The 142,372-nt window shown below is 46.6% G+C and overlaps 2 protein-coding genes, 1 long non-coding RNA gene and 1 other non-coding gene across 5 annotated transcripts; 2 read left to right on the forward strand and 2 right to left on the reverse strand.

The window, feature by feature from the left end:
• Positions 1-38,103: 38,103 nt before the first annotated feature.
• LOC129146799 (uncharacterized) lies at positions 38,104-51,009 on the forward strand. Its single transcript, XR_008554057.1, has 3 exons — positions 38,104-38,480; positions 46,583-46,808; positions 50,822-51,009. It is a non-coding gene; the product is annotated as an uncharacterized LOC129146799 (long non-coding RNA).
• On the reverse strand, positions 43,234-56,084 carry RWDD4 (RWD domain containing 4). Its single transcript, XM_054701068.1, has 7 exons — positions 56,026-56,084; positions 53,247-53,327; positions 50,910-51,019; positions 50,682-50,829; positions 49,576-49,693; positions 47,541-47,724; positions 43,234-45,048 (listed from the first exon to the last, which is right to left on the reverse strand). Exons 1-6 carry the CDS (start codon positions 56,047-56,049, stop codon positions 47,618-47,620), a joined length of 588 nt encoding a protein of 195 aa, XP_054557043.1. The 5' UTR covers positions 56,050-56,084; the 3' UTR covers positions 43,234-45,048; positions 47,541-47,617.
• Positions 56,085-56,386: 302 nt separating this feature from the next.
• On the forward strand, positions 56,387-93,240 carry TRAPPC11 (trafficking protein particle complex subunit 11). Of its 2 annotated transcripts, none has more exons than XM_054701069.1 (30): positions 56,387-56,410; positions 59,199-59,423; positions 61,488-61,657; positions 62,318-62,388; positions 63,120-63,234; positions 64,735-64,834; positions 65,467-65,540; positions 67,268-67,364; positions 68,861-68,994; positions 69,647-69,794; positions 71,546-71,639; positions 72,337-72,416; positions 72,509-72,587; positions 72,667-72,721; positions 73,052-73,197; positions 73,605-73,666; positions 73,789-73,921; positions 74,698-74,828; positions 77,484-77,639; positions 79,056-79,243; positions 79,353-79,501; positions 79,649-79,770; positions 80,278-80,397; positions 81,481-81,546; positions 81,652-81,808; positions 84,174-84,285; positions 87,084-87,175; positions 88,819-88,952; positions 90,356-90,523; positions 92,290-93,240. In XM_054701069.1, exons 2-30 carry the CDS (start codon positions 59,220-59,222, stop codon positions 92,332-92,334), a joined length of 3,402 nt encoding a protein of 1,133 aa, XP_054557044.1. In that variant the 5' UTR covers positions 56,387-56,410; positions 59,199-59,219; the 3' UTR covers positions 92,335-93,240. The 2 variants fall into 2 exon arrangements, with proteins under 2 accessions (XP_054557044.1, XP_037382386.1); XM_037526489.2 differs by lacking the exon at positions 56,387-56,410 and adding an exon at positions 56,643-56,710.
• Positions 93,241-116,364: 23,124 nt separating this feature from the next.
• LOC119258305 (U6 spliceosomal RNA) lies at positions 116,365-116,471 on the reverse strand. The gene has a single exon (XR_005128177.1). It is a non-coding gene; the product is annotated as a U6 spliceosomal RNA (small nuclear RNA).
• Positions 116,472-142,372: the final 25,901 nt, after the last annotated feature.

The raw sequence follows: 142,372 nt of genomic DNA on the forward strand, positions 1-142,372 counted from the left end.
GGAACATACTAACCTTGCAGACTCTGCGGGAGAGCTATATAATAGTGGTAGCACCTTAGCACAGCCCGGAAAGATGTTAGGAGATGAAAAATGGTTGAAGAGTTGGGAATTCAGAAAAAGGAACTGGGTGGGTGTGGCCCAGCAAGTTCTAGCTAGTCTGTTGCTCCCTCTGCTTGCAGGATGCTTGCATTGTCGTCTCTGCTCCTGGCATGTGATGGGGCCTGACTGTGGGACATCCGGCCTGGGTAGGTGATCATTCAACCCAATTCAAAAGATCACTTAGCTACAGATAGAGTCACACTCTCCATCAGTTAATTAATAATAAACCTGGCATTTGGTTTGCATTTGCCTGTCTCCTGCTTTTTATTCCTCTATTCCTTCAAGCCTGAGTAGGAAAACAAGTGTTCTTTATTCACCTCCTCAAAGTTCCACACTTAGTTAATAATTAGTCCTCAGCAAATAGTTGTTGAGTGATTAAAGGGTTTCATCATACAAATCCTCCTCGGCCCGCTCCATGTGATTGGGTTGGGGCGGGGCCCAGATGATGGCGGTCTCAACAGTCAGCCCATGACTGGATCAAGAAGATGTGGTCCATATACACCATGGAATATTACTCAGCATTCAAAAAAGATAAACACCTGCAATTTGCAGCAACATGGATGGAGCTGGAAGGGATCATGCTCAGCGAAATAAGCCAGAAAGAAAAAGAAAAATACCGGATGGTCTCACTCATAGCAGGAATCTAGAAAACTTAAATAAGGGACCAGGAAAATGAATAACTATAAGAAAGTGAAAATCAAAATCAACAAAAATCTATGAACCAGAGACACTTTTTGGGGGATGGGGGGCGGGAGGGGAGGGATTGGGGTCAGAATGGGGGGGGGTTGCAATTGTATGGGGAATATAAAAATAAAATGTATTAAAAAAAATAAAACCATTAAGATTGTTAGCTTTGACTGCAGATAAGTAGAATAAACAAACCTCTTTCCAAGTGGGAAAAAAAAAAAAAGTCAGCCCAAGACTGGTGTAGCTCCCCCGGTGGGGAGAAGCCGCTAGTGCTGGTCCCCAGATTGCTCATATGCCCGATCCTCAGGATCGCTAGCGAAGGGGAGGTGAAGTCAGGATGGAACTTTCCTTGAGGACCACACCTCTTGTGTCCAGTGGGCATATGTGACCCGTCCCACAGGAAATCCCGTGATAACCTCTTCTCTTCCAGAGCGCCACTTCATTTGGGATAGAACATCCCTAATCTTGTTGATCAGTGATTGAAATTTTTCCATTTTCCATTTCAGCTCATTTTCTAGTTATCGTTTTCTTCAGTTTTCCTTTCCCAAGGAGTCCAAATAGCCGAAACCATCCAGGGGAGGAAGGAGAGATGGAGAAGGATTTAAAGATGTGCATCCACATAAGCTGAAGTTTCCAGAACCAAACCTCTAGCAAGCCCCAGCTATATATCAATAACATCCTAGTTGATCTAAAATCCCTTCTTTCCACCCAGGAATAGGAGGATGACTTGACTCACCTTTATCTCGAAAATGCTGCTCACTATCTCAAGTCCACACTGGAGGACCCTCAGTAGGAAGAACTGATTTCATGTGTCTCTGGACTCATAGACCAGGGTGGAACTTCCATCCTGGTCCTCAGCTTAGAGCATGATGTATTTCCCACATCACTCCTGCCTGTGCTTTCTTCCTAACTTTGGGGTAATCAACTCACTGCGTCCAATAGGTGATAGTTCTTTTTCTTGGATTCTCAGTTCCCTGGTGACTTAAATTCTCAGGACAGAATTTGGGGGTCACCACTTGGTCTTTGCAGAAATATCGACAGGGAAATCCACTGCTCAGGGATCGCACAATGTGTCCATTTGAAAGGGTTTGGGGTGCTCACCCACATACGAAAAGGACCTCCCCAAAACAATACTGACGTGGCACCAAACAATAGTCTATGAGGTTGACTGACTTCAAAGGGGGGATGTACCAGGTCAGTGGTTAGATCTGGTTACTGGCAACTTAATCAAGCCAGTCTCTAAAAAAATGAGATCGTTCACTGTTAACCTTGTGACGGGTGCAATCTTAACACCCAACACCGGCTTGGAGGATTTTTGTCAAAAGGTTGAACCTCAGTCAAGCCAAACCTCTCAAGATGTAACATCTAGAGGGAATAGAACAAATTAAATTGTAGCATAAGGAAACAATTGAAAAATCCAGAATGTGTGATAACTGACATGAACACCTCAAAAATAGCTGCCATATGGAACATTCCTGGAAGAAAGTGATGTCGGAGAAGCAAAACTCTAACCGTTCTGTCTAAACCTCTCTGGCAGGGCCTGAGAATTCAACCAATATAAGACAGAGTGACAAGAGGAAGACAGACAGATTTCTACATGTACTGGGAGCTCCCACAGGAGAAGGAAGACCCAGAGAAGTAGTTAGGGCCAAATGCTTAATCTGCATGTTGGACAAAAAGCAGTGAGTTGTGACAGTGTGACAACACGTGGGGCCTGGGCCTGGGCGGTTTATCATGGAGATGGAGATGCAACAAGGTTGGTTGGTATCGACTCCCCTTAGCCTTGGCTCATCTCTGGTGACAAGAATGTTCTTTGCCTCCAGGTGGAGGGAGGACATCTTTCCCACGGGGGTTTCATCTCTTGCTTTCAGGAAGAAAATGGGAAATCACCACATCCTGCTTGCATCTACAGCTTTCAAAATATGTCACTGTCAAAGTGACATATTTTGGAGTGACCTACTCTGCCACCTTCTAGTAGTATCTCCATTCAGTTAGAGAAACCCCCAGCACATCAGTCTTCCATGTGCTTTTTTTTTAAGATTTATTTTTATTTACTTATATTTTTTTATTTTTATTTATTTTTATGCACAAAAGAACTGGGGTGGTGTAGACCAGAGGTGTGGGTTGGGGGTGGTGAGAGGATTCACCAGAGACAGAGCAGGGAACAGAACAGACGGATCTACTGAAATCCACTGCTGAGGGGAGCAGCGGGGAGATAGGAGAGTCTGCTGCGCCAGGTGGGTAGCTCCTGGCCCGGGGAGCGAACTCACAGTGGCTGTGGATAGCTTGATTGTGCTGAGACTTAACCTCTGTGCCGCCGGGGAGGCCCCAGTATTCCATATGTTTGCATCACACACACCCTGAGGGGGGCAGGGAGCTGGATTAGAGAAACTCAGTCTTTTCGGAGCTTAAGTATGGAAGGTTTAAGACGGCCCAGGGCAAACTCCCAGTCCTGCATCCACTCCTCTCAGAGGCAGAATTCAGCTGCGTCCGTCCAGGAACAGACTACAGAATATCTAGGAATTGGCTTTCATTTCTTTTTCTTTCGCCCCCACCCATATTTAGTGCAAAACCCACTTCTGTCTCCTTTGCTTCCAGCGCCTGCTCTGAATCCCTCGGTTAGTTGCATCTCTACCTCCGGACACAGCCGTCTCCAGCAGCTCTTGGCTAAAGTGTCACAGAGGCATTTCCATAAAAGGGGGAGGCCCCATGTTCCCAGCCCCCAGTTACCCGCAGCCCCCAGGACTCCCAACTGAGAGCGAGGGGCGGAGCTCAGCTACCAGGTGAAGTCATTGAACGTCACCCTTTTCAGGAAGAAAATGCAGGGAGGTGGCTTGGGAGGGACTGGGGAGGCGAGGGGGCTTGCTTCTCAGCTTGGACTTCCCGGGGACTTCGGAGACGCTGCGTGGAGGAGAGAGCTGGGGAGACAGGTGCAGACTTTATCTTGTTTTGTGCTTTGATTTTGCAACTTCTGTCCCACCCTTGTCTGGCCCCTTTCACTCCCTTGCTGTTTTCCCACCTTAGGCTTGCAGCAGGCTTTGGGGGCTCAGCAGCCCCGTTTTGGGCCAACCCCTTTGAGTGGGTATTTACCCACGAGTGGATGAGCAGCTTTGGGTGTTTTATTGGGAAACTAATATCCTCTCTCTCTCTCTCTCTCTCTCTCTCTCTCTGGCTCTGTCTCTCCACAGTAATCCTATTAAAATCCTTTCACACTAAAAGAATGCTTTGTCTTTGCTTGGATGGCCAGACCCCTTTAGTGAGTACGCATTTGGGGGCCCCTGGGTGCCTCTCGGTCTGCATGCTAACAAAATCACTGCAAAGGAAACCTGGATGATTTCCATATATGTGTAACACATGTGTGCCCGCGGGTGCGCGTGGCTGTATCTGTGTGTGTTTTCCTTTACATCCTCGGCTTCAACTCTTGCGAAGGCGTCTCACGGCAGGGCCAGGGCAGTGACATCCGAACCTACGTCCTCTAAAGCAACACCGTCATAATCCGGTACCTTTGACTCCACTTTCTAATCCTCTCCTGCTCACCCACTAGGATTCAGCGCGGGCGCTGCAGTACAGGATAACAAAAGGAGTCTCTTTTAACAGTTTGGCAAGAGAGGGCTTAACCTGGAGCTCTGGGCTGGGCTCAGGGGAGGGGACCGTGTGCAGAGGTGCAAATAGGAAAGACATTCAATCTTTAAAAAAAAAAAAAAGACATTTCAGAAAAAGTTGCAACAGGGTTTGTCCTTGACTTCTGCCTTCACTTAGTTCATGAAGGCTCTTGACTTAGTTCACAGAGCATGAAGATGGATCTGGAAAGGCTAGGTTGTGAATTTTCATCTCAGCCCAAAAGGAGCTGGATTTCTGCGAACACATCCAAATCTAGGCGGTGGCTTAGGAAAGCCACACATTGTGAAGAGTCAGGCGTGGATGTCAATTCTGTGTGCTCACTTGTCTGCAGAAGTGGACACAAACACTTTAGGAGGAAAATGTAGATGTGGGAGAGAAAATATTGAGAGAAGACAGCAGTCAGATGCCTATCTAACTCTCCATCCGGCTTCCAGTCCTCATAGATTGTCCATAGGGCAATTTCTGATTCCAAGGAGTAAGTAACAAAAATCCATTTTAGGGCCTCCCTGGTGGCGCAAGGGGTTAAGACACAAGCTATGAAGCTGTCCCCAGCCACTGCATCATGAGTTCAATCCCTGGCCAGGGAGATACCCACATGGCCCAGCAGATCTCTCCTGATTCGTCTACTGCTCCCCTCAGCAGTGTATTTCAGTCAGTCTGCCTGTTCTGTACCCCACTCTGTCTCTGGTGCATTCTCTCGCCCCCCCCCACTTCTGGACTGTACCCCAGTTCTTATATGCATAAATAAATAAATCATTTTAAAAATTCATTTTATTTTATTTTTTAAAAGATTTTATTTATTTTTATGTAGAAGAACTGGGGTACAGGCCAGAGGTGCGGGGGGTGAGAGGATTCACAAGAGACAGAGTGGGGAGCAGAACAGGCAGATCTACCAAAATACACCGCTGAGGGGAGGGGTCTGCTGTGCCATGTGGGTTTGCTCCTTGGCTGGGGATCAAACTCGTGCTGCAGTGGCTGGTGATAGCTTGATAACGCTGTGGCTTTAACCTTTGCACCACCAGGGAAGCCCTGGAAATAAAAGGTGTTTTAAAGAAGACTCTAGTTACTGCAGTACAAGAGGAAAGAAAAGTCCTATTCCACAGAGTTATATTACCAGCATGAAGTGAAAAATGTTTGTGTAAGGGGAACTCCTTCCCTGGACTCTACAAGTCATGAGTCCCAACCAGTCAAGTGTCTGTCCTGGAAGCAAACCCAGGGGCATCCCAGCGGTGGGCCCACTGGTCGGAACATCCCTGCAGAGGCTTAAGACCGAGAAGATCCCATAGCCGAGCTCAATGCTGGGTCCTTGCTACTGAACCGTATAAAACATTTAAGATGTTAGTTGCAATCCTGACCCTGGGCTGGGTGGCCCTGAGCGCCTGTCCTCTTGGTCTTCATCTCCCCTCCATATGGCCTTCCAGAAGCTCTTCACTGCTGTTGTGCTGTTGCTTACAACAGTAAGTGGAATGCACTTGAAGCATAGTTCTTGGCGGGAGGCCCTCCCCAGGGGCCTTTTAAGACAGAATCCTTGTTACGCTCTGACTATGAGAACAAAACCGTGGTCACCAAAGGCGAGGTGAAGAGGATCTCCTCTTTCCACACGTAGAGAGCACAGCCTTGTTTTCTGTCCCCAGAGTTATTTTGCTGCTGCGCTCACTTCACCGGCAGAGTCCGCAGCATGCGTTTTAAATTATTTACCAGTTAGGTGACTGACTTCATTATCCCCCCTTCTGAAGATATGCAGTGTGTCCCAACCAATTAGCACTTAATTACGTTTTTATCTTGTCTCCTAATTGCTCCATATGTTGGGTTTTGATCCATCATCAGCCGAGGGCCTCTGGATGACAGAGGTCAGGGCTTCACGTTCCTTGAATTCCTAACGCAGCGATAGTTCTCCGACCTCGTTAATAGGGGCATGTTTTAAGAGAGGTTGGCATAAGTATCAACTGATTCAGTTCTTTGAGAACCGGTGGGCAAAGGTGTAACCAGAGCTCAGAAAGAGTTTGAAGGACATTTTCCGAGCTTGGTCATCATTCAGGTCCCTGGAGCGCAGGGTGGCGTGTGCTTTATCTGCACCCCCAGTGCCTCGCCCAGAGTCTAGCAAGCAGCAGGACTGACCATTTTTAATGTTGTCATGTGAATTTCTTGTGTCCAGGTCGCGTGCTAAGTGATAATGATACAAAGACGAACGGCCATCTCCCTCCTCCGGGCTTACAGTCGAGGAGAGAGAAGCAGAGGCAGAATTGGACGTGATTACTATAAAATATGAAGGATGCTATTAGAATTCCATTCAGAGTGCTTTTGGGATTAAAAAAAAAGAGCTGCTAATTGTGCAGTGAAGTGAGGGAAACCTCATATTAAAAAACCACAGAAACCCTTGAAGGATTTTGAAGGAAGACTAAGCATTTGCCAGGGGAAAAATGTGAGGACAGCCTGGGCAAAGGAAGCAATGAGAGCAAGTTCAGAGGGCAGCGAAAGTGTGTTTTCTGGGAAGCCCATCGTTGCTCTGAAGGCTAATGGATGAGGTCTTTTGAGGAGATAGAAGAATAAGACTAGAAAGTTGGGACTCGTTTGTGAGGGTCTTTGGATTGATCTTGTAGGCAGTGGGGCGGCGGTGAAAGTGTTTTTTATTTGAGATGTAGTTGGTGTATACATGGGGTGAGATTCGGGTGTACACGCGCTGACTTCTGTTCGTGCATATTGTAACCTGATTGCTGCAGTGTGTGATTGTCCAGATGCCCTGTCCTGTGGCAGGAACCAGCCAGCTGCCGGAGGAGGGAGCAGACCAGACCCCAATCCATGGCATGGACCCCAAGTTGTTCAACATCCCCTGGGTGGTGAGGGTCAAAGGTCGTTCTTTCTGTTCCTCTGCATACAGTGACACAGACGTAGCAAGAAGAACATCAGGTAGCTTCTTGCGTGTTTCCAAGGTCAGCTGGCTTTGTCTTGTCTAGAAGGATGTTATGGCGCAAATATTCGGTGCTCTCTCTCCTTTGTCCCCCCCGCATGTAAGTCATTCCAAGTCTTGTCAATCCTGCTCCTTAAATGTCTTGTCAATACCACCTTTTCTTTCTGCCCTGTTCTTTCTTTCTTTCTGTTGTCACCCCCTAGTTAGGGATTTAGTCCCGTGTCATCTGGCCACTTGCAGTCACCAACTGGCTGCCTTTTCTTCCTCATCTTGTCCACTCTGATGTCGGCAGCGTTATCCTTGTAAAACAAATCTGATTAAACTATTCGGCTAAGGTCAATGACTTACTCTTTCTTCTGCTTTCTTCTTCAGTTTCCATGAAACTTCCTGGGAAGGAAGAAAGGGAGAATTTGTTTTTTCTTCTTGAATGCGCTCAGAGCACTTTGTAGCATAAACACGCTTCTATTTATGTAAACGCTCCTAAGATGTTTATCATATTCACTGCATGTGTCCACACTGGCTTCCCCACCAGAGGCGCTTACTGGGATGGGTAGAGGCAGTTTCTCATATACTATTATATCCGTAGCACCGTCGTGCACTGGCAACAGGTGTTCAATAACTATTAATAACTATTTGCTGAATACTTAGTGTTTAGTCTTTTGTGTTATTCCCTTGTTTCTAGAAAGGGGGAGGAAAAAAAAGGGGAAGAACTCAAAGGGGAATGGAAGGAGGAAAAAATGCAAAATCACCTTAAGTGTCCAGCTCTTAAGTCAATTTTGTTTTTGTTTTTAAAATTTTATTTATTTATGCATACAAGAAATGTAGGCCAGAGGTGTGGGGTGGAGGTAGTGGCTGGAGATAGCTTGATAAGCACTGAGACTTAACCCCTGCACCACCAGGGAGGCCCATCAAGTCAATTTTGAAATGTGATGTGTGCTTAACCAAGTCAACACAACAATCCCATTTCACGTTTATCGCACATGTTCTGGTCTTTGGGAGATAATATGACCAGGGGTGTATGGTTTGTCTTTCGCGTCTGAAACACAGTATCATTGAAATTGAGGTTACAGGTAATACTGGTGTTAGGAAAGGAGCTTGGGGAGCCACCCAAAGGTGCAAAGACGGAGGTGGTGTGTTCAGGTGTGTGACAGCGTCCCTTCAAATTCCAGACAAAGCCCAGCAGAAGGCCCCTGGTAGATTTTTGTGGCAGGTTGTTTTCTTGTTCCCTCTTGTCTGTACAAGAGAATCAGACATCCTTGTCCATTGCCCAGGATGTCCCGCAAGCGCCCCATAATCTGGGTCAGGGTGTGCTCCTCACCCTGACATCAGGCTGGGCCAATGGAACAGGAGCCGACACCATTACAACGTGCCAGCAGCAGCTTTAAATGTGGCTGCTTTGTGTGGAGTGTCCTCACCTCGGTCCTCTGCTCTGGGGCAGCACGTTCCCACCCAGGGGGGCTGCTTTGCAGCTGAGGTCCCAGGAGGAGAAGACGTGGAAAGTGAACTTGCCCCCAACCTGCAGCCTGGGGGCAGAGCCAGAGCCTGAAACTCACCCATGCAGACCTGCAGGTAACCTGTGCCAGATAGAAAAATATTCTTTACATAAGAAACTGAGGTTTCTGGAGTTATTTGTTACTGCAGCTTAGTTGCCTACACACAGAAGCCAAATAAAATTGTCAAGTGAAAACAGTGAACAAAACACTTTCCTGTGGGCCATCAGGCCAAATATTAAAAGAAGTTACAGGGAATGAACCGATGAGAGAAAACAATTCTACGTGACTGTCGGTGGGAATAGAGCCCTCAGTTACACACGTGCGTAAGCGGTTGTGTTGATCTTTCAGAAAGCTGTTGCAGGCCTCCGAACGTGGTGAGACCTCTAGCAGCCAACCTCAGAGAGGAAAAGTTTAGTGGCTGTGCAAGCAGCCGAGTGGCTGAAGCTGTTTCCAGTTTTGCTACAGTTACAGCCTGGCAGGGAAGGCCAAGACCTGGGGCGGGCACCTCGCTGAGCTGCGAGTGAAGCTGCTTGTCGGGTCACTCGGCTGCTGCAGCTGCTGTTTTGAGTGTTGCCGCCTGGTTGGTGCTGTGCTGGGGCATGCTGGCGGCTCCGGGAGCATGTCCTCTTGTGTCTTCTGTTGTCTTCGTGAATTGGAACCTGGCCTAGAGCCTGGCTGCTGCATGCTCCAGGCCTCAGTGGCAGGAAGACCATCTTAGCTGCTTTTTATTTAGGACTTGAAAACACTGGACACTGCTTTGGGTGAGGTAAATGGCCATTTTTGGCCTCAGTCACTCTGTTTTCCCCTGGTTTGTTAGATAAACCCCATTGTTATTGTTCTTTGAGCCCGAGTAGCCTGGCAATTGTGTGCACGGGTAAAGAACTCAGACAGTAACCGGGAAACCATTTGGGGGCTGTCCTTGGCCAGCTTTAGTGCCCCTTGCTGCCCTGTGTCAGCATGAGTCCCCATCGTTAAGTGACACATGGCTGGGATCCTAATTATTTGTTGTCCTGCCGGTGAAAGATTATACTCCTGCACAGTCCTGACATCGGGTGTGGTCACGGGCTCCCCGGCCTGTGAAGTATGAAGGGACTTGCCAGCTGGCCCTTGTCAGCAGAAACACTGATGAGGAGAATTTGAGCAGAAAAGGTTTTCAGGAAATGGAGACACAGCATTCTAAACTGCTAAGTCGTAACGACTCCCCTGTGCTGGATTCTAACGTTTTACTTTTTTTTTTTTTTTTATAAAGGCATGTTTTTATTTATTTATTTATTTGTTTGTTTGTTTGTTTATACAAGCACTGGGTACAGTCAGAAGCGCGGGAGGGTGAGAGAATTCACCAGAGCCAGAGCAGGGAGCAGAGCAGGCAGAAGGACCGAAGTACACTGCTGAGGGGAGCAGCGGGCGGCAGGAGAGGTCTGCGCGCCATGAGGGACCCTCCTCCGGTGGCCGGGGAGCAGCCGGGGATCGAACTGACGCTGCAGAGGCTGCGGGCAGCTTCGCAACCCAGCGCTCAACCGCTGCACCACCGGGGAGGCCCACATTTTACTTTTTTATTGACCTTGCCCAGGTGAAACTCTATTAGGTCTTAAAGAAAAGGACAAGTCTCTCCCTAAATTGCTCTTGGGTTGGGTTCTACAGCCATAAAATATGGCATAAAATTTACATAGGGAAAAAAACACCCCTCTCATCCCTTAGGAAGGGGACAAGGGCCTCCCTGGTGGTGCAAGGTGTTAAGACGCAACCTGTGAAGCTGTCCGCAGCCTCTGCAGCACAAGTTCCATCCCCGGCCAGGGAGCTACCCACATGGTGCAGCAGACCTCTCCTGTTCGCCCGCTGCTCCCCTCAGCAGTGCATTTCAGTCAGTCTGCCTGTTCTGCTCCCCACTCTGTCTCTGGTGGATCCTCTCACCCCTCGTACCTCTGGCCTGTACCCCGGCTCTTGTATGCATAAATAAATAAAATGAAAAAACAACAACTTGTTCTTCGGGAAAAAAAAAAAAGAAGAGGACAAGTTGGAGATTGAAAGAGATTTTTTTGAAGGCCTTTCTACTGTGGAGCACAGATGTCCCTGTTGTTTGGAGAGGCCATGCTAAACTGAAATGAACATTTGATTGACATGTAGTAAGTTCACCACTGGAACTTCAGGGACTGAACAGATGCTGTCAGCCAAGGGAGTCCCGGGAGGCAGGAGGGCAGCAGGGCCGGCGAGTCTCGTGCTGTGGACTCCAGGCTGCCTCGTGTTTTGAAACTTCATGTTTCTACTTTGTATTTCTCTTCTAGTTCCCCTCCTTTTGTCCATTCGTGCAGACTGTGTTTCCAGCCACTGCTCACCTCTCTTACCTCAGTTTTTCTGCATTTCCTTAAAGGAGTCAGATGACAGGACCATGAATACAATAATCAAGTAAGAGCTACTTTAGAGTTAATGCACAGAGGAGGAGCGACTGCACTATGCACAGAAATAAGCCCTGCTGGGTAACAGGGATGAAAAGACCATCACTTCCCGGTTCCATGAGTCACTCCCAGGCCATGGCTGTCGTCACTGGAGGCCCAGATGTGGGGGAGCAGGAAAGCAGAGGAACCCCAAGGCCCGGGGCCACTGCCATGGCTGGGGGCTTCCTCCAGGAACTCGGGGAGGCACCGGGCCTGGATGCGGGATGTGGTGGGACAAGGCTTGTTTCCTGAAGGGTTCTGTCCTCAGTGACCAGTGAGGGGAAGGTCACGTCTTTATTCTCTTTGGCCACTTTGGCCTCGCCCAGCTCCTGGGACCATATCTAGAGACACTGAATGCCAGGCGTGAGGTCGCCTTCAGATTGCTGGCGAGCAGGGGGCTCTGCTGGGGAGGAGGAGCTCCTCCCTCTTGGGTCACCGCAGTGGGTGGGCACGTGGGCCCATATTGGCAGAGGCTGGGATGCTCTGTCCCCAGGGGCCCAGGATGGAGCATCCTCTCCCTGGGTGCTCAGATTGTGTATTTGAAAGTTGTCGATAGAGCAGATTTTTAAAAAAAGATTTATTTTTAATGCATACAAGAGCTGGGGTATAGACTAGAGGTACGGTGGGGGGTTGATGAGAGGATTCACCAGAGACAGAGTGGGGAGCAGAACAGGTGGATCTACTGAAATTCACTGCTGAGGGGAGCAGCGGGGAGACAGGAGAGGTCTGCCGCGCCATGTGGGTAGCTCCCTGGCTGGGGATCCAACTCATGCTGCAGTAGCTGGGGATAGCTTCAGAGTGCTGAGACTTAACCCCTTGCGCCACCAGGGAGGCCCCAGTAGAGCAGATCTTAAAAACTATTATCATGAGCAAAAAAAAGCGTTAACTGTATATGGTGATAAATGTTAATTAGACTTATTGTGGCGATGATTTTAAAATGTATACAAGTATCTATTAGCATGTTGTCCAACTGAAACTAAAAATATTATATGTCGATTATGTCTCATTTTTTAAAAAAAGATCAAAAAATGAAAGATGTTTCTAACCTAGCAGATATACAATAAGTGTAAAATTATCTTATTTTCTCTTTCTATTAACACAGAATGCACAAGCATCTCACATGAGGATAACATAGGAAAGCCCAGCCATGTCACTCGTGCTGCATTGAAAACAGTAGGATTTTGTGAACTCTGCTCTGTGAACAGAGATGATCAAATCAAAATGATCATTTAAGATTTTCCTTCTCCCTCTGCTGTTCTATCTAAGCCCTGGTTTTCTATAAATGCTAGAGATTTTCTGTAGCTCAGATAACTCTCACTGCTGCTGAAACCTCTATATCCTTTTCCTTTCTTGTAATTAAAAAACCTCTTATCTGCACAACTGGATTCTTTCTGAAGGCCTTTCCTTTATCTCACTTGCAGTAGCTCCTGGGTGGGTATCAGATTGAGAGGTTAACTCCTGCCTCCCCAGCCCCCAGTCAGTCCCCTCCCTACACCTTCTCTTCTGACTGTCCTCCTGCGGTCTCCATCCAGCCACATCTGGGCGTCCCTGCAGCACATCTCACGACTGATTTCCGTATGCTCTTCCTCTGCCCAGAAAGGGACACCTTTCTGCTTCTCGTCATCTCAATCCTGCGCTTCCTTTGTGTTCTATCCCTTCAATGTTTCTCTCCATCTCTGAGCCTAATCAGACTTGGAGGAACAGCAAGAATTGAACATGTAGAGAAATCAGACACTAGGACCTGCAGACCGTGGAACTGACCAGCACACACACTTCCTGAACGCCAGAAGATTCCAACTCCAGGCTGTGGATAAAGCTTTGCTTAATTAATATATGTTAAAACCCATGCACTTTTATAAGCTAGTTTACTCAAGAAGTTTCCTAGAAATTGCAACCAAAGCTACCTAAAGATGGCCTTCCTGGTAGCGCGGGGGTTAAAGACAGCGCTATCAAGCTATCTGCAGCCACTGCAGCACCAGTTCTATCCCCGGCCAGGGAGGTGACCCACACGGCGCAGCAGACCTCTCCTGTCTTGCCAGCTGCTCCCCTCAGCAGTGTATTTCGGTCAGTCTGCCTGTTCTGCTCCCCGCTCTGTCTCTGGTGAATCCTCTCACCCCTGTACCTCTGGCCTGTACCCCAGCTCTTGTATGGGTAAATAAATCTTAAAAAAATTTTTGACAGGGAGCCCAGTGATTTAATCTGTAGAACCTTCTGATATAAAGAGAAGGACGTTAAGAGGACGGATGCCGGTCATCTCTCTTTGTTTTTTAAAAAGCTGAAAATGAAAGAGTGACTCAAAACTGAGTTTCAGGAAGTCAAGGTAGGAAAACCATTCCTGATCTGACTGCTTTTTCAGTTTCTTTTCCTTTGTTCTAGTTTGGCTTATTTGTGGATGAAAAAGTAAATAATTTATGTGACTTTTTTTAAAGATTTATTTTATTTATGCATACAAGAGCTGGGGTGTAGGGCAGAGGTGTGGGGGGTGAGAGGATTCACCAGAGACAGAGTGGGGAGCAGAACAGGCAGATCTACTGAAACACACTGCTGAGGGGAGCAGCAGGGAGACAGGAGAGGTCTGCTGTGCCATGTGGGTAGCTCCCTTGCTAGGGATCGAACTGGTGCTGCAGTGGCTGCTGATAGCTTCATAGTGCTGAGACTTAACCCCTTGAGCCACCAGGGAGGCCCCCTGTGTGAATTTTGTTAACATAAAGAAAAAATTCTCAAATGCTGCTGTGCTGTTTGCAGCCCGATGTGGGTTAGTGTTATTCCCACACTGCTGCTTGCCCCCAGGGGCACCCGTAAGGAAACACCCTCTCACCTGAGAGCAAACACAGGCTCAGCCCAGGAGCAGGTGCGGGACTTCTTCAGTCCGGGCTGAGTTGTTCCTACGCCGTATCTTCTCTGTCCTGAAGACCACATCTCCCGCATCCACTCCTCTGCGTGGGGCCCTTAGGTTGTTCCCACAACGTGGCCACCGTGACTGGTGCTGCAGTGAGCACAGGTGTATCGATCCCTTCTCTTGCTACAGTGCAACTGCTGGACCATACGGTAGATCTATTTTTTTTTTTAAAGATTTATTTATTTATTTATTTATTTATTTATTTATGCAAGCACTGGGTATAGTCAGACACGCGGGAGGGTGAGAGAATTCACCAGAGCCAGAGCGGGGAGCAGAGCAGGCAGAAGGACCGAAGGACACTGCTGAGGGGAGCAGCGGGCGGCAGGAGAGGTCTGCGAGCCATGTGGGACCCTCCTCTGGTGGCCGGGGAGCAGCTGGGGACCGAACCGGCGCTGCAGAGGCTGCGGGCAGCTTCGCAACCCAGTGCTCAACCGCTGCGCCACTGGGGAGGCCCACGGTAGATCTATTTTTGATTTTGTGAGAAACCTCCACTCTTTTCCCTGGGCCGGCCCTGGCTGGTTCCTAGGCCCCTGTGCTCCACATCCTGGCCAACATTTGTTACTTCATGGGAAGGAGGTGGGATCTGACTGTGGTTTTGATTTGCATTAAATTTGTTTTTTCACAGGGTCTCATCAGGCAACCTTGCCATAAAACACAAGTAGCAGGAACGCTGAAGCAGTCTCTCAGCGCCCACAGAGCTGTCTAGGGGAGGGGTCACCAGCACCTGGTAGTTTTGGCATGAAAACTCCCCCAGCAGCACAGCCTGAGCAGCCAAAGCTCATCACCGTCCCAACAAAGACAAGCTTGGGTAACTATGACAATAGCCTCTGCCACGCCAGTGGTGTGCCTTAGACACGGACATAGTTCAAGGTCAAATACACATGTGTGAAGAGGTCTGATCCTGTCCCCTCGCATAAGCTTGTCATTGGCCAGCAGCCAATTTTTGAGGCTTGAGGGCGGCCAAAAGGCCCGGCCGGCTCCCTCCTGTGGGTCCCCAGGGGACGTCCTATTTTGTCCTTTCCTGGAATGCACCGCAGGGACAGAGTGGCAGCCATGAGGCCCTTTTCCTTTGTCCCCGTGTCACCCAGCCTGGCAGCTCCTGGCTGAGGGTCAGCTGCGAACAGGCCTGGGAGCAGCCCTTCCTGCCAGAGCTGCATCGAACCTTCCAGGAGCCAAAGAGGAAGACTCTCTGGCCCCCTTCCCAGCTGTCTTCTCCGAGGTCTCTAATCGGGTTTGCTTGCAAATCCCCGTTAGTGAACATTCTCGAGCACATGTCCCCAGAGCATATTTATGTCACACATACAATCATATGCTGAAATGACACATCTAGCAAAACTTATTACCCTTCTTTTTTTTTTTAGAAACATTGATCTAATATTTTCTTTCCGAAACAGGCTGCTTTGCTCTGCACGCCTCATCTGCTGCTCTTATTCGTTGCTCCGGGAAGATGGTTGTTACTTGCTTTTGCCAGAGTCAACATCCTAAAGCACCTCTAAAAAACACAACTCTCCCGCTCAAGCCCCTCAAGGGCACGCCCTGGCTCGCAGGAGAATGTCCAAGCACCTAAGGGGGGGGGGTGTGTGAAAGCCTGTCCCTCTCCTCTCCCCTCTACACTGTCCGCCCCCTCCAGCTCAGGACGCGCGTCCTCCTGCGTTCGCTCCTGTCCAGGATTTTGCACTGACGAACCTCTCTCTGGAGAACGCCTCGCTCCCACTAACTGCAATTTCCAGGAAATTCCCTGCCATCCCTTCCTCTCCTCAGCCCGTCAGGATCTGGAGCCCAAGCTTGCTGCCCCGGCACCGCGGGGCTTCCTCCTGCCCCCTGCATCCTGGCCTTCTGCAGTGAGGACCTGGCTGGAGAGCTTGCCGAGGCGGGGGCGGGTGGTTGTTCATTTTTTAAAAATTGCATTGATGTCACCTTGGTTTCGATGTTACCTAGGTCTCAGGCGTCACAAGTCAACTTCTGAACAGATGACGTTCTGTTTGCTGCCAAAAGTCTTCTTTCCATCCTCCTTCCTGTCTGACCCCTTGGGCCCTGCTCCCCCCCAGCCCCCTCCCCTCTGGGGACCACTATTTGTTCTGAGGGTCTAAGAGTGTTTTTGTTTTGTTTTGCTTGTTTGTTTGTTTATCTTCCACATAGGAGTGAAATCCTAAGGTGTGTGTTTATCTTTCTCTGACTTATTTCATTTAGCCTCATTCCCTTAGGTTGGGATGGGTGTTTTTTTTTTTTTTTAATAATTTATTTATGCATAAAGAACTGGGGTGCAGGCTCTCTGGTGAGAGGATTTACCAGAGCAGAACAGGAGGACTGACTGATACACACTGCTGAGGGGAGCTGCGGGGAAACAGGAGAGGTCTGCTGCACCATGTGGGTAGCTCCCTGGCTGGAGATAAACTCATGCTGCAGTGGTGATAGTGCTGAGACTTAACCCCTAGGCCACCAGGGAGGCTCCCATGGGATTGGTTTTCAATGACAAGGCTTGGGTTTAGGAAGGTGAAAATTCTCCCAGGTAAAGACAGCGCAGGTTGGTCTGAGGGAGGGCTGCAGCCTCTGTCGTGACCAAGCGGGCCCTATATTTGCCTGGGGAACTGAGAGAGCGAGATGCAGAAAATCCTTGTATTTGGCAAGGTTTCCTGCCAGGGGAAATGAAAGGAGGGGCTGGCACCTTCTGTCTCAGCAGTACACTATGGTCAGTGAGAGTGTGGCACTCAACCCAGCCTAACAATCATGCCAGGCCAGCGCCACTCAAATGGTGACGCCCTGTTCATCAGCTGGTAGAGCCCTGGTCCAAACAGTCCACATAAGAAGACAGTGACTCATAGCAGTCATGGGATTTATCTTGGTTTTCTGTTGCATGCGTTCTGGAAGTTTCTAAATCCTAGATGCAGTGCCCTCTACCCGGTGGTCTGGGAATGAATTATGCTGACAACGAATTATAGAACAAATTTGACTTAGGTGTTTTAGGCCTGGGAGAGCTCTTCCTCTGACACCTGTGCACGGCGCTTCCCACAAACTTCCCCCTGCGCGCGGCGGCATGAGCATCCTGTTCTCAGGCCCAGTGACGTGGTTTCTAAGCCACGTCTAATCCCCAGCTGAAGGGTATCAGCGCAGAGAGAAGGAAATGGCACCTTCAGAGAAGTTAGCGACTGCTTGGGCTTACTTGGAGGATAAATGAGTAAATGTTGCTTCAGCTAAGTCTCTGCACTATTTGCCTGGTGATGCTTCAACGAAATGTCCTGAATAGCCAGGAACTTCCAGACCCTTCCAAAGTAAATCCATTCTCTGGAGTCCAGGCCTGCCCATGGCTGCTCAGCTCTGACTCGGGGAAGGAGAGCTTTGCAGGGCGCTCAGACTGCAGAGGGCTGCAGGGTCCACCGGGTCCGCCAGCGGCGACCACTGATGTCTATAATGGACTCTGGGGCACATCTGCAAACAGAACCTCTACCAGTTCTTGCAGAGACTTGTAGTTTATCTGCCAATACTTATTTTTCATAAATGATGCTATTTTATTGCCTGAAGATTAGTATTTAAAACACAGGCTGCAACAGCTACAGGAGCGGATCAAGAGCAGCCGTTCTAATCCCCAGCTGAAGGGTATCAGCTCAGTGGAAGGAAACGGCACCGTCTGAGAAGTCAGCGACTGCTTGGACTGATTCGGAGGGTAAATGAATAAAACATGAGAGCTTGGGATGCACAGGCAAGGGGAGGGTGGAGCAGCTGCTCCCAGACGCAGGTGACAAGCGCCCCAGAAACTCAAGCATTATGTTCTCATGTTTGCTCTGCTAATGACACGGTGACACCAAACTGTCGTGTCTGTTTATGCCACTGCAAGTGCAGGCGGTGTAATGATTGTCAGAAGGGTGAACTGAAATCATGTATCTGCAAGGGCCTGAAATCTGGCACCCTAGAAGCCACTAACTGAATCCCAAAAGAGCTACATGATCCAAATTGGCTTATGTCAAACAGCAATAGAGCTGTCTCTATTTTACTCAATAATTTCTAAATTCCTGGATCTAAGTGACTTCTGCACAACATTCAGAGAGAGACCCACGAATTTCACTAGCAGTTCGTATGTATGGAAGAGCCAGTTCCATCCAATATGGTGCCGGGGCTGCACTATAAACAAAACAGAAACAACCCCTGTTTTCAAGAAGGTTACAGACTTGTGAGAGGTCAAGGTGACCCCTACCCTGTGCAAATTATGGGCAGTTTTTGTAAGTCCCTTGTCTATATAAACAATTTATCTTTTTAAAGTAGTATAAAGTTCATGGAACCATGAATATGTACAATGATTTTTTTAAAGATTTATTTATTTATGCATACAAGAACTGGGGTAGAGGCCAGAGGTGCCAGGTTGGGATGTGTGTAAGAGGATTCACCAGAGACAGTGGGGAGCAAAACAGGTGGATCTACTGAAATACACTGCTGAGGGGAGCAGCGGGAAGACAGGAGAGGTCGCTGCACTATGTGGGTCAGCTCCTTGGCCAGGGACTGAACTCATGCTGCAGTGGCTGCCGATAGCTTGATAGATCTGAGACTTTAACCCCTGCACCACCAGGGAGGCCCTGTAGAGGGATTTCTTTTTTTTTTTTTTAATAGATGATTTTTTTTTCTCTCTTTTATAGAGGCATGTTTTTATTTATTTATTTATTTGTTTGTTTGTTTTGTTTATACATGCACTGGGTACAGTCAGAAGCGCGGGAGGGTGAGAGAATTCACCAGAGCCAGAGCGGGGAGCAGAGCAGGCAGAAGGACCTCAGCAGCGGGCGGCAGGAGAGGTCTGCGCGCCATGTGGGACCCTCCTCTGGTGGCCGGGGAGCAGCCGGGGATCGAACTGACGCTGCAGAGGCTGCGGGCAGCTTCGCAACCCAGCGCTCAACCGCTGTGCCACCGGGGAGGCCCAGTAGTGGGATTTCTTAATGAAGATTTAGAATAATGGCTAGGGAAAAGATATGAAGTATTTGTTTCTTGTCCAATCAATGCACATAAAAATGTCATACTATCCCGGTATCATCTCTTTTTTTTCAGGTGCAGGGCATTATTGTCAAATGCCCTGTTACCGACTATTTCCACCGCTCCCATCTTGAGAAAGAGGTAGCAGCACTGTTACAACAACCCTGCGGCTCTTCAGAAGCTGTGTGTACTGAAACAGCCTGGCTTTCCTGTCTCTGCGGCTCCCTGCACAGTTTCCCACTGCTGTGCATCTCTGCTCGTGACCCTGTGCCATCCGAAGGCTGCCTGTGAACCTTGGCTTCCAACGACTCCTTCAGGGTTCTCACTGTGCTTCACTGACAACGACCACAGATGCGAGTCTTCCCCAGGATGTGCAGGAAGATGTGTACAATGATATTTTTTTCCTGGTCAGTTTAGACTTGCTGTCTGGAATGTTGTAGCTTAAACCCAAAACAACACATCATCCAAACATCATCCTTAGACTGTGCTCCCTGGATTGTTAGACTGTGATCTCTTTGGATGCTGTCTGCACCCCTACCCTCCAGACACTGCGGCGGACAGAGAGGGTGAGAGGTCACGGGCAGAGAGAGAAGAGTGGTCCCATTGGTGCAAGGAATGCCATTCCTTCATCTGGCACATCAGGTAGCACATTGATTGGAAACACAAGGGGGCCCTGGTCAGAGGGGGGCATGGGATTGGCAGGGTCACTGGCTTGTGGAATCTGTCAAGTCCAGGGAGGAGGAATAGGCACAGCCACAACTGGAGGGCTGCCGAGGGGTGTGGTGGCTGCCCTGGTGACAGCAGGGAGGAGGGCATCCAGGGTGGAGCGTGCCTGCCCCGGGAGATGGACGAAAAGTCCATCCATGAAAGTCAGGGCTTGATTCTGGGCTTGTGGCTTGTTTTCATGCAAAGAGAATCATGTGCTCTGTGGGCATACTGCTTGGCTTAATGCACCACAGTCGCCATTTTGAAGTTCCCAGTAAGTTGTCGCTGGAGTTGTGTCTGTCAATCAACGCCTGTGGGGTAGTGAACCATACAGGTGAGCAGAGAGATGAGCAGGGACTCAGGCACTGGCCTGGTGGCTGACTGCAGGGTAAGGTAAAAAGTATCAGGCTTTTCTGCCCTCCCGCCATCAGGATAGATGAGGGAACCCTGCGGTCCTGAACGCATGCCTGATGGCGGCACCTGGAGTAGGGTGTGGGCCTAGGTAGATGGGATTCACCTGGGCTGAGACTGGGCTTTTAAGGGCGGCGTCACAGGGACGCCAGCAGAACCACAAGAACAGAGAAGCAGAATGAGAATGAATGGAAGAGCAGAATCACAAGAAGAGCAGAGGAGCAGAGAGAACGCAAGAGAAGGCCGGAGAGCCCAGAAAGAGTGAAGACTTGCTGGGGGCTGGGAGGCCTGTCAGTCTCCTGGACCCCCAGCACCCCTGCCTGCTGTGTACCTGGTAAATCTCAATAAAAGCCTGCAAAAGCCACTGAGGGCTCCAGGACTCTCTTCTTCACCCCACCTGCTCTGATCATAGAGATGCTGCACTGTGGCCATTCCTGCCTCTACACAGACACACAGGCCTGGGGACAGTCCTGACACCAGGGGACCCATAGTGAACAGCCACAGGTCTTGATTGGTGGCGATGACTGTGGCAGAGCTGTGGCCAAGGGACTGGTGTGGGTACGGTGCCAGGATCGAGTGGGAGGCTTGCCTGCTGCCTCCGGAGCCCATCCCTGCTCTTCCTATGCAAGTGTTAACTCTGGCCCGAGTGTCAGGACAGGAATCAGGTGCTCAGTCTCCAAGTTTTTCAGGAACTCATAAGATAAAGGCGCACACATGGGCATTGCAATGAAGCCTGAGAGAAATCTATTAGAATTCTTACAGAGTTTAGGAATTCTTTCTACTTTTGAAAACGGCTGGAATGTGGCAAAGCAAAGCAAATATCCACAGGCTTGAAAATTAAATTTAAAGGTCACTGCACTCAGAGGAAAAGAACGCTGCTCTCACCAGACACTTCAAATAAACCAAATACTAATGAGGAAGACGATCTTAAAATTAAATTTCCCTTGTAATTGAGGATACAATTACAGAAGGCATAAACAAGTGTTTTAAATCATATAAAAATCATGAAGCCAGTATCAAAAAACTTCTACACATTAGATGAAAAGCCAGAAAAAAACCCTTAAATGCTTGGGTGTAAATTTACGTTTAGAATTAAGATCAGATTTATGCTAGATTGATTTGTATGAAGTGTTAAATATTTTTTAGAAAAAATATTCTGACAATCATCATTTCTAGATGGGCTAGACTTTTTATTTCAAGGTAATTTATCAAAACTATATCCCAGTGTTGTCACAGACCATAAATACTTCTAACAGCTCTAGAAATAGTTTTATTCTTTTCAAAATTAAAAATTATCAAAAATTACCTGTGACCATGTATTTCCCAAGAGTGACCAATGTTGCTTTCAATTGTATCATTTGAAAATAAAATTGCCAAAAGTCTAAATTTTTTATGATCTAATAAGTGAATTCACAGAAAAGCACACTGGGAAAATCTCACATGTGATGATTTTTTTTATCAGTATCTTTTTTTAAACTTTTAAAAAATTTTTACATCATTGTTCATTTTTAAACAATATTTGCTTTCCCCACCCCCTCAGGTGTGTCAGTATTTTTTGTCAGTATTTATCATATAAAGTTATAAATTTCTTTTTTTTTAAAGATTTATTTATTTATACAAGAACCGGGGTACAGGCCAGATATTTGGGAGGGTGAGAGGATTCACCAGAGTCAGAGTGGGGAGCAGAACAGGCAGAAGAACCAAAATACACTGCTGAGGGGAGCAGCGTGCAAGACAGGAGAGGTCTGCGGCGCCATGTGGGCATCTCCACTGCCAGCCGGGATCGAACCTGTGCTTCAGAGGCTGCGGACAGCTTCACAGCGCTGGGCTCAACCGCCTGCACCGGCAGGGAAGCCCTAGCATATAAAGTTTTGACAGACAATTGAATATTATCCAGCTGTGAAAAGAAATGAGTTATCAAGACGTGAGAAACATATCGGAAACTTCAGTGATTCATGAAAGTCAACCTGAAAAGGCTACTTACATGCTGTGAACTTACAACTGCTTGAAAAAAGGTCTATTGAAAAGAGGAGGGAAATGAGTGAAAGATCTGACCTCATCAGAAAATATACAGACAGCAAGTCAGCATATGGAAAGAAAGTCAACAAGATCCATCGTCAGGGAGCTGCAAGTTAAAGCAGCAACGAGACACAGGACACACCAGCTGGAAAGGTGACCTCCCTCTGTGAGAGCTGGTGCAGATGTGGGGCTACAGCAGCTCACTCACTGCTACTATGGAAGATACCTTGGCGATTTCCTACAAAGCAAAACATACTCTTAACTCTTAGCATTCATGCTCCTTGCTATTTATTTATTTATTTTTAGATTTATTTATTTATTTATACAAGCACTGGGTACAGTCAGAAGCTCGGGAGGGTGAGAGAATTCACCAGAGCCAGAGCGGGGAGCAGAGCAGGCAGAAGGACCGAAGTACACTGCTGAGGGGAGCAGCGGGCGGCAGGAGAGGTCTGCGCGCCATGTGGGACCCTCGCTCGGTGGCCGGGCATCGAACCGGTGCTGCAGAGGCTGCAGGCAGCTTCGCAGCCCAGCGCTCGACCACTGTGCCACCGGGGAGGCCCGCTCCTTGTTATTTACTGAAAGGATTTGGAAACAACTTCTGTTCACACACAAATCCGCTCACTGTTGTTATAACAGCTTGATTCATAATTGCCTAAAATTAGAAGCAACCAAGATGTCCTTCAAGTAGGTGAGTGGATAAATAAACGGTGGTACATCCAGTCAATGGCATATTATTCAGTGCCACATCAGTCTCAAGCCACGAAAACCCAACATGCTTATTACACAGTGAAAGTGTGTAAGGACAGGGAGGGAGGCTCCCCAAAATCCCCAAACTTGCCCACTCTAAATAGTTTCTGCCATCCGCCACATCAAGACAAAATATACTCTAGTCCGTAAGACCTTCGATGGAAAGGAACTTTAATACAACCAGGCTGCAATACAGAAAAGGGGAAGAATATAGTTTCCAAATCAAGCACCCAAAGTTCCCATCCCCTCATGGGTAATGCCCAGACAAACAGGGTTGGCCCAAAGCTGGGCCTCTGGTTCCGAAAGCTGCCCCAAGTCTCAGGCACCTTCTGGTGGGGACCCACAGAAAAGGGTCAGAAACAGCCAGACAAGTCTAGAAGGAAAAGAGCAAAATCAGAATCAAGATAGAAGCTGCCATTGTCACCTCCCCACGGTCTCTTGCCCGCGTCTGTTTCAACCAGTCCGGGATCAAGGAGCAAGCGCAGTTTCTTCACGTCTCTCTGCTCCACCTGCCTCCTCCAGGTCTCCTTTTGGCTCCATCCTCTTTCCTTTCTCCCCCAGGCTCCTCTCTGGCATCTCCTCCTCTCTGCTCAGTCCCACCCTCCCTTGGGTGGTGCAGGGAACCTGGAGCCTCCTCTTTTCCCGGGAACCACCGAGCTACGAAAGAACCAATCTGAAAAGGCCACATTCTGTGTGACTCCAGCTAGATGACATGCAAAACCATAAAAGGTCAACATAAAGCAGCAAAAGGATCAGTGGGATTAGGTGGGGAAGGGAGGGAGGGAGAGCAGGCTGAGCACTGAGGATGTTTAGGTGGTGAAACCACCTGCGTGCTACTACAATGGCGGCTGCATCATCATACACCTGGTAAAACCCACGGAGTGGACCCCAAATAGAGTGAACCCTAGTGTGAGCCTTGGTCTTTGGGAGATTGTGTGTGTCCGTGTCGGCTCATGAGTTGTAGCAAATGTGCCATCTGACAGGAGGATGCTGTTGGGGGAGAGGCTTTGCAGAGCAGGAATGTCTACGGGAACTTTCTTTACTTTCTGTTCAGTTCATCTGTGAACCTGAAACTTCTCTTTAGAAAAGAATCTATTTTCTAAAAAGCAGGTTAGAAAAAAACCCCAAACTATAAGGCATATAAAAAAATGAGAAAAAGCAGTTTGTTAAGAGATAAAGTTATAAGAACCAGAAATGACCCAGATATTGGCTCTCAAACAGGGTCTTTAAAATAACTGGGATTAGTCCATTAAAAGAAGGAAGGTTTAGGAAGCAGTACAATAGAAACCATAAAAAAGAGCAAAATGGAAACTCTATAAACTAAACACCATGATATTAGAGGTGAAGAATTCCTGCATCTATGAATTTGGGTTTTATTTTTGTTTTTCGATTCTGGATATAAATGAGGTCATATGGTATTTACCTTTCCCTGATTTATTTCACTTAGTATAATGTCTTAGAGAGCTGCTTATGTTGCTACAAATGACAAGCTCTCCTTTTCTAGGGCTGAGTAATATTCCATGCCACATCTTGATGCCACATCTTCATCCACCTGTGGCCCTTGGGTGGTTTCCATGTCTTGGCTACTGCAAATAAGTCTGCAGTGAGAGTAAATAACTCTGCATATCTCTTTTTCAGCGACTGTCTCATTTCCTTTGCGTCTTTTCCCAGAAGTCGAATTGCTGGATCCTATGGCAGTTCTATTTTTTATCTCTTTGAGGAAGCTCCATATTGTTCCCAAAGTGGCCACAAAGTGTTACATTCCCTCCTGCAGAGAGCAAGTTCCCCCTTCCCTGGTCTCTGGCACTATTGGCACTAGGCTTGTCCTTGTGCTGACAGCCATCCTAGCAGGTGTGAGGTGATTCCTCATTATGGTTTGGACTTGCATTTCCATACAATGAGAGGTAAAGAGCATTTGCTGTTTATTTTCTGTGTGTCTTCTCTCTTTCATTTCTTTTTACCACTGCTGCCTATCATTCTACTTGTTATTTCTTTCACTATATTGAGTTATTTTCTCAATCACAGAGGCCCTGAACATTGCAGTTAATATCGTGATTTGTAAGAATCCAGTTCGGATTGCACAACTCAATGGCAATAATGACAGGGCCTAGGGAGGGAGAAGAGATCGTAAGACACGCCGCATGGTACAGCAGGAAATCTGCACACACGTATTGTTTATGGCCTGTCGGCTCTGAGTTAATATTCCAGCCCAAGGACACGTCTGGAGGCTGTGGGGAGCAGTGCTATCTGCAAACCAGCCTCAGCACAGGGGAATGAGCACGAGGCCAGCTGTCCAGGAGCTCTGGGGCCGGACATCTCAAGCTCCTGGCAGTGGCGAAGGCCCACTTACTGCTGAACTGTCCTTGATCCACTCACCATAAAAAGTAGCTGGAAAGGGAATGTTAACTGCCCCCTACCCCAGCCCCAATCTCCCAGATTGTCAGCTATATAATTAAAATGCACCTTAAAGGGCCTCCCTGGTGGCGGAGGAGGTTGAACGCAGCGCTGTGAAGCTGTCCACAGCCTCTACAGCGTGGGTTAGATTCCCGGCTGGCCAGGGAGCTACCCACATGGCGTGGCAGACCTCTCCTGTCTCACCTGCCGCTCCCCTCAGCAGTGCATTTCAGTCAGTCTGCCTGTTCTGCTCCCCACTCTGTCTCTGGTGAATTCTCCCACCCTCCTGCGCCTCTGGCCTGTACCCCAGTTCTTGTATAAATAAAAATAAATCTTAAAAAAGAGACTTCTTTCTAAAAAAAAAAAAAGTGCACCTTAAAGACTCCATTCCTGTCTCTATTGGCATTCGGTGCTGACAGGTGGCCCAAACTCTGGTCTTCCTGTTACAATAGTCTAGGAAAACTTGGCTCCCATATCGCTCCATTTGTTTCCCTCTTTGTGCTATTACTACCCTAGAGATAACATTCATCCACAGCACACCCATCAGCACTGATTTACAATTATTGCCTTATTGCGGTTGTCTTTGAAACGAGATAAAAAAGAGCTGCAGACAAAAATATACTGTCTTTACATTGATTTTGAATAGTGCGCTTAGCTTTCTCATGTAGATCTGAGTTACTGTGTCCTGTCCTCTCATCTCAATGTGAAGTACTTCCCTTCGTAGGGAAGATTTGCTAGTGATGAAATCCGGGAATGTTTTATTTTTCTACTTTTTCGAAGGATGGTTTTGCTGGTTACAGAACTGTCGGCTTAGTGATCTTTCAGGGTGTGTCCTTGAAAGGATTTTGCGCTGCCAAGTGCCCTGGGTCTTAGTTATTCTGTGGGTGTGTGCGGTAAATTGCTCAAATTTGCATTTTGCGATGCTGTGAGGTAGACGATCTCCTCAGGTGCTTACAGGCTGTGCATGTCTTCTTTGGTGAGCCCTCTCCTTTTTTTTTCCCAAGTCTTTGGCCCATTTTTAATAGAGCCTCTTGTTTTCTTCTTGAGCTTTAAGAGTGCTTTGTTGGGGTCCTCCTTGGTGGCACAGGGGTTAAGATGCTACACTATCACGCTATCACCAGCCACTGCAGCACGAGTTCAATCCCTGGCCAGGGAGCTACCCACAGGGCGCAGCAGACCTCTCCTGACTTCCCGCTGCTCCCCTCAGCAGTGTATTTCAGTAGATCTGCCTATTCTGCTCCCCACTCTGTCTCTGGTGAATCCTCTCACCCGCCCTCCCCCCATACCTCTGGCCTGCACCCCAGCTCCTGTATGTATAAATATTTAAAAAAAAAAAAAAGAGTGTCTTGTTTACATTGCCTCTTGGCCTCTTGGCCTGAGATCAAGTACAGAGTGCTTTGCATATCTGGATGATGGTCTTTTTTTCAATAAATCTTCTGTGTATATTTTCTCCTAGTAAGTGACTTATTTTCTCATTCTCCTGATCCTGCCTTTCACAGAGCAGAAGTTTTTGATGTTAATGGAGTCTAACTTGCCAATTATTTCTCTCACAAACGGTGCCTTTTATCTAAAAATGTCTCCCATACCCAAGGTCATCTGGGTTTTCTCTCATGCTATCTTCTAGAAGTTTGATAATATTACATTTAGGTAGAGGATCCATCCTGACAAAGTTTTTTTAAAAAATGATTTATGTATTTATGCATACAAGAACTGGGGTACAGGCCAGAGGTGTGGGGGGTGGTGAGAGGATTCACCAGAGACAGAGCGGGGAACAGAACAGGCAGATCTACTGAAATACACTGTTGAGGGGAGCAGTCTTAACCCTTTGTGCCACCAGGGAGTCCCCTAACAAAGTTTTTCATGAAGAACATAAGGTCTGCATACAGATTTTTATTTTTGAATGTGATATCCAGTCTTTCCAGTGTCATTTTTTGAAAAGAACTTATTCTAATAATTTTTGTTTTCTCATTGTTTTCATAGAAGGAATACTTTTCATAGTTCTTTGTGCTTTTCTTTTTTTTTTCACTGACATCAGTTCCTGATAAAAAGCTCTAGTGTAGCTTTACCATCATATTCACCGTGGACTTCATGTTCATGCCAGTAATTTTCTTTTTTTAAAAAAAGAATTATTTATTTATGCATTCAAGAACTGAGGTGTGAGGTGCAGGGGGTGAGAGGATTCACCAGAGATGGAGTGGGGAGCAAAACAGGCGGATCTACTAAAAGCTACTGCTGAGGGGAGCAGCGGGGAGACAGGAGAGGTCTGATGCACCATGTGGGTCAGTTCCCTGGCTGGGGATAGAACTGGTGCTGCAGAGGCTGTGGATAGCTTCACAGTGCTGTGCTTAACCCCTTACGCCACCAGGGAGGCCCCGTGTCAGTAATTTCCACACTTAGCATTAAGATAGTTCTATTTTTCTAAAGGCTCTGATGAGACTTATATGCCTGTGCCACTAGCAATGCAAAATCAACACATTTTCCTGAATTTCATTTATTTATTGAAGTGTTTTGGTTTATATCATCATACAGGTCTCATCTGCACAGAAGCATATATCAGTATCTGTATATGCCACACAATGCTCATCACCAAGACTCTAGTTTTCATCCATTACCATAAAACTGGCTCCTTTGACCCAATTCACCCAGTGAATTTTGTTTAGTCTACAAAGTAATTTTTGTTGTATTTGTTTTTTTTTATCTACCGCATATGAAATCATATGGGTCTGTCTTTCTCTGTCTGATTCTCTTCACTAAGCAGAATACCCTCATTTCATCCATGTTTTTGCAAATGGCAGGATTGCACCTTTTTAATAGCTGAGTAGTATTCCACTGTTGCTGCATCTTCTTTATTCAATCACTTGTCAATGGACACATAGGTCACTTCCAACTCTTCATTACCTTGACTACTGCTGTGCTGAACGTGCGGCATATATCACATCGATTTAGTGTTTTCACATTCTTACCCAGCAATGGGATAACTGGAACATATGGAACTTTTATTTTTAATTTTTTGAGGAATTTCTATATGTTTTCCATAATGGCTGCACCAATTTATATTCCTGTGAGTGTGCTTGTACTAACAATATACAAAGGCTCCCTTTTCTCTGTATCCTTGGCAACCCTCCCTTGTCTTTTTGGATAATAGCCATTCCAACAGGTGTGAGATGATACCTCATTTGCATTTTTCTAATAATAAGAGATGCTGAATATTTTTTCATGTGGCTGTTGGCCATCTGTATGTCTTCTTTGGAGATGTGTTTATTTAGTGCCTTTCGCCACTTTTCAATTGCATTGTTTGTCTTTTTGTCGTTGAGTTGTATGAGTTCTTTATAAATTTTGCATATTAATCCCTTGTTTGGTATATGATTTACAATACCTTCCCCCATTGTCTTTTCATCTTAAAGATGGCTTCTTTTGCTGTGCAGCTTCTTAATTCAATGCAGTCCCATGGTTTACTTTTGCTTTTGTTTCTCTAACCACTGGAGAGGAATCCACAAAGATATCACTCAGGCTGAAGACAAAGAGCTTGTCACCTACGTTTCCTTCTATGGAGTGTGTGGTTTCGGGTCTTATGTGCAGCCTGCAGTCTGTTTTGTCACCCAGCCCATCCATCAGATGCATTTGTATGCAAGCTTTTCAGATTTCCTTTTGAGTCGTCATTCTAGATATATTGAAGCTACTTGGGACCATCTGTCCTGCAGGAACCAAAGCCTATAAATAAAAAGCAAAAAGATCGCTCCATAGCATTAATTAATTGGGTTACATTAGTTCTGCACTTTCCATGTTCCTGTCACATAATTATTTGTAAATTATATTCATAACTGTTTCTTAATTTGTTGCAATTTTATCACTCAGAGGATAATGGTTAATTATTTTCCCCTATGATTAGCATGGAAGAAAAAACAAGGCCTTTAAAAACTGTGAAATTAAATTAGAAGGGAATTTCAAACCATCACATTCCCCTTTGCTCTGACATCCCAGATGGTGTCTATGGTTTATATTCATAGTTATGCAAAATGACAGATGTCAGGAAGCAAATATTTTCAGCATATTAATAAGAGCAAAACACTGGCCCATGCCGTATTAGCAGGCAAGGCACTGCTGGGCGCTGGGAACTGTCTCAGACACAACAGGGAAAAGGCCACACACTAGCAACTGGCTTAGCACCTGGATCAGTAAAATGGGAAAGAACAAGAAACCCCGAGGCTCTTCCGCCGAGCCTCGAGTCCATGAGGGGCTGACTCTGGTGAGACAGGGCCTCAGACCAAGTACGGGACGAGATGGACTAAGCAGCAGAGAGGAAAAGGCACATGTTCAGCATCTTCAAGGAACGAGGTGTTAGGCAGAGTTTTCCAATAATCTGTAGCTTGTTTCTGGAAGCTCTGAAATGTTAACTATCAAATTGGAAGGAGATCTTTTCAAGCAGACCATATAGTTAACTGTTGGCTAAAATGAATGGCTTCGAACCTCACTTTAACTTATTTTAAACTCAGTTCTGTGAGTGCGAGAGTGGAGGGGCTGTGCAGACAGGCATCTGGGGGAAGGCCAGGCTGAGGGTTTTGAGAACTGGTGGAGAATCCTCATTCCTCTGAGTCATGGATCCTTTCTCTGGTCCTTTCTGTGTTTCTGAAATATCCTGCAAGTCCACTAAGAAGTTGGGCCTCCCTGCTGGTTAAAGTATCAGCCCTATCAAACTATTGCCAGCCACTGAGGCCTGAGTTCAATCCCTGGCCAGGGAGCTGACCCACGTGGCACAGCAGACCTCTCCTGTCTCGTCCGCTGCTCCCCTCAGCAGTATATTTCAGTCACTCTGCCTGTTCTGCTCCCCACTCTGTCTCTGGTGAATCCTCTCACCTCCGTACCTCTGGCGTAGACCCCGGCACTTGTATGCATAAATAAATAAAATAAATCTTTTTTAAAAAGTTTCCATGGAGCTTCTCCTTGGAGACGTGGAGGCATCTGACCCCTGCCATGTGCAGTTCCCGGGGCTCCTCTGTCACAAGTGTGCTTCTCCCATCTTTTTCTGTTTTGTCAGGTTCGGATCTCTCAAGTGCTAATTCCTGCAGGCTGGGAAGGCCTCACTTGTGACTCAGCCAAATTCATGGGCCCACGATATGAATTGCCGTGACAATGATACAGGCATACACTTTAGTTAGCCCAAAGAGGGGCCTGGGGAGACTGGTGATGGGGTGGGAGGAAGTGACCTGGAGAGTTGCTGGGGGCTGCCTGTCTACGGAGAGCCCTGTGGGTAGCTCCCTGGCCAGGGACTCTGCAGAGGCTGCGGGTAGCTTCACGGGGCTGTGCTTAACCCCTTGCGTCACCAAGGCGGCCCTGGAAGATAAAATTCTAATGCTTCTGTTGCCTGCAGGTGAAATTCCAAAGGGCATTCCAGGCTACCTCTTTTGCAGAAGTCTCAATTCTAAGTCAATATGTCTAAATATTGGACATATTAGACTTCATAAGTAGTAGACAGAGGTGAGTTTGTCATGGTGCTTTATTGTAAATGGGACCTTGGGGAGTGACTGCTGTGCGTGTGTGTGTGTGTGTATGTGTGTGTGTGTGCATGTACACATTTAAGCATGGGCATGAGTGACATTTAGAGAACCCCTCCCTGAGGAATGCAAATATTTAGAAAGAGGACATCAGTTAGTCTTACCAGTTTAGTAATCGGTACAGATAAGTTCCAAACCTTTGTTCTTTCCCTAAGAATGAAGAACAAAGAAACTTTCTAAATCAGAAATGACTGAGACATCTTTTGCCAAGATATTGAAAACATATATATTCGTGTTGCTGGCAGAACGTCAGTATTTCCATGATAAAAGCTGACTCCACGCCCGAGGACAGGGGCTGGAGGCCACCGTGTGGCAGTGAGGCCTCTGAATTCCGAGGCGCACGCCCCATCCACTGCACAATATTTACCACAGCAGATAAACTAGTTGATTCATTCCACGGACCCCAGGAGGACAGCATGGGATAAATTCAAAGACAAACCCATACGGGAAAGTTAGGGTGCAGAAGCTAGTTCCTCTAACCGCTCACTTGTCTCTCCTTTGCAGCTATTCTTGGGTGCGTGCTGCAGCTTAATTTATGAGGACTCAGAGAACCTTTTTAAGGATGTGGTTGGAATCTGTTCCTTCATGCCAGCAAATTCCAGGCTTCCTCTGAGGTTCAGTTCAAGTAACACCTATCATGAATCTTCTCCAACAACTTGAATTAGTCCTAACCTCATCATCATAATTATCTAATGCATTTTTTTTGGGGAAAAAATCCCAGGCCTTCCTGGTCGAGATTCCCCTTAGGTGAGCCAAGGGAGGGGCCCCTAGAGGTTCCCGAGGGATTCGGGTTGGATGCCACAGGCCCATCTCAGTGATGGGTCCTTCACGGAAGTGTATCCCTAGCTTTGGGATATTTAGCATCCCTGAGACCCCAATTTTTATACTGAGAACTTTCCCCCTATTCACCAGGGGTGGGTCTGGACAAGCTAGCCCTGCCCACTGTCTCCTGGGCCATGGGGATCTGACCCAGGGAAGGCATCTGGCATCAATAGGGCCAGAGTTTTGCTTATTTCATCTAAATTTAGAGACACTGAAAGAGCTGCCCTTGCAAGACCCAGAGGGGCAGGACGCTGAGGGACACAAGGTGGCTGCCAGGCCCCTGGGCCACCGCGTCCCTTCTCCCGAAGCCCCTTGAGTTCCCCTTGGATTCCAGGAAGCTCTTCTCTGCTCTCCTCCCCAGGGCTGCTACCTGGTGGCTTAAAACAACACACTTATCCTCTCACAGTCCCGGAGCTGCAAGACTGACATCAAAGTGGCCCTGGCTCTGTTCCCTGGGGGCTCTGAGGGAGGACACCAGGAGTCTGGTTTTGCTGGTGGCTTGGGGGGGAGCTGTTGGGCCAGCCCGGGCATGGTTTCCACTTCACCCCTTTGTCTCCATGTCCTCTGCTCTCGTTCCTAGGACAGGACTCAGTGGACAGGGGTCACAGAGGGCCACTCCACATCCAGGAAGAAGCCACCTCACGATTCTTAACCAGTCACACCTGCAAAGACCCTCTTTTTAAATGAGGTCACGTTCTGAGGTTGCGGGTAGACAATTTGAGGGGACATTATACAACTCACTGCTCAGGCATTTGCTTAAGTGGGAAGACGCCAGGGGCAGTCCTAAAGGAGAGAGGGGACCTCTCTTCAGCACGGATATCAGTCCTGGGAAGCGCGCTCAGGAGCAGTTTAGGGTGTGTGGCCACGCTGGACCAACTGCTGCACCATGGGAGGTGGCCTTGGGATTGGCCAGCCCCTCCACCCCCCACAGTGGCCTGAGCTGGGAAAGAGGCTCATGTGATTGACAGTAGAGTCCTCTGGAAGTGTGGGGGAGATGAAGTGTCCCAGGGGGATCAATGCTGGGTTGGTGGTGCAGCTGCTCTGTGACCCCCTGGCCATCTCTGCAGCTCACCCTGGTTCTGAATATAAAGAAACAACACTTCAATCACCGTGGTTTTTTTTTAAAAGATTTATTTATTTATGCACACAAGAAATGGGGTAAAGGCCAGAGGTGCAGGGGTGAGAGGACTCACCGCAGACAGAGTGGGGAGCAGAACAGGCAGATCTACTGAAACACACTGCTGAGGGGAGCAGTGGGCGGGACAGGAGAGGTCTGCTGCACCATGTGGGTAGCTCCCTGGCCGGGGATGGAGCTCGTGCTGCAGTGGCTGCGGACAGCTTCATAGTGCTGAGACTTAACCCCCTTGTACCACCAGGGAGGCCCGTCAATCACCATTTTGACAGTTCATAACAGTAAAACTTACAGTCTAGCAAGTTGGTACCCAAATACTCTCTTTCTAGAGACTCAGCAAGCGTTAGTTACTGGGCTCCTACTATCTATTAATAAAAGGTAAAAATAATCAGATAAAGGACCTAAACCTTAGTGTCCCAATCTCAAAATTATTTTACTCATAAAAACAAGAGAATACTACTCAGCCATTACAAGTGAAAATTTGCCGTTTGCAGCAACATGGATGGGCCTTGACAGCATGATGCTAAGTGAAATAAATCAGAGGCAGGAAGGCAAGTACCCTGGGGCCTCACTACGTGGAATAGAAAGAGACAAAGCAAACGAACAAAACAAAAACTCTTATATACAGAAAACGGATTGGTGGTTACCAGAGGAAAGGGTGCAAGAAGGCAGGTCAAACAGGCAAAGGGGATCAGCTGCATGCTGCTGGGTGGAAACTGGACTCGGTGGTGATCATAATGTAGTGGAGACAGAGGAATAATTGCCACACTGGACAGCACTGAACACAGAATTTATATAACGTTATAAGTCAACATACTGCAATAAAAATATCTTTAAAAGAAAGTTGATCTGCATATGTTAGAAAACATACTGCAATATTTTGGATCAGTCTTAATTTGTGCATTTTTAAAAAGATTTTTAAAAAAGATTTATTTATTTATGCATACAAGAACTGGGGTACAGACCAGAGATGCGGGGTGTGTGTGTGTGTGTGTGTGAGAGAGAGCGGATTTACCAGAGACAGAGTGGGGATCAGAACAGGCAGACTGACTGAAATGCACAGCTGAGGGGAGCAGTGGGCGAGACAGGAGAGGTCTGCCGTGCCATGTGGGTTGCTCACGGCTGGCTGGGGATCGAACTCGTGCTGCAGATGCTGCGGATTGCTTCACAGTGCGGTGTTTAACCCCTTGCGCCACCAGGGAGGCCCAATGTGTGCATTCTTTTCTCTATGATCACATATTGAGTTTTCAATGATGATTTTATTTGATGTTCACTCTTGGGGCAAAATATAAATAGATCATAAAAGATACGCCTTTCAAAGGATTTGAGCAAATAGTAATGAGTCTTTGGTGAAGGCTGAAACTTATGAGCAGACCTTGGGCTCGGTCCTCAGCCTGCTGTGGAGGAACAGTTGGGTTGGGGCAAGTTCACTAAATGGATGTGAGCTCCAAGAGAAGGGCTTAGCCCCCACCCCCACTCAGTTGCTTTCCCTTTTTTGGAGAGCAAGCCCGAGAGAGCCTTGCCATCTGGGGCGAAATGTCTGCTTGGGCATCAGGGTGTGCGAGATTGGATGGCAGCTGTTCCGGGAGCTGGCTGTCTGCAGCGCCTGTTGCCAGCACCTGTTGACCTTGCTGGAAGCTCCTTTGGAGCCTAGCCCCTCCTGCAGGGGGAGGGGACGCTCTGGCCTCATTTAGATTGTTGCCAGGCAACGTAAGTCTTCAGGGTCAGACAATTCTGTTTGTCTTTCCATCAAGAATATAGACAATTCATGCATAAAGCTTTCTCAAGTAAATTTCAGATTGTTGAGTGAAGATAAAACAAGATTTGTGGGTTTGTTTTTCATTTTGCCTACCTACCCTTCAGCAACTTTGAGATGATCTGCAGGCATGGCTCCTGCATGAAAGACACACAAGAATAATTATCCCTTAACTGATGCTGGAGTGACGTTGGCACAACTTGAGAGTGATACAGGGCGGCAAGGGGCACTAAAACTGTCCAAGGACACTGCCCAAAGAGTTTACCAGTCACTGAGCATGATTGCAGGACGACTCAGGCTCAGAGAACAACAATAATGGGATTTATTTAACAAACCAGGGAAAATAAAGCATTATGAGACCACAAATGGACTTTTACCCTACCCAAAGCAGCATCCAGTGTTTTAAAATCCTAAACACAAACGCTCCCAAGATGGTGTCTTTGTACCACTGAGTGCCTGAGCGCGTGGCTGGGATCCAACTCACAAAGACAGCAGAAGACACAACAGGAGGTGCTCCTGGACCTGCTGAGATGCCCCAGCACAAGTGATGCTCAAAATGGCAGCTGCAGTGGCTGAACGACCCGACAAACAGCTCAGCAAGAGGCCCGGCTCCGGGTCTTTGCCTTCTCGGCCAGGCTGTAACAGCAGCAAAACCAGAAAGTTTCGCCAGTTGCTCAGCTACTTGCAAAGCCTCTGAAATTTTCTTCTCTGAGGTTGGTTGCTGGAGTTCTCTCCTTCCAAGGCCCACACCAGCCTTCCAGAAGATCAGCATGGTGGGTGCAGAAGATCTGAAAACTCTGAAAAACCGAATGCTGAACCCTGGGGTTTGCTTCTGCACTCCTTTATATTTCTTATTGGAGTCTCCACCACCACTGGTACTTTCTTTGTATTTTACCTGGGGCTATTCAACCTTACCAATACCTCCCCCCCTTATAGGGGGCACCCCTATAAGTCTTTGGCTTCAGCCTGTTACAGGAGTAGCCTCAGTGGGGCATGGGGTCTTACTCTTTAAATAATACATAAACTTACTCTTTAAATTCACTCTTTAAATAATACATAAACACAACTGCTTATGGGGTTTACATTCAACAGTGCCACAAAATTCTCTAATTGCTCAATTATTTAGGCCTATGTTTCATCATTTCACCAGTCATACTTTTAAATCCATGGTCCATAAGTGCTGTAGGAAACTTCTCCTCTGGACCTGTGTGTCTAATAATGGTAGATAGTAGTCACGGGTAGTAATATAAGAATTACAATCACACATTAGCCACATGCACTCGTCACTGCATGTGGCTATTGGTTTCCCTTTGGATAATGCAGATATAGAATATTTCCATCATTGTGGAAAGGTATTTTAGACAAGAAGCTGACCTTTACCAGGAAACAAAATATTGGATGATCTAATGTCCAAAAGTCTGTTTAGAGAAGCCATATTTACAAGGAGGTTGATGGGAGGTGCTCATTCCTGTAGTCTCTTTGAGCCTTGAAACAAGCAAACTGTCAACAAGGTTTTTGGATCCCAGCATCTTGGCTCGCTACAGAACTGCTTTCATTGAGCCACTTTTGGGGATTTTGTCCAAGAACTCATTAAGAAATAATCTCATGGATATTGCTGTTCCAGAAAGTGCAGAATCACTCAAGTGTGATGGGAACTGTCAACAGACATAGGTGTTAGTTTGATGGGGCATGTACTAGCCAAATCTGGAGGAAATTGAGCAGCAAAATAAATGATAAAATGGATTATAGAATCCACCCAGCATCCTGAAACAAGTCCACACTGTTTTGAGTCAGCATGTGGAAGAGAATGGAAGGTTGTGTCCAGAGCGTAGAGTGCCAAGGACTGATGAACTAGAACAATCCCTTGTGACTATCTCCATAGTCACGGTGGTTTCCAGTAAGAACAAGCACTGGAAAATGGAGGGTGAAAGTTGGATATGGAATAAGATATGTGTATTATATCAAATTATCTCCCTACAAAATATTTATTAGAAGGAGTCCAGCAAGATGGTGGCAGAGTGAAGATACCTGGTTGGCCTCCGCAGAAAAACAACAAAACTGATCACTACAAAGCCAGAGACCCCCAAGGGAAAAAGTATCAGCGTCTGCAATGGGCGTATCAGCCCCACTGGAAAGGGCAGGAAAACTCCAGGTGAAATTTGTTTAAAGTAATAACAATGACCAACTTCGGGGCTTTGAAGCCTATCACTGCACTGGATAAGGGGGTGCACGAGCAGGCACCCAGGATGGAGGGTGCATGGTGGGAGAGGAACAGAGGTGAAAGCAAGGAGCCACAATTACTGGCTGGAATCTGAGGCTCACAATACAGAACAGCGGTAGCCTGAATCAGGTCAGAGCACCTGGTCTCCCTTGGAGAAGAGAACCCCCTGATATCTCAGGCTGAGACCCCCCAGACACCTGCCACCCCCCACGAGGTATTTATTAATTATAAAGTAAACAACGGTGATCTCACGGGGGAGACCCTCAGAGCTGACATCACCAGGAAGAGGAAGGGTAGTTGTCATGTGGACCTGGTGCTGAGGACACGGCACTGCCTCTGAGATATTCCTGCCAAGACCCATGAGCCGAATCTAATCATCAGGAAACACTGGACAAGCCAAAATTGAGGGACATTCTACAAATATCCGACCCACTGTTGAAAAATGTCAAGGTTTTGCAAGACAAAGCAAGATGAAGGCAGTGTTCCGGATTAGAGAGCAGAGAGACATGATAACAAGTGCCAGGTGATCCTAGATTGGACGCTGGACAGAGGTTTTTTTTCTTTCGTTGTAAAGAACATTTGAGATTAGTGGTGAAACCTGAAAAGACCTTCTAATTGGATGATAGTATTGTTTCAACGTTCATTTCCTGATTTTGATCGTTGCACTGTGGTTACATTACAGAATGTTCTGGTCTTTGAAAGTATTTACTGAAGGATTTAGGAGTCAAGGGCATAATGTCTCCAACAGTTCAGAAATATGTATGTGTGTGTGTAAGTATGTGTAAGTGTGCAAGGGTGTATGTGTGTGTGATCGTGTGTTCATGTGTGTGTGTGTGTATAAAGAAAGATACTGGGTGGCAGGAGAGAGAAGAGAGATTGATAAAGTGCGTACTGTAAAATATACCAAATGCAACATTTGCAGAATGTGGGTGCCAAGTCTAAGGAACTTCTTTGTACTATTTTTACAGATTTTCTGTAGACCTGAAATGACTTCAAGATGGAAATTAATAAATCATTTTATGATTCCATGACTGTATTTGTTGTGGGAGGTTTAAACATCTCTATGTCCCTGTTTTGAAAGTTAATATATTAAAATTCTTGTAGAGCTAAAAGCGGTTAGAGGTTTTGATACTTCTCTTTCCCCAACTATATTTGGCTTAACTATAGCAACTATATCGGACCTAATAGAAGATTCTGTGTTCTATATTTCTGGTTCTATGCTTCTATATTTCCAAGTTCTGTTGCTCCTTTGTTTGTTGTTTGTTTACACTTCACCTGCCACAGATCCTCCGTGGCCTAATTGCATCTTTAACACAGGCATCTCTGTCTTCTGGACTCTGTTCTCCATCCTTTACACCCTCTACCGTGTGTAATGTATGTGAGACCCCACCAGGAGGCGGCCGTGCTGCCCTCCCCACTTTACAGATGGGCCAACAACACAGACACACAGTTTAGAGCCTGGAGTTGAGTCTAGCCCGCCTGTCCCCACAGCCAGAGTGGTTGGCAAGGATGACCTGTCCTGCTTCTGGGAAGGCAAGAGTCAGAGCGAGTGGAGAAGGTCATTTACCTGTGCAGTAAGATCTCCTCAGCACGGTTGCTCTCAGGCAAGCATTCGTCTTGAAAATAAATGTAAGTTTGCATTATACTGTTAGAATTTTTAATTAACACATGAAACTATATCATAAGGGAAGGGTCTAGCAAAATTGAATATTTTCCCTGAAATTTTTACACAAACACCTCAAATCAGTTACATTCATGAATGATACATTGACGGATGCCGCAGCAGAGGGGCTGGACTAGGGCAGGAAAAGTTGCTGGGGAGTCACGGATATAGTCACAGATGTTAAAGTGGGGGGTGGGGGATGGTGGTGTCTTTCTCCATGTCATTATTTGGAGGCTAAGACTGATATAAACTGCAAACTGAGACTATCCACCTCTAAGGCAAGAGACTGAGGAAAGAAATGTGGTCTTTGGGCCATTAGTAGCAACTGATGACAATCATCAAGTCAGGTGTATCAGCTCTGGATGAGATGGGCCTGGCTGTCTGGAGCCCCAGGGCTGGGGTACCCAAGATAAAGACTGCATCCCCTTAAAAGGGGGAGGAGCACTGCTGTGCAGAATTGGTGCCGTTTTCCCTGCCCCTGCTTACAGGCAGCCACCTTGGACTAAAAGTCCCAGTGCACTACTGGAGGTGAGTTGATCACCCCCATGACTCTCACCCCCATGACTACCACCTGCGGCCTTGATCGTGTTAATGCAGAAGGTGCCTGTGAGCGTGGGTGCGGGGCGCGCCTGTCTGATTGTGGACACCTGGAGCATGGGCCTGTGCGCATGTGCACACATGAGTGGAAGGCCAGGGCTATAAGGGCGGCGTCACTTGCAGACTGATGGCAGTTCCTCGAGGGCAAGCGGCAGGACTACAGAACAGGTGAGACCAGTAGATGAATGGAGGGGAGAGGAGAGAGGACATCCCAGAGAGCCCAGAGAAAGAGCGTAAAGCTTCATGGGGGCTGGGAGGCTCAGTTGCTGTCCTGCCTGTCTCCCAGGCTCCCTGCCCCTGTGCCTGTGCACCTGGCGTCACGAGAGAGCATTAAAGCCTGAAAAATCCACTGAGGGTTCCAGGACTCTCTGTCTGCCAGAGCCATAGTGCACCTGCCCTGTGCTTGCTGGCCCTACAGCCCTGAGCCAGCTTCCCGGGTGGGGGAGCTAAGGGTGCCAGGCGGAGTTGAGCGGCCAGCGGACCTGTGTAACGTGAGTGCGGGTGGGACAGCGGGATCTTGCTTCTGCAGCCTGACTTGCACCCTGGGAATGCGGGGGAGACTTGGAGAGACATTTGGAGGAGAGACACGTAGGAGCCTTGGAAGGGTCACGTGGTTGAGAGATACGTGGGGAGATGGTTCTTGGCAGCTGCTAACTTGATTTGTGTCTGTGCATCTCTCCTTCTGTCCCAGACCTGCCCTGCTGTTCCTCGCAGACGGTGCCTTAGATTCGTGGCCTCAGCGGCCTCCCCTTCGGCGAGGCACGCGCCTTGCAGGGTTGGGTCCTTTTCAGAGTTTCTTAGAAATATCCTTCCTTCTCTCTCTCTCGGTCATGCCAATTAAAGATCTTTCACACTAAGATTCTCTTTCCATTGCCTTTGTAAACGTGGGTGGCTAGACCTCTTTAAAGAGTGCACTCCTTAATACTTTGGGGTTCCTGGGTACCCCTAGGTTGTGCACTAACACCGAGGGTTGAAGGCATGTGGTTATCTCTTCCTGGACCACACCTTCACCCCACCTCGTCACTGCCAAGGCAGAGTAGGATTTTCCTATCTATTGATTTCCTAAAACCTTGTTTGCACCTTTGTAAGATTTACCATGGTTTGTAATTATAAGCAAATCCACCCCTATCTAACTCAATGTCAAAGCGTGAATAGAGGAAACAAAGGCTCTGCTGAGAAGCAAAGAAATCACATTGTGAGCTCAGGCCTGGTGCAGCCCCAGAGAGGGTAACAGACTCCTGAATAATCCAGGTTGATCCCTGATTGTCTGGGGTCCTGGGAGATGGGCCAGTAGCTTCCCCCCAGTGTTGTTTATCTTTGCTGTAGGATCCCTGCCGGTAGCTCCTGGCCCCTTGGTGCAAATTAGGGAGAGGCCAGCCCTCCTTTTGGCAGATCAGCTGGGCTAGGGTTTCCTTCTTCCCCACTGAGGCAGTCTCAGGTGTGGGCACCACGCTCAGCGGTCAGGTGGTTCCAGGTTTAGCCTGAGTCCTGGCGCCAGGCGCGCTGCTCTGCCGGGTCACACACTCGGGGCCCACGGGCCTCACTGAGTCCATTGGCCTGTTGTTAAAAGTATTGCAATTGCCAATGTTACAATTCAGGAAAGCCCGCATAGAAATTTTGACTTGTCCTTACTACCTGGTACTAAGTCACTGCGCTGCTTTAGGACAACACTGGTGGGAGTGAAGCTGCGATGCCAACTTGGGGCTCCGCAGGTCCCTACCCTGTCACTCCTGCTGGCGGCGAGCTTGGAGGCTTCATAAAGTGCCCTCTGCACGTCGTTGTTCTTCCTAAGCGCGCCCTGGTGTGTTTACACTTGGCGCCGCCTGCCCCCTGTAGGCTTTAAAGTGAGCAGTCCAGGCTGCCGTCTGACTCCCCGTCCACCCCAGGGTGACAGCAGCGAGGCTGAGCCCGTCTCTTGGTTTTCTTTTTTGATAGGTCTCAGAATTTCACTTATTTTTTAAAAATGAAGTACCGTTTCATTCCCGGGCAGTATTTTGACAGGCTCTCACCTCTCCTTCCAGCTGGCTCTGGAAGTGCCCTGCTTCGGGCCAGGGGGTGGGGTCTGTGTCCCGGGTGGGCGCCCCTGGAGGGCAGGCTTGCCGGCAGTGCTTCCAGAGCCTCACTGTGATCATGTCTACCGGGTGTCCTCCTGGTACCATTTTAAACTAAAATCCTGGCTTGAAGTATTTTTTTTTTAATTTTTAGATCGCTCACAGGGGGAGAGACTTGTGTCTGAAATCCAAGTGTAGGTGACCTGCTACAGACTGTGCGGAGGTTTAATGTGTACATGTGTGCACTCACACTCACATTCTACCTCCATCCAGAACCAGGGCTCAAGACAGGACGTTTTCCTCCTCAGGCATGCACTATGGGATACGTGTGTGTGAGTGTGTGTGTGAGAGAGTGAGACTTCTAACCTTGGATTGACCTTGGACTAACCTTGGATTGATCCCCTGCCTCTGGCCCCTGACGGTATGACGCCTGCTGTGCTTCGCCTCTAGGTTCCAACTTCCTTTTAATTCTGTGTAATTAATTCCTTTCCTTCCTGCCTGCTCATTTAAGTAATTTTGAGCAAAACTTTTTTATATATATATATTTTTACATCATTTTTCATTTTTGCACAATGTATGCATTTCATCTTGGTTATAGTCCCCATACAATTCTCACCCTCCTTGTTTTGCTCCTACTCCAGCCCCACCACCCCCATAGTGTGTCTGGTTTATAAATTTGCTTGTTGATTCTGATTTTTACTTTATTATAATTAGTCTTTTTCCTGGTCCCTTATTTAGGTTTTCTAAATTCCTGCTATGAGTGAGACCATCCGGTATTTTTCTTTTTCTTTCTGGCTTATTTTACTGAGCATGATCCCTTCCAGCTCCATCCAGGTTGCTGCAAATGGCATGAGTTTATCTTTTTGATTGCTGAGTAATATTCCATTGTGTATATGTACCACATCTTCTTGATCCAGTCATCTGTTTTTGGGCATTTAGGTTGTTTCCATAGTTTACCTATTATAAACAGTGCTGCTATAAACATAGGGGTGCAGGTACCCTTTGGAATTAATGTTTATGTCCTTTGGGTAAATACCTGGGAGTGGAATTGCTGGATTATATGGAAGCTCCATCTTTAGCTGGTTGAGGAATCTCCACACAGCTCTCCATAGTGGCTGGACCAGTTTGCACTCCCACCAGCAGTGCAGGAGAGTTCATTTCTCTCTACACCCTCGCCAACATTTGTTGTTGCTGGTTTTTTAATATGTGCCATTCTCACTGGTGTGAGATGGTATCTCATGGTAGTTTTGATTTGCATTTCCCTGATTACAAGTGATTTGAACATTTTTTTCATATGCCTGTTGGCCATTTGCATTTCCTCTTTGGAGAAGTTTCTTTTTAGCTCTTCTGCCCATTTTTTGACTGGATTATTTTCTTTGTTTTTGTTGAGTCTCATCAGCTCTTTGTAGATTTTTGTGATCAGTCCTTTATCATTAGTGTTGTGTGCAAAAATGTTCTCCCAGTTGGTGGGGTTTCTCTTTGTTTTTGTTACTGTCTCTCTTGCTGTGCTGAAGCTCTTTAATTTGATGTAGTCCCAGCTGTTTATCTTTGCCTTCACTATCACTGCTTTGGGTGATGTGTCTGTAAAGATGTTACTGAGGTATATATGTCATGTAGTGTTTCACCTATATTTCCCTCTATATATTTTATGGTTTCAGGTCTCAATTTTTTTTTTAAGATTTACTTATTTTTATACAAGAACTGGGGTATAGGCCAGACGCACAGGTGAGAGAATTCATCAGAGACAGAGCAGGGAGCAGAACAGGCAGAAGGACTGAAACACACACTGCTGAGGGCAGCAGTGGGCGAGACAGAAGAGGTCTGCTGCACTATGTGGGAATCTCCCTGGCCAGCTGGGAATTGAACCCACGCTGCAGAGGCTGCGGACAGCTTCACAGCGCTGCGCTCAACCCGCTGCACCTCGGGGAGGCCCTCACTTAAGTAATTTTTAATCCAACATTTTGAGTAAGTTTCTGGTAGGAAGTTGTACTTTGTATACTAAGTCTATTCAGATTTGTAAAATAAAAAACTCAAGTGATTTGAAATAAAACATGTAGAAAAATCATTGTGTATATATGCGTTCAGCTTTTATTGCTTATTAATTGTCATTTCCATACAAGTTGAAGTAAACAGACTTTTATAAAATATGCCAGGAGGTTAAACAGATGATGGCAGACTGATGAGAATGTTCAAGTGTTTTCCATGGCCTACTACCTCACTACATGAGGTAGTAGGAGGCACCGCTGCCACCAGCACCCCCAACGTGTGCACATTTCATATAAAAAGAGTAGAAATAGTCATTGGCATTGAACTAGCATCAATCTTTGTAATCTATGAACCATGATAAGCCTGAATAACTTCAAAATCTTCAGCACAAAATGAAATATTTTCTTCCAGCAGTTTCAGCTTCTTTACAAAACAAGCAAACAAGTCAACACAACAAAACCACACACAACCCCAAAGTTGGCACATTCCAATGGTCCTGAATTTTAATGTTTTTTCTCTATCATATTAACTCAAGAAATAAAAAGTAATACAGCTTTTGAAAATGTCATTACACTTCTTCATTGTAATGACACTTTAAAGACTCAAGTCAGTGTTAACTCAGCAAACACCAGGGATACCTCAAACACCCTTGTGCTAAGGAAACTTCTTTAAAAGTGAATTATTCTTCAAAAACTCAGACCCAAGATGCACAGGTCTAATTTGAGGAACCAACCACTTGCCCTTCCGGATACCACAGCAGTAGTTGTAAGTGTCTTTATTGTTGGGGAGCATCTATAGAATCACTGCAAGTCACACACAAGCATCAGTAACTTCCTGGTAAAGCTACACTAATAGCTTCTTCTATTAATGATAACAAAAATATCAATCATGTACTTCAGTTCAGCATCTGACTTTACAGTTGTTATTACAAAGATGGTCAGGCTGAGAAATACATATAGATATTGAAAAGACGCTAAAAACGAAACAAAACAAAAACAAGAGTTGAAATGTGGTTTTAAATCATTTAGAAGATCTCAGTTACCAAACAATTAAAAATTGCAACAATAGCATAGACATAGGAATTTATTGAAGCTATTGTCTCCACACTACAAAAACTAATTATTAAGGCATCTTTTACTCCCATCCTGGTATTTGCAGCAAAGAGAAATTTTTAAATAAGAACCAGCATCTCTATTCGAATGCTTCCTAAGATATCTGGCAGATACATTTTCACATTCTCCTCTCCCTGGTAACACCGAAAGCTCTCGTGCCCAAACATCATGACCCAAACCAAAAGCATAAACACATGTTGATTCATCAAAGAGAAGCGGTTCACCTTTGAAAAATAAAAAGGAGCTACAAGGAGTCCTATCTATGAGGTTCAAACCCAGTACTTCTACTTCAATTTCTCTGAAGCGATTTACGCTTCAGCAATGAAGAGAAAGACTTCACGAAGACAGAAGCGTGCTAGGTGGGCGTGGGGAGTGGCGCTCACTCAGCACTCTGCTCCACGGGGCTGAGAGTTTGAAAAGGGCTTCAGACCTTAAAAAAAAACATCACACCTACCTGAATAAGATCATATAAATTAATATTTATCATCCCCTGCATTTGTACATTTACAAAGCCCAACAGGTTCATAAAGTATGCTACACATCAACAGTTTCACCTTTTATTAAGGCAAATTTGTGAAAATGATTTAATACACCAGATCTCTTCATGAACTGACAGCTTACAACAGGTTTTACATAAGAAACATACAAAAAGTTGTTTTATAAAAAGTCACCTTGATACCAGAAAGAGTAGTGAAAGATTTTGAACCCAGGTTACTTTTAAAAGGATGCGAGTCCCTTGTCTCAAATGCCAAGTGTTATTCATCATCTTTAGAGCCAGTTTTGCTCAACTATAAAGAGAAAAAAAATATTCAAATTTAAGTTATTGTATTACTTGAGTTCTTATTTCTACTTATTATCAAAAGTAAACAGTTAATAAAATAACAGGCATCAAGATTCAATTAAACTTATACCACCTATGGCTTTTCTCTATCTAAATACTTTTTAACTTCAGGCTCAGCTAATTCAAACAGGGTCTTTAACTTCAACAGGACAGGGGTGGGGCTGGTGAGTGGGCAAATTCCCTTGAAGCTTTCCAAGAAATAAACTGGTCCCAAGAACGAGCAAAAGTTACCATTTATAAAAAGAATGATGTGCTTCTATTTTACTTTCTATTACAAACAATAATTTTTTTTAAAAGTGGTTAAAAATATTTAAGATTTATTATCTTAACTAGACAATTCTTAAAAGTTTTGAAAATATAAAAATCTCAAATTGCAAATTTTTTAGGTAAGAGTTTTTATAGCAGGAGTTGGCAAATGTGTGGTGCAGAGGGCAGATAAAAATCCCCAAAGAACACAAAGGTAATTCTGACCAGAAAAAAGACCCAGAGTCATTGAACCCAAATTCCAAGAACCCCAGAATGTGGGAAGCTATGAAAAGCAAAAGCTGCTAAGGAAAACTGTTCTCAAACATTTTGACTCTGGGGCCTCTTTCCTACTCTTATACACTGAAGATCCTAAGTACCTTTCTTAAAAATTGAAGTTATACCTACACATTTGAAATTTAAACTGAGAACTGTAACGCACGTAAAAATAACAGTAACCTACCACACGATAATCCAATTAACAGGTTTAAGGAAAGATGACTACGTTTTCTAAAAGAAACAAAATCTAATGTGAATAGTAGTATTTGTTTATATTTTTTGCAAATCTCTTTTATTATCTAGCTCGACAGATGACAGCGGGGCCCCGCAAATCTGCTCCCTTGGTAAGGCAGGTGTGATGAAGAGCGTGAAGGACACTGCACACTATTCAGAGCAAACTGGGTCATGTAAACGTGTACATGCTCAAGTCCTAAGCCTACTCAGTACCTTAGAAAATCCTGGAAAGCACATTCTACCAGTGACCGTTAGTGACGGCGCCTCACACGTCACGCCTTCCCTGTGGTAATCGCCATGTACACTCAGGAAAAAGTGAGTCCAGAGCAAAGGAGGCCTTACTATGAGGCTGCAAAGAGTTCTGTGGGTTTTTTTTTTTTAAAGTTTATTTTTAGATTAAGCTTTTCTTCCCTTCTTACATCATGGATTTTTGGAGGATGCAGAGGTTCTGAGGTGCAGATGCACTGAGAGGGTGTCTGGGTCGCTGGGCCCCACACCCCACATCTGGAAACAGCTTTCCTTAGCAGTTTTGCTTTTCACAGCTTCCCACATACTGGGGTTCTTGGAATTTGGATTCAGTGACTTTGGGTCTTCAAGTACCTCAGCTTAGGGCTAATGCTTCTGTGGAGCTGCCTTCTTAAAAATATCCCCCTCCAGCTCCCAAGATTAACTGGATTATTTAAATTTTACTTTCTTTAATAGCTTGAAATCTTAATTTATATTAGCAGGGACTATCTTAAAGAGAAAAAAGCTCTGGACCTACAGAAAGACGAGCACTACCCCTCCTGGAGCACGGAGTGTTTTAAGAACAGACTTCGCAGGTGAGACCCGCATGAGCAGCCCAGGAGAATCAGAGGCACCATCAGACCTCAGGCCCGGCCCTGAATGTGAACACCAGAGAAGCTTCCTCTATGCAGGGATCTCGGACAGGGCCAATGCTTGCCCAGGAAGGTGAGTTCTTTGTTCCAATTGCAGCTCATGGCTCCCTATTCCTAAGTACTATTTTTTTTTTTTTTTTTACTAGATTCTAGAAGGACAAGATTATTTTAAATAGTTTCTATAGAAAAAGCATTCCATGGCCCAAACAACTGACTTTAAGTAAAATAAACTTAAAGAACGTACTGCCAGTGAGAGACTATGTCTGCACGCCCTCATTGGTGTCCTTGGGCCGTATTAACTACTTCTCCTGGCAGCCGTGACACTAATTGGCAAGTAAAATGCATCTCCTGAAGTCCTACCAGGAGAATTAACTCATTGTGCTAAGTATCAGTTTCCTATAGCTGAAACTACAAATAACGTGAGGAAAAGAAGTAGGCCCGAAAAGCCAAAAAGCAAACAAAAAAACCCTTCAAAATGGAAAGTAAACAAGTTAAAACAACAAAAGTAGGAAATTATCCTTGATGCTGGGAAACTACACCTGTGGTCTGCCCTAAAAAACAAAGTAATTTCAACTGAGAAATCAAGTCACGGTTTCCTTCCCATGACCTGTGCCTTCCAGTTCCCCTACTCTTGCTAACTCAGTCTATTCAAGCATGTCCATTTTCAAGATGTGCTTACAGAAACAGCCATCCTTTACTTGAGTTATAGCTACTTCTGCAGACTTTCCATTATTTACCAAAGGCAAATCTAAAACTGAGGGCATTGGGAAAAGAAGAATACAAAGGATATGTCAAAAATACTCACATGCTGGATGTCAAAAAGGAAGGAGACATCCCAGGAAATCCAAAGATTGATGGGGAGAAAAAAAGACAGAGATGTCATTATTTGACAGCAATAACTGTAACAATTTTGAAGACCAGAACATAAATATTATGTACCTTCACCACATCAACCCAGTTCCATCCTCTAGGAAGCTCTCCTTTGTGATCTAGAGGAGAAAGATAGTAACTTTATTTCTAAGACCAGTCATTTAAAAATTAATATTGTATTAAATACAATTTTTATGTACTATTCTATGCAACAAAGATTAAAAATATAAATTGCATATTTTTAAGTTGGAAAAAGTTTATTGTCCTTGTGAAGTGAAAGCATTATTCCCCTGGGGGTACTTGAGAAATATTTCAGGTGCCCCCTCCCCCCTTCACATGTACCCTAAATTCAAGACAAAACCTGGTATCGAGGGGCAAATGTGGTGGCAAGGTAGGGATGCAGAAGCCGAGCCAACCAGTTGCATCTGTTTCATGCACCTGCACAATGACACTGCTTTCCACAAGGTCACTGATTTTTAAGAAAGTGTCGTGTTAGCTGCCATTCATGAGGTGGCGTTCTGCTAGGAAGAGAGGCATGGCTCAAGACCAGAGGCCTCAAACACATGTTGGGCCTTAAGACTAGGTGGTTAAGTTATTTATTATTACTGTGCTCTGATGAAACACTCATTTTCTGATATGACATTCTTTAAAAAGGGCTTTAATCTGTTGGGGATGCTTGGAAATAAGTTCAGTCTTACAGAAGACTTTATAAAGTGCTTTTATCCATGTAACAGAATATTCAGATTGAGAGTACAGATTAACAACAAATATAATGTAAAAAGTTTTCAACTTAAAGGGCTTGATTTCCTTTAAGCTTGATGTATGTTATGTACATTCATTTCATGAAACCTTCACAACCTGCATTCTAAACAAGACTATTAATTTCACAGCAAGAGAAAACAGAACTAACCCCATGACTCTCACAGGAGAGAAGCGTTATTCCTAGAGCTCAACTTTAGATGCTAATTGTCCTTTTCTTCTGTGTACCAACAAGAATCTGGCTACTGGTTATGAAGGGCCTACCCCCACAGTGCTACAACTGTCCCACTGCAGTTTTATTTAGAATGCAAATTCCATATCATGAACTCCTGCACCATAATTATAGAGGGATAATGAGACTTGGGGTGGTACTGTCCAAGAGGTAGAGGGAGGGGAGTATTAATGAAAGGGGGTGATCATAGGGTATTACATATAAAAGCAATAGGTAAAAAGCTAACTGAAATAGATGCACCAATGCCCCAAAAAGAGATTAACCAAGATTCTAGAAAACAGACTGTAATGGCTACCAGCTTACTGGTCCAGCTGTTCACACCTCACAGCTGCTTTGACAATAGGCATAATGGGTTACCAGATTTTTAATGTCACGAATCATCACAATTTGAAAAAAATGTATCTTTACTGCCAACACAGGATTGCCATTTGTTTACTGTCAGACAGAATACCAAACAGAACTGACGTGAGCTAGAGTTTAAAGCTGCTCTAAAGGTGATACCAACCCACTGATTTAGGACACACAGGAGTTCCACTCTTCAATCTTACTGTTGTATATATAAGTCAAATACAGACAACAATGTTAAATTACTTATTATACCAAGATGCAATGGCACACAGATTTCACTTCAAATGAAAGGTGTCGTTCAAAAACGTCTTCTATAAGGCATATCCGCCATAAAGATAATGATGGAAACCCTGATGTGTGGGGGGCGCAGGCAGCACGCACTTTTGTTTGCTGACCTAACACTTCTCCATCAGGAGACATCACTTTGTCATTGGGTCACCTTCTCCTCAAATGGTTATCTCTTGTGAGGAAGTAGAAAATATTTTCAATAGACATCCGGGACCCAAGATAATCTCTAATCCAAATGTTTCAAGCATAAAGAACTAATCTTCTAAATCTAAATCTACTGATCAAGCACCCACATCACACTGAAAAGCAACCTATCTATGTTATAAAGGGAAAAAACACCAACCTGTTTTATCTGCTAGCTTCCGTTTCTGGGCTTTTGAAAGTTGTTCTTTTTTGTCTTTTTTCTTACTTGATGGGGCTGTGGTAGGAGTTTCAACTGAGATGATATTGCTTATGGATGTCTAGAAAAAAAAAGAAGTAATTGTTAGACTCATGCCTCAAAACTTACTGAACTACACTAAATGCAGCTATGTTCTGAAAAGATCTGGTAACTTTTGCATATGTTAACTAAAAGAATCCTGTATTATTAATAATAATTTATGGAACCAGCACATAATTGGTTTCATGCTTCTGAAAGTTCAAGGGGAATGGATGGCCCAGGAAGCAGAACCCAGTCCGGTCCCCATGCCCATCCAGGTGGAGGCCACTATTTACGGAGCTGTCTCTTCACCTGCCCGACTGAATTTGTGAACCTGTGCCTGAACTGTGTATCTAAAGGGCCTGGTGTCTGTGCAACTGCCATAAGCAGGGCCCTGCAAAGAAGACCTGACACCTGCCTTACGCTGAAGCCCTGAAGTGCCAAGGTTGTCTTACAGTTCAGCTCATCTGCTATTATTTGGAAATTGAAATATTTCTTTAGAAAAGTCACATGTACCTATATAGAATGTCCTGGTTCCCTGAAGAAATGAAGAAAATCTTTAAGACATTTGGGTTCAGGGAGAATCTGAGAGACAAATGTGAAATGCTTGCCAGGTGCCATGCATTCTGCCAATGCTGTATGTCTGCTATTTGCACGGGTCCTTAATGCCATCTCATAAAGTAGATGCTACCATAACCTCCGTTTTGTAGACGAGTAAACTGAGCAGAAGGAGGTTTAGACCTTGGCGACAGTCACACTGTAAGTGTATGGACAGCAGACAGAAGAGAGGCACAAGGCCAGCGTGTAGGAAATTTGGTTTTTCAAGATAAATCATAACTAAACGATCTAAAATTCCAAATTCTTTTACATGTAACTTTTATTTTAATCTAACACAAAATCTCCTAGTTATGAATGTTTACTAATAGAAATTAATTACTAGCAGAGTAAACCTTCCCCCAACTCCCATCCAGAAAAAAAGAAAACAAAAAAAAAAAAAAAGAAAATCTGGTAAAAACTAATCACATACTCACGGTAGAATTAATAGGATGGTGATTCTCCATGAACTGCTCTTTGTTGTCCTTGGCATATTCAAATAATGTGTAGGTCATAGCCGTCCCCAGATTAACTTCCACAGCTTCCTGTAACTTGGCTAATATGCTCTGCTTTACAGCTGATGATCTACAGCGCACAAGAAATTGACTAAGACACAAGTAAAAGTGTTAAATAAACAACAACAATGGCAGTGAAACACTACTCACATGGTGTTGTTAAAAAAGGCATTCATAGATATGATCGGAGGGGTCTGGGGGTACGTCTCTGTCCAGGATACCTCTATGAGGAAGGCCTTGGGATCACCGTTTTCACCTATCTGAAGAAAAGGGAAATCTTAGGCTTGTAAAAAGTGATTCAGAGGCAGAACATTAAATTATCACTAGGAATGAATGAATTCCTCCCAATCCTCACGCTCAGATTAGCAATGGAATATTTTGAAAAGTTTAGGGCACAGGCTAAGACTCAGCAGGGGGTGAGGGCTGCATAAAGAATAAATTTTAACTTGCTCTAGTCCGTTTTAACAGCTTTAGTTTAAGTCTGTGGCCTCTCTCCCACCGGCCCTTCCGCTTTTGCAGCATGAGGACACTATCTAAGACAGTGCCCAGACTTCTGAGCACAGACAGGATATGAACTGTGGAGAACAGGAAAAAAAATGGGCAAAAAAAACCCCATTTAATTCAAAATACCTCATTTTTTGACGTTTTCCAAATGTGAAACCGTGAGATACTAAGAACAAGGTAAATGAGCATGCAGTAGCACGACCCCAAGAGACCAGAACATGTAAAATTAAGAAACAAAAGGAAAAGGCAAAAAGAAAAGGAAAAAATTTAACTTTATTTTCTATTCTCTTATGAAAATTTCTTTATTCTGTTTTAATTCGGAACAGTCCCTATCCCTTCCCCCCGCCCTTTAAAGGTCTTTTATAATATTTAAATTTAAATGTCTTTATGACAAAAAGAATCAGGGCCAGTTTTCTTGTCTAATGTCCCCAGACTGGGACTGGCTCCTCTTGTCAGGTGCAGGGTAAGAGGCTTTGGTCAGGGCGCCACCCAGGCCAGGTCCGTCGTTCCACAGCATGGGAAACCTGTGGAAAAACCCCTTCCAACAGAGGAGTGGGGTGAGTATGTGTTTCCAAGGCTAGCAGGCTGCTGGAGGACGAAAGGTAAAGTGTAAGGGGACAGCTGGAGGGACAACAGAAAGCAGGGCCTCCCTTAGGGGGCTACTCAACTGGTCTGCGCCGGAACTGAAGGGGGTCCGACAGGACACAGACAGCGCTGGGCCCCAAGTCCTTTGTGCTGTACACACTGTCCCCAGACCTAACAGTCCATTCCCTTATATCTACCCTTGGGCCCCCTCCTGTAGGGTGGACATGGGTCCGGATGGGGGTGGCAGCGGGTAGCGCAGTCTGGGGAGGCAGTAGCATCAAAGAGAAACGTCTACACTTAACACCATCATTAGCTTGGCCATTAAAAGTCTCCAGCTTGCCAGATACATGGTGTGTAAGGGAGCTGAGAAGAGCTGAGCAGGGTGGAAGCTGTAGAAGTAACCGTCCAGCATTTGCTTTCCGGGACAGCCTATGCCTATCACAGATAAGGATCATTTGTCATAGAACTTGTTTTAAATGGAGATGCTGCTAATAACTATAACTGCCTCTTACAAAAGACTTTTCCATACCATTACTAGTTATGATCATTTAGATAAATGGTGTCTAATATGTACCTATGAAATCAAATGCAGGCACTGTTTTATGTTGAAGAATTATGAGCAATTCTCACTTAAAGAAAAACCATTTCACATGTGTATAGAATAGTCACACAAACAGCTAACAGCATTAAGAAAGTATGAACTTCTCTTAATTATGTCAGAAGGCCGTAAAAGGAATATTAGACATGGAATGGAGACTTGAATTTTTTTTTTTTAAAGATTTATTTATTCATACAAGCCCTGGGGACAGTCAGAAGCGCGTCAGGGTGAGAGAATTCACCAGAGCCAGAGTGCGGAGCAGAGCAGGCAGACTGATGAAGTACACTGCTGAGGGGAGCAGCGGGCGGCAGGAGAGGTCTGCGCGCCATGTGGGACCCTCACCCGGTGACCTGGGATCGAACCGGCGCTGCAGAGGCTGCGGGCAGCTTCGCAACCCAGCGCTCAACCGCTGCGCCACTGGGGAGGCCCAGAGACTTGAATTTTAATCCCATTATGTATCAATATCAGTTATAGATTTTAAGAACAGTTAGGAAGTTATGACTGGGAGATGTGATTTAGAACATAAAGTCTTACACTTTCTAAGGTTTCCTCCATTTCCAACATTTTATTACAATAAGAACAAGTTCATCTTGTTCTTATAAAAAGTCATTAAATTTTCAACTGTTAAAAACAACTGATATCATAGTGATCGAGTTTTCCTTTAAATGCTTCAGAAAAATTCAAAGACGTAACATACTGTGAAACTACTACATTTAAAAAACAAAATCAGGATTTTTAGTAGTCTTCTGTTGTTTCTTTCTAGCAAAGTTGTAAGTACTTCTATTCATGCCAGGTCTTACCCTATATTGAAATGAAACTGGACTTAATTCCCGGAAACTTTCATCTCCTTCATAAATTGATCGTAATGCTTCTAGTTCCATCTGAAAGAAATGAGTCAAAGATATAAATTGTTTAGTAGTATAAATGTAAAGGGATAGAGGGCCTGTAACATCTAATTCAAGTCACACAACTATGTAAAACTTAGTTAACTTATATGGTCTTTGATGTCCATACTTCAAGTGCATGTAGCAACACATCGCAACAACACCAGCTTTACAACTATGCGCTAAGTATTTTACAGGGTACCATGTAATTCTCACATGACTCCTGTGACAAGATACTATTATTTTCTCCTATCAGGGAGGAAAATGAGGTTCAGTCTAACATTGTGCTAAAAGGTAGCTGGCTCAGCAGTACCGCAGATTCTAAACCTCAAGAACACAAAAAGGTGGAGATGAGAAATGTGAAGAACAGTAATTCCTCATTATCTACATATATTATTTATATTTCTGCACCTTCCCACAGAATGATACAAAACTGGAAAAAACACATAAGGACAATAAAAAGAACTTTTAGAGAAAAGACTGACAGGATCTACTCAAGATGAGGAAAAGGACAGCAAGCGAAAATGTAACTCGTAACCCTTGCCTGGAACTATTTCTCAGAGCACTGCAGCTTACAAAGAGGACGCAATCACTGCACCTGAGAAGAGAAGCAAAGACTCCTGTGGTTACAAATTTTAGTTTTCAAAAGATGCATGTTATGAATTCTTCACACTAAAGGTGGTGAGTCTGGTCTACCTGGACCAATGTTTAGAGCAGATTAAAGAAGTCACGTGTGAGGATCTGGGAGACGGGCATAGCCCCGAGAAGCACATGAAAAACAAGATCCGTGTGCCACCCTCCACCTCCAGGACCAGATTTCGTTCACTCTTTTTACAGAAAACAAACACAAACACAAAAACGAGGACTTCAAACTGAGATGAGACTGGACGAAACAACCTCACTCAAGTATGATGCTACTCCTGGCGTCCTTAATCCTTCCCCACTTTTAAGTTAATGACCTGGACAGGAACACAGACTGAAGGCAGGCTTATCAAATCTGTGCATGCCAACTGGATGACACTAATTTGTGCCAGTGACAAAGTATTAGAAAAGTCCTCGAAAAAGAATCTCACCAGATGAAATTTAACAAGGTAAGTATATGAACTTGTGCTTTGATGTCTAAATACAAGTTGGGGGTGAAAGCCAAGTGGTTTTGTATGAGGCACTTAGAGGGTCCTAGTGGACAGTGTATCTAACTGTGGTCACAATGAAGCCCCCATTTGAAAACAGGAGATAGTCATAATCTGTCCAAAGACACATGATCCCAGGAAAGGAAGGTACTAAAAGGGATAGGCAGGTGCAGAAAAGCAAAAAGGAAATCTCTTAGCATGACAAGAGGCGGTCTGGACAAAAAGGCAGGAAAACTGTCATCATAGATCTGAGACCTGATCATGTGAAAGAAGAATGGAGGGCCTTCCTGGTGGTGCAAGGGGTGAAGACACACCTATGAAGCTATCCGCAGCCACTGCAGCACAAGTTCGATCCCCAGGCAGGGAGCTACACACATGGCGCAGCAGACCTCTCCTGACTTGCCTTCCGCTCCCCTCAGCAGGGTATTTCAGTCAATCTCTGCCTGTTCTGTTCCCCGGCTCTGTCTCTGGTGAGTCCTCTCACCCCCCCCCCCACACCTCTATACCCCAGTTCTTGTATACATAAATAAATCTTAGGGAAAAAAAGGAATTTTATTGTTAAAATGGACAGTCTGCGGTGACACCGTGGAAATTCTGACTCTGTAAATCTGAGGGTGTATGCAGAAACCCAGTTTTCTGACAACAATCCAAAGGGTTCTGAGGTGGTCGTCCACTGGTAAAACTCCAGGTCCACTGCACTCTGAGCTCCAGGCCGCACAGTAAGAACTGGTCCTGCCTTGGCTTGGAAAATCCCCAGTCGAGGATGTTTCAGAAGGGAGTCAAGTACAACTACAATAGCCCACTGGACTTTGGGATCTTTAAAGGTAACTCCCAAGACAGAGGTTCTGTGACACCTGTCACGGCAAAGTGCTCCCTTTCAAGCACTGTATTCCACGCGAGCGGTGGGCTACTAAGCACCTATCTAGGAGACTCCCATTCTAGCCCCATTCTCCCCGTGCAGCCCCAGGGCAATCATTTACCTTGGGAGACCCTATCTCCTCATCTGCACACATCACACCATCAGAAGGTGCCCCTCCAGATGACCTACAGTCTTGCCATCCAACTCTCCTGCCCCAGGACTCAATGTCAAAGCGGCACTCTGCAGACATGCCGGGCACCCCATACAGTTCGTCCTGCCCACGATGCCACCAAAACACTGTGGAGAGAAACTGGGGACACTGGGGTCTCTAGATTCTCCCACCAGAAATTTAAAAAACTCCAGCCTCAGTGCTAATTAAACAAGCGCTGACAACACACTGAGACGTAGGGCGAGCCCAGTGCACCCCAGGGTGCTGCCAGGGACACTTGCACACTTACCCTTCTCAAGTCGGGGTGCTGGGGCGCCCCCGGGGTGTGCAAGAAGGAAAAAAATGCGGGATTGGGAGGCAGAGGCGGGCCCCTCCCCACGCACACCGGACACCCGCGAACTTGGCGGGGCCCCGGCCAGGCTGTCGGCGGCAGCGCGAGGGCACACGCGGGGCGCCCGCAGGCCTCGGGGGGCAGCCCCAGTCCCGGGGCGCGGGCGCGGCGCCTGCGCGGAAAAGCGTCCAGGCTCGGGGACTCACCTCCTGGTCCTCGTTGGCGCCCATCGCGCGGGTGGCGGGGCGCCCGGCGGGCGGGCGGCGCTCGCACGACCACGAGAAGGCGAGGGCAGGGCCCCGAGCTGGGGCGACCCCCTTCCGCGCCCTCGGCGGCCGGCGGGGGCAGAGGGCAGGAGCCCGGGCCGGGGCAGGTGGCGCGCCGGGGCGTCAGGGGAGCGACGGCCGGGCGGTCGGCGCAGGCCCCGCCTTCCCCTCCTCCCGCCTCTCCTATTGGCTCCTGCACTCCCCGCCCCCGGCGCCTTCTCCTCTAGGCGACGGCGCGTCTTCCTGACGTGGGGTGGAGCCGCGGAGGATTCCGGGGCGGCGATTGGAGCACAGCGCCGTCACTCAGGCCCGGGAAGTGCTTCCTGTGCGTGGGCCGGTGGGACCGGGAAGTCGGGCTGGCTGGCGCCGGTGGGCGGGTGGCGGCGGGCGCGGGCCCCGGCGGGTGACACCTGGGCCGCCTCCCCTCGGCCTCGGCCGGCGCGCGCGGCCGGACACCGCTGCAGCGGCCCGGGGCGTGCGGCCGGGGCGTGCGGGCCGCCCGGAAGGCCGGCCGCTCCCTCCGCTGCCCGGGCGGGCCTGCGCGTCCCTCGGCGTCGGCGGCCGCGGGCCGGCCTGTGCCTGCTGGCCGCGGGAGAGAGGACGCACCTGCTCCGGGGCCTCCCAGGTACTGGGGAGGCGTGGGGGGAGAGGAGGAAGGTGGCGTCCTCCTTGAGGGCGGTAGCGCTGTTTCTCCGCAGCTCTGCCTTGGAACTGCCAGCGCGGGAATCTGCGACCCCGGGGCAGGGGCTTTGCCAGGTGGGGTCGTTGCTGCCCGTCCTCAGCACCTGGCCGAGGTCCCTCCCCCGCCCGGCCCAGGCTGCCCGTCCTCCCGATCATATTGCAGGTGGGCGCCTCTGAATCTCATCCTCAGCTGTATTGCGTCCTGGGCCCTGAACCTGCGTGGACTGAAGCAGAGTGCCCACGCTATTTTGCCCGCCGCTTAGGTTATTAGGTCACCTTCTTTGCAGTATTTCATCCTTTCCAAGAATTGTCCTTATTGCCTTCCATGCCAGCTTTCAGGTTCCTTCGCTTGCACTACTGTGATCTCCCAGTTCACATGCTGCCCTGCGTCTCCTTCCCTGGGTCTCCTTCTGTGGCATCGGTTTTATTGACTTCGTCCGGAGATCTGGAAGTTTTTCCTACAGGCTGTCATTGAGCGCCATGCCATCTCTGCACTTTTGCTTTGTGGGTGTTCATCTTGTTTCATCCCTTAGCTTCAGAACAAGCACCACCGTGTGCCAAAGCTTTTAAGGTGGAATGTGGCTGGTAGCAATTTTTATACAGTAATTTTGGGGACAGATTTACAGCATTTTAGAGCTGTCTTGATCATTAAAGTAGCCAGTAACTGTATGTGGCTATGGTGCAATTGAAATAGGTTGGCCGGAATTGAGATATGCTGTGAGTGTACAATACACACCAGATTTTGAGGACTTTAACAGTAAAAGCAAAATATCTGTGTAATGTGACTGTATGTCTGAAATATGTGAAATATAATATTTTGGACATTTAGAAACTATAATATGAAAATTATTCCATGCATTATTAAAATTAACTCTACCCATTTCTTTTTACTTTTTAATGTTGTTTCTGCACAGTTTCCAGTTACTGAGGTGACTTGTGTAGCTCTCTTGGACAGTGCTATGATTTGGACCCTCCAAGATCTTTTCTGTTGACAGTTCCTCTCATTTTGACTCCATCATCAAAGACCCCAGTGGTTTCTTTGCAACTGCTGGGTTGTTAAAGGAAGAGGGACTCTAACGTAGATTTCTTAGTGGCAGGCAGATACCCACATTGCATTTAGACTATGCTTTTTCTATTTTCACCCCCCAAAACTCCCTCGAACTGGAACATTTCTTTCTCTGAATATGAATTCCTGTGCCATCACAGCTTAACCCTGCCCCCCAAATGTCTGTTTAACCAGTTCTAAAACTTCTGTAATAGACTCTAGTCCCATCTGGTCAGCTTTCCACATTATTTATTCAATTCTGTTGGTATTTAAATTTGAACAGCCTAATGGTCTTTTCTACATTAATTTTTCAGTTACAAACATTCCAGGTATTAAGTGGTGGCATAAGTGTTCCTTACCTTCCACTAAAATTGTTTTCGAGTCCTGATAGAAATAGACTCGAATGTCTGTCAGTCTCGTGAGACTTCCGGACAGGATGCTTTCTAAGGAAGGCATCCTCAGGAGACTTCATGGTTGTGTCAGCACCATGGAGCGCCTTACATAGGCCGAGGCGGTGTAGTCCCTGCACACCTCGGTGTATCATGTAACCCATGGGCACTGCTGCTTTCTTTGTGGTCCCTCGTTGACCAAAATGATTTAAGCGATGCATGACTGTGTGCTGGTAGAGAGCGCCTTCAAGGGAAGGCGCTCATTATACTGTACATGTTTTTGGAAATAAGAATGTTTTAGAAAATAGAATTTTCTTTGAAGCAAATACACATTTATATAATTGCTCTCCTAAACTTAATGCAGGCTTGGCTTTACCACAGGCTGAGTCCTGGCTACTGTACACAGGGGAATATGTCCTCGTGGCTGCCTCTGTTCATTATTAGTGTTTTCCTCTAGGTTGTCCTTTAAGCAGTACCTTTCATATTAATTGTGGTGAATTGAGAAAACATATTTGGTATGTTTGCTTACCAGTGTTCCAAGAATTGGGAAATTAGATGTCAGTAATTATAGAGAAAGTAGAGGTGGTTGTACTTTATGGTATATGTAAGGCAATAATTATTTCTCTTACTGATGATATAGATCATGAGATCTCTTTTAATTTTATCACCTTCCTGCTTTCTTGGTCTGCTTATTCCAAAGTTCTGTGTGCATTTTGTGGTGTTATTAAAAGTACAGGTTTGTCTTAAAGTTGACTACAACCTTTGTAATAGGGAAGATTTAAAATAAAAATTCCAAAGCTTGTTACATTTTAATAGGTCCATTTCAGAATTTAAAGTTTTCTCTTTTGCTCACTTCTGCATTTCTTCAACAGTTTGCAGACCCTCAAAAGTTTTTTGCCTTTTTTGTTGTATTTTTAAAATGGTGGAGGTTCATACATTAGATATGGAAGTGGCCTTTTAAAAACTCAATTATGAATGTATTCATGTTTGTGTTTCAGAACTTGCGAGAGGCCTTGAACATGAGCCCCACACAGTGGGACTTCCCTGTGGAACTATGTTGCCGGCCAATGGCGTTCGTCACCCTCACGGGCCTGGATGTGGTTTACAACGCTGTCCATCGGGCTGTCTGGGATGCCTTCTGTGCCAATCGGAGGGCTGATCGGGTGCCAATTTCTTTCAAGGTGCTCCCCGGTGACCATGAGTATCCCAAATGTAGACCCAAGGTAATGGCGCCGTGACCACCTGGGCTCTCCTGCGCGCCCTGTCTCCCATTATGCGTGTCTCTATCCGTTCCCGTTGCCCGAGCTGGGAAGGCCCTGGGGTCACCGAGGGAAGGTCACACAGGAAGAAATGCCCGGGTGCTTCCAGGGGGTGATACGCTGCGGGCATCTTTAATAATGGTTCTGTTTTACCCCCGGAGGAATGAGTACTTTAGAAATGTGGGGTATTCTATATCTCTTGGGCCCAGGTTTTCCTGTTCTTATTTAAAAAAAAAAAGCCTCAGCCTCTGCGAGGACCCCTGGCAGCCCTGCCTTCCCGGTCTTCCTCCCCAGCGTCACGGCGCAGCCTCCCGCAGCTCTGTCCAGTGTCACAGCCGCTTGGAGCGCTTGCTCTGTGCTGGGCGCCTGGAGCTGAGCCGCAGGCTGCTGGTGGAAATTCAAGTCAGACACGTTCTCTGTGGGGAGTTTTATACATGAACCAAAACAATTTGTTCAGTGTGGGATGAGAGGTTTCACGAAGTTCAAAACTAATTTTCAGGATGAAAATCATAGTGAAGACTGATTTACCTGGAAAAATAATTTTTATTATTATTAAGTAATAATAATGAAATAATAAAAATAATAATTCATAATAGCAGCTAATACAAATGTAGTGCTTACTCTGTAACTTTGCTTCCTTAAGAAAGTTGCGTAGGGTGATGTAGTCCTTGTTATAATCTTACCAGGTTGCTCTGAGAGTCATTTGATAAGAGATGGCGATCAGAATAATAAATCACCCACGGTTTCTTTGCCCTCAAGCATTGCTTTCTGAGAGATGGTCAGAGAAGAATATTGGAGATGATTTGGTCTAAATTTCCAGTTGCTTTTTCTTGCATTTATAGGGTTTTTTTTTGGATATAGCGAGTTGCTGCTATAAAACACTCGTGTTAACCACCATGTCAGTTTCAAACCAAGTCATTCTTTTGTATGACAATAATGTGTCTCTGTGAAGACTGTGCCATCCCCTCCTGCCCTGCACGTTTTGTTTTTTTTTTAAAAAGATTTATTTTTATTTATTTATACAAGCACTGGGTACAGTCAGAAGCACGGGAGGATGAGAGAATTCACCGAACCAGAGTGGGGAGCTGAGCAGGCAGAAGGACCGAAGTACACTGCTGAGGGGAGCAGTGGGCGGCAGGAGAGGTCTGCGCACCATGCGGGACCCTCCTCTGGTGGCCGGGGAGCAGCCGGGGATCGAACCGGCGCTGCAGAGGCTGCGGGCAGCTTCGCAACCCAGCGCTCAACCGCTGCGCCACCGGGGAGACCCTGCACATGGCTTTTAATGAGGTTTTATGGGAAGGAATGCCTGTGGCCCAGGCAACTGAGCCCCCTTTGCTCGTCTCTTACTCTGCAGCTGGAGAGCTTGCATTTCCCTGTTCGTCCTTGAGTCCCCACACTTCATGTGTCAGGTCTCCCCCCTGGCCTGGTCCTTGCATGCAGTAGACGGTGGACCAGCACGAGCCGCAGCAGCCCGAGTCAGTGAGGCGCTTCAGGACTACCTACGGTCTCCTCTGTCTTCTTCAGTCCTGCACCCCTGCCCCATCCTCCACAGCGGGGCACGCAGTGCTGACCCCACGTGACTCTTGCTGCACTTTTCCTCCAGCCACAGGGAAGGGGCAGTGCTGTCCTGTGACATGGCTCGGAAGCACATGAAGCCGTGTTGGCCTTTAGGTGGTGTTTTCTTTGACCAGCTTTTACAGGAACAGAAACTAGAATGGCAGGGAATAGACGTAGAATCCACGTGAAGAGGGGCTGTTGGCTTCTAGGGGATTCGAGAGCCCTGGCATCCTTAGAGATGTTTGGACTCTGGCAGTGCTTTTCGTGTAAGCCGCGGGACCCTGGGGTTGAGAGTCTCCCTGTAGCACGGGCCGGCTCTCTCTGGTTTCTGTGAGCCTGAACTTCCTCCTCTCCAAAGCGGGGGGCGGATGTATGATGAGGGAAAGGCACTTAGCGTGCCCTGCACGCACTAGCAGTTCCTGCTGCTGTCGTCATCACATGATCCTCTTCTCCTTTGGCCCTTGTTTGCAGCGAGCGTCGTATGAGTGGTACATCCCTAAAGGCATCCTGAAGACCGGCTGGATGAATAAGCACCTGAACCTGGTGCCAGCCTTGGTGGTTGTGTTCTATGAACTCGACTGGGATGAGCCTCAGTGGAAGGAGAAGCAGTCCGAGTGCGCGACCAGAGTGGAGATCGTCAGGTCTGGGCTCCCCACCCACGTGCGCCCACGGTTCTCGGGGCGCACGTGGTTTGCAGATGGGCTTGCGGGTAGGGCCCGTGCCGTTCAGGCTAGAGGGGGCCTTGGGGGTAGCTGACCTCCCGTGGAACTTGTCCTGCTCCCAGTCGGCAGCCTTGATCTTGATTTGCATCACACTCAGGTGGGAGAAGAAATGTTGGAGACGAGTTGGTCTGAATTTCCAGTTGCTTTTTCATGCATTTATGGTGGTTTTTTTGGGGTATGTTAGTTGCTGGTGATAACACACACATTATCACCATTTCAGTCTCAGAACAAGTCATTCTTTTGGATGACTGTAATGTAGTTCTATAAAGAAATGAGACATGTTACAACTTTTGCTCAAAGTCTGTATTAAACATTTGCTCTTAACGTAGATTTTTGTAAAGAGAAGCTTGAGGTGAGATTGTGCTTTCCACATGTCAGTCATGGATGATGTGAGATTATACTTTTAAAATTTCAATCATTTTGGTATAGATGATTCTTTGTCTGCAGAAAAGATAACTTGTAATCTCGGGGAATTTATCTTCTTCAGTAGAAATATCAAGCTTGTAATTAAATTCAAGCCTCGAGTTCATTGTTTAAAGTTGAAACAGTTATTTAATTAACTTTATTTTCTCATTGTAGGCAAAGTTTGCAGGGGAGAAACACAAAAGTTGCAGTGGTTTTGATTCAGAAGAAAACCCCTCTGCCCCCAGGTATCAAAAGATTATTTTATACCACCAATTCTTATTACCAGGAGGCATAATTTTTAAAATGTTATGTGCATTCAATTATGGGAAAGGTAGTGTGTTCACTTTAAAAAGTGCTGATAATGCGTGATTAAATGTTTTATTGTAAAAAATTAAAAATAATAGGGCAAATCTTAAGTCTCTTCCCCATGTACCTACCTCACCATGTTGGCTTGTGTCAGTTGACAAAAGTTATTACTCAGCTTATCTTAGATCTGTTTGAAATTGTTGACTTCCCTAATTTACAGTAGGGCAAAGAAAAGTTCTATAGAATTTCTAATTTCCTATAAGCAGTTTTAGTTTCAAGTGCTTATTTCTTCTACCTTCTTAGATTTTCGCAGACCAAAATATTTTTTATTTCTGTGTTGAAACGTGTAACATCTTAAACAGTTTTGGAAGGTTCTTTCGTGCATTATTGCTTCCATTTTTAGTTGTGGTTTTTCAAATAGTTATGTGTGGATCTGTTGGCATTATGTGCTTTTTCTATCTTGGCTCAGTGGAAAATTCCAGCATTTTCCTAATATATGTATGGTGTAACTTCCAAGAACCCCAGAACTCTCAAGGATCCCTGGGACCTGCTGCCATGGTGAAAAGTGGTTTGGGTCTTTATCCTAATTTTACCACTCGAGTGGGGAAATATTCCTCTAGGAAGACACGTGAATTATTTTCTCTTTTATCTCTGTGGCCTGTGCCCTCAGGGGAGGATGTCATTGCTTCCGAGAGGGCTGCCGCTCTGTGTAACGCCTGTGAACTCTCGGGGAAGTCCCTGTTCGTGCTGCCCCACACCGACCACCTGGTGGGTTATATTATAAGGTCAGTAAGGTCTTTGACATTTTTTCCTTGATTTTTCATTAAGATTGAGAAATTGGTAGCTCAATCTCATTTGGTTAAAAAAAAAAAACCAACAAAAAAACCCCACATGGTTATAGAGAAAAATTCTAATGGTCCAGAGGCTATAAGATAAAAATAAAAGCTCCTTTGACAGCTTCTTAGCATTCTCTCATTTCTTGGCAACTCCTTCCAACAACTTAAGTTTCCTTCCAAAACCTGCCTCTCTGTGTTTGTGTATCTTTATTCAACGTGCCGTGCAGGGCGCGGTGCTCAGCCACTTGTCATGAACTCCTTGTCACCTTCCCGTACTTGTATTTCGGTCCACTTCTTTCTCCTTTTAATGTTTCACTGGTTTCTGAAGTACTTCCCAGTAATTAGCTTCATGTCCTGTGGCATTACTGTCATTTTATGACGCTTTTGCCCTTTCAAGAGTGTTGTCTCCATGTCTGGCCTGCTTTGCCTCATGTTTTGATGCACTGCTATATATGTTTAAGATATAATTTTTAAGAAGGCTCTGAGCCCCACCATATTTTGAATATCTTTATAAATCCTTTCTTAAAAGTGCAGTGTCCAAGCGACTGGTATATCAATAAAAGCAGATGAGCGCCCCAGGGGGCCGAGGCGGCTCTTTGAAGGTGAGGGGTGACATCATGAGGTGTTTGTCTGTGACCTCAGAGCAGGGGATGCTGAAGGGAGTCTGTGTTCTTTGCATCTATATTGCTCAAAGCTAGAACAAATTTTAATACTTTCACATTTAAAAAACTAGTTTTCAAAGTAGAAAATATATCTGATTTTTAAAGTCTTGACTCAGATGTTTTATTTTTTTCCTTTACATTAATTCCTTAGGTGTTTTTAAACCCTTCAAATACAGTTTCAAAATTCTTTTTATTCTGAGGAAAAAACACCTTGACAGTCAGCTTTTACCCACCCGTGTTGGCACTGATGCTTTGCCAGGGCAGACCTGACATGGACTTCTCTCAATAGAACGAGCTTTGAGTCAGTTACTCATCTCTCATGGTTAAGGGTGAAGCAGGATTTAAATCAGACATATTTTTACCTCATTTGCCAAGTGATGTTTTTGGTCCTTTCCTGTTGATTTTCGTGTTCTTTAAATTTTAGTATTAAAATCACAAAAGCATAGCCATATCTCTGTATCATCTGTCTCTTTCAGATGGTTTTTGAAATTATAAAATAATGGAGATGGAAGTAATTTTAGAGATTAACTAGATTTTTTTAAATGACAAAAAAGTTATCACTTGTATCTTGTAATGTAAATAATTTTAGGTGGTTGGGGAATATTATTTTTAGATATTTTACCTAGAAACCCAGGTTATATGTCACTTAATTTTTTAATTTTAATGGTACTGTAAACTAGACATTGTCTCTGTTAGGATTTTATTCTCAAGTCTTACAAATGTGAGTCTTGAAAACCATTCAGTTTAAGATAGCTTTAGTATTTGAATGTGTGTTTTTTTTAAACAGATTAGAAAATGCCTTTTATGAGCATGCACAGACTTATTACTACAATGAGATCAGAAGAGTGAAATCTCATAAAGAATTTTTGAACAAAACAACACACCAGGTATGTGATTCCCTGAATAGGAAGCAATGGCACATTCTAGAGATGCTCGTTGTCACCGAGGGGTCAGGGTGATTAAACGTTGGTAACACTTTGATGTTTCTCAGTGATGTTAATAGCTTTCATAGCATTTTAAAAAACTTTAAAAGTGAATCTATACATTTGCTCTTAAGGTTTTCTTTTTTTTTTTTTACAGATTTATTTATTTATACATACAAGAGCTGGGGTACAGGCCAGAGGTGGGGGGTGAGAGGATTCACCAGAGACAGAGTGGGGAACATAACAGGTAGACTGACTGAAATACACTGCTGAGGGGAACAGAGGGCGAGTCAGGAGAGGTCTGCTCCCATGTGGGTAGCTCCCTGGCCGACTGGGGATAGAACTTGTGCTGCAGAGGCTGCAGATAGCTTCACAGAGCTGTGCTTAACCCCTTGTGCCACCAGGGAGGTCTTGCCCTTAAGGTTTTTAAAGTTAGATTTTTATAGACTTCCTAACTATAAACTTCTTTAGAAGTAATTCTTGAACTTTAATTTTGATTGTTTTCCTTCTTTTATGTCACCTTTGAGTAAACGTAAATTTCACTTTTTTAAGATAATGTGTGTAATGATGGTATGTTTTTCCTCTTCTTTTTTCAGCTTTTATTTGTTAGACATCAGTTCAAAATAGCTTTCTTCAGTGAGTTGAAACAAGATACACAAAATGCTCTGAAGTAAGTTTCTAACAGCTGTGCTGCTGAATTTTTCTTCATGTTAACAATCTCAGCCAAACTTTATTTCCTTATAAAATGTCTGTGTTGGTTATATTCAGGCATGTAGTGTATACTTTAGTTTGTCTAGAGGTTATTTGAATATTTTGAGATTTTAAAAAAAGTCTTTCATTGGAATTAAATTTTGTAGCGTCATAAAGGTTTCTGGTTTAATTTAATTAAACTTCATCATCTAAAGGAATAGAATATTATATAAATTTTTCCATCCAATAATCAATTTTCTTACTTGAAATATTTCATAAAATCCTGGTGGGGAGACATTTCCAGAGCTTTCCATTAAACATTACCTAAACCAAACTCAAAATTTTTAAAGGTATACAGTGCACTTATTTAATATTTTTTTAGTTTATAATGTCTGTCAGTGGCATTCATTCATGTGCTCTGCTTAGAGCTTTGAAGAGTAGTTCCAGATGTATTGGTAGCAATTAAACATTTTATTCCTTTGCATTTTCTAAACACAATTGAGCAAAATAACTCTTTTTGAAGATCGGCAGTGGCAGTGTAACGAAGTGGTAATAACAGCTGATACTCCAAATGAGGAGAGGCTAAGGGAGAAAAAGAAATAAAATAGTTCTGTTGTTCAGACAAGTATTACAGAAACCCTTTTGGTTTTTAGGGTAGTGCAGAGCATCAAATTGTGTTCTCTAAATCTCAGCGGTTTCATGAATAACTGACATAAGTATGGCTGACTTGAGTGTAGTTCATTTTTATTGCTGGTATTAGCAAAACACCTTCAGTTCCACTTCTACGTAAAATGACTTGTAGAAAGAAACCTTACCTGGTGAAGTAAAGAACAAGCACTTTTCTTTGGAGACGATTGAGACGCTTCCATCACCTTCCCTCCCTGTGGAGGCCTCTGTCTGGGCTCTCCTGACACATCTGTCTGTGCACTAGCCGCCCGCCCCAGAACAGCCCGACCCCGCCATTCAGTGCACCAGCGAGAGCCACTTAATCCGTGATGTGCTTGGGCGTGAAAGATGTCGACCTATGCTCCGTCATGATAGCACCATCATGGCTAATACAGTTTCTGTTAGTTCAAGAAGTTGCCAGTGGTGCTTTTAGAAAAACACTTATTTTTGTAACAGAATGTTATTTTTCAGCATAATTTTGGACAAATGTCTACTTTCATTTTTCAACTTTTTTTTAAAAGATTTATTTTTTATTTATTTATGCATTCAAGAACTGGAGTCTAAACCAGAGGTGTGTGGGGTGAGAGGATTCACCAGAGACAGAGTGGGGAGCAGAACAGGTGGATCTGCCGAAATTCACTGCTGAGGGAAGCAGTGGGGAGACAGAAGAGGTCGGCTGCGCCATGTGGGTCAGCTCCCTCGCTGGGATCAAACTCATGCCTCAGTGGCTGGTGATAGCTTGATAGCACTGAGACTTTAACCCTTGTGCCACCAGGGAAGTCCTCAACTTATTTTCATCAATTTTTGGCAGATGTTAAATGACCGAGGGAACAATGTATGTGTGATGGTTCTCAGTGAAAAGTTAGTGATTCCTTGTGCACGTGTTATTATATATAAATTTTTAGGAAAGTAGAGATAAGTTGAGCTATTGAATGTTAAGAAATGTCGAATTAATATTGTCTCTCATTTCTAATAATTTTGCTCTTAGGAATCTTTTTAAAATTTATATTATAATTAACCAACTTTCCATGTTTATATTAGGAATTATAGGGTCGCTTACACTCTTGTACATGAATTAAGAGCCCATGAAACAAATATTCTGGAAATCAAGACTATGGCAGGATTTATAAACTACAAGGTAATGGTTCTACTTCTAAATAATGAGAATTTGTCTTTCAATATTAGATTATCTCCTAAATTTTGAAAATCAAAATTACTCTGCAAAATGAGTTTTTGGTTAATTTTAATTTTGCCTCCTCTGTCAAGGAGTGCCCTGGTTCTTTGATTTATGGGTCCCAGAGTTCTCATTTAGAGCAGGTGTATTTGTATAAAGTTTGTTTCAGAGGGTCTTTTGCTTTTTGTTTGTTTTTTAGTGGGCACAGGGATGATGAGAAGAAAGTGCCCACATTGTTGGCACACTCTAGAAAGGTGTATGTGTTTTCTCTTTAGAGGAACCTTTCATCCCTACTGCTTAAGCATTATAAGATTACTTATGGTAGAAATGAATATCTCAGAAGACAGGGGAAAGCTGTTTATTTTGCTTTCAATCTTTCCACACTCATCTCTTAAAGATGCCTGACGTTGGATTGGTGACTTGAGGGCAGATAGACACTTTGAATTAGTGTTGGCATGCGTTGGGGCCGCTGCTATAGAGATTATTTTTGCAGGGACTATACAGATGTAAAGTGAATCTTCCCTTTGACTTAGCAATTCTGTTTCAGGAAATTTATCTGACATACATGCTGAGACTTGTACATCTCCTGTGTAAGGGTGTTCATTTCAGCTTGTGATAGGAAGAGATTGGAAACAACCCAGCTATAAGTGATTGGCTAATAGAAATATGTCAGACGATAGACTATTACATGGCTACTAAGTGTGAAGTAACGCCATATGTTGATATGGAGTGTTCCTCAAGATATACTGTTAGGTGAAAAAAGTAAGGCATACTATTTATTCGAAAACAATGGCATACATATAAATTCACACACCACTAGCTTGCTTAGTCAGTATTTGGAAACATTCAGCAGGAGCTGGTTGCTTCTGGGACGAGAAATTGGATGGCTGAAGGCTAGGATGGAGGAGAGATTTGACTTGCCATGGATGCCTTTGTAACTAAAAAAATACAATTAAAATGGAGTTAACAGATGGAAATAAATTTAAACTTTGATTCTACTTTTGCCCTGCGTACATCTGGTTGTTACTGTGTTGAAATATCATCCAAACAAGAAGTTTTCAAGAGTGTCTGTAGTCCTTGTTTGATATGGAGACTACTGCCTGTTCTCTAATTGTGTGACAGAAAATCTTAAGCTTCTGACAGTTCTAAAACTGAAAGTTAATCTCCCCTTTGTCAGTTAACCTGTTGGAGGAGATATTTTATATTAGCACATTTTTACATTCACTGAGTGTAATATTTTTTATTCTATATTTTTATGTAGCTTTCCTAATGTATAGAAGAGATTCAGTACAAATCCTGAATGTTTCACTTAGTAGAGGGGCCTGTTTTTAGCATAACCCTTACCATTCTGTTGGAGAAACTGCAAAGAACTCTAAAATTATTCTCAAGTTTTACAGTTTTCATTGAATGTGCCTGTTGATTTTCATTTCCTTCATTTGGGCTAATTGTACATTTTGCAGATCTGTCGGCTGTGTTTTCAGCACAATACCCCACTGGATGCAATTGCTCAGTTTCGAAAACACATCGACCTATGTAAGAAAAAAATTGGAAGTGCAGAGCTGGCTTTCGAGCATGCTGCATGGATGTCTAAACAGTAGGTTATAAATTATACTTTTAGCATGTTGCTTTTAAAAATACTTGGGATTTGCAGGAATGGAATTAGCAAGGACTTTGGTTCTAAACTGCACAAAGATTTTTGTCAGTGAGTAGTTTTTTAATGATCTAGGTTACCTGTGTTTTCAATAATAGGAGATACTGCTTTATACAGTTTTTGAATGCAAGTCAGTTAATTTATGGCACCATCTCGGTTGTTCAGCATGTGCGTATTAGATTTCCACCTCGTCTAGGTGCTGAGTATGTGGTAGGGAGTAAAACAGACTATCTGCTCTCAGAGACCTTGCTGTTTGCGACTGGTGTTTGAAAATGGCTAAGATGAAACTGTCTGCAGAAATGTGGGTGTACTTAAGTGGTGGGAACTAGATGGACATCTAGCTTGTGGAACATTTGTAAAGACTTGCAGCTACAGGAGAGTTGAGTTAAATTCAGAATTTATCTGTAACCTACAGTTAGCTATGTGTTTGTGTTCACAGACCAATCCCAAGTAGCAGTTGGCTAATCAGTAGCATTATCTTAATATAGTCCACTGAGTTTATGACTCCAGCATCATAAATTATTAGAGGGCTACATTTTCTTTCCTCTTTCTTTCTTCATCCTTTTTTAGTTCTTGATTTTTTTTTTTCTTTAAGATTCCAGGCCTTTGGCGATTTGTTTGACGAAGCTATTAAGTTAGGGTTGACAGCTATACAGACTCAGAACCCTGGTTTCTATTACCAGCAGGCAGCATACTACGCCCAGGAGCGGAAACAGCTCGCGAAGACCCTCTGTAGCCATGAAGTAAGTTCTTGACTCTTGTCTTATCTACTCTTTAGGAAGCTTATTAACCTTCTCTTGGAAGAAAAGAAGGCTGATTGATGTCGGTACTGTTTTCTGAACCTTTGAATACAACCAGTTTTTCTCTTTTATGTTTTGGGGAATTATGGTTATTTTCAGCTGTAGCCTGAGTCCTCCACTGTCGCTGTGAATTAAGCAGAAGTTTTTCTTTGAAGAACCGATTTGTGATTGGTAATTCAACACATTAGTGACTTAGACAAGAGCAAAGTACTTTCACATAAAAGCCACAGTTCAGTCTTTGCTAAGCTGTAAATCCATTGTTTTGGTTCTGTGATCACAGCCGGAGAGCTTGAAGGACTCTCTGGAGGGAGGCCTTGTGTGGTCCGGCCAGAGAGAACTGTAGGCCCCTGTCTCTCCCTGTCCTTGTCCTCTGGGAACAACTCTCACCAAGTTGCCTGAGGCATGACATTAATGCATAGTTTCAAAAATTTAACAGTTCATTTTCCCTCTTTCTTGGATGATTATAGACACCACTTTCTCCTTAAGCACATATATACCTATTTACATTCGTATAATTACATCATGTTTCACTTAAGATTGGCACTCTTCTGTGAAGATAGGTGAGTATTATCATGTGCATATTAGTGCTTTAAATATATGGATTTTTCCCCCTTATATCATGATATAATTAGACTATTTTCTACTATGTTATTTATATGTAATTTATAACTATAGTGCATGTTTTATATTTTAAAAGGTTGTCATTTTGTAGTTTGAACATAGTATTTTAATGTGATTGAAACTAGTTTTTATAAGTATGAGGAAAGGGACATTAATAAATATTACTTGTTGGAATTAAAATAAAATTTCAGTCAAATAATAACTTAGATGCCTACATATATTTTGACCCAGAATTTCATTTTCAGGAAACCTAAAGCAGATAAGAGAGCCCAAGAGATAAGTAGAGAATTTATTTATGAAGTCATTTTTTAGCTTTATTAATTGTAGTGTAAAGTAGAAATAACAAGATGAACAACTCTAAGGAGTATTTTAAAATGTGGAGCAGCAGCAGACACTGTGGGAAATAATGCTGTAGAAGAGTATCAGGTGACACGTTTGCATACAAAGTCTGGAAGAATAACATTTATTAATAGTGGTGGTAGGTTTATAGGTAATTAAAATTTTCACCCTTTTCCTTTTGGGTGTTTTCTGCATTTTTAAACAATGTAATGGCATTGCATGTTGGTTTCAGAAGGGAAAAATTATAAGAAAGAAAAGGCAGTGTAAGTTTGTAAATTCTGGTGCTAAAAATATCCCTCCCCTTACCAGTACCAGGACTTACTATATAAGTGATTAAGAAGAAAATATGTCTTCTCTTTAAGTCTCTCATAGCGTTATTTTCATTTACACTAAAAACTCTTTCACATGTGAAATAAACATGAAGCATATTTTGTAGTACGTTTCTATTGGTTTTTATAGCAAAGGTAAAAACTAAAGAAGTACTGTGAAGTCACTTGTCAGAATCAGATGGGTTTGCTCAGTTTAGTGTCTGCGAGGCTGTCTAAATAGTGAATAAGACATTTTTACTTTAATTTTTGTGAAAATGTAATTTCTTAAAATGTTTACAACTTTGATATTTGAATGCGTTTGATATTTATAATTGTGAAAACCTTTTTATTCTGTCAAAGATGGAGGGAGAGTTGGTTTGTGATGGGCACGTAAACTCTTATTTAGGGTTGTGTTTTAATTTACAGGCATCTGTAACGTATCCCAGTCCTGATCCCTTAGAAACACAAACAGGCGTTCTTGACTTTTATGGACAAAGGTCATGGCGGCAAGGAATACTAAGTAAATAATTTTCCCTCCTCCTTTTCTCTCAACTTCAAAAGGCAAAGATTGTATCATAATTTTTCCATTGGTTGCATTAGGCATAAGAAGTTATGTCGAGATAAAAGTCTGTGCCTTTTAAGCATTGTGTTTTAAAGATTTTATTTCTTTAATTTTTAGAATGTTTGGTGTATTTCATAAATCTTAGAATAAGTCTTGGACATATAATTAAAGATGTGTATGTGATGAAAACAATTGGACATCTGTTGTCTTAACACAACTATGAACTACTCTGGTCTGCTTACGTATTTTAATTCCAGTTAGCTTGGACCATTTATGATGTTTGACATTTTCAAATAGCATTAACCTGAGTCACCTTGAAAATAATTTCCCTGCATCCTTTTTGTGTTTATCGTTCACTTAAATTATTTGAACAACTTCTTAATGTCAGGGCTGGCATTGACGGTAGTCTTCAGGTGGTTGATGACACTTGGCAAAAGAATTTTGAGCTTAGTACTGTTCTCTTCAGAGTAGAGATCACAGAAAAGCTTCCCTGCTAATAAAGCTGTCTCTTAGAACCTTTAAAATTCTAGAATGTTTAAGAGTCTTGAATACGTTACATGAAAGTAAAGGACTCAAGGAGTGTACCCACCCAATGTCCTGTGAGCATTTGTGCTCAATGAGCTGTCTGAGATGGGCTGTGTCTTGTCGTATACAGGTTTCGATCTTTCCGATCCTGAGAAGGAGAAGGTAGGGATTCTCGCCATCCAGCTGAAGGAGAGAAGTGTTGTTCACTCTGTAAGTTTTTTTCTTTTTTGCTATATATAAGCTGTTTTTGTGGATTTGAGGAATACATGAAATGATTTTTATTTCACACTTTCTCCTCACAGGAAATAATAATAACTCTTCTGAGCAATGCTGTTGCACAATTTAAGAAGTATAAGTGTCCAAGAATGAAAAGTCATCTAAGTAGGTACCCACGCCATGCTGCAGTCCTGCACCTCGAATAATTTTAGATTATGTGCATAACATGCTTTTTCTTTTATAGTGGTTCAGATGGGCGAGGAGTATTATTATGCAAAGGATTATACCAAAGCTTTGAAGTGAGTCCCGTTCACTATTTTTTTTACAAGTATTCTGATTACCTTGCAGCAAAATTATAAGTAACATTTGTATAGAAGGATTGATTGTTCCCCATAGTTACTTCTGCTTCTATTAAATTCCATTTCTGTGTTGTTTTTTCTAGTCCCACCTCCTAGTACTGTCATTTTCTAAGTCTTAGGGCAACCACGTGTATAGCTAACTGTGGAGATCCCTGTTAAACTCACACATTAAGATTTTCTGAAGTTTATATTAACTGGGGAAAGCACTTTATTTTCTGAGAGTTGGCCAGACCCTACCTGGGAATCCACTTACGTCCTGCCCGCCCTTAGGTTGCTGGACTATGTGATGTGTGATTATCGCAGCGAAGGCTGGTGGACGCTGCTCACGTCCATACTGACCACAGCTCTGCAGTGCTCCTACCTCATGGCCCAGCTGAAAGATTACATCACTTACTCCCTGGAACTCCTCGGAAGAGGTAGCTTGGTACTCTTTCAGTTCAATTCTGAATCTTTAAAATTACTTAGCTTCAATAAGCCTCTCAAAATTGGAAGAATAATTTGTTTGCAAGTATTTGGTGGTACTTTTACCAAGTGCACGTCACTTTGCTAAGTGAATACTTTCATGGATCAACTAGAGTTGAAGGCCCAACTTCCTCTGCCCTCTTCAGGTGTGGCATAGAACAGGTTTCGCATAGAGGTCACATGCAAGAGTAAAGTGTCAGGCTAGTATTTAGAAACATGCTAGCTGAGAACTTGCTGGAATTGTGCTTAATCATCTTAGCAGAAATACTCATTTTATACTATTTTAATCTCTCCAGTGGGGGGAGTGAGCTCACTGTCTTGTCTTACAAAGTTCTAATTTTTTTTTCCTCCTTCATGTTAGCTTCAACTCTGAAAGATGATCAGAAATCTCGGATTGAAAAGAACCTCATAAATGTTTTGATGGTAGGTTGGATTTGTGGATATAAACTGTGTCTCAAGGATTGTACACCCAGATCTGTGTCTGTGTGTCTGTGTTGTATTTTTTATATCTAGTTGAGGGAATGTTTAACTCTGTCTTGGTGCAGAATGAAAGTCCTGAGCCTGAACCTGACTGTGATGTCGCAGCTGTGAAAGCTGCTCAGAAGCTGTGGGCGGACCGCGTTTCCCTGGCTGGCAGCAACGTCTTCACCATAGGCGTGCAGGACTTCGTGCCCTTCGGTGGGTAGCCCGCACGTTGTGGTATTTCACAGAAGTTGTTGTTTCTACAAAATGAAGATGCACAATAAGAAATAAGACAAGTCAGAGACTTTTCAAAAGTGCTATCATCATAAGCTGTGATTTCTTTCTCCCCACTGGCTTATGAAGATCACAATTTTAAAAGCTTAGCATATGTAAAATGTACTTTGTGTGCAGTTCAGTTATTTGAAATGCATTTGAAAATAGTTATTTCATGGTTTATGTTTTAATGGTATTTTTTTTTTTTTAAAGATTTATTTATACAAGCACTGGGTACAGTCAGAGGCGCGGGAGGGTGAGAGAATTCACCAGAGTCAGAGCAGAGAGTAGAACAGGCAGAGTGACGAAGTACACTGCTGAGGGGAGCAGCGGGCGCCATGTGGGACCCTCGCCCGGTGACCGGGGAACGAACCGGTGCTGCAGAGGCTGTAGGCAGCTTCGCAGCCCAGCGCTCAACCGCTGTGCCACCGGGGAGGCCCCTATGCTTTAATGGTATTTTGAAATAAGTTAAAAATAGCAAAATCTTTTTCTCCCTTCTTTGAAATCCTGTGAGTTACATTTCAGGAGCCACTATCTTTTCCAAGTTAGATGTGGGTTTGGAGCTATATTCATGTCTGTCGAAGCACTTTATGTGCCAAAATCACTAAGAATGTGCAGTGTAGATCCCTCCTTTCTGAAAAGTTAATGTGGATCAGAAATAATTGTGGGTCTGGAGTGTCCACTGTTGTGTGATTCAGTCCTTTTTGTTTTATTTCTAGTACAATGCAAGGCCAAGTTCCACGCTCCAAGTTTTCATGTTGATGTTCCTGTGCAGTTTGACATTTATCTGAAGGCTGATTGTCCACATCCCATTAGGTTTTCGAAACTCTGTGTCAGCTTTAATAATCAGGTAATGGTATGCCTTTTCATGCATTTTGACTATGTATGTATCTAGTGGCTGCCGTTAAATTAGATAAAACAAGATTGGTGAACCTGAGGCCTTTGCGGTTTTGTAAAAAGAAATGGACCTTGGTATGGCGTGTTTCAAAATAAATGTTTCTACTTTATTTTATGTTTTTACTCCATGCTTATGAAATCTGAGAACTCTATTTTTGGTAATATATAACTTGAATTTCAAATAAGAAAGATATTCCGTATGAATATACTCCAATTTTCAAAAGCTTTTGTTTTTATTGTTTTATCATTGGTAGTAATGTATTATTATAAGATGGACACTTGATATCAAGCAGGAAAGGAAAAGATAGATTTGGTGAAAAGTGTTTTTCCTCCCATTCCATTCCCTAGACAACATCACTACTAAGTTCTGGAATAGTCTAGATGTTTTGGAATCATACTACATTTCCTGCATTGGAACACTTTTGAAATGTGGTAACAGAATAGTCAAGTACTTGATTATATTTTAACTCTTTAAGTTATAAGCTCACTTAATTGATCATTATCAGCAAGTCACCTCGGAAGTATTCTCAATCTTTAACCAGCCAGCTTATATTGAGAGTTACAACATTTTTAGTATCTTGAGCCAGAAAAAAGTTAGCACATGTGAACTCCATTAAAATAAAAGCCTGTGGGGCCGCGGCCGGAACTGACTCAGAGATTGTCCAGGTAGGGATGAAGGCTGAGTGATGTGTGCGGGCCAGTAATCCAGCTACCGTAGACAGGCCAAAGAAAAGGGAGGAAGTTTCAAGAATGAAGATGAAATTAAGATAGGAGTAAAAAGATGGGAGAGGGAGAACATGTTTGGCAACAAGACAGCGCTGAATGGAAGCAGGAATGCACATTTTCTGCTTATGGGCAAGTGAAGGCAGTGGCTCATGGGGCAGCGGCCACTGGGTGGGCTGGGGTAGGGCTGGGGGACATACAGGAGCTTGACAATTCAGCAGACGGGCTAGTTAAGAGAAGTCTTTTAAGATTCCCTCACTTACGTTCTTTCTTCCTGTCTCCTTCCTTCCTTCCTTCTTTCTTGTGTCTCTCGGCTGGATGATAACAAAGAAAGGGCAGAGAAAGAGTCTTACCCTTTTCGGGCTCATAAGAACCAAGAATTGTCCCTGTAATTGGTTAGATGAACCTGGGTCTCCTGAAGATTAGTGTGTTTTATTTAACTTCACCCATTACTCAAACATTCCTTCTAAGCAGTTTGAGAATTTTAAAGCAAGAATAGGAAATTTATTAAGAAATTTTTTCCAGTAGCAAAATAGAAGGAAAGAAATGACACTGGAAACCCAACTGTTGCAGAAGCTCTGTATGTGAAACCATGGGGAGGATTTGGGTAGGTGTGCTAGTGCTGGGAATGGAGATAAAGGGATCAAGAGCCATTTAAAAGTAGATCAGTTTGGGTAATTGGGTACTTACAGAGACTAAGTACTTTTGAGAATAAAGAAAAAGGAGAGGATAAATAAAGGACAGGAGCTTTTTTCCCCCAAGCCAACAATTTTTTTTACCGTTACTGAGATACAATCAATATAATGTGTAAGCTGAAGGTAGACGATGAAGTGATTTGATGCACATACAGGCTGTGAAATGATTACTGCAGTAAGGGCAGTTAACATCTGTCACCTCACATATTCACTTTTTTTTTTTTGGCGCCTGTGCTGAGAGCACTTGGGATCTGCTCTCAGCAGCTTTCAAGCATGTGATGTATTATTGTGAGGTGTTGTCAGCTTGCTGTCCGTTAGATCCCTGGAACTTGTTGTCTCAGAGCTGGAGGTTTCTGTCTTTCCACCAGCACCTCCCCTCTTCTGCGCCCCCTGGCAGCTGCCATTCCGTCTGAGTCTCTGTGAGTTCTGCTCTTTCAGGCTCCACATACAAAAGAGATTGTGCCATATTAATAAGATGTATTTGTTTGTGCTGCTGCTTCTAGCCTCTTGCATCTGCTTGCTTCCTCCTGTCTTTTATCACCGTGAAAGCCTCGCTTCCTCCCAGGTGCCTCCTCTGACATGACCAGTGACCTGGCCAGGTGCTCATGCCTGTTGTACTAGTCACTCTGTGTCACAGCCATGCTTGCTCTTTGTGATGATTTGGTAAATTACTTGTTTTCCTTACTAGAATGTCAACTCCATGAGGACAGATAGTTTTTTTTTGCCTGCTTATAGTGACTGGTCTTTACTGTGGCAGCAGTGAATGAATAAGCATCTCCATTTACTTCTTTTTTTTTTGGTAAGATTTATTTATGCACACAAGAACTGGGGTACAGGCCAGAGGTGTGTGGGGAGAGTGAGAGGATTCACCAGAGACAGAGTGAGGAACAGAACAGGCAGATCCCTGAAATACACTGATGAGGGGAACAGAAGGCGAGACAGGAGAGGTCTGCTGTGCCCTGGCCGACTGGGGATCGAACTCGTGCTGCAGAGGCTGCGGACAGCTTCACTGTGCTGTGCTTAACCCCTTGTGCCACCAGGGTGGCCCTCCATTTACTTCTTATTAATCACCCTTCATCGTGCTTCGCTTTCAGTGGAATTGACCTTAATAAGCTCTGGGTCATTTGATGTTAGCAAAACACACAGTGTTTGATGTTTTATAAACTGTGAGCCTTGCTAATCTCTTTCAGGAATACAACCAGTTCTGTGTCATTGAAGAAGCATCCAAAGCAAGTGAAGTTTTAGAAAATCTGACTCAGGGAAAGATGTGCTTAGTTCCTGGTAAAACAAGGAAGTATTTATTTAAGTTTGTTGCAAAAACTGAAGATGTGGGGAAGAAAATTGAGGTTAGTTGTGAAATTCTTAGTTGAAATATTGTTTTAAAATATTTTAAATGATAAAAGTAATATGTGTACATCAAAACATCTCAATTAATATAGAATTTTATTAAGGAAAAATGAAAATCTTCCACTTGGACTCCCCACAGGAAACTTGGTAATGGTTGGGTAGTTTTCCTTTCATTGGGGAAATGAACATAATATTCTGTAGTTGACTTTTTCCCTCAATAGTGTAACATGACTTGTCAGACATTTCCTGTACTTCAAAAGACCAATGTCATTTTTAACGGCTGTATAATCAGTGACTTTTTTAAACAAAAGATGTGTATTTATGTATAATCTAGCAATTATATTTTATATGATATGACATAATTCTGACCAAAGAGCTCTATCATTGTGCTTAAGCATCGATTGCATATTTTTAAAGGAAAAAAATGAAGATTATTTTAGAAGATTCATTTACTATAGATAATTAAAAGTGTCCTTCAGAAATACGTGATGAAAGTAATGTACTTATTGAGCATAAACTCTGGAGCCAAAGTACATGGATTTAAATTCCAATTTTCTAGCTAGCTTGTGACCCTGGGAAGTTTCTGAGCCTCTTTTGTGTCTCAGTTTATTCATCTGAAAAATGTGGATAATACTAGTACCAACCTCTTAGTGGTTCATGAAGATTAAATCAGTTAATGCAAATTGCTTGAAATAGTGCTAAGTTAGTATTCATTAAGTACATGTCTTGAAGGGCGTGGTTAATCTAACCTTGGGGTTAATCTAACCATGTCCAAGGTACATGAGACTCTACTACCAGTATTTCCAAAACAGTTTCTGGGACTGATTGATTTTATTATTAACTGGTGTTCAGAGTTTTTTGCTTATTCCTTTAAAAAGATTTTTTTATTAAATCCCTAATTACATGTTTTTTACAAGGTACCTAAGGAAATTTACTGCACTTTAAATCATAATTAATATTAGTTTGAGTACATGTGCTAGTGGGTTTAGTTGAAAGGAACATTACTGACTTAGTAAGGAATTCTGTTGCCAATACTGTAGATGTCTACAGGGAAAATACACGTGGAATCAGGAATTGGGCTATGAGTGTGTCCATGGTTATCAGAACATTCCTCTCTTTCACTCAGCAGCCACTTATGCAGCACCTCTCGGGCCTGGCCTGTGCCAGGTGCTGAAATCATTGAAGTGCTAGGAAGGCAGGTAGCTGTCTGTGTAAAGGTGAGGTTGAAGCCCAGTGTGCAGGTAGCTGGTGCCCCAGCTCACCAGTGGCCAGGACAGGACTGACATCGGGATTCTGACTGCCTTATCCCGAGGGCCCCTGGGACCCTCTGCGGCCAGCAGTCTGCAGTGAGGTTTGTTGGGAGGGGGTGTTGAGACACAAAGAGATGGAATTTCCGCCCTGCCTCCTCCTCTTAGATTACGTCAGTGGATCTGGTTCTGGGCAACGAGACCGGAAGATGCGTGGTTTTAAATTGGCAGGGAGGAGGAGGCGATGCCGCTTCCTCCCAAGAAGCCCTGCAGGCCTCGCGCTCATTCAAAAGACGCCCCAAACTCCCTGACAGTGAGGTTCACTGGGACAGCATCGTCATCCAGGCCAGCACCATGTGAGTCACCCGTGCTTGGCAGCCGTGGCCGCCTCTGTTTCCCCGCACATGTGCTTTGTTTGAATAAGTTTGTTTTAAGTCAGTAACTTAGCTGAGTTTCCCCCCACAGGATCATCTCCAGAGTTCCAAACATTTCTGTCCTCCTGCGGCACGAGCCTCCTGCGCTGACTAATGAAATGTACTGCCTGGTGGTGACCGTGCAGTCCCACGAAAAGGCCACGATCAGAGACGTGAAGCTCACAGCAGGTCTGAAGCCAGGTGAGTGGTCTCTGCATGTGAACAGCCCTGGTCCAGCACAGAGTCGGCATCAGCATGAGACAGCGTCCAGGTAGCGCCCCCCCGCGGCGTGCCGGGTTCGCGTGTGTCGGGCTGCTCTCCTCACGACACGCCTCTTGACTCTTGCAGGACAGGATGCCAACCTAACTCAGAAAACTCACGTGACTCTCCATGGGGCAGAGCTGTGCGACGAGTCCTACCCCGCCTTGCTCACCGACATTCCCGTGGGGGACCTGCGCCCCGGGGAGCAGGTACCTCGCCGGCTGTGTCTGGGGAGACCGCGATGCCGTGGTCATTTTAAATACGAGTTTTAGCTTCAGAGCATTTGCCCAGCCTCTACTGGGACTTCAAAGCGATTGAACTAGTGACATTTTACACACATTTTACATACTAAATATGTAAAGTGACGTAGTTTTTTACAGTGTGTTTCAGAACAAGTGACCCAAATTCTGAGAATTCATTGCTGACAAAATAACGGTTGTTTGTAACTCAGTGAAGTAACCGTTAAGCAAACTTTTATTTCCAAGCCAAACAGAGTTCTTGGGAAGTTGATAATGATGATGGGAAAAACAAAGATGGGGAGTAATGAGTCCATTCATAGGCTGTGGCAAGAACAGCTTGGAAAAGGTGTCCCAGAGTTAAGCCTGTCGGGGCGGTCAGCTCTAAAAGAGGGGTGCATTAACCTGGAATGTAGATCGGCGGGGGGGGGGGAGGATCTTTAGTGATAGTAATTTGATTAAAATTTTAATTTGTTACAGCTGGAGAAAATGTTGTATGTTCGCTGTGGAACAGTGGGTTCAAGAATGTTTCTCGTGTATGTTTCTTACCTGATCAACACAACTGTTGAAGAAAAAGAAATTGTTTGCAAGTGTCACAAGGTACTGTTTCCACAGCTGCTGCTCACAGCCTCATGGCAGTGTCTCTGTTTTGATTATTTTGCCAGGAGATAGGCAGCTTGGATGCTTACAGTCTGTTACAGGTTTTAAATATCTCCTGGTTTTTTTTTTTTTTTAATCATTTGCAGTTATTATAGATGACATAGCATTAATTGCTCAGGCATTAGAAAATGACCTACATAGCTTTCCTGTGGAGAAGCAACAGGTTGCGATCTCATGCTTGAGACTGATCTGGTCTGCATTTTTATGAAATCACATGTCAGATACAATCAGTCCTTGGCTTATGTGCAGAAGGTTTTGGAGAAAGGGAGGTTTCCCTTTATGAAATTTTTTTTTTCTATTTGAAAAGATCCTCATCAAAACTGTTTGGGGCAAGTGCTGTAGAAACCTTGAGAACAGGAAGTTGCTAGAGATGGTCCCACCACCTGCCCCTCACCTGGATGGGCTTCTTGACTGGGCTCCCGGCTGGTTTAGAGTAGAGGCAGTAGGGTTTTGTATAGGCTTACCCAGATTGTGTATGGTGCTGTGTCCTCTTTTATTAATGGGGAGCTGTGATCTCAGGACCTCCTCAGCTTGGCAGTTGTCTCAGCCTCTGCTCAGGAGTCAGGCCCCCTCCCCCCACCCCGAGCAGAGCAGAAACCTCGCCACTGTGGGGGTGAGGTTTGGCCTCTTTCACAGCCTGGGCCGCCTGGGCCGCCTGGGCCGTGGTGTTTCACAAGTCACTGGGAGGGCAAATCATTCAAAGACAGGAGTGCTTCTCACAAGCAGTAAGATCGCTGAGCCTTCCTTGACCTCTGCTTCCTCTTCTGTCCAGTGGTGACAGTGCCGCTCTGCCCAGGGTCCCTAGCCTCAGTGAGGAGCGCCGTGTGGGCGGCACTGCTCAGGGGCGTCTGCTGTAACAGAGTGTGGTAGATCGGTGTCTGGCGCCTTACAGAGATACACACAGGCCTTACCTATGGGGACAAATTGGGATTGCAAGTATATTTTATAGGGCCTCTTGAGTTTAAAACCTGATTGTTCAGATTTCAAAAAGCCATTGAGAGTGTCCTTTAAATTTTCTTGCAGGATGAAACGGTAACAATAGAAACGGTCTTTCCATTTGATGTGGCAGTTAGATTTGTTTCTACAAAGGTACGTTCCTGGGAGCACACTGGAAATCACTGGGTTCTAGAAACTGACGGAGAAAATGCAGTGATCCCCATCCGTCCTGACAGACCTTTCTCCTCATTGTGGCAGTTTGAACACCTGGAAAGAGCCTACGTAGACATCCCCTTCCTGCTGATGACGGACCTCTTGAGCGCCTCGCCCTGGGCCCTCACGGTGGTCTCCAGCGAGCTGCAGCTCGCTCCCTCCATGACCGCAGTGGACCACCTGGAGTCCCAGCTGGACAGAGGTGAGTGCGCAACCCGGCCCTCCTCCTCAGTGGAAGACGGTGTTGGCAGGGGCGGAGGCTGGCTGCGCGAGAGCTTTAAAGTACATGAGGGAGCTTGAGACAGTCTCACAAAAGCAAATACTTATTATACTCACAGAAGACATAATTAAGACGGAATTGGCATCAATTACAGTTGACTTGTGTGTTCCCTGTTTTGAAAGGTCACACTTTTGTGATCTTCCAAAAGAAGTGACTCTTTGAAGAATGCACTTGAACATTACTTTTTTTCATATTTAGATTCTTTTATAGATTTTCTTAGTAGTTTTTAATTGCTGTTTACTGTTGTTTATAGTTTGAAATGGGAAAAGATGTTTCCTAAAGAAACTTGCGCAAGTATGAAATAAGTAGTTGTTTTCTAAATCACCCCTTAAACAGTACATAAAAGAGATTCAAGCCCAAGATACCTTTCTGGTTCAGTATTTTGGGGCTTGTCTGTTTCTTGAGCTGTTGAGGGAATAAAAATTGCTTTGAATGTTAACTCAAGCAAGGTTGTATTCAGTATATTATAAGGCTCCGTCTTGTGAGGAAAAAAAAATCATGATGGATCCTTCAAACCAAGTACGAGTTTTTTCATTTACTCTGTCTGCTACTTGTCTGGGATAAGTCATGCTTGATTTCCAATACACATTAGAATTGGATGAGCAGTAACCAAAATCTCAGTATATTTTCACATCTGACCTATAAATGAGTTTCAGTATCAATAATCCAATAAATATGAGTATTTATTGAGGGTTTCCTGGGAGGCACCACGCTGGCCTCTCAAGGATGAGGGGCAGGCGGTCTCCAGGCTCACTTCTGTATGTTTGAGACAATCCCTCACAAAGGTGGAGCCATTTTCCCTGAAACAATAGGGTTTTGCATAAGACTGTGGCATCACATCTTCATATAAGATCAAAAGATAGAAAGAAGTCAGGTTCTCTACTTAAGTGCTAGAAATATGTCCCAGTTCTAGAAAGTAATAAAAAGCAGTTTGGTTTTAGAATTCCATCATATGCTTTGTTTTCTCACTTGAAATTCCTTTTCCTCTTGTGGTCTTGGAAATTAGTCTCGTTCTACTTTGTTTCTCTGCCCTCACCTTTTTTCCTCACTGTGCTAATTGTGCCAATCTCTCTATTTTAAGATCATCTCTTCGATCACATCTTTGAAGTCAGTTTTACCATATAAGGTAGTATTCAAAGATCCTGAGATCAGGGTGTGGATATCTTTGGGGTGCATTAGTCTGTCTGCCATTCCCAAGAACTCCAGCACCGTGCATTATAGCATTTGTGTTCAGCACATTGAAAATAACTTTTTTAGGTTGTAAATTTGACCCTGCTGTTAATTGTTAATAAATATGACCGTTTTGATTAACTTCTTAAGATTAGGGAGGACTTTGGGAGAGTTTAATATAAAAGGTTTTTTAAAAAGCTATCTTAATGGGTTTGAATGATGCGTTTTTTACGTACGGGGCTGCAGTATCATTTTTTAGTCCTTAAAATTCATTTTAAACATTTAAGTAAAGATTGCCCCAGTTTCTTTCCCTTTCACTTCGTATCTACCCACAACCACAACCATTACTCTATCCCACAGCCTCCTTCATTGGAAAACGATAAAAATAGTGACTTAATGTCACTTAGGGACTTTGTTGTTATTACTTGGAAGTTTCACTCACGCATTTGCTAAAATTGGCATTGGACAGGCATTCTTGGCCACATGCATTTGAAGGAGTGACGTCATGGTCTGTGAGGTGCTGACAGGTGGGGAAGGCCCAGGCTAGGTGAGCGTTATCTTGTCATAAGAAGTTTGCTCTGTGGTTGAGCAGAGGAAAGCAGCCTCGCGCAGGAGGTAGGCAGCACCAGGCTGCACGAGGCATCTGTGCTGTGTTTCTACCTGGCGGGGGTGGGGGTATCAGTAATATGTGTTTGTTCAGGGAAAGCCAGAGTTTTCTGGAACATCATTCTGAAACCTTAAAGAGTAATTAAATTTTTTTCTTTTCCCTAACCTGAGATGTTTCCCTCAAAGATAGGAAATAATTTAGACAAAGAAAAATAATTGCCAGCGGGTATTGTTCTGACCTCGGACGTCTCCCTTTCGTTAATTCCACAGAAACTTGTCACAGGCGCACAGATGCGTCCAATTTTAATTATAGTGGAGTACTGACAGATTGGAAAAGATACTGGGTGTGAATTTGGGACCTTTGGAAAAATCATTGAACATCCCTGTGCCATCGCCCGCACAGGTCTCTGATGATGTGCCCTCGATGAAGTGTTCTCTCTGCTGTGTCACCTGCACGCAGACCCCTGCCTGGGAACTGTCAGCACATGGGGGTGATGCCTCTGTCTTACAGTTGTCTTGCAGACTGGAGAGAGTGCGAGCGAATGCTTCTGTCTCCGGTGCCCGTCTGCTGGGAACATTGAAGGCGGAGTAGCAACTGGGCATTATATTGTCTCCTGGAAGAGGTAAAATTAGACGAGCGCTGTCTTTGCTTCCACACCTGCGCCCTTCTCACACCTGTATTGCTAGTCATTGTCCTTGAAGACCGGAGGGCTTCTGCCAGTTCTGTGGATTAGAGTAGAAGTTGTGGGCTGTCACTGACCATTTGTCAAAGACACAGAGCTTAGAAAGCATGGTGAAACTTTCATTTGTTTATCACACTTGGTGACCTATAGACTGATGAAATTTTAGCCAAACTAATTCTGGTGAGAGAAGAAGCTGCCCTGATGGCAGTCACTAGGATTGTCTGTACAGAAAACCCAAAGGATTCCACTTTATTAGAATTATAAGAGGTTCAGCGAGGTTGCGGGATAAAACATCAGAACATGCAAGTTCCGTTGGATTTCTGTGTATCAGTGATAAACCTCTAGGCACTGTGCCTTTAAAATAAGTATGTGGCAAAAATAAGCCGAGTGGAAATACCTGCAATAGAATGTTAAGTGCATTGCTTTTATGGAGAAAACTATGAAGCTTTGAAACACTGAAGGAAGACCAAAATGGGAGAGAAACAAGATGGTCTGGGTAGGATTTGGATGATATTTAATATTATAAATTATTCTGTAGATTTGGTGCCATTTCCGTTACAACCTCAAGTTGGTTTTGTTTTTGTGGAACTTGACACTCTTGATTCTTAAATTTATATGGAAAGGCATTAAGTCAGAATAGTCAGAATGTTCCAGAACAACAACTGGGTGAGGGTGCTTGCCCTTTAAAACTGCAGGACTAATTATAAAGCTGTAGTAGTCACGGCGAGGGTACCGGTGTGGGCATGTATGATTAAGCCAATAAAACAGAAGTCTCTTGAAGTTGGTCTCCAGATCCTCCTCACACTTGGAAATGACCCTTCCCAGAAGTGGCACGGGATCAGTGAGGAAGCTCCTTATAATTGGTCTTAGAGTGTTGGCTCCATCCAGTTGGTAAAAAATTGGATCTCTCCTGTATGCTGTATAATAAAAATTAATTCCAGGCATATAAAGTTCTACTTGTAAAAAGCAAAACCATTACTTTCAGTAGGAAAATAAGATAATCACTCTATGCCTTTGGAGGAGGGGCGAATTTCTTTTAACATACAAAAATGTAAGTCACTAAAATGGATTAACTTGATTTCTTAAAATGAAGTTTCCCAGCTCGTTAAAAATACAATAAAGAAAGTGAAAAGATAATACAAACTGGGAAAGCTGTTTGCAACATGTAAATTACAATTTACATGTTAGATTACAATTCACATCAAGAATGTCTATAGATTATTAAAAAAAAGGCAAGTTTCCTAGTTGAGCGAGATACTTGAGGCAGTCAGTGTAAGGGCCACAGAAGCAGCCAGGTGGCCAGTAAAACAGGGCGAGAAAGTCAAGGTTACTAGTTCCAAGATTCACATGCACGTCACTAGTTTGGAAAAACAGAAAGGCTTCCCAATATAAAACTGGTCAAGCAGTCTGAAGTTGGAGTGTGTGTTAGAACAACTGCTCTCGAAAGCTGTTCAGCAGCACCGGGCACCTCCTGCAGCCCCAGGAAGCGTCTCCACTGTGTGCATGCAGGCCCCTGCGTAAGCACATCCACCTCCACACAACATAATTATAATAATAAAAAACTAGAAACAAGTGGAATGTCCATCAGCAGGAAAATGGAGAAATTGTAGCATGTTCAAAATATAAAATCATCAGTGACAATGAGCTCGAGCCAAACCTGTCAGCCCACTAAGGCCTTCAGCACCTGCAGACATATGGCCTGGACAGCCGGAGACCACTGTGGCAGGTACCAAATCTGGCGTCGTGACTTCCTGGGGGAGGGAGGAGACCAGCAGGGAAGGGGAGACAAGAAGATAACATCTATCTTGTTTTCTGTCTTAGGCTGGGAGCCAGGTCATGGTATTTCAGGGGTCATTTTCCGAGTGTATGTCAGTGATCGCATACATTTTAAGACAGGATTATTGAAAATAAGAAAGGAGAAATACATGATTTTATTTAAAACCAACTTGTCTTTTCTCCACTTCCGAATCTCTGGTATCGCTGTTTAGTTGATGTAGCCGTAGGGCGACAGCAGCATGTGGGAAGTGGTGTCTGTTGTTCCTTCCGCTCCTGTGATGCCAGACAGACATTTTCTGTGGAAGAGATGGATGTTTTTGCCTGTTGCTTCTGCTCTGTTGTGGTTCACACACACTGTCACACACAGTTTCACCTCCAGCTATGGGCTCCAAAGAACTTTCTTTGTGGTGCAGCTGCTGCCCGCCCTCACTGTAATGCAGGGGAGACAGCGGGGTTGTCGTGTCTCCCCTCGTCTCAGTCAAGGCGGCGTCTCCCTGCTGGTGGATAGTGACTTACCTGTAGTTCTTTGGGGCCATGTATGTGGAGAGCGGGGCTCTGGGGTGCCCTCAGAAGTGGTCTGGGCGCCTCCATGTGGGGTCCCGAGTGAGAGGAGGATTGTGCCAGAGCACGTCACGCTGCTGCTTCCTACACGGAAAACATGTTGCTACCGAAACGTGTCAGAGGGTGTGCTCCGTGGTGTCGATGATTTACATTCAGGCACAACTCCACCTCCCACCCGCGGGGCTAGACTGTGGCCTGGTCCTGCCATGTTTGCTTGTTGGGAATCTGCCAGACAGAAGCGGGGTTCTGAGGGCTCGTCTTCACAACACGGCTTCCTTTAGTAAAGTTTCAGTCAAGGGATAATTCCATTTCCTCTGAAGCTGTGAGTAGAATTGATCCCTGTGTTTGATGGATTCCCGTCTCTCTCACACGTGTCTCTCTCGCTGCGCCCTCCTCCGTAGGGCCTCGGCCGCGGACGACATCCCCGCCATCAGCACCGTCATCACCCTGCCCCACGTGCTGGCTGAGAACATCCCCCTCCACGTGAACGCAGGTACCACCCCCCGGCTTCGCCTAAGAATCTAATCGAGAGTGTATTATATTTTATTTTAAGATTTTTTATTTATTTATACAAGAATTGGGGTATAGATAAGAGGCACGGGAGGGTGAGAGAATTCACCAGAGACAGAGCAAGGAACAGAAAGGCAGACTGACGAAATACACTGCTGAGGGGAGCAGTGGGTGCGACAGGAGAGGTCTGCTGCGCCATGTGGGTATCTTCCCCGGCCGGCCAGGAATTGAACTCGCGCTGCAGACTGCGGATAGCTTCATAGCTGGCTCTCCCCCGTTGCCCATGGGGGAGGCCCCAGAGTATGTATTTTAGTATCAGAGATTTTATTTTTTTAACTTGTTATGAAAAATGTCCAACATTTTTGCAAAAGTAGATTATGACCAGTCTTGTTTCCTCTGTACGTTCACATACACCTCCTGCCCACAGTGTTTTGAAGCAAATCCCAGGAGTTATTTCACCTGTAACTTTTCAGTATGCCTCGTTAATGTTGGCGGTTGTTTTTATAAACATCATGATATTATTATCCTGACTTTAAAAATTAGCACTTATTTCTTAAAGGTATTACATTTGTTGGAAATATGCAAAACAAAAATGGGATTCTAAAAGCTCTTCACGGAACTGCTTGAAATTTCTCAGTTTGACTATTTTTCAGTTTGTCTTAAGGCCTCTGTGTTGCAATTGATGGATGTTTCGTAATTTTCAGTTCTGTTGATGGCAGATTCCCCGCCCCACCTCCGCTGTCCCACCTCCCCTCTTCACACCACCTCCCTTCTCTCCCCCCGCTTCCCTTTCCCCTGTCCCTCACATTCGCTGAGAGAACAAGTCATCTGTCCCGCAGAGCTCCTGCAGTCTGGATTTTGCTGATAGCACATTGTCATTTCTAAGTGCGTCTCCAGTTTAAAAATTGGTAGTTAGAGCTATAGGCTTGGTCACACTCAGGTTCAAGTTTTTGGCAAGAATGTTTCATAGTTACTGATATCTCTGCCCCCATCAGGAGAAGGCATATAGTATCCATCATTCCTTCTTGAGTCATGATGATCTCTAGCAAAATTCTTAGTATGTTTTTAAAGTTATTCTTGGGCCTCCCTGGTGGCGCATGGGGTTAAGCACTGCACTATGAAGTGATCCACAGCCTCTGCAGCACGAGTTTGATACCTGGCCAGCCAGGGAGCTACCCACATGGCGCAGCAGACCTCTCCTGTCTTGCCCACTGCTCCCTCAGCAGTGTATTTCAGTCGATTTGCCTGTTCTGTTCCCCACTCTGTATCTGGTGAATCCTCTCACCCCCCCACACCTCTGGCCTGTACCCCAGCTCTTGTGTGCATAAATAAATAAATCTAAAAAAAAAAGTAAGATTTAAAAAAAAATATTCTCAGAATATAATTCAAGTCCTGATGGTCAACACTCTTGGATAAAAAATTTAGAGGAAACTTTGGTTTTCTTAGCCTGTTTTAGCCTATCCCATGGCTTTTGCCCAAGGAATTTTCTTACTTAGCAGGAGTATAGTAATGCCATTAATTTAAATAATCCCATGTCTCTAGAATGAGATGTGATTTACAAAAAAGAAGCCATAAACATTGATTTATTTTTTTAAACCAAGAGACACGTGTCCTTCTTCCTTGCAGATCTGCCGTCATTTGGGCGAGTCAGAGAATCGCTGCCAGTCAGGTATCACCTGCAGAATAAGACGAACTTGGTTCAAGACGTGGAGATTTCCGTGGAGCCCAGCGACGCCTTCATGTTCTCGGGCCTCAAACAGGTGAGGCCATGTCTCGCTGGGTTGCTTCTGTGGCCACAAAGATGTGGTCAGGAAAGGGAGCTTTGCACATTTAGTGTTTAAAATGAATGGGTTCTGGCTGACTATGGTCCCAGTTTTGATAGAAATGATTTTTAAGTCACTTTTAAGATAAAATACCACTTGCTATAGAGGTAGGTTTAATAGGCAATACAGTTCACAACCTTGAGAACACAGACACAGGTTCTTTCTTACAAGGGTCCACAAGTCCTTGAACTACATAAGATTTCTGAGCACCTTAGAATCCTTTGTATTACTAGTGACTTCATGGATGTGGGCCTTTGAATTTGAGCCCTAGAGATGGAACTTCCAGTATTAATGGCCTAACTCTCTTCTGAACTCAATTTTTTTCAGAGACTTTGATCTTGAATAGAATTTACTTATCTTTTGTCACAAATTTATCTTTTAGACACAGTTTTGCATTTACATGTAAAAATAAATTACCCAGAGTTTTTATTCATCCCTTCAAATTAAAGGTGGAAAGTTCATCAGATTTTTAAGTGAGTGAACAGTCTCTCAGTCAAACCATGTTTCAGTGAGAAATCGGGGTAACAGAGACACCCGCAGAAGGCAGTAAATACTCTCCATGAATAAGGATGTTAATTTCAGGAACAGATGTGTCTTAGCATCTGGAATCAGTGTGCTGTGTGTTTGTTGTTAAATGCAAAATAGAATGATAGAGGAAGTGTGCTGTCGTCCCATACTCTGAATCTGTAATCCATTTCAGTATAAAGCCAGCTGTAACATCCTGGTCCATACCTGTTGTCCAGTCTGTCACACCATGTACATATATATACTACTTACACACAGACGTAACAGATTACTTCTCCTAGTTTGATCTTGACTTATAAATAATTGGAAAGATGAAGATAACAAAATCATATCAGTTTGTGTTCTTTTCTCAATAAAGTATTGTTAAAAATTTCCAAACATCTTTTTTCCCCCAAAGTTACCATAACACAAAAGGTAAAAATCCCTAAAAGAAAACACCAAAAACAGCTCGTTTTGTCTTATGTCAGCATGATGTTTTCAAGATACTTTCCCTCAAGTGGGCCTGTTGTAACCATCATACCTACCCCGACTAAGACCAGGAAGCAGCCATGTGCCTGGTGGTCTCATGTTCAAGCAGGTACATGTCACCTTCTAGGCCTTTACAGCAGCTGAGAATCATGTGTGTATTTTTTAGACATTGTCCGTGTTCTCCTAGCCTCATACTCATTCAGCCTGCATTTCGAATCTCTGGAAGATGGAATGGTGGGGAGAGACAGTCTCACCAGACAGCTCATGAAAAATCCAGGGGTGACAGCGTGTCAAAGTTGCTAATGTCTCTATTTGGTTTTCATTCTCTCTGACTTTTTATGATTTAGATCCGACTCCGTATCCTGCCTGGCACCGAACAGGAGATGTTGTACAATTTCTACCCTCTGATGGCGGGATACCAGCAGCTACCATCTCTCCACATCAACCTGCTGCGGTTTCCCAACTTCACCCATCAGCTCCTCCGGCGGTTTATACCGACCAGCATCTTCGTGAAGGTGAGGCTTGGGCATTTCTTGCTATTTAAATTTACTGTCTTGAAAACAAACTAAAGGAGGTGTTTTTTCATGTAAACCTCACTAAAGAATATTAAGACTAACGGGTAGCTTTGACTTCCATTATCTGAATTTGGCAACTTTGCTGTTCATTTCTAAAAGTTGCTATTATTGTATAGAATCTAGTTTCAAAGATTTTTGTTTGCCTTAAGTAAGTAGTTTATCCTTAGAGTATCTTTAAATATGTTTTTTCTTTGACTTAGTAAAGGGCATTGTAAAATTGCAGTTAGTTTGTACAGGATTAGCTTTCTAAATATGAGCCCCGAACGCTCCTACTTCTCTTTGCAGCTCTGGGTGTTGTCGTTGCTGAAAGTGCTCGTCAGTTGGAAACTCTACTCTTGATTAATATTTTGATTTTCCACAGTGATAGGATTTCCAGGCTCTTGTAATTAAAAAAAAAAAAAGTACAGGCTGTGTGAGAGAGTGAACTGGCTGCACTAGAAGTTCATTTACCTCCAAGAATTTAAACCCTTTAGGAAGGCAGGTTACACCACTTACTGTTTTCCTTTTATATCTGTCTTTTCAAGTTTTGGGGAACTGTGGCTTGCTGTACCCTGGGACTTCGTAGGTAATGGATTAGTCTCTGTTCAGATATCCTTCATAATCTTCCCTGAGCTTTTATCTCTCCAGACTTCTTGCTGCATCTGCAAAATAATAAAATAATAAAAATAATCATTTTATTAACGCTTCCGAGCTCCTAGCATACACTGTACTTTGAAGTTGTAAAAGAAAAAATCTCGCAGCTTTGGTATTCTGTGTTTAAACAGTGCTTTTTAAAAAAGACTTTTTCAAGAGTAGTTTAGGAACTTCCTCCATTGGGGCTGAACGCGGCAGGACACCTGGGTGGCCGGGCCCTTTTCTTGCAGGCATCCCGGTCACGCCTGCGCTGTCAGAGCCCTCACTGGGGCGTGCGGCAGGCGGACAGTGCAGGCCGCCTCCTTGGGATAGGCCTCTCCCGATGCTGGGCGCGTCCTGCAGCGTGAAGGCTGCGTGAAGGCACGGTCTTCTGTTTCTTTCCCCTGCACCAGCTCTCACGCTTCTCCACAGGGCCTCTGTGTAAGAACGTTGGCAAGGGTTTTCTGGGTTGTCTCTCTGTCGGAGATGTTACACCTGAGGGCAGTTACGATACCTTTCATTTCTTAGCCTTTTCTCTTCTGACGTGATGTCTTAAGTTTTTTCAGTCAGAGACTGTGGAGGGAAAATTTTATTGTAACCTGTTGCTCTGTCCTGGCGCAGTGGTCGCTGTGTGACGCCCGAGGGTTCACGCTGAATTGCTTTTTCTCAAACAGGAAACTGGGAGTCCTAGGCTCTTCCGACACCTTGTCCGTAGGCTCAGGCTGCTTCAGCTGTAGATTAGGGAGCCTGAGCCAGAGGGAGAGGACGCAGCTCCTACCCCTAGGCAGGGCCGGGATACAGCCTATACCCCCCAGGGCAGATGGCCCAGGCTGCTAGCACACTGGCTACGACCGAGGGGAAGCTGAGAGATGGCTGGGGTGTCAGCCCAGGGTCAGAGGGAGCAGGGCGGTGGCCGTCCCCGGGTTCACCTGGAGAAAGAAGGTATGGGGTGAGAAGAGAACTTCTTGTTTTGAGACTTGCACAAGTTTCCTCTGTGTCTGTGAGACACCTCCACGAACTTCGAGATCTTTTCAGTTACCAGAGCTTTTGTGTCGTCATTATTGTGTAAACCCTTCTGTTTCTGTGCTTTAAAGCCGCAGGGTCGACTCGTGGATGACGCCTCCATTGCCGCGGCCTGACACTCGGGCTGACCCTCTGCTGTCTGACGGAGAAGTGGACAGAGCTGTATGCGTTTCCATTGTGAACTGTAGCTTGGGTCATGGTAAAAGTTAATTTTTCTATTTTTTAAAGGATGTTATACCAACTATTCAGAGGAACTCATGCTTAAAATAATTAGGAAAAATCTATCCTCTTATAGTTTCACTAATAAATATTTGAAATCTGTCAGTGTGACATAAAAGGATGTCGAATCGTGGTTACTCTTGATAGTCATTTTGGGAACAGTAAATTCTTTAAAAACAAGTGATCTGCATGTGCAATATCCAGGAAAGTGAGCATCCCAAGTGTGACTGGGCAAGGAGAGGGCAGTGCCCCAGTACCCGCTCTGTGGAGTTCTGGCTCCCGTGAGCCTGTCGGTGTCGGCTAAGCTGAAGCAGAGCCGTTATTCTTGTAAATTCAGTGCTCAGACGACGCACGCATGCGGCTTATAGCAGTGTATGAGGGATACAGAAAACTCCCAGAAAGTTTTCATCAAAGCAATTTCAATTGTCCAGAGAGTATCTCACCATTAGCACATGCCAGGTCAGTTCAGCTCACGGCCACCGCGGGGCTGGTCTCTGGAGCAGGTGTGCAGGTGTTACCAGGAGCTCGGGTCGAGGGGGTGTGAGCTGTGAGGACCTAGTCTAAGCATAATTTCCTACACGAAAACTTTGGAAAGTTTTTTTTGAAAGATCTAAATAAGAACTTTCGTTAGGCTGTGTAGTCTCAAAAGAACTATTTAAAACTCTTGAAAATTCATGTAAATAAAAATATTGTGGAAATTTTCTTTGTTAAAATATCTTAATTTAAAAGTACCTGATTTCCTGGAGAATTTTATTATTTAAAAGTATAGTAGTTGTAAAAAGGAAATAGTGATGTAAATAAATATGTTCTCTTTCAAATGTGCGTGTTTTATTCTTTTACTTAGTTCTTGTTTGATTCCAGCTTGGTGAGTCAGCTTTTTCTAAGAACACTATAGCGTGAGTTACAGTGGAAAGCCGAGGATGGGGCGTCAGAAACCTGTGATCTGGAACGTTCTCTGCTCACCTTTGGGGAAGCAGGGGCAGAGGAAGGGGCTGTTTTGGGAGGACACAGACTTTTGGTGGAGATGCAAAGCTCGTCTCTGCATCACACTCCAGAGGTGCTGCTGCTGGCTGCTCCGGCAGCTCGCTCAAGCCACTTCCTGGCTGTGTGTCTGTCGTATCTGTGAGGTGTAGGTGAAGATGGAGGCTGCCTCACAGGCTTGTCGCAAGGGTGATACAAGTGAATATCACCCGTCGGGACAGTGCCCTCCCATGGCAATGCTCAGCCACCGACGTAGCATCACTGCTTTGTCTGGGGGCCTGCGGGGGGGGGGGGGGGGGGGGGGGGGAAGCTACGTGCCCCTGCTGTGCCCCTGATGTAGGTCGGAGGTGCCGGAATTGGTCGATCCCTTTTACATGAAGCCACACGTGTATATAAGTAAATCTGTCCTTTAGAAACCTGGGCTATGGAATAATGTGTGCTCTCTAATTGACATACGTATCAGTTTCCAGTGTACAGCGCGACAGCTCGCTGCCTGCATTGTGACATCATCACAGTTACGGCTGTAAGAACCCGTCGCCACACATCATTACCAAACGTAATTTTTGTGTTTTATATCCTGCTCTATTGTTGCTAAACCTCCCCACTCCCCCAGATAAGCTGCTAAGCAGATTTCATGACCCCTCATGGCATGTGACCCACAGAGGTCCCTGGCATTCCAGCTGCAGTGCTCGCATAATAGAGCTCGCGGCGCATAATAGAGCTCGCATAATAGAGCTCGCCGCTGCCATCCAGCACACGTCCCACGGTGACTGACGTGGGTGGCACTGCCATCGGCGGGACTGTGGCCACTGGGACCCGCCACGTAAGCAGATGCTTTCTCCCGAACTTCAGAGTCGGCAAAAGAGTAACACTTTCCCGCCCGGATTTCTCTCAGGTTGTCAGTTTTGTCGCAATCTAGTGTATTAGCTTTAAGCCGAGGATTTTAATTAAAAAATACATGACACTGTGCTCTTCCTTGGGTCTGAAGAAGTCAGAGCTGCCGTGGTGTTGCAAGAGCTGTTGACCCGCTGAGGTCACAGGGGCTAGGTGGGACTCCCCGGCTCTCCTGCCCCATGCCCATCCAGTCCTCTGCCCTCGGGAGAGTGCCCGGCTCCTCCGCCCTGCGCGCCCTCGGGGCTCACTGGTGCTCTCCGAGGCTCACACCGCCCTGGGGAAATAAATGTGTTAAATAAGGTGTTTTGAGTGTGGGGCAAGTCTGCATCGGATGGTTTGCCTCCTGGATGGGGAGGGTTAGCATCAGTGGACAGTCGGGTGTCAACTGTCACCAAAAGGGTGAGGATCATGTCTTTGGAAGAAAATCTATACTAATTTGCATCATCTTACATACTTAGGATTCCAAAAGTTCAGCTTGCAGTTTTAACGCAGCTTTCGGCGTAAAACCTGGGTGCCTTGTCCTTGAGTGCTTCCATGAGAGTTTTGTGGACCACGGCCTCTTCTGCTGAATTTCATGACATGCCTTTCGCCTGGTGTGAAGGAAAGTGTCTCCCATGGCCCCGGGTATCTGGCCGCCTAGATTACTGGAAGGCTTCCGTCGCTGCTGCCTCTGAGACAGCTGTTCAGCATCCACGCGGCCCGTGGGCTGCGGCCAGAGGGCAAACGCAGCACATGGAAGCCTTTCCACGCCCTCCCCCATCACTTTCTTTCACGCGTTCCAGAAACCCACCTCGACTCTTGCAGTGCTTAATGCTCAACACCATGTGAATTCTCTTGGTAAGATTCTTGCCTTTGTTTGTTTACGGCAGGGCCAGCTGCACGCTGGGTGACATTGTAGGCGCTCTCAGTGTTGCCGTGGTAACTTGTGGGGTGTCCCTCTTTGAACAGTGCCCGCACCCTTGATGTCTACAGTATCAACGGCAGATTCGCATGTGTGTGGCCAGAAGAACACCTCTGTGTTTTCTAGAAGGTTTAGAGAACATACAGCAGCTGCCTCTGCTCTTTCCCTTAGTGATGGCCATTTTGGTGATTTACGGGAAGGTGGCGGTTCTGGCTAAAGGGCCTTTTAATAGGGAGGATCCCTGCAGCCCCAGCAAATACCTAACTGAGGCGCCCCTCGTGACTTAAAACCCCAGAAAAGGCACCAAAAGGGTCCCAACTCCCAGAGTAAAGACGCCTTATTGGTGGGTTGCGTTGTGTAACGGCAGCGTGAGCAAGTGCAACTCGTCTCAAGAAGTCTTCAGGGGCGCTCTCAGGGATCCGAGATTGCTCACAAACCGTGCGCGGGCCACGGGAAATGTGCCCGGCCTGCTGAGGGGCTGTTCTGGGCAGTTCTACCCAGTGGTTCCCTTGCCAGCCTTTGCTGAGTTCCTTTATGTCAAAAACTGACATTTTCAGACCCAAGAGCTGCATCCAATTCACCAAGCAATGAGTGAAGCGCACCCCTTGGGCTTCCATCCCCCCACCCCGGGAAGGGATGGTGCCCACACCTGAGAACAAACAAGGACGTACAACAATGGTCAGGCATCAAAAAAAAAAAATTTAAAATTCACAAAATGAGTGTAAAAAACCAAGTTCTCTTGAGAGAGAAGAGACGCATAGCTCAATTATTTCCAGGTTGTCAAAATCAAATTCGTGGGCAACTTTCCCTCCCACTTAACTACGCCTGAGAACAGAAGCGAGCTGGCGGCCTTTCTGCTGCTCCCAGAGCCTGTTTAACCTGAGAGGGGAGCAGAGCCCGGGTCAAACCTGCCAAGTGCGCCTGCAGCTCTGGGTGTGTTTGCCAGGCAATTAGAGCCCAAGCGATTTGTAAAATTCTATTGTTTCTCCCATTGCTGAGAGAATGTAAAACTCACAGCAACCCCAAGCTGATTTTTCTTCTGTGGAAAACTCCAGTGGATGCATCGGCTTGCGTGGCAAACGGGGACTTGCAGATGTTTCTGCTGGGTTAGTCGGGATTGTATTGTGTGGCCCCCGTGAGAACCCTCCCCCTCAATTTACTGAGCCATGAAGCGCCCAAAGGTCATGACACCATGACAGCCCGGTGCCGTGTGGCTACCATCTTCATTCCCATTTTAGGGACGTGGTGGGTGTGGCACAGAGGCTGAGTGGCTGCCCGTGTTCTGGTTGCCTGTCGCTACAAGACCCGTCCCCTCGGTACTTAAAGGCTTAAAATAACATGATCTTTCACGGTGTTAGTGGATCGAGAATTCAGGAAGACCTTGGCCGGGTACTTCTGGCTTGGGGTCACTCGTGAACTCAGAATTCAGAAGTAGTTAATTAGAGTCAGAATGGCAGGGACCGTGAGATTCGGGGCGACTGAGGCGGGTGGGCTCTCTGCCGTGTCCCCCTGGTGAGTAAGTCCTAGGACCTTTCCTTGTGGGCTTCGGGCTCCTCACAGCATGGCAGCCCCAGGGCGGCCGGCTGCTGCCCCCCAGGCACCCAGAGTCCAGTGTGAGTTCCTGACAAGCCAGAAGCTGCGTACCTCCCCTGGTGTCCTGTGCCACCTCATTCACTGTGGCCGGAAGCCCTCCCAGCTGCCAGGGAAAGGAACATAAACTGTTGATGGGGAGTTGGTCTCCTGCTGGAAGCCGGTGTGGGCAGGGGGCATGCTGCGGTCATCTTTGGGAAGCGCGATGGGCCTCACCATCGACAGGCCTAGCCCAGCGCAGGGCCAGGAAGCAAGTCCAGACTCTGCTGCAAGCCCCATCCCATGGCCACAGCCTCGGGCCTGAGTGAGTCTTTAGCTGAAGGTGGATTTGATGACTGAGGTGTTTGTTAGCTGTGTTGTAAAGACCTTAAGTTTATGGCAGTAAATCTGTTGTCCTTAATTACACATCAAATTCCAAGTCTTTATGGATGCTGACCGTGGGCCAGCGCCTGAGCTTGTGGCTAAAACCAGAAAGGAATCCCTAGGGCTGCAGGCCAGGGGCCGCAGGAGAAGCTCCACACAAACCCACTCCACTGCAGTGTGCAAAATGTGTGTGAGCGGCGTTAGATGGTCTGGGATTTAAAATGCTGCAGGAGACAAAGGCAAGTCCAGCAGGGAGGTCGGGGAGACACAGATGCAACAAGATGTGGGGATGTTTGTGATTGTTAAAGGTGGGGGCGTCATTCTATCAGTTGCTCTACTTTGCGATGTGTCAGAAAATTTCCATAATAAAAGAAGACAGGAAGGCCCCAGCGTGGGGGGGAGTGGGGTGGGAGTGAGGTGGAGCTCCCACCGGGGGCCAGGGAGGTGGGAGCTGTGCTAGGATTATTCTGGTTTCGTTCTATGCTCTCCGCGCAGGCAGCCTCGTCCCTCGTGAGTAGAGAGAGCTGGGGGTGTTCTCCCTGCCCCAGAGTGTGTGGGGGTGGCTTGGGAGGAGTGTTGAAACTCTAAACTGAAAGCGTGCTTATGCGCTCCTCACTGCTGCTTCTGGAGAATTCTGTCGGGATTCAAGGTTTGGGACTGCCGCTCGTCTTGGAGAGCTCATCTGTGGAAGCAGCGTAGCGTGAGAGATGGCCGTTCTTACGTGATCGTCAACGACCATCGTGTCAGCCAAGGACTGAACCCCAAAAGCCAATTTTAAGAGGAGACAACGAGGAGCCTTTCAAGACGGGAGGAAACGCCGCGGTGTGTAAACTCGGCGCGGGCCCCACGCACGCGTCTTCCGTCAGGGAGCGAGTGACCCGCACCGAGTCAGACTCCACCGACTCTGTTTCTCCATCGTGACTGCCACCCTTTGCTTTGTCCCACGATGAAAATTCTCTGACACACACAGAAGGAGAAGCGGCAACGCTTCATTCGTGTGCTCAGCTTCAACGGCCGTGAATACTTGACCGGCTGCCAGCTCCTTCCCTTTGTGTAATGTCACTCAGAAATAAGAGGACTGCAAGCAGGTAACAGTGCGCCCTCACAGCTCATAAATCAACCATCACGCCCCAAGATGGTCTAACACGAGCCCGTCTTCCGCTTCCCCTGACGGACCGCGCTGTCTCTTTATGGTTGGCTGTCATGCTGCATCCAAACAAGGTCCCTCATTATATTTAATGTCTCCTAAGTCATTTTAAAGCCTCATTTAATGTATCACAGTCCCTTCCTCCTGCTTGTCTTACCACTAACGTGGTGAAGAAATGGGATCCGCTTTTGCCAAGTAGTTCCCGTCTTGTGCAGGCTGGCAGCTTCCTGGGCTGCCACTCAGCTGGCTTCCCTGGTGGTGGGATGACTTTCTTTTTTTCTAAAGTTTTTTATTTTTATACAAGAACCCGGGTACAGGCCAGATGCGCCGGAGGGTGAAAGGACTCACCAGAGACAGAGCAGGGAGCAGAACAGGCAAACTGATGAAATACACTGCTGAGGGGAGCAGCGGGCGAGACAGGAGAGGTCTGCTGTGCCATGTGGGACCCTCACGGGCTGGCTGGGATCGAACCGGTGCTGCAGAGGCTGCGGACAGCTTCACAGCGCGGCGCTCAACTGTCTGCGCCACCAGGGAGGCTTTCTGATATCCGGTAGCTGCTCTTACCTTCTCTGAAGGAGACCCAGGGCCCTGTCTCTGGCTTCATCTAAATGGCCAGAGGTTAGTGTCCACCAGCTTCAAGCTTCTGCTGCGAAAAATTTGGTTCACAGCCGAAGGGCAACATGGACACCAACTGCAGACTGTGGGAGACATTGACCCCTGCAAACCTCCATGGACTGTGCACTCGTAGTCCACGCCAGCCGTGTTCCCAGTGACTACCCTGGGGAGTGAGGGGCAGAGCCTGGCCTGGAGGAAAGATTCGGTTGTTTGGACATTAATTCTTGGCGAGCTGGCGATCCTGAGAGGGGTCTCGCAACACACCTACGCAGCGGGTAGTCAGCAGTTATTCTGGAGTCTCGTAAAAGACGGGAAGGTAGATTGTATCAAGGAGCCGCATGCTGTGGGGCTTCCCCCGGGAGACAGATGAAACTCAACAGTGATTCCAAGTGGGGTTGATGCCCAGGGGCAGGCAGGAGGCTGGCGATGCCTGCTAGCCCCCCTCTGCTGAAGGCAGCTCAAGAGGCGGTGAGACCCCAGGGTGGGGATTCCCTTGACTGAATTAGCAGGATTCTTGCTCAAACAGGCATCTCCGGGGACAGCAGGGGAAGCCCAAGATCAGCAGGCCAGCAGAGGCCCAGCAGCTGATGCAAGGCAGGTGGAAGGGGAGAGTTTGGGGGGAGAGTTTGGGGAGCCAGCTCAGAGCAGGCTGCCTGGTGCAGGTTAATCATTCACCCCGCCCCATCAGGCAGGGCCCTCAAGGGAAGTTTGAGCCCCGCGGGTCCAGCCTTCCCCGCCTGCCCCGTCTGGAAATGAGCCAGCGGGGTGGTCCCTTTAGAAGGTCGGGGTTGCTCCCAGCACGTGTACCCCGCGCTGACCCCACCTGAGGACCGACTCAAGTTCTGCGACCAGAAAAATCCACGAAGTGGTCCGACAGGCTGGGTGACTTCAGGACAATGAGCCCTTCTGTGTTAAGACAGGAACCCAGCTGTGACGAACGGGAAGGTTTTCTGCGGAAAAAACCTGCCTGAGCCCGCGCAGGCTGAGCGAGCCCACACTGGGCGCCGCGGGGAGCCCTCTCCAGCCCCGCGCCCCTGGCAGTGCCCGCCCCAGCTGCCCGAGGGGAGAAAAGTGGAGGGAAATGCGCTGCAGGAGATGGCGCGAGTGTCCCAGCGGGAGCCAGGGCGCAGAGCTGTTCCCGTGGCCCCCGGGCAAACGCAGGTGCCCCAAACTTAAGGGGGAGAGCGTGGGCACCTGAGGCCAGACGCCCGCCCTGGTCCTTCCCTGATCTTGGGGTGGCAGAGCTGTGCAGAGCTGGGGCCCAGCACCCACCCGGGGGGCCCTGACCCTTGACAGACAAGTCTCCTCCCGGGTGGAATCCGCCTTGTTCCGGGTGTCTAGAAAAGTAACTCACAACTAGAGAACTGGCCGCTCTGTACTGTTGGAGCGGAGAAGCTGCAGCAGGTGCAAAGCTGACTCCGTGAGCTTGTCAGACAAAACAAACATGCTGGTGGCCCAAGGGGTTGACCCTCAGCACTGTGAAGCTATCCACAGCCACTGCAGCAAAGTTTGATCCCCCGCCAGGGAGCTACCCACAGGGCACAGCAGACCTCTCCTGTCTCCCCGCAGCTCCCTCGGCAGTGGATTTCAGTCAGTCTGCCTGTTCTGCTCCCCACTCTGTCTCTGCTGAATCCTCTCACCCCCACACCTCTGGCCTGTACCCCAGCTCTTGTATGCATACATAAGTGAATCTTAAAGAAAAACAAAACAAACACACCCCAACACCTCCTGAAGGGAAAAGAGCAAATTGTATTTTGGGATTATTGGTGATAGGTGATTTCAATTTTCTTCATTTTATTTATTTGCTCTTAAGTGTTTTCTGCAATCAATGTGTTTGTTTGTTCCCCCAACAAGAATAAAGGTTTTTTCTAAATAGAGGCTGTGCGTCCTGAGTGCCAGTTCGCTCCCTGGAGACCGAGGCGGGGCCCCAGGGGGGTGAGCCAGGTCTTCTCCCGGCGGGCGAGGCTCATGGCCACCCACCGGCCCCTGCTCTGCCCACTGCTCACACTGTCTCCGCCCAGCAGCCGGTCCACCAGAGTGGATTATGGCCCCGCTGCCATGTGGGGAGACGCAGGGCAGCCCCGCCATTCTTTGGAATCAGGGAGGAGTCAGGCATCCATTCTGCCTGTGCTGAATGAGGGTCCTTGAGGGCACCAGGCGGTGATCATGTCGTTTTTCTTTTGTAGGAGGCGGTGCCCCAGCTAGTCAGGACTGGGCAGGAGCCCTGCGGCTGCCACACCCCACAGGCAGCTGCCCCTGGAAGCCTCCTGCAGGAAACCCCACTCCTGTGAAGAGATTTTGCCCAGAACTTGAGCCTGATTTGCATCTTGCTTCTAGAAGTCACTACCTAGTGGTGTGCAGACACAGGGGGAGCATTAAACCACGAGGTAAGGAGTCCCCTTGGGGAGCAGAGCTGTTGCCAGGGAGTCCATGCTGAAGAACCCCAGCAAGGTCTCTGAGATGCTGATTTGAAAGCAACCCCCAGGTCTTGGGTCTGATATCAACTATGCTGGGAGGATTTATACCCTGGAGACTGCTCGGTTTCTAAGGGGCTGTTATTTTTGTGCTGAGGAGTGATTCGTTATTTTGGGGGAGCTATCACGCAGCACACCCCTGGCTCCTGCACATCAGCTTCTCCTTCCTCTTGGCTTCAATGCTTCACCTAGCTGTTCCCTTCCAGGCTGGTGGGCAGGTGGGTGGTTTGGTCCTACCCACACTTATTCGGGTTCCTGAGCAAACCCATCCCCTTACTTTCTTGAAAATACCTCCTGGGGTGTGTGTGTAAATGTTGCTTCCTAATGATGCAGGGATTTAGGAATAATCTAGACTAATTTAGAAATAATAATTTTGCCCTGACTGAAAGTCTCCAGAAGTGCCTTTTAATGCCACTAGTAACATCGATGTTCGTGTCTTCATACTGTAGAAATAAGATTTTCCTCCCTTTATAGTAGTAGCTTACCTGGTGTGCATGGAACCACCTGATGAGAGAGACAGAGCAAGTCTAATTCCAGGTTGTGGGTGGGATGTGGCAGGGCTGGGGTTTGAATTGGGTTGTCTGAGTCGATTCTAGTGATCTGTATTCAATTGTGAACACATTTGCTAAAATGCTTCTGTTGATCTAATATATTACTAACAACTGTGTGCAGTATTCAGATCTTTGACTTCTGGATCAAATGGCCCAGTATTTGGCTGAATTGCTTAGTCATTGTTGCCCTGAACCAACTTCTTCCTCTCATTTTCCCATCTCCATAAATCGTACTGCTCTCTCCCGGGTACACGAGCTGAACCCCAGGAAGCAGGGCTGCCCCACCCACATGGCCCATCCGGAATGCCAAAATGATGTCTTTCCTTTTCTCATGTCCTCCATACAAATTCCTCCTGATTTATTGATACCCAAAATTCGTAATTTATTGCTTTGGTGTAAAGCCAGGAAAAGGGAAAAGTCTTAAACGTCTTCTTTTCTAGGGCTCATTATATGGATGCCAGGTTCAATCTTTTTTAATTCTCTCATCCATCTTAGTTATTACACCTTTTTATAATGGAGGGATTGAAGCTCAGAGGAGTTCAAGCAAGTAAATAGAAGATATGATCATCGAACCCAACTTGGGTTGACTTCTAAGTCTGATTTATCTACTAAATTATCCAGGCTAATATTTCTGTGGGCCTGGACCTGTATTAGTGTCTGTTTCTTGTCAGAGAAACCAAGTCTATCAGTGGAGCTCGGGGAAGGTGCCCCATCCCTATGGCCTTAGACTGGGTAGATGTAGCGCCCCCTGCAGGACTGCGGACACCCTTGGCTTCAGCTCCTGCTAGAAGGAGTGCTGACATCATAGACTGAAAGTACAGGAGACTTAACAACCTCACCCCAACTCCAGCAACCCTCCAACAATGACCGATAGGAATGGCATATGAAGGCCTCAGCTCCCTTGCTCCTTGGGTGGGATAACCCTACATCAGCTCCCAGAATTCTCCCCTGGGATCCAGCGCCATTTTCTGGCTGCCAGCCCTTCCCTGTCTTAGTCCCCAGCTTATCTATCGAGGTTTCCTCTGATGCTTCCCAAAATAAGTTGTCTCTTTGGAATTCCTGTCTCGGGGTTTTCAGAGTCTGCTCTTTTGGAAACCAACTAAGACCACCAGCAACCATCCTAAATACAGATTTCCAGAAGACGAAGAATCGGTCAACGCTGAGCTCATCAGCACAGGAGGGACAGAAGGAGATTTTGCCAGGCCTATCTCTCCTCTTACCCAGTTGCTTGTTCCTTCTCCCTCAGCCACAGCCAGGCAGGGAGAGTCAGCTATTTGTCCAGGAACAAATAAATACCATGCCAGTTCTGAGGAGGAGGGAAAGCGTGTCCTGCTCTCATGGAGGCTCTATTCTGTGATGCCAGGGGACTTTGTAAAAGAACCAAATGGATCTCCTAGATTTGAAAACCACATATCTGAAAAAAAAAATTCTTGGGTGTGTTTCAATGAAGAAGATAAGATCAGTGAATTTGAAGACAGATGGATTGAAATCATTAAGAAGAAACAAAGTAAAAAGATTTGGGGAAAAAAGAAAAGCAGTTTCCACCATCGTGAGACATTCACATAGAATTCTGGAAGAAGAGGAGAGAGAGGTGGATGAGGCAGAACATTTATTAAAGAAATAATGACCCCCCAAATGTCCAAATTTGATGAAAAAGAAGTACTTCAACCTGGAGATCTAAGCAGCTCAGCAAATCCCAGGAAGGAAACATTCAGGAAAATTGCCATTAGTCAGCTCATGGGCAAGCTGCTAAAATGCAGAGATAAGCAGTCAAAGCAGAGAGGCACATTCCAGATGAGTGAACAATGGCCAGAACTGATGGGAAAAATCTCTAAGGCGCTGATAGCACTTAGAATTTCACATCCGGTAAAAATATCCTGAATTATCCAAAACGAATCCAAATGAATTATCTGGGTCATTGGATGCATGGAAAGTGGTAGGGGTGATTCAGGCAGCCTCAAAGTAAGTCCTGTGGCCAGTGGTGAGTGATTCTGGATCCAGATGGTCTGAGAGCAATTCCTGAGTCCAAAACTGACTAGTTGAGTGAACCTGGCCAAGCTCCTTCATGTCTCCATAACTCGTGTGTTCATGTGTAAATGACAGTAGTAGTAATACCCGCTGCCCATGGTTATTTAAGGATGAAGGTAGTTGTTAATTTCCAACTACCTGGGAATTTTCCAGATAGCTTTCTTTTGTTGTTGATTTCCAGTTTAATTCTGGAAATCCAATAACATATTTTGTACATCTTGAATTCTCGTAAATTATAAAGGTTGGGCCTTGAAAGCTGACCACAGACACGAGGCATCCGGGAAGGGATTTTTAGTTTTCGCTGAAACAGGGGACTGTGGTGATGGGCTGTGTTTGCTTTGGTGGTGGGAGAACCACGGTGATCACACCTGAGGGCAGAAATCGTATGTTGTCCAGGAATTAATAATGATGTAGCAAAAAAGTACTATATTTAAAAATTTAAAGACAGAATTTTATCCATCATACCAAAAAGCTTCTGTCCAGGAAAAAAAAAAATTAACAGAATAAAGAGGCAACTTACAAAATAGAAAATATTTACAAATAAATTCAAAAATAAATAATAACAAAGGTTTGGTTTGGACCCAGGATAGAATCTTTCTGGCCACTGCTTCACCAGTTGGCACCTGTTGAGGAAGTTTGACCTCAGGAGTTAATGTTACTGCGCAGACAGGGACGCAGATAATTCCAGGTGCTGATGCTGAGCCACTATTCCTGCTCCTGAGGGTCAGCTGATGCCACTGCAGCCTAGAAGCTCAGGGTGCAGATGCCGTCCCCCGCCTTCCCAAGGGCTTCTCTGCAATGCCCCCCACGCACTGCCTCTTCTTTTCTGCCTTCAGCGCTTCCTTTTCCTCCAAGGCTCTCTAGCCCTGTCTCTCCAGCACAGTTCTATGCACTTGTTCAGAGCCATGTCTTGAGATCCAAGCTTCACTGAATGATTTCTTTAGACGGCTTTGTGCCTTACAGGGGGACACAAAGCGACTCCTGCCGTCTGGGTGTTGGTCCAGAGGCTCTGCCTGTTGCAGATCTGCTGCGCTCTGTCCTTCTGTCTCTCGCCTGACGCCTGTGGTCTCCATCCCACGATGAGGCCCCTTTCCTGCTTTCCTGATTCCCATTTAAGCATTATCTGTATACTGGATATGAGGTACGGAGGTGTGACGGCTGTTTCACTTGGTCCGAGGACGGGGTGGACTCTGTGGTCATGGAAAGCGCAGCTCTTGTGTTTCTGAGCCTTGAATTCTCAAGTGCATTTGCCTCTGGCCCCTTCCTGCCAGGATTCAACCAGGGAGAGTCAAAGTTGAGCCCTGGAGCAGAAGGAAACAGACTGTGTAAGTTTGGGTTCTTGTGGGCATTAAAAGGAAGGCTGCACTAGGACCTCCCCCCTCCCCTCCAGTGTCCACCGTCATTTCTGCTGAGAGGAGGTAGCGACTCCTGACTCTGGCATATTTTAGACACTGTGCACTCGACCTGGCTCTGCAGGCACAGGTCTGGCCTGGAGAGTCACAGCCATGTCTGACTTTGCTGCCTTCACAACTCCCATCTCATCCCCCTTCTGGCCCCAGGGTTTCTAATGAAGATGGAACACAGATGAAGAAGTTCACACAAAGAGATCTCTTAACACAAAGAGATCGGAAATTTGGGGCCACAATGAAAATTACACTGGTGGGCTCTCCCCAGAACAAGGGGCTTGTTCCAGAGAGATCAAGGGGCCTCGAATGGCTAAATGACTCCATTAGAGTCTCTTGTTCCGGTTAAGTACATGTCACAGACGGAGCAGGTGAGGCGATTTGCAAACTGTAGATACACACAAGACTGGGGGGAATGACCTTGTGCCCCGTGCGCAGAATGAGAGTGAAAGGCAGAGCTCAGCATCGCCAGGCTGCCTCTCCTGGACGTGGGAGGAAGAGAAAGCCTTGATTTCGTTCATTCTTCAAGATGGACAGTGTTCCAACCAGATAGGATCTTTTTGCTCCCCTGTTCACATGTACCTGCAGCTGCCTCTTAAAGGGTTAGTGCTGCTTCCTGGGGTTTCAGGTTTCAGGCAACCAAGTAAGAAAACTCTTAAGGCCCCTCCCACCAGCCTTAAGAGAACTACACAGAAATCAACACACAGACTCTGCTTCAACTTCTAATACGTAACGCACCTTATTATTTATATTAATAAATTCAGTCCAGTTGTAGTCCCTCCTCTACCACACAGCGCCTTTGTTGGATTCCCGCACATGGAACCCACATTTTTGTGGACGATCATGCAGTTCTTCTGGTGCCTGTTAGAACCTTCTAGGTAACATTTGTACCTGTTGGGGCTTGCTGGCTTAGCAGAGACCGTTTCAGGATCTGCAGGCATCGTGAGGGTCACCTCCGTGGACACAAGAGAGAGGGCTTCTGCCAGCAAAGACTACTGAGCAGAAAGTGGGTGGGGAGGCCACATCCCCAGCTGCACTCACCAGGCCTGTCTGTCTCCTCCCCAGCTAGTAGGGCCCCACTCCTTGCCCTGCCTGAACTTTAGCACAAGATATTCTGGAAGGTCGGGAAGTTAATTGGATTTGATTGTGAGTTTGATTTTCCGAAATCTTGGATGCAGGATGTTTATACAAGATTTCTACTTCTGTAGAAACCAGACCTTGAGCTGGGAATTTAAACCCTAGAGCTCGTCATTTTCTCCTGAATGCAGCCAAGCAGCCCACTCCACAGAGGGTTTCCTGTGGCAGAAGCGACTTAGTTACCCAGCGGGCTGCTTTCTACAGAAGCGTGATAGCAGGTGATCATGTGGGTAACTCACCTACCGGGTGCCCTTGTCTTTACCAGTGGGAACAGGATCAAAAAACCTGTAAGTCGAATCAGATGAGAGAACCGTGTTTCCAGGAGCTACGACGACAGCCTCTGCGCCCACCACTGGCAACACCTTCCACCTAAGTCCAGGCTCAGAGAAGCAGAAGCACTGTCAGTGAAGCTGAATAATGCATTTATTCTAGGAATCTTATGTGACCTTATGTGAGTGCAGGAGCAGCTGGAGGAGGGGCCAGCCTTTTGCTGGCATCCTGGGGTCAGCCTGAAGTCCTTGCGGGTCCCCTAGCCCAAGAGGGGAAGGGAAGCTAGACATGAAGTGGTATCAGTGAGGACAGTTTGTGACCCCCCAAAAACAACTCAGAATCTAAACAGGTAACCAGGACCCATGAGGGCAAACCAGATCCGTGTCTCTCTCATTGCCTCCAGCCCCCAAAGCACAGGGAGCATCTGGTGGCTGTCACCGTGGAGCTGTGCTCATGCCGGGAGAGGAGTCAGATGCGGTGGGAGAGACGGGTGGTTGCTGGAGGAGCAGAGCCCGGCCAGGATCCCGTGACACAGGGCAGTGCGCAGGGGCCATACAGGGGCTGGTGCCGCGGGAGATCACCCCAATATGCCAGGCTTCACTTTGGGTTTTCTGAGCATCGTGCAAATTCCTCTGATGGTCAGCCCCAACCCAGGACCCTGCAGGGGAGGGAATGCTAGGAATGCAGCTCTGCTTGGCTGAGTCCCCATAGCAACAAGCAATCAATAGTTCCTGTTGTCATGGAGGTTGCGTTCCAGTGAGGGGATAAATGACAATTAAACGATATACAAGTAGATTGTATATAGATATATGCATGTATGTGTAGATGCACAGTCCTTACTACTAATGATATTATATATGTGTACATACATTCCTGATTATAGGTGATGCTATATGTGTCTATCTATCTATCTATCTATCTATCTATCTATCTATCTATCTATCTATCTATCTACCTATCTATCTACCTACCTACCTACCTACCTACTCCTATATACATATTCCTTATTACAGAAATAAGTACTTGTGTTATCTCCATTTTACAGATGGGAAAATCAAGGCTGCCATAGGCTAAATATGTCGACTTAGTGCCACAACTACTAAGAGCCAGGACCAAGCTGTGGACGAGACAGTGTGCCCAGTCAGTCAGCGCCTGAAGCATTAACTGCTGCCGTAAGTTGTTTATTCTGCACAAAGTCTTGGCCCCAAGCACTCCACTCAGATGGACCCGCCTTCAGGGGCCATCACGGTTTTCATAGTTTATGGCGTCCGCGCATTTTGTCCTTTAACTCTGCTGCACTTATTGATCGTTCTCTCCTCTAAATATAAAATTCTGAGCACGGACACCATTGTTTCGCGCTGGTCTCAGCAGCTCACGGTGCTGCGTGTCCAGGCACTTTTCGTTGCGGGGACCTTGTGCCCTCCGCCGTCAGCGCCAGGTGTGTGTACCTGGGGCCTGCGCAGCTCTCAATCCCAAGGAAATCTTGTTTTCAGTTGCTTTGGCCACTTTTGGAATGTGCTAGAGAAAAGGGAAGGCAGCCTGGCTCTTGCAGAGCTTCCCCGTGAGCCGGTCTCCTGATCACCACTAATCCGGACAAGCCCAGGCAGAAGGCCAGGGCTGGCCGGAGGGATGTCTGTCTCCACGGGCCCCTGGACGCCTCGCTCCCGGGCTGTGACATGAATTCCTCTAGGTCATTCGGCCGGTGGAAGGTTTAGCAGACTTCCAAGTCCGGTCTGCAGACCTGTGTTTGCTGTCTGTCCTCTGAAAGAAAAGAACCTCTGTGGACTTTCATCTGGATTTGCTGAGCCGTCCCCACGGGGAGCGAAGGCGGGAGAGTCGCGGAGGACGGGTCCCTGCTGGGCCGGGCGGGCGCTGTGCTGGCCCGGAGCACCGGAAGGGGACCTGCTCTGTGGCCGGGTTTCCTTTTTTTTAAACAGCATCACAGTTAGATCGGCTGTATTTCCTCAGATATGTGAGGGGAAGGGAGCGGTGACTTCCTGAAGGAAAGTCTGTGTATTTTTAGCCTGGAATATGCTGTCGCAAAGCTTTTCTCAAAAAGTAGAGACAGGCGGGTTCTGAACAATGGAAAATGCTTCCTCAGCCGCCGCGAAGGCAGGGTGCGCTGGTAAGATGTGTTGTGAGATCATGGGAACCAGATGAGCCATTTTGTTTTCCTTCAGTGGATGCCCAGACCCCAGGAAGATGTGCTTCTGGGTCTCAGAAGCTCTGCCTCGACTTACTTTCTTCTGAATTCACCTTCTGTCTTGTCTGTCTCCGTCCCCTCTCCCAGGGGCTGCTGTGATTGCGGTGGCACGGAATTAGGTGTCGAGCAAAGACTGGGCGAGGCCACCCGTCGGAGGACCCTGGGCTGGATCCTCGGACCTCACGGCTAAGGAAGGGCGGAGCGAGAAGAGCTGAAGCGGGAACCAGCTGCTCTGTGGCCTTTCTGCTTTACGCGAGTTTACTCCTCAATGTCCAACACGCTCAGAGCCCCATTCGGCTGTGGGCGACGCCAGAGGTCACGGGTGACGCCCGATGCTTAAGCAGGAGTGACGGGAAGGCTCACCGCCCCTCGGGCGCGAGGGCAGCCCGCTGCCTGTTGCCTGATTTCTTCTTTCCACGGGTGTCCCGAGTCAGTCTCACCAAGGCCTTTGCTCGTGTCCTGGAGCTTCTGCTCCTCTTGCCGTTTCTGGTGAACAGAAGCAGCTCCATTGTCTGTCTCCCTTGCCGCCTCTTGGCTGCTCGGGCTGCTTCTTGCCACCTGGAGTTGGGACCTGGGCCTGCCACCCCGTCCCCAGAGGCGGAATTTTGGTTTTCTTCCTTTAAGCCCAGCAGAGTCCACAGAAATGATTCCCTTTGGGCCGAGAGAGAGAGTCCGGCTTCTGCTGTGACAATGGGCTGGGGGAGGGCTGGTGGGCGGTGAGGTGGCCCAGGCTCTCTCGGGCTGGCACAGCCGCACTATTTGGTCCTAAACTCAGGGAGTATCAGAGCTAGGGAGCCCTGGGGCCGGGGTCTGACACACTGTGGGTCATCCCCAGGGGACGGGGCCCAGGGTCCTATGTGCTCAGGCGCGCCCTGGTGAGCTGGTCCAATAACCAGCAGGCACAGCAGCCTTATGTCACCCGAGCTGTCGCTGAGCTGGAGAGGTCACGCGCTCAGAACAGCGACCGGCTTTAAGCAGAATCTGTAATCAAGAACGAAATTTGGGTATTAGTGTATCGATTCGCCTTGTATATTAGCACCCCTAAATCTGTTTGCTTGGATTCTACAGTGTTGGGAAACAAACAGGAAGAATTAAAATGAAAATTGTCAGTTGCTCCAAAAAATAAAAAAAATAAATAAAGCAGAATCCACTTGGGTGGTCTGACTTAGAAAGAGACACGGTGTGTCCAGATGAGGGACAGGCAGAGCCCCCGTGATAGGCTTCGTGGGGCTCTTGTCCCTCCATACCCTCTTACTTGTCCACCCTGAGCCTGTTAAGAGGACGCTCACCTTTTATGTTGCAGCAGGAGAGAGCCACGGATGCTTCGTAGTAAGGGAGGACATGGCGTAAATATGCCGAAAGGTCGGGGGATGCGACAGCAGTGACTACCCATTTCTGAGCAGATTTTGATCGTGGCATGAAATGGCTCTGGTCCCAAAGGCTGCCCTGAATGGAGGGAATTCACAGCTCACAGATCAAAGTCTGGCTGGAGAAGAACTTTGTCTTTGAATGACTTTTTAAATGAAAGTTTGCAAATATTTGAGTAAGTGCAAAGAGTGGCAGTCTGGCTGCCCAGGCGCTATTCCCACCTGCCCCCATGTTCACCGTCTCTGTCCGCATGTAGCTCTGCGGTATGTGTGGCTGATAAGCATTTCTCTAAGGATGCGGGTGCAAGACAGGTAACAATGACACCCCGCAGAGGGGTCACTGAGTCAGAGAGGAGCCAGCCCCAGGCCTCTGGGCGCTCAGCCTCTGCTCTGCCCGCCCGCCCACAGCCTGTTATTAACGCTGGTGATTCACGCCCAGCACTTTGATCGTGCACCGGAGGCTTGAGTTGCTTTCACGTCATGCATATTATTTTCAGTGTCACTCTGCCCAGTGTAAAGAACAGGAAAATTACAGGGAAAACTTGACAGTGGCATGGGATGTCTTGAAAACAGAGACTTTCCAAGGGGAGCTCGGGCTCAAAAGATGAGTCTTTGTTTTTCTCAGCTGAACTTTAAGTTCTTTTGAAGTTTGCACAGGAAGAACTAAAAAGTTACCTCGGGGTTATCAGGCCCTAAGAAAGAGCTGGTACTTCCCAGGGAACAAGCAAGGTGCTGCTGCTCTGAGTCCCACCGGCTCCTCTCTGGGCACAAGGGAGCCTCCAGCAGGTGCCAGGCTGGAGTCTGAGGGGCAGTAGGGTTTGTGCTCAGGTCTGGAGAATTCTGGGCTGCTCTGGGCTTCCCGCTTGCTGTTTCCTTTTGCTGGAGTATCCTTCTTCCCAACTTTTCAGCTGGACTGGGTGCCCCCAACCCAGTGCTTATTGCTGTCGTTGATTTTTCACTCTGGGTTGTCATTTCCTGCTTATTTGCTCCCCCGGCAGACCACAGCCTCCAGCGGCTGAAGTTGTGTTCTCGTGGCCTGGAGAGTCTCCGTGCTGAGCGCGCCAGCCACGCAGCCGGCGTTTGCTGGATGAGCTGCCGGAACCACGCACACTTAAGGATCTGACCCCAAACTTGCTATGTTTAAGGGCTTAAGAGAGTGAGAGGCCAGTGAGAATTTGGCAAGTGACCGAGAAAGAGGGCACAGACTCTAAGGCAGTTAAAACTTGAGCCTGAGCAGGTTGGAAGGTAGCCCGAGGGAATGTTTGCAGAGTTAATGAGCCAGTCTTGGGGGTAGAAAATATGAAAATTCTCAAACAAAGAGTTATTGAGCTCTGTGCTGTGGTCAGCATGGGGGAGTTTGGAGGGGAGCAGGTGGAGGAAAGGTGCAGCGTGAGGGGGGCTCAGCCTGGCCGTGGCTCCGCTGCAGGGTGCTGGCTTGCTGGCTTCGAGCGAAGGGCAGAGGATTTGTGCAAAAGAAGCCAAAACTCTATGCGCGGCCTGGTCGTTCTTTTCCAGGTTCCAAAGGAAGAGAGGGCGGTTTCCAGGAAAAAAATGTAATGGATATCTTCATTGAAAACCATGATTTCCCCTTATTTGACGTTTCGTTCTTTCAGTTTCCGTCACCAGCAGTCAACTTAGGTCTGAAAATGTTACAGACAATAAGATATTTTGGGAGAGAGAGAGAAAGACCACATTCATGTGGCTTTTATTACCGTGTGCAGTTACAATTGTTCTGTTCTGTTATTGGTTATTGCTGTTCAACTCTTCCTGTGCCTAATTTATAGGTTAGAATTGTGTGTTGTCACAGGTGTGGGTGTATAGGAGCAAACAGCATAGTTAGGCTTTGGTACTCTCTGAGGTTTTAGGTCCACACTGGGGCCTGTTAAAGAACCATTTGATCTTTCTCTTCACTGCATTAGGAGGGGCCATGCGGCCAGTCAGCCATCTTGGTCCCTCAACGAGGCAACTTTCCAACATCACCAGCTTTTAAGTTGTGCCACCAGCGTTAATCTCAGATCTTCTGACTCCTGGCACCGTATCCTCCCCAGGACGGCACAGCCTTCCCCAAGAGAACAGAACCAGGTCTCCCAGCCTTTAGTGTTTACTTATCACATGTGGAAATCTAGATGGATGATGTCATTTCCTCTGGAATGCAGGAGTGTGTCTGCTGTCCCGGACTCTCCAAAAGTTAGAAGACATTGAAGCACCTACCCCAGAATCCCTGGGTGGTGGAGGAGCCAGGATTGGCTGGTCGAGCACCCTCCTGCCAACCCCGGGCCTCCCCAGGAAGAGCTAGGGGAACTCATCCGCTCTCTCCTCGTAGCCTCGGAGCCATCGGCCAGATCTAAGCCAAAGTAAAAGGATGAGGGAGGAGTTTATGGCTGTGGGCTCCTAGGCGGGCAGGAGAGTGGAGGAGGCTGGGGGAGACCCCTGTCCGGAGCGGGTGCAAACACCCCAGCCTTTCCCCAGTGTCTCCGCATCACATGCGTTTGCAGATTCCTGAGTTTCCTCTCTGAGCGGAGGCCACCTCTGTGCAGGAGGATCCCTGAAAGATCATGCCAGAAACCGGCAGGGTGAATAAGAGCCTCCCAGATGACTCGCGTCTCCAGCCACAGAAGGGCAGATCTGAGCAACAGATGCTGCCTGCAGCGATGTTTTACTGTTGCGCGTCTGACTCATCAGACCCAGGTGGTAATCACTTTGCTCCCTGGGCCACGGAGCAGAGAGTCCTGAGTGAGCGCAGAAGCACTCGCCCTTCTGAGATCCCAGGCTGAGGAGCGCTGTGGCTCTGGCTCGGCTGTCAAACCTTCTCCAGCTCACACCACGCTGCACAATGAGTCCGGGAACTAGGCAGCTGTGCGTCGAGGTTAACTTATACCAAAATTACCACCAAGTATGTTCATTTTTATTTTTAATAGAATTCTTTAATTGCACCTATGGAGCTAATGAGGAAAGACAGCCATGGGCTCGTGATTTAGAAAATGGGCCACAAAGCTCTAGGGTTGAGTTCCGGGGCTTAGGAGGAGAGCAGGGAGCAAATTATAATAGGAAGCGCTGATTCCAGCTGTGACGAACGTCACGCCTGTCTGTGGTCCAGCCTGGGCTAGGAGGGGATTCGAGAAAGCCATGGGCACGTTCTGGAGGAATGGGGGAGATCAAGCCATGTGAGGAGTCCCAGCCGGGAGTCTGTGCATGGCACCCACACCCCTGGGTAGAAGACGGCCCGAGCCCTTGGCAGCAGCCAGGTAGAGACCCCCCAGCATCCCAGTGCTTGCTGTCTTCTCTCCTGCCGCATCGCCCTCAGCCGGGCCCTCTGGGAACGTGGCACTTGGCCTGGGATCCCAGGACCACAGTGACGGGCCGCTGTGGGGAGACCCACGCTCCTTGTTAGACATCGCGCCCTGTTAGATGATTAAAATATGTTTTCATCAGAAGAACACACTGATTATTTTGTCTTATCTCTATTTTAACTGCTTCATTGAGATGTGATCTACACTCATACATCCGCCTCTTTCAGGCACACGGTTCGAAGGATTGCAGCAGACTTCCAGAGCCAGCGGATTTTCAGACATTTCCACCACCCGACACCTTGCCGTCAGCGGTCACCCCCGTTCCACCCCGGGTCAGGGCGACAACCACATGTTTACTTTGCCTTGCTATCAATTTGCCTTTTCTGGCTATTTCATGTAAATAAAAACCCGTGGGCGTTGGTGTCTGCTGGCTCCACCAGCACCGCGGCTTGGCTTGGAGCTGCGGGCGGTGCTCAGGGCAGGGACAGACCCGTTTGCCCTCCCTCCACCAACGTGGTGACTGCAGGGGGCACCTTCTGGCCATGGTGATCCACGCGGCTGAGATGACTGTGGGCTTGTCTGGTGTGGCCAGTGCTTTCACTGCCTTTCTCTGGGGTGGGTATCGAGGGGCCGTGCCAGGGGATTCTGTGCTCCACTTTTGGAGAAACCGTCAAGTGGGGGTGCCGTTTGTACTCCTGCCGGCACCGCAGGAGGGCTCCATGCCCACGTCTGCGGCAGCACTTGTTAATGTTCGACTTTCAAAGGACAACCCCCTAGTAGGTGCAAAACACGCCCTCGTTGTGGGCTGGCGTTGACAGCCACCCTGTTCCCGAGGACTGATGGTCCCGGCGTCTGTTAGGCGCCTGCTGGCCTGCTCTCCTTTGGAAAGATGCCTGTGACCATCCTTTACCCATTTCATGAACTGAACTATTATTGAGGTGCCTGTGAAGGGTGAGAAAGAATCAGAGAGGGCCCCTGTGCATCGGCCCGTGGCCCCGTGGTGACGTGTGCGATGTGCAGCCCGACACCGGCACTGATTCGCCCAGGGTCAGGGCTTTCATTTGCGCACTTTGTGCATGTGTGTGTGTGTGCGTGTGCGTGCGGACTTAGTTCTGTGCATTTTTATCACCTTTGCGGGTTTGTCCACCCATCACCACAGGCAAGATTCAAAACAGGCTCATCCCCAGGAGGACCCCTTGAGTTGCCTTTAATAACCGTATTCTCTTACCTCCCCCGCCCATCCTGACCCCGTCCTGCTCTCCATCCCTAACTCCCCCCTAACTTCTGACCCCTGATCTCCCTATTTCTATAATCCCACATATTTCTGTGCTCTTCCATTTATAATTGCGTGCCCGCCATGGATGATTTCAAATTTCCACTTTTTAACACATACGCCATGAATTAGATCGTTAAGTTTTTCTTGTGAATGACTATTTCTGTCTTTGAAAATGTTTTGATATCTGTTTATTATCTGGCAGTTATCTGATTAAGGAGAGCATTTTCCTAAAGTGGCCTATTTTTAGCTGGCCCTTCTCTGGCGCTGGGGAGCTGCCATGTGCAGATTCGCAGGAGAGGGGGCTGTGTACCGGAGAATGCTCACTCTGGGCGGGACGGCAGCGGCCCGGCAGCGTGTAATTTCCTCTGCTGGAGGTCTCCGAGCTTTCACTTCCATATTTGGAAAAGACATAATCAAGGCTAGAACTTGGCAATTAGATATTTTAAAAAAGTCAACAGTGAGTAGGAGAAAATATACGTAAGTTAGGTTTGGTTTTCTATGTTGCTTTGTTATTAATATCGGACACGGTTATTTTACATGAAATTGCCGCCAGGTGTTCCACATGCTCCTCTGTCAACTCAGGAAAGACGTCACGTCTAAGATGGATCACAGCAGCCTCCTCCCGCGGCCTCACAGGGGATGCCAGTCACACGGTGGCCTCAACCCCAAGGGAATACGAGTGAAATGCACAAATCTTGGCAGGTAGTTGTAGTGCCGCCCTCTTCTTGCCCGGCCAAGAAATTCCTCACCAAGGAACGAGACTGAAACGAGGGGATGCGCTCTCCATCTATTATAATTTAATGATAAAAAGGATTCAATCCCAAATGGTTACTCCATTGTTTTTTTAAATTTATTTTTAATGCTATTTTCTTTTTATATCATTAATCATTTTTAAACAATATTTGCTTCCCCCCCACCCCCTCAGGGGGCGTCCCCATAGAGTTTCCTTCCCCAAGGCACCCGAGCACCATCACCTCAGGCCCCTGGGCTCCTCCCTCCCTCCCTCTGATCCCTCTCCCTCCTCCCCTGCAGGATGTCTCTGGTTTATAATTGTTCATTTTTTGCTTTGTTGTGTTTTGTACTGTTGCTATTTTTTTACACTGATGTCTTATTGTTCCCCTATATTCCTGCTATAAGTGAAACCATCGGATATTTTTCTTTTTCCTTCTGGCTTATTTCACTGAGCATAATTCCTTCTAGCTCCATCCACGTTGCTGTGCATGGCATGAGTTTATCTTCTTTGATTGCTGAATAGTATTCCATGGTGTATATGTGCCACATCTTCTTGATCCAGTCATCTATTTTTGGGCATTTGGGTTGTTTCGAGGTTTTGCCTATTGTAAATAGTGCTGCCATAAACATAGGGGTACAGGAGTTCTTTTGAATCAAAGTCTTTGTGTCCTTTGGGTAGATCCCTACTAGTGGAATTCCCGGGTCAAAAATATGGAACGCTTCACGAATTTGCGTGTCGTCCTTGCACAGGGGCCACGCTCATCTTCTCTGTATCGTTCCAATTGTAGTACAGGTGCTGCCGAAGCGAGCACTCGTTGCTCTATTGTTAATACCAGTTTTGGGGACGTGCGTCCCAGGAAGAGAGACCTGGGTTCCTCTCCCCTATACCTGGGAAAGAGCTTCATGTGATGCATCAGTATCCTACAGTAACTCCGCATCTTTTTTTTTTTTTAATAGAGGCATGTTTTTATTTATTTATTTATTTGTTTGTTTTGTTTATACAAGCACTGGGTACAGTCAGAAGCGCAGGAGGGTGAGAGGATTCACCAGAGCCAGAGCGGGGAGCAGAGCAGGCAGAAGGACCGAAGGACACTGCTGAGGGGAGCAGCGGGCGGCAGGAGAGGTCTGCGCGCCATGTGGGACCCTCCTCCGGTGGCCGGGGAGCAGCGAGGGATTGAACTGGCGCTGCAGAGGCTGCGGGCAGCTTCGCAACCCAGCGCTCAACCGCTGCGCCACCGGGGAAGCCCAACTCCTCATCTTTCAGTAGCACCCATGTGGGAAGTTCATCTCACCACCAGCGCCACCCACTCAGTGAACGGTTCCCTTTTGTCTCCTTGTCCTAGCTGCTCCTGGCCGTCGGCACACACCCCCCGCCATTGCACACGAAGGCATCGTTCACTTCAGAGAAACTATTCCTCTTCTAAAACCTGTAACTCCCCCAAATTACAACATCATGTCTATTTCTCTGTATCTCATACACAGCAACTCAGCACAACGCCTCGGGTGCAAGAGTGGTTTGGTAGAGGATTGGCGATGAATGTGAGCAAGACTCAGTACCATCCGACTGGAAACTTCGTCTTGAATAAGCAGGATGAAGGGCCAGGAGCTAATGACTTTATCTTACTTTACCAAGACCAACCAACTGCATAGAACATTTTTCTAACCCCCTTGGTCAGCGCTTAAGTCTAAAACAGCCTAATAGTTCCATTTATAATTGAATGTCCACCATAGATAATTTCAAATTTCTACTTTTTAACAAACACACCATGAATTAGATAGCTAAGTTGTTTTACATGAGGCGTGCGTGCCAATGTGGTGGCTTTGCAGTGCTGTACTCTCTTCAGGAATAATAGACCACAAGATGATGTCACTGATGGGATTTTTGTTCAAATAAAAATGAACATTAGCCTGAAGTTTGGGGTGTGTTGAGTTGGGATCATGGTAACAGACAGGAAAAAAAAAATATTTCAATGGGCAGAAATATGAGTGTGATTAGAAGCCAGTCTCCATTGCTGCCACATGCATCTGTGGGGGTTAACGAACCCCTAATCAAAATGTAACATTAAGAAGAAAATATTTGGCACTCAGGTCTTCAGAAATTGGTTTTGGACGACAATGGGCCTCTGTTGTCGTCACTGAGGTGCCGGGGCCAGAGTACGGTGGGTCCATGGCTGGTGATGGTCCACCGAGGCATCATCCAGAAGCATCTCAAGAACTATATGGAGTTCACTTCGAGCTGAATGGGGCTCTCAGATATGGTGGGAATGTTCAACTAGAAAAGATTTATTCTTTTTTTTTAAAGTTTTATTTATTTATGCACACAAGAGCTGGCGTTCAGGCCAGAGCTGTTGGGGGGTGAGAGGATTCACCAGAGACAGAGTGGGGAGCAGAACAGGCAGACTGACTGAAATACACTGCTGAGGGGAGCAGCAGGGTGAGTCAGGAGAGGTCTGCTGCGCCACGTGGGTTGCTCCATGGCTGGGAATCGAACTCATGTGCTGCAGAGGCTGCGGATAGCTTCATAGGTTGCGTCTTAACCCTTGCACCACCAGGGAGGCCCAGAAAAGATATATTCTTCAGGGAAAAATGAGTGAGGAGCTGAGTGGCATCTGGGGCCCTGTCAGCCATTTTGAGAAGGTGTCTGCGGCAGTCAGAACATCCTCCTCCGAAGGAACACCTGTCCAGGTGCTGGCAAGGTAGCTGTCCTTGTTAGGTTGTCAGGACTAGTGAAGTATGTGAAGTCCTTCTGCAGTTTTTTTCAATATCAAATTAATTTGTAACCACAAGACACAGTGAGATCCTGCAGTTAGCGATTCACACGTGTGGCTTTGGACTGCTGGTCACGAGCTCTCTGAAGACGAGGGGAGGGCGCCTTGCAGGAGACTGCAGAGCACAGCCAGCTAGTAGGTACAGGCACCAAACAAAATCACCAGGTTTATGATCTAATTAAGGGTCTGTGTGGGCAGCCCTGGAAAGAATGCATCAGCGGAAGTGGTAACCACATAGTTCTAGAAGCGCTGTGGAAATTCTGGATCGGAGAGCAGCAAGGTTGCATGGAGCAGTTTGTGCAGACGCCATTGTGACCAACATGGTGACCAGCTGGTGCCTTGATTTACTCACTTGTAAGTCACACTCCACCTACGGCAGCTTGGGATGTAAAGGTCACACAGCAGGAATTCCTTTTTTCTTTATAAAAGTTGACTTCCATAGATGCCACGATCAGGATATCATTGAAATATTACTGCCTGCCTGGAGTCTTCCATGTGAGACCGCCACAAGAGGTCTACCTGTGTGTATTGCAAGAACAGTTTTCCAAATCATCGCTTTGTCACCCGTCACCTCAAACCCGCTGATGAGATAAAGTGGCCTCACTCTATCATGGCCGCAGGTTCATGGTCAGGATTTCCGGCTGGGCATGGGGGATGGCTCATCCTGCCAGGGTGGTTGGAAGCCTCAGCTGATGTGAATGCCCAGGGATGTCTCAGTTGGGGTCACTCATCACTGCGTTCTTCTTGAAGGGGGTTTTCTATATTTGGTGTCTGTAGGGGCCACACGATCTCCTTCACTCAGGAGTCTGGTGCCAGGCTGGGATGGCAGAAGGACCCCCAAATGGCCCACAAGGCCCTCACCCCTTCTCCAGGTGTTGGCTTGAGCTTCCCCACAACTTCCTAGCTACATGGTGGCTGACCTCCAGGGGGCAGGAGTGTGAGCTACAGGCCAGTCAGGGCCACACCCAGAATGGGCCCAAAGCCTCCCCCTTACCCATCGAAGCCATCACAGAGCCTGGCCTGGGTCAAGGGGTTGCAGAGACTCTGGCCCTGGGTGGGGGAGGTACAAGGTCATGTCATTAAAATGCACGCAGTGGGACATGGGAGAAGCCGCTTTAGAAAATATTACCTGCCAGAAGGAGGAGCCCCAAGCTGGAGGGCCTTGGGCTGGAATCACCTCTCTGAACACCTGCTCTATCCCGGCGGACAAGCAGCAATTGATGGGCTTGGTCAAGAGGAGTTAAGCAAAGCCCTCTTCCCGGCAGGGGTGGCAGGCGGTGGGGGCGACGCTGGCAGAGACCTCTCTTCACCACCTCCTTCACCCCGCACGGCAGCCCGCTCTGTCTTGAACTCACCTCCCAGGACTGAGGGAACCAGGCAAATGTTCTCCCAGGGTATTTGAGGTTGGGTTTGAAGGTTTCTCCGTTGATTTGCTAGTCAGGCAGGTCCCTGCTTTTCTTGAATGTTTTCAAGTCCATTGGTGCCAGATTTTCTTCCACCTGGACTCACATTAGTTGATCTTGTGGTTCGGGGTTCTTTTGGAAACCGCAGGGTCTGCTGCAGAGGCTGGGGTGCTAGTGTCATAGATCTGGTTCCAGCCTTGGCTTTATCAACTATGAGTTGTGTGACCTTAGACAGAATCACTTAACCTCTGGGAACTTCAGTTTTCTCTTTGGGAAAAAAAAAGGATTGTTCCTCCTTGGTGTTAAAGAACGAGGCTTTCGGTGAAGGTTAAAAGTCCTTTTCCTTGGGAAACAACCAGGAGCCCTCACGACCACTTGGGTCAACAGGCGGGATGATGATGACGACTCAGCAAAGTGAGGCGCTGCTCGCCTTCCTCTGTGCTGACATGCACAGGCTCCCCAGGTGGGGTGCCGCGTCGCCGACACCCCACACGTACAGCGCCTTTGGTGATGCCCACACGTGACCCCTTGCAGCCTTGCTGAGTCCGGCTCCTTTCCGTCCTTTGGGGGCAGTAACAGCTGCTCTTTCAAGGGGGTGGCGGGGGACCTTCCTGTGCTACGCTGGAACCAGACTCAGGGGTGTGACCCGGTCAAGCCTGCCCCTCTAGGGACTTACTTTTCCGTGACTGTTACTTATTTTGTCTTCCTCCGAGCCTTGGAAGCTCACCCAGTCTATCTGGGCGCCCGTGGCTGCTGCCACAACTGGAAATGGGGAGCCCAAGAAGATTCGGGGGTTGAGGGGGGACAAAGAGAGGGCAAGATGAGGGAGAAAAGGAAGCTGCACCCCCAGGCACATGTTGGTGAACAGACAGGGGCCAGAAAGACTGGGTCCGTGGAGGGAGGGGTCTGGGCTGGGTTCCTGAGCTCAAAAATACAGCCACCTTCTCCCTTCTGGGAAGAACCCACAAGAATCTTCCCCATGGGAGCGTCTCAGCACTCGCCTGGCCTGTGGGGGCCGGTCATGCCGTGGCAAGGAGGGTTCTAACGAGGCTCATAACGGGATAGTGACAACAGTTAAGGAGGGACAAGGGGACCCCTCGTCCATCCAGCGTGTCCACGCGCCCCCTGTCAGCTGGCCCTGCCTCTTCACAGGATCCAGAGTTTTTCTGACATTCGTGGGCTTGATGGTGGGGCCAAGACTTGGCTCTGTCCACGTGCCACAAATACTTAGACAAGTTGCTCTTTTCATTTGTCGCTTTATTGCAAACCTCCAACTCCCATTTTGCTGATGGGGAAACTGGGGTTTGGAGACTTCAGTGGGACTGAAACCCAGACTTGGGGGTAGCGGCTGTTTCAAGATAACAGAATCCCTCGGGCCACCCCCCACCTCCAAACCCTCCAGGCCGCAGGTTCTCCCTTCTAGGGTTTTCCCGGGGGGTTCAGACAAGCGGCAGCAGCCGCATCTGGAGGTTTGTAGAAAATAAACATCAGACTGGACAGCAGGCCCACGGGGTCGGCATCGGGGGGAGACCGGACAGCTGCGTTTGGGCAGACGCCGCGGTGACTCTGATGGACCCTGGGGCTTGATGGACACCCCAGGCGCCTGCAGCGGGGAGCCCTTCACGCCAGGCCAGCCTGGTGCCACAACCTGCCCTCCTCCGGGAAGAGTTTCCTGGGGCAGCGAGCTTCACGGAGGCTTAAAAAAGGTTGAATCATTCCCTTTCCTGTCCTAAACCGGGGCGCAGCGTCGGCACCCCTGGGTGGGGCGCACCGCGCAGGATGGACACACAGAGGCGTCCCCAAGGGAGTGGGAGGAGGGGCTGGCGGATGACACTTTTTCACGGTTGACTAAGTTTTCTCAAGCGCTCCGAGGGCACATGCGCCCGTCGGCAAAGCCACTCGCTCCAGCAGGAGGGGGCGGGCTGGGGAGGGGCCCGGGGAGGAGCGACTCCCGCTGCCGGGGAACCGAGCCTGGCAAGTGTCGCCGCGCGTCTCCGGCCTCCGGGGCGCCCCGAGCCCCGCCACCTGCGCGCACGGCCCCGAGCGGCGCGCGCCCCCGCGACCACCTCCCGCGTCGGCGCCGGGGATTCCGCCCGCCGCGTCCGGCCAAGGGGGTTCCCCGGCCTCGGCGCCAACTGCCCGCCTCCTCCCCGTCTCCGCCCCCCGCCGGGGCCGCCGGGCGCCGGGGAGCGAGGCGGCCGCGGCTGGAAAATGAGCGGTGCCCGGAGGGGGCCCGGGAGCTGCAGGTAGGGCGCGCTGGTTACGCGCCCCCGAACCCCGCGCGCCCTCCGGGCCCCGCCGCGCCCGCCCACGGGCTGCCCCCGGGGGGGCTGTCGGGGCGCCGGGGGCGCCGGGGGGCGCGGTCAGCCGCGGCCGGAGGTGGGAGACCGACGCGCCCCTGTCGGGCAGAGACGCCCCGGCGGCCGATCCCCGGAGCGGCGCGAGGCGGCGGCGAGCGGGGCGCGCGCGGCGGGCGCGGGGTGCCCGGAAGATGGAGAAGTTTCTACAGATCGCGCCGCACTCGCTGGCCATCGTCCTGGGCCCGGCCGACGGGACGGCGCGGGAGAGGCCGGGGGCCGCGCGGCCCGCGCCCCCGGCCCCGCCCCGGCAGCTCGCCCGGCACCACATCGGCTACGAGATCTTCGCCGACTTCAAGGCCGAGAACATGCAGCACTTCTGGAACAAGAAGGTCACGGCCGCGGTGGCCGAGACCTTCTTCCTGGGCTGGATCGACGAGCAGGTCCTGCTGATCCAGGGCCGGGAGGAGCACCTGGAGGCGCTGCGCGAGGGCTGGACGCGCCGGGCGCTGCGGCCGCCCTCGGGCTTCCACATCCGCTGCCTGGGTGAGTCGGGCCGCGGGACCCCGTCCCGGTCCCGGGGCGCGGGCCGGGAGTCGGGGCGCAGGCCCCGCCGCGCGCGCCCTGGCCGGCCCCGGAGCCGGGCGCGCGGCTCTCCCCGCCGGCCCGCGGGAGCCTCCCTGGCGGCGCGGGCGGTGCGCCCGGGCGGGGCGGTGCCGGGGGCCGGCCAGGTAGGCGGCGGCGCTGGGGGGGCCGGCGCGCCCGGCCTCGGTGCCGCGGGGGCGGGGAGCGCGGCCCGCGGGAGGAGCCGGGCAGGACGCGGGCAGCGGCGCGAGCGCCCGGGCTCCCCAGGTGCGCGCGACCCTGTCCCGGCGCGGGCGAGGGCCAGGGGTGCCCCTGCGGCCTCGCGCCTCCTGAGCTTGGGGGACCCCCGGCCCCCGGCGGGGCCGCCGGACCGCCGAGCGCGCGCGATCGCGCCCAGGTGAGCTGCGGGGCTCCGCGCGGGGTCCGCGCCCGGGCAGGACAGCAGCGGGGGCGCGCGGGGCCGGACCCCAGCCCCGGCGGGGCGCGCGGGGGGAGCGGTCGCCGGGCGGTGCTGGCCGCGCGCTGGCCGGGCTGCCTGGACTTGCTGGGTTTATTGCGCTGCTTTATTGTTATTTTAAGACCCGTCTGCAGCTCCTTGAGAATGTGATGTTTAGTTGTGTCGTTTGGGTCCAGCGGCGAACAGCGTGCGAGCAAACACTCGTGTTCCGTGCAACGACTTCTGTGCAAGGTGCTCTGTGCTGCCTCGGCCCGGGTTTAGGGATTCTTTGGTGAATTTTGGGGGGAGGTCAAAAGTTCAAACGGTGAAAGACTTAATGCCGCCTTTTTCTTTCCTCTTTGCTGCTCTGCTCCCGCTGAAGGGATTAGTTTCACCTGCTGATGGTGTCGTCCAGTCATGTGGGGAGCGTTTTGCAGTTTCTGGCATGTTGTGCATGGGTGGGGATTTTAGGTTGGTCGTGTTGTGTCTGTTTTTGCGCAGCACAAATCTTCGCAAAGCTTGCTTTCAATGGAGGAGACCAAAAGCGATTCAGGTTTGTGACTTGTGTTTTGTAACCGGTGCTGAATTTCAACAAGTGTCTTAATTTTTTTGACTTCAGCAAAAACCTCAGTGGAGTCCCTGTAATTAAACTGCTTGGTCATGGGGCCAAGATGAGTGCCTGAGACTCGGCTTGCTCTGGGTCCTCAGGGCCGCCACTCACCAGAAGGGAAAAGCACAGGGCCCTCTGCATGGCGGGGTGGCCTGCTCTGCAGCATTTGAATAGTTTCCTTTTCAATTCGACTTCGAGTTATTCCTCATTTTTACTGTGGGGAAATCGCAACCATTTACAAAAGTAGTATGACACCAAAATCTAGTATTGCGCCCCAGGTACCCAAAAATCCAACTTCAAAATCTGTCAGCACGTGGCCAATCTTTTTTCAAATGTACCCTTGGGCCGGCCGCTGTAACATTTTGAAATCTCAGATGTGCTATCAGTGGCATTTGATTTGTAAATATTCTAGCAAGTTCCTATTTTTTGGTCATTCCAGCAGAATTTGTACGTTCATGTTACCCAAAGAGAAATATACGAGCAATTTTAAAGGCTCCAAATTGCTATAGGTAGTTGACGGTTGCCCTGAGCTGGTGGGTAACCTGAGTGGTTTCCAGCGGATTGGCTGCGGCATCAGCAGGTCACGGGAAGCACCAGTGTCGGGGACACGTCACAGGAAGGCTGAGCTCTGGAAGTCCCATCATAGGAGACACGTCACAGGTAGTCCCAGCCTGGGCTGGAAGTCGTCTTGCTGTGAGTAGATCTTCTGCTAGGAAGTTTTCTCTTTATCTGAGGGCGCTGCGGTCAGAGCTGTCCTCTGCTTTCTCCCTGCTGAACTGGCCAAGGCCGGGGAGAATGAAGCGACCTGACTGACTGAGGTCCCTACCATGGAAAAGAAAAGAACAGTTTTGTCTGGACAGTTCCCCTTGTTTGACTTTTTTTTTTAATCTCTGTTTTTACCTGCTTCCTGGACCTGCATATGCATGTAGGACAGTGGATACCGTCCCAGTTCCCTAGTGCTGAGTATTTAGGTGGTCAGTTTTACTTGTAAAATCAAAATATAAAAAAAAATGAATTTACATAGAAGTGACCAGAAGACTGAGCACTTAGACACTTGCGTACTCAAACTCAGGCTCACCTTGAACTGATGGCTTGGAATGCACTTCATGTTGTGTGGGGCCTTCTTGTGGTTGTAGAGGTTGCTGAACACCCCAGAAGGTAAAGATTGGGGTGCTGTTTAATTTTGCACGCAGGAGGGTGCGTTTATGAAAAACACAGATTCCTTGGCACCAACTCTGACATCTAAGTTTTGATCAACCCAAACACAGATACTAGAGTTGGAAGCCAATACAGCTTAGAGGTGATTTTTATTTATTTGAAGTAAGCCACTTTTGCAGAAATTCAGAGATCCGTCGCTTGCTTATGTATTTGACTTTCTAGAAAACAAAAGGAGGATGGTGATATTTTTTTCCTGTAGAATATTTACGTAGCATTAGCTGTTTTGATGAAATATTTTCTGCTAACCTTTCCTTCTGAAATACTTTTAAGAACTGAATTATGTACATCTTTTATTCTCCATAAAGATAATTTTTTTTTTTGTCTGGAAGATCCTAGTATGATCAGTTCTTTGTAAATCATTTATGCTGAGCTGAAGTAAAGCAACCTAATATAAGCCTCAAGTGGAGGTCATGGCCATTTTCATAAAATGAAGAATCAAGGAGCCTCTTTGGTGCTTTGCTTTTGACCCCGAAACTGGAGCAGTGGGTTCCAAACCCGACTATTCCACAGCTAAGTAAACCCCGAATTCTCTACCCTCTGCCCTAAGGAAGTGAAGTGGAGAGAGGAGCACATGGGAGGCGGTAATGTCTTCATTTCCTCGCCTAGAAATCCTCTGGACAGGTTGATTTGGACTAGAGGCCTCTGTGGATGCTCTGACCCAGCCTCAAAAGACAGGAGGGTGGTGGAGGGCACTGGGGCAGGGGCACTTACTGCAAGGAGACGGCATCATCATCATCTTCCTGGACTTCCTGTTCCCTCCTGCTTTTCGTCAGTTTCTGCTCCGTTCTTCCATCCAGGGCTCCCAAGCAGCAAGGCGAGGTGTTGGCTTCATCCCTGAGTTAAATGACTCACAGGCAGGCAGTACTCACAGGCGATTCCAGAAAGAGATGTTCAGATCTGATAACACCAGGCATTTGGTTGAGGCCTAAAGGGCGCTGTGTCTCTTGCCGCTGGAGTACAGCTCCCTCGGGTCACCCTCCTCTCCTGTCTTAAATCTTTCATCCTCTTCATGTGGAGCAGATTGATTTATGTTTGAAACTACGTAGGTCAAACCAGGGAATAAATAAAGATGAGAGAGAAGAGAAGCTCCTTGTGGCAGAGGCGAGCCTCTGTTGGAAAATGTACGTGAAGACAAAATTGCTGATGGCGTAACCCAGCGAAATGACTAATTGTCAAAAATTGGATGAACTTTTCTCCTTTTTTTCACGATCCATTCTTTTATGTATACAAGAACTGGGGTACAGACCAGAGGTGCTGCAGGGGGGTGAGAGGACTCACCAGAGACAAAGTGTGAAGAACAAGCAGACTAACTAAAATACACTGCTGAGGGAGCAGAGGGCAAGACAGGCAAGGTCTGCTGCGCCATGTGGGTAGCTCCCTGGCTGGCTGGGATCACCCTTATGCTGCAGAAACTGTAGACATCCTCATGGTTCTGTGCTCAACCCCTTGCTCCACCAGGGAGGCCCTGATCTTTCTCCTTTTAAAACACTTTACATATCTTGTTGGTCCCCTGGAAGAAACGAGGCTCAGAAACCCCCATATTTCTTTGTTTTCTTAAAATAATAGCAGTTTCTTTTGTTTCCAAATATAGGTCTACTTTTCATGAAAGGGCTAACAGTTAGACAGCTGGGATCCTGCAAGTGCAGCAAGACATGGCTAGCAGTGTGGGTGGTCTTCAGAGTGAACATGCAAATGTGAATTTTGCCAGTAAATTGACTTTAAATTTATTTATTTTTAAAGATTTATTTTATTTATACAAGAGCTGGGGTACAGGCCAGATGTGCGGGAGGGTGAGAGGATTCACCAGAGACAGAGTGGGGAGCAGAACAGGCAGACTGACTGAAATACACTGCTGAGGGGAGCAGCGGGTGAGGCAGGAGAGGTCTGCTGCACCATGTGGGTATCTTGCTGGCTGGCTGGGATCGAACCTGAGCTGCGGAGGCTGCGGACAGCTTCACAGCACTGCGCTCAACCGCCTGCACCACCAGGGAGGCCCTGACTTTAAATTTAAATGTAAACCCTAGTTTGAATTTATTTTTAAAATTTATTTAATTTTTTATTTTTAAAAATTTAATTTTTTTTTACATCATTGTTCATTTTTAAACAATATTTTTTCCTCCTACCCCCTCAGGTGTAGTCCCCATAGAATTTCCTTCTCCAATGCACCCGTGCACCATCACCTCAGTCCCCTGTTCTCCTTCTTTGAACTTATGTGCTCAAACTGATGATCAGTTGATAAAGGCACGTGGTGCCAAATGCCTTTTCATGTGCGTTTGCTATTTCAGTGACTTTAGATTCAGGGGGAAAAAATGCTGTGCTGAAATAAGTATTTCACTTTTTAAAAAAGATTATTTTTCTCCTCTCCCATTCAAATTTCTGGAAACTTATTAGAGGAGGTGGGATCTGTCACATGCCGACAAGATGGAAACTGAAGTATTTCTAAAAAGCAGGTCGATGTGAGTTGGCGAGTTCTCACACTGCCGGCGGCTGGTGGAGACTGTGGTCTCTGTTAGGGTGTCTGGGTGGGCCAGTTTCAGGGTCAAAAGGCTGACATTCAAGACATGCTTTCCTTGAGAGGAGAGGGATTTACAGTATGTGCGATTGTGCAAAGAGAGAAAATGTAAGTGATTTTCTCGAGGCCTTGCTTGGATGTACGCAACAGTGCTGATGACTGAAGCATTTGGACTTGAATGAATGAATGTAGCCTTTTGTAATATTGTGAACATATTTCATTTTCCAAGTAGGTAGGTCATTGTGCCTCTGTCCTCATGCCAGAATGACTGTCCAGGCATTTCAGTGACGCTAACTGCCTTCCCAAGTCACTAATGTTGAAAATGACTACCATTTATATCATCTTTTATTTGGAAGTAATTGGCATTTATATTCCACTTGCTTATCTGAGTGTGTTTTTCCCATCGGATTATAATTTCTTAGAGGGTGAAGAAATGACTCTCTATAAACTTCAGTGTATATGGTCTAGTCCAGCTGTCTAGGTAATGTGGCTTTGTAAATAACACATCAATCTATTTATAAGTGTAGTTAGTGTTAACTGACTGTTGGCGGTGATTTCTAAATTAACTTTTGTTAGGAGAATTAAATGCGACGACCATTCCACTGGGGTCACCCTAGTGCTTGTGGTAACCAAATCAGCTAGATTTTTATTAAATATGAGAAAAATAAGATTAAGAACAAATAATCATACCGTTAGATTTTCTTGAATTTAAGAAAATTAAACGCAAGTACTATAGCAGTTCTGTAAGGACATTTTCCAAAATAAGGCAAAAATTAAGTTTTAGCCAGTAAAATTATATCTTTGGTTTGTTTGTGTCTTTGTTGTAAATATCCTTGCCTTAGCCACATACCGGGGAGCTCCACCTCCATCTCTTTTCAGTTTTGGTGCTGCCCAACTGGAATCATTTGTTCAAATAAGAGTTAAAACATGTAAAGCATCTCAGTTTACCTTTTAACATATTATAACATGGAGAAGAATCACTCAGTATTGGTAAAGATGAGGTAAATCAGCAGTGGTATTGTAAATTGAAAAAAAAAAAATTAGAAAACTTCTAAAAATGCTTACAAGTGGGGCCTCCCTGGTGGCCGCAGTCGGTTGAGTTCTGCACTGTGAGGCTGTCCACAGCCTCTGCAGCGCGGGTTCGATCCCAGCCAGCTGGCAAGAATCCCACATGGCAAAGCAGACCTCTCCTGTCTCACCCGCTGCTCCCTTCAGCAGTGTATTTCGTCAGTCTGCCTGTTCTGTTCCCCACTCTGTCTCTGGTGAATCCTCTCACCCTCCCACATCTGGCCTGTACCTGGGTTCTTGTATAAATAAATAAATCTTTAAAAAAATTGCTTACAAGAGGTTGACAGTATGTATCAGAACATCATCTATGTAGCACATAGTTTGATGTAGCAATTCTGTCTTTAGGACTAGATCTAAAGTGTATAGATAGGAAGCTAGGCATCATGCTTTAAAGAAAGAATGATTGTAGGTATGCTAAGTACCACAAGTAGAACATAATTAGGTCAATTATGTTCTGTTTACTGGATGAACTATTATGTAGCCATTAAAATGTCTATGAAGGTTATGAAGCAACATAGAAAAAATGCTTATGGTCCATAATGTTACCAAAAAACTTGCGTGATGATTAGTAATACTAATCAGGAAGACAAGCCTTATCAGATGCACAGGGAAAGACAGAAAATAATAATTACAATTCTAGGTCCTGAGTAAGTGCTATGATTTGGTGACTATTCCAAAAATAGTTTCTCACTTAATTCTTGTAAATGACTCTGGTGTGCACATTATGAGAGCTTAGAGAGCTGGATACCTTGCTCAGCGTGGTATCCAGATGAAAACTGTGTCTGGACCCATCTCTGTGGGATCCAGAGTTTGTGCATCAGAACCATGGCGGGGACTTTAAATATGGAAAGGAATTCATAAAGGTGTGAATGCTGGATGCCTTACCCCAGACATCCGGAATCAGAATCACAGCTGAGACAGCCATGGCTGTATTTTTAACCATAAGGTGGGTTCTGTGACCAGGCTGTGATCAGCATTTAAAACCTCCTGAAAATTCCATTTGTTGTACAAATATTAGCACTGTGGATATTAATAGTGGTCAAGTTTGGGTGGTATGTAGGATTAAGAGTAATTTTGCCCCCTCCATTTCTCAGATTTTTTTTTTTTTTGGTTGAGAAATGGTATTTAAATATAAAAATATAACAAAGAGAAAGTATTTTAAAGTTAAATATTTTCTTTAAAGAATTTTGGGAAGTTGATGTATGTGGCTTCTTTCATGGGTCTGTTCTGAGGGTATGGCAGTGGGGGGAAGGGGATTATATGTAAAAGAGGGATAATCTTAGCAAAATACTGCAAAAGATGCCAGTGTAATGATGAGTAGCGCGACAAGCATATGTAAGTGTATCTGAACAATACTGCTTAGAAAGTAAGACTTGAGCTCTGATTTTTTTTTAAAAAGGTGATATGTTAATTATATTTCAATTAAAAAGGAAGCCAATTGGCTATTTAGGAAAAGGCATGGACAGACTGGTCTTGTAGTTCCTTGCTGAGCGAGAGAGAGCTATGATCACGGAATATTTTCATCGTCAAGGATGGGGAAAGTGGGGCCTCGCTGGTGGCGCAGGAGTTAAAGTCTCAGCACCATCAAGTGCTTGCCAGGCGCCGTGGCCTGAGTTCGATCTCGGGCCAGGGAGCTGACCCACATGGAGCACTGATCCCCTCAGCAGTGTATTTCAGAAGATCCGCCTGTTCAGCTCCCCACTCTGTCTCTGGTGAATCCTCTCACCCCCCACCTCTGGCCTACACCCCAGTTCTTGTCTGAATAAATAAATAAAAATAAATCTTTTTAAACAAAAAAGAAGGGGAAAATTTTTCTTGTCCTTGTAGTTGAGAGGAAAGGGTGTGAAGCAAGATCATAATTACAGGAAATTGTGGGCTTTATTACAGTTCATCCACGTGACCCCAGGGTGTGTGGGGGGGTTGCCACCAGGCCTTTTGGATCAAGTGGCTGTTGTCCCTCAAGTTGCTAGGCAAGGTCCCCACAAGGGAGCAGTGATAGTGTGGAAGCTGGCATCAAATAAAAGGGGTGCTGGGGAGTTTCACTTTTTGAGGAGGGCACAGGAAGGTAGATAGAAAAATTAGACAAGTTGTGGGGAGCGAAAGGGGACAGGCCCAATGGGCTGAGGTGGAAGACTGTGGAGTGGGTGCTTGGGTGGGGGGTGTGGTGAGGTAACATAGATCTGAAGAGGGGTGACCCTGTGCCCCTAAGTCCCATGCAGTGCTGTATGCCTCAATAAAAATAGAACACAAGTAAGACATAGACGAGCTGCACGTACATCTCCGAAAAAGAAAATGGTCAAGACCTTCGTTTTGTGTGTATTCAGACGCGTGACATGCCCAAAAAGTTTGCTCACACGACTGGTACCTGGAGTGGCTTTGGCCTCCAGCATCCACCATCAGCATCATCGTCGTTTTGCAGGACTGGCCAGACAATCTAGAATTCCTGGGTGAATTCGCAAGAGAGAAGTCACGTCACCCACAATTCGTGAGTGTATATTGTAAAGCATAAAGTATCTGCTGTGCGCAATTTCCAGAGCTGACTGGGGAGGCCATTTAACTTTGCTCATGAAAACCTTGTTTAAAAAATGGTGTATTTTCCCTCCTCTGGAAAACTGTTTTCTCTTTGCTTTTTACACGTGAGATCAGATGGAACATTTTGCCAGAAAGTCATAGAAGCTGTAGCAGTTTTATCATACTAAATAATCCCTTACTTGAAAGGAAAAATACCTTCATTAAAAATGTTTCTCATGATAATGAGCATTTTTGTATTGGTTCAATCTTCTTTGCAGATGAACTGAGAAATTCTAGATGATTTCCATGTCCAAAGCTACAGGCAAGAATTGGCTGAATGGATGACGTAGATGAAGCTGTCATTAAATTTGTAGGGTGGCCCCGGATGAAACATCACTTGTGCTGACAACTGTGCTTGTTGGGGTCCCTGGTCTGGGTGCTGTAGAGATTGAAGTCTTGGTAGAAGAAAAAAGCCTGTGTACCCTTCTTCACGGTAGGGGACCACCGTGAGAGTTAGGAATGGCAGCCGCATTCTTGGGAGCTAGTGAACTGAATCAAAGGGAAAAAACCCTGTCACTACTTTGGAGCCGAATTCGTAAACATTGGCTTCTAAACTGCTTAGTAATTGAGGAGAAAACTTCAGTCCTTCCTAATGAGGCGGTTCATTTCATCCAGAAGAGTCTGCTGAACTCCAAAAGGTGGGTCTTGCTTTGTAGACCTTTGAAGGCCGATTAGAGTGGCCTCCTTTGGACGGGTTATCAGAGGGACACACGCTTGCCAGATTTATGAGTAAAAAGACCACAGAGGCCTATTTTGGAAACTCCAGGGAAAAGAGCAACAGCTTTGCATGTGTCAACAGCTTTCCAATTGGAGGGTTTCATCATTGGTAGACAAAATTGAAAAAAATTGGAACAGGGAAGTTGAATACAGGGAAATCCATACATCATGGCATAAAGATTAGTACTGTAGTTTACAAAGTTATAGCTAATTAAAAAAAATGAATACCACCACTCAATTTTTTAATTTGATGACATTCTCAAGGCTTCCTGTGATTTGTGAACAGTTACAGCCCACCCAGTCTGTCTGTTGGGTGAACCAGGCTCTCAGTTCTTGACATTGGGGCAAGTCCCATTTGCAAGTTGGTGAAAGGTCTTTTCTCAGCCATGCTCTGGAAGAGAGAACTCGGAGAGGATTTTTGGAAAAGGGACCAGATTCAGGTGCCAGGAGATGGTAATCTTGGGTTTGCATCCAAACAAGCAAGCACGCTTTCCCGGGGATTGTTTCTTTCATTTACACAGATGAGGCTGACTGCTCCCCCCTTCACCCGCTGAACGCAACAGCAGACACGTGGGGTGAGGGTGAGCAGGCCGCCCCAGCAGCCTCTGAAGACATTGTGTGACGAGGACAAAATGTCTATTTCAAAGTTACTATCAGTGTTTTTCTAGCAAAGCATCATCGAACTTAGATATTTTTCATGGATGCATTTACTTTTTTTAAAAAAAGATTTATTTATTTATGCATATGAGAACTGGGGGGTAGGTAGGCCAGAGATGCTGGGGTGAGAGGATTCACCAGAAACAGAGTGGGGAGCAGAACAGGTAGATCTACTGAAACACACTGCTGAGGGGAGCAGCGGGGAGACAGGAATGGTCTGCTGTGCCATGTGGGTCAGCATCCTGGCCAGGGATCGAACTCAGGCCACAGTAGCTGGCAATCGCTTGACAGTGCTGAGACTTTAACTCCTGTACCACTAGGGAGGCCTGGATGTATTTACTTTTGAGACTTCAAGTAAAATTACAGGAAAGCATGAGGTTTTGATGTTTACCAAAAAGAGGCAGGGTGTGAGAAAATTTGATAAATCCTGTGTGTCCATCACGGGTAGAAAAATAAAATTCTCCCTCCATGTGATGTCTCAGCTTTAGGGCTGTGGGTTGTTCATTTTTGCCCCTGTGCAAGCTGCCCTGGAGGAGAAGGTGGCAAGGCAGGGGCATGTCCCTAAATAGGGCAGGCGAATGTTCTCGCAAACAGTGTCACAATGAGACGAGATCTGGAAGGATAAAAGATTGCATGTTATGGCAGAAGTATCAGAATTCAACTAAAATCCCAATCACGTTAACGGTTTGAAGTGACTTTGTCTTGTTCCGCTATTACTTTGATTGAGGTCTAGTCCAGTTGCCCAGGCAGTACCATCAGAAAACCGTAGATGATTTCAATTTTGTTGCTGAATGTCGTCCTGTGGCCCTGAGGCTGGTGACTTGCTTCTGTCTCTCACTTTGCTTCTTAGGGTGTCATCTAGCAGGGGCACGTCACCGTCCCCATCACGGCACCACTTTCTGCCTCTGCCCTGAGCTGATAAACGTTGCTCTAAGGGTTGAACTAAGTCCTGGTCAGAGGGCAAGTGTGGGTGTGGTGCCCGGAACTCTGGATGGACGTGGGTTCTCACCGGCTCTGACGTTTCCTGCTCAGGGGGGTTTGGACAAGCGGCGGTTCGACGGGCGGACTCAGGGAGCCAAAAACACGAATGTCTCCACTTGCTCGTATCTCTCTGTCTGATCTCCTGCTCCGTGTGCATCACAGCTGGCGCTAGGTCACGTCTCTTGCAAGGGACTGACTTTCTCATCCCTGGTTTCAGAAGCTGCTGACTGTGTACAGGCTGCTGGCAGAGTGCAGTTTGGCTGATTCCACTTGTGGTTTTTGAGATGCTCCAAGTAACCCTGAAGGCTGAAGATTAACAAAAAAAAAGAAAAAAAAAAAGAAGCTGGAGTTTTCTATTCCGCCCCGTGACTTCCGGCCCTCCTTCCTGGGCTGATCCCATCTAGCGGAACCACCTTATTTTGCTTTTGAATTGTGCTGAGGCTGGGCCAGGACCCTCCCTTGGCTGGGTGCCCACATGTGACCATGGGGCGCTTCATGGAATGCAGATAATAGCTTCGTTTTCCTCTCCGCCCTCATAGGTGGGGACCTGTGCCGGCAGGTCGAGGCGCTTTCTCTGAAGGAGCCCCGAAAGCATTACCCCAGCGTTACTCATGCCGGAGCACAGCAGCCTGTTAATCGGTTTAGAACGTTGTAATTCCCTCCCTGCCACCTCCTGGGTGTTTTCACTGCTGACTCTGAAGACAGTGGAGGGTGAGCCAGACTCTCCGTCAAGGTCAGGGTCATAGCTCTCACCTTCCTGTGCTTGGATGTCACAGGTGTGGGGCCTGCGGCCTCCTCTTGGTTGGCAGCTGGTTCCCAAAGGTGGGGCTTGGCAGAGCCTCCTCCTGCTCACAGCTGCAAGACCCCTGCTCTACTCCAGACTCCTGGCCAGGCCCTGGAAATCTGGGTGGGGGTGGGGGGGGTGGCTACATCTCAGGCCTAGCACCACCTCCTGTCTCTGTTAGGCCTGACTCTGCTCTTGCCTCGGGGGTCTGTGAGCGAGCAGCCTGGGGGCCTAGGACCCAGACTGGGGGTTTAAGAGATTCCTGACAGGGCATTAGGACTCAACGGGACACCGAGGTGTAAAAAGTGATGTGATTTGCGTGGGGTCTGGCAGCGGGGGGTGAGCTGGGCTGGGACTCCAGCTCTGCCCTCCCGGCAAGAAGATCCTCAGACTGTCCTGTCAGCCTGTCAGCCCCTGGGCTGTAGCATCTTTGCTGCTCATGTGCTGGTAGTTTTGGGGTTTGTCTCCCTGAAATGGTCAGATGGGCTTTTCTCAATCTGCCCAGAGTAGGCCAGGTCCAGTGTCACCCTGGTAACAACTGAAGGTTGGTTGGGAGCCTTGGGAATCTGCTGCCAATTCTTTTTTTATTTATGCATACAAGAACTGGGGTACAGACCAGAGGTGTGGGGGGTGAGAGGATTCAGCAGAGACAGAACGGGGAGCAGAACAGGCACATTGGCTGAAATACACTGCTGAGGGGAGCAGCGGGGAGACAGCAGAGGGCTGCTGTGCCATGTGGGTAGCTCCCTGGCTGGAGGATTGAACTCGTGCTGCAGTAGCTGTGGCCTTCTTCACAGAGCTTAACTCCTTGCGCCACCAGGGAGGCCCCTGCTACCAATTCTTAAAGATGCTGATTATTTTAAATGCTGGTTATTTTAAGTTGGGAGCAGTGAAGGCCTGGGAGTTTTTTGTCCTTTGCCCTGTTTCCTAATCAGAGGCAGTCACTGCTCCCCCTCTATGACCTGGCGAGTGCAGGCCTGGAAAATGGGCAAGTGTGGGATTTGCTGCTCGGGTCTTTCTTCCTAGTCAGAGGGGTTCCTAAGAGTCTGCAGCCCTTTGACCCAGAGGAGCTTGCAACAATGCCTGCGTTTGTGGTTTTTGAACCAAGGAGAGGATCATGCCTGAGGTATCGGTGAGCCCCAGTGGTGGACAGACTCATCAGGTCTGGAAGCTTCTCTGATGAGTGGGCCTTTCAATTCCAGTGATGTCTCCTCTTTCTCAGAGATTTCCTTGGCTCCTCTCCCTGTGCCTCTAGACTGTAAATACTCAAGGGCAAAGACTTTGTTCTTTGATTCATCTTAACTGTTGTAAAGGGTGGTGTGTACACCGTACATGAAAAACGGTTTAACAACAATACAACCTTGTCCTTCAGATGCTGCCTTGGGTCCTGATCGTTTTCTCAGATATGCAGGCATGTATGGCCATGCAGCCCATAACACTGGCTACCACACTTACCCGGGAACGCGGTTTTAACGAGGTACATCTTGCTGTGTTCTGGCGAACTTGAGAAGCTTGGAGTGTTAAAGTAATTTGACAGTTTTATTTAATGGTTGTGTTGAACTTTATCCCATAAGCTGCCACCAATCTGAAAATGATGTGTGATTAAGATCATCATAGAATTGTTATCGGGCAAGGTGAGGGGCATCTTGCGACCCCAGGCTTGCAGGCACTAAATGGGTTCTGCCATCCACCGCAGAAAGACAAAACATACTCGAGTGCATAAGAGCTTCAATGGAAAGGAACTTTAATACAATTAGTGTGAGACAGAAGAGACAGTGAGGAAACTGAGGCTTGGAGTGACTAAGCAACTCGGCCAAGGTCCCCTTGCTGCTACGGAGCAGAGTCAGTATTTGAGCTCCTAGTCTGGCCTCCGCCTCTGTGCTGTTCCAGCACTTAAGTAAGAAAAGGCCCATTTTATTATCGTGAGAAATGTCATCCTATCCAGAAACGGAGAGACTGGTGGATGGATCCTTTACACAGCTTCAGCGGTGCCTGATACGTGGCCCGTCTGGTCTCCTGTGTAACCATCCCCTACTCCTTCACTCCACTTAGGATCATAAAAGCAAATCCCAGCTGTCATATAATTCCACAGTATATACTCAAGTATATACCTCCAAATGATGATTTGTCTTTAAAAAAAAGCAGAATCACAATGCCACCATCACACTTAAAAATATTCCTCATCATTCCTTCATGTTAATGACCCACTTTGTGTTTTAATTTCTCTGATGGTTACATAAATGATTTTTACAGTTCATTGGTTCAGATCAGAAGCCAAACAAATAAAAGACAGCCCATTTTTCATAATGATTTTTCAGCAGAGTACCTGAACATGTGTAGTTATTGAGCTTAATCCGGCAAATATTTATAGTGTGTCTGTGTTTTGCAAGGCACAGCCTGAGGAAGATGAGTTTTTTCCAAGAAGCTGTCAGTGGCCCATGGATTGAGAAAATGGCGGAGGGCACTGGGTCACGTCACCTCTGAGGTTATGAGTTGGGTGAGTGATGAGTTGAGAACCCTTGACAGAGACAGGAGGGTGGTTTGGAATCTAAAACTGAAATCACATCCTGTCTCCGTGTATATTCCCTCCTTCATCTCTCCCCTTTGACTCAATTCTCCTTCAGTAGCAACTGCAAAGTCTTTGTGTTGCCCTTTAGAACACTGAGATAAATTGGGGTGGGGTGTGCTTAATGATGACAGGGTCTTTGAGTAAAGTATTGGGGTAAATCCATGCCTTTCAGTGACATTATCCCTATGGTGACAGATTCCAGTTTTCACATAAGCTTTTATTACTCAGCCTGGCTCTCGTGCCCTGGGAAATATCTTGTCTACAAGAAGCATTCAGAGGACTGGGAAAATGAAATTCTGTGAATTCTGTCTGCTTTGAAATGATCCACCTCTTTGTTTTGGGGATCTTGTTAACTTCAAAGGAAGATGGTTGTGATTTACCTTGAGTTGCCTGGAATTTTTTCTATATTTACCTAAGACCACACTTTAAAACTAGATGGAAAATAGTAAAAATCTACTGCTGAGAACTGCTGCTGCAGACGTAGGTGTTTCATCAAGCAGATTTAAGTTGTAACAGGCAGAAGGAAGAAAGCAATTTGACTTTGGTGCCAACCAGGAGATTAGAACAGCAATTTGCTTATTTCAGCTGTTTCAGAGCAGCATTTATAAAGTTGACTAATGTCCTCCACAGACAGTTTGCCAACTAGCATTAAGAAATGAGATTTTAGAAATAAACTTTCACTCTTTTCCTTTTCAGAGAGGTGGGGTGGCAATCAGTTTATTTTTTAATCCTTAATTTTCTTCGGTTAGAGAAATCATGTTTGATTTATGTATGACTAATTTTTCTTCCTTTTTTTTTTTTTTAAAGATTTATTTATTTATTTCTACAAGCACTGGGTACAGTCAGAAGCGCGGGAGGGTGAGAGGATTCACCAGAGCCAGAGCGGGGAGCAGAACAGGCAGACTGACGAAATACACTGCTGAGGGGAGCAGTGGGCAGCAGGAGAGGTCTGCGCGCCACATGGAACCCTCGCCGGTGGCTGGGGATCGAGCCGGCGCTGCAGAGGCTGCGGGCAGCTTCACAGCCCAGCGCTGAACCGCTGTGCCACCAGGGGAGGCCCTGACTAATTTTTTATACTCATTAAAAGTTATTTTCAAAATTGTATCAGAAAAGTGCTGGATTTTTTTTGGTGAAACATCTAGTTAATCTGCTGTGCTTTGAACTTAAATTTCAGGCCTACAGATTTTCATCTTTGAAATATTAAAAATATTAATCTCTATGTTCAGCATGGTTTAAGACAACCATGAGATTGAGAGTTGCTGAAGTAGCGAAGAGAAAAAGAAAAAGTGGGAGAAGCCTGTTTTCCATCCCCCTTATGTTAAAATATTTAGTCCTTTGCTTTATTGCCTTTCTCTGTTTTTGCAGACTTTGCCACCTCAAGAGGACACAAGGAGTATATAAAACTAGAAAATTATATATAGGTAGAAAATTTCTATAAGCAAGATTATTATTGCTTTTCATTTTCTTGGTTTTGTATTAAACTGTAAGTCACTAGTATAAGTAACACAACAGAGTTTAAATTTCATGTGCATATCAGTCCCTGGTCACATGGTCTGAGCCCCTGGATCATGTGCCACTTGATGCCCGCACTGTCTCTGGAGTTAGTAGTTATATGGGCCAATACATTTTTTTTGTAATTTTCAGTCAGTGGGAAATGAAAAAAAAAATCATTCTCCTCTTTGATCCAAGGAATTTATACTCCTAAAGAGATATGAAGAAAAGTCAACTGTTGGGCCTCCCTGGTGGTGCAAGGGGCTAAGTCTCAGTGCTATCAAGCTATTGGCAGCCACTGCAGCAAAAGTTTGATCCCCAGCCAGGGAGCTACCCACATGGCACAGCAGACCTCTCCTGTCTCTCCTGCTGCTCCCCTCAGCAGTGTGTTTCAGTAGATCCACCTGTTCTGCTCCCCACTCTGTCTCTGGTGAATCCTGTCACCTCTCCATATCCCCATATTTTTGGCCTGCACCCAAGCTCTTGTATCATAAATAAATAAAATTTTTTTTTTAAAGTGAACTATTATCAGGTGCCTGTGATATATTGAGCCTGATGCGGGGGAATCATCATGGACATTTTCTTAGTTTGTCTTTGAAACTAAGGGGTGGGTGGGCATCATTGGGGCGGACACCTGCACAGGGAATGTCCTGTGATGAGTGATTGTGGTACGGCTGGCAAACCCTTCACACCACCTCCAGTGCCGCCGGGATTACCTGCTGGGGTTACCTGCTGGGTTTACCTGCTGGTGACAATTTCTGTCTGTGAATTTGGGCCTGGCTCTAGGCACATGCCGCGGGAGATGGCGTATTTCTAGTGCCTGTGTTAGAACTACTTCTACTTGCTTCCTAACAAGCTCCGTAAGGTCATCTGGTGCATTCTTACTTGTTTTTATGCCAACTATGCACATTAGAAAATTGGGCCAAATACAGCTTAATGTTCTGACTTAAAGAAAAGATTTCCCTTCCGTTGGTCAAATGCCAGCAGATGTGGTTTAGTCAATTCTCCATGGGCTGCGGTTCATTCCAGATGCCCGGAGCGGTAACCACTGTGGGAGCTACGTGTTATCGGCCTTCCCCGGGTGATGAGATATAGTTGATGGTGCGTGTGGTCCCCTGGGTGAGAGGAAGGTGCCAGGTCAAGGTCTCCTCACCTGGGTCATGAGGGCCCTGGACTCCAACCTCAGAGCTGCTAACCTCTGACCTGCTTCCTCAGGGCGATCAGGGCTGGTCTGGCCTGGCTGTTTGTCACTCTTTGTGTAAAGACTAGATGAGGGTATTTCAGGGTGATTTGGGGTATTGCTGTTGGGTGAAATGAGCTGGAGTAGAAAACCTATCTTTCATCATAGGCCAGTGGCTCATTGAAAAGCAATTAATCATGTGCTTCCCTCGTAACGGACAAGCAAGAATTACGGGTCCTTCTCCAGGAATAGGGCAGCTGCTATGGTTTCAGCACTACCCTGGCCACTGTCAGCTCGTGTGGGAAAGTCAGTCATCTGGGAGTATTGAGTAAGGACGCTGCGTCCAGTGCTTTAAAGGGATGTGGTAACAGGCAGGTCTGCGTTTTGAGAACATTTATTTTTGGTGAGCCACGTGTAATTAGATTGTTCTCAATTCAAAAGGCACACCTGCTCCCTCGTGTGCACCTATGCCCAGCCCAGTGTCAGGAAAGCCGTGGCCTTCCAGGTTGCTCCGCTTGGGGGAGACACCCCAGGACGAGGCTGAACTTGAGGCCTGAACCCCTGAATCTGGTGCTGGATTTTTTTTTCTCCTGGGGGAGGTCAGGAAGGGAGATGACACATCAGTGGGGGTTGTTTGCTGCTCTGGGGTCTACAGGAGAGAAGAGGGCAGGAGAGTCTGGATGCAGAAGGTAGAAAGGATCATCCTGTGATGAACACACCCATGGAAAATTGTCCAAATGTGAGGAAAAGTTTGGCAGGAAAGAAACTTGGCTCTTGTGCCTGGACTCCTTTGTACCCCTGGTTCTGCCTTAAACTTGGAATCTTTCTTTAGAGGCCTTGCCAAATCGCTGCCCCTGTCAGGAAACAGGTGGTTAGTTCCTAAAAATGCAAATAATTGTCTGTTTCATCAAAACTTATTTCTTACTACCCTGCTGGAAAATTGAGACCTATGTCCATGTTTTGGGATTATCTGACTTAAACTACGGGGGAAGGAGTCGTCTGGCAATATTTTGGTAGATGTTGAAATTTTGTGGTGCAGTTCCATGGAGCAAACACAAAATTCTACTGTGTTGTAAAAAAAAAAAATTAGAACTTTTCATGAATTTTGCTAATTTGTTCCTGTCTCCACCTCTGACCTGCATTCTCCCTGTTTCTTTACATCTCAGCCCCACTGCTCCCTGGTTGTAGGGCTGAACCATTTTCTCATTTCCTCCCTGATGCCATCTCTGGTGATTCTGGAGGCTGTTGACTTCTGCTTCTGGAAGAGTGACTCTCATTATCACTGCCAGCCGCCCTCACACTTAATCATCCCATGCCACCTTCAGAGAGACTACTGAAGTCAGCTAAGGACTTGAAGAATTTATGCATACTTTTTAAACTTAAGAAAATGAGATTCTGCAGCTCTTCAGTGGCCTTTTGCTAGTTTCTTTCTTTCTTTCTTTTTTTAAAGATTTATTTTTATTTATTTATACAAGCACTGGGTACAGTCAGAAGCGCGGGAGGGTGAGAGAATTCACCAGAGCCAGAGCGGGGAGCAGAGCAGAGCAGGCAGACTTCCGAAGTACACTGCTGAGGGGAGCAGCAGGCGGCAGGAGAGGTCTGCGCGTCATGCGGGACCCTCCTCCAGTGGCCGGGGAGCAGCCGGGGATCGAGCCGGCCCTGCAAAGGCTGCGGGCAGCTTCGCAGCCCAGCGCTCAACCGCTGCGCCACCGGGGAGGCCCTTTAACTAGTTTCTTATGTGTATTGTCATTATTCTTTTTACTCTGGATCTTCCCTCCATTGAAATGAAGAAGAGGCCGCCGCCATCCTAATACCCTTGTGTGTGTTTCAGGGAGGGCATGGAGTCTCCTGTCCACTCCGCTCTGTGGTCCAAAACTGCAGTTTCAGTTTCTTAAGCTTTCTGCTCTTCCAGTCTATTTTCAGCCTTAGATGACTTTGGGAGATTGATTTCCTATGAAGAATATTTTGCTAGTTTAATAACAAATTTAGATCATCCAGGGTAGTGGCTACCTAAAATTTCTCCCTGACATGACTATGGCTTAGTAAGTTTCCATACTGATGAATTTAGTACTTAGTCTCTCTAAATGTGGCTAAAGGTCTTTTTTGCTGCATCTAATAATTACTTGCAAAAAGTCAAATCTGGATTAAAGTGCCTACATCTATGGGGGAGCTTTTGTGCTTTGCAACTGGATCCTTGTGTCTAATGTGATGTTCTCCCCGGATCCTTGGGAAGTGTGTGGTCCACGATCATCAAAAAATAGAAACTCTCTTCGTCTGACTGCTGGGGTTGGTTGAATTAATGTTTAAAAAGTTGTTTCCCCAACAAGTGTTGGTGAGAGTGTGGCAAAAAAGGCACCCTTGTTCTCTGTTGATGAGAATGTAAACTGGCCCAACCCCACTGGAAACAGTGTGGAGGTTTTTCAAAATACTAAAAATAGATGTATGTACTGTATGGCCCAGAAGTTCCACTCCTGGGTATCTCCTCAGAGAATGCAGAAACACCAATTCAAAAGAATAGGTGCACTTGTGTGTTCACTGCGGCACTGTTGATATTTACAACAGCCAAGTTCTGGAAACAGCCTGAGGCCCACGACAGAGGAGGGGGTCAGGAAGACGTGGTCTGTAGACACAGTGGGATACCACTCAGCTATAAAAAAAATAGATGAAGTCTTGCATTTGCAACTACACCGGTGGAACTGAAGGGATTATGCTAAGTGAAATAAATCAGAAGGAGAAAGATAATACCGGATGATTTCACTCACACGGGGAATAGAAAGAAACAAAGCAAAGGAGCAGAATAAACGAAACCAAGACAAGCCCGAGCAATCGGATTAGAGCACTGGGGTTACCAGAGGGGGAGAGGCGC

The sequence above is a fragment of the Talpa occidentalis genome, unplaced genomic scaffold, assembly GCF_014898055.3.
Source record: "Talpa occidentalis isolate TD23 unplaced genomic scaffold, MPIMG_talOcc4v2.1 talOcc4.4, whole genome shotgun sequence".
Taxonomy (NCBI): Eukaryota; Metazoa; Chordata; class Mammalia; order Eulipotyphla; family Talpidae; genus Talpa; species Talpa occidentalis.

What these genes read in the sequence shown, in the direction of transcription:
- RWDD4 (XM_054701068.1), bottom strand. Translation starts at nt 56,049, where the DNA reads ATGGGCGCCAACGAGGACCAGGAG. An exon ending in GCCTTTTTTAACAACACCAT is followed by an intron (nt 50,830 to 50,909) that starts GTGAGTAGTGTT and finishes TGTGCGCTGTAG; the next exon opens with ATCATCAGCTGTAAAGCAGA. An exon ending in ACCATCCTATTAATTCTACC is followed by an intron (nt 49,694 to 50,681) that starts GTGAGTATGTGA and finishes TTTTTTTTCTAG; the next exon opens with ACATCCATAAGCAATATCAT.
- TRAPPC11 (XM_054701069.1), top strand. Translation starts at nt 59,220, where the DNA reads ATGAGCCCCACACAGTGGGACTTCCCTGTGGAACTATGTTGCCGGCCA. An exon ending in ACCTGCGCCCCGGGGAGCAG is followed by an intron (nt 79,771 to 80,277) that starts GTACCTCGCCGG and finishes AATTTGTTACAG; the next exon opens with CTGGAGAAAATGTTGTATGT. An exon ending in TTGTTTGCAAGTGTCACAAG is followed by an intron (nt 80,398 to 81,480) that starts GTACTGTTTCCA and finishes ATTTTCTTGCAG; the next exon opens with GATGAAACGGTAACAATAGA.